The sequence below is a fragment of the Lactuca saligna genome, chromosome 9, assembly GCF_052625555.1.
Source record: "Lactuca saligna cultivar CGN05327 chromosome 9, ASM5262555v1, whole genome shotgun sequence".
Classification (NCBI taxonomy): domain Eukaryota; kingdom Viridiplantae; phylum Streptophyta; class Magnoliopsida; order Asterales; family Asteraceae; genus Lactuca; species Lactuca saligna.
In genome coordinates, this window is record NC_136425.1 from 24,442,273 (window position 1) to 24,586,451 (window position 144,179).

Genomic DNA, 144,179 nt, shown 5'->3' on the forward strand with positions numbered 1-144,179 from the left:
ACCGCACTTCTCGGGATCTCGGGACTTGCTTCGGGGCTCGAGAATAATAATACCGGGGCTTCGGGGTATTTCTGGCACGCAAATCGATGTAAAACGGGAGAGAGAAGAGAGAAAATGAACAAAAGAACCAGCTGCCCTCGCATCCTATTTATAGGAGTCTGGAGCCTCGGGGTACGCGGGGCGTACGCGTCCGAATTCGTCACTGCATGCATCATCCGAAGAACTCGAGTGCGAAGGTCGTCATGCTTCGTTGTACGCGGGGCGTACTTTGGATCGGACCGCTGACTCCTCTTCGGACAATGCCAGGGTTTAATAATTAATTTTAATTATTAATTATTTAATAAACTTCGGAAATTCATATCTCCTTCATACGAACTCCGTTATCGAAGTTCTTTATATCCACGCGAAGGTGAGACTATTCTCTACAACTTTCGTTTAGATTCCGTCGGCTAATTTTGACTTTATTTTTATTATTTATTTTTAATATGCCGGGACAGAAAATTTCGTTAGAAATTCATAACTTCTTCGTTTGACGTCCGTTCTCACCTAACTTTTTATCGCTTTGATACTAACAACGAGATCTTCGATTCTCGTTTAGATCGCTAAGGCTAAATATCACTCTAACGTAAATTCACTTTTTACGTCACGTTGTGTCGTTTCTGTCGCGAAACTTTAACAAGTCGTAACTTCTTCGTTATAACTCGGATTTTGGCGTTCTTTATATGCACGGAAACCTTGTAACATATACTACAACTTAGTTAGGATTATTCATCCTAAATAATCTTCTATCAAAAAGTCATTTTTGACGCTTATTGTCTCTAAATTGACTAGCCCTGATCTACGGGCATTACAATTATCTCCCCCTTAGGATGATTACGTCCCGGAATCATCAACGAAATAGGATTTGTATACTGACTCTATAAGTTATCTCTCCATTCTAAGTAATAACCTTGATGCTCAACCCTGCATCTGCTCTTCGTACTACGTTGGACTTTAGATCGACATCTTTAAGTTACAAAATAAATCCTTATTGTGGACTCCTTCTTCTTCTAAGGATAAATACATTCATTTATATATTGTAACTAACCGATGGGTCGTGCCCCGATGACCTCTCATCGCGGTCGGACTCAATTAATATGACCACTAGGGTCGGAATAACCATCATCCTAGTAGTCATTACCGAAACAAGGGAAATGACAAACTTGAATAAAACGAAATCAATTACTAGCTTCTTGATAACCTTGTGACTTCCCCTGATCCAAGCGTGAGTCCTGTGCTTCCGGTAGTATAGATCTCTACTACCATTCACACCTACTCATACTCGTCCCAAGTATTGTCTCGCAGTTAACCAAGTCTCCATACGTAAATCATATAATCATTCAACACATCAGATAACAAAACCAGGGTTTATATTAAATCTTGAAACTATTACACAAAAGTTCAAGTTCACCCTATACTATGCCTCTAACAGGCTATGCTTCCTGATACAGACTTTATATATTAATATGAAGTCTTCATCTTTTAATCCTCCCATTCTTTTCTGCTTCGTTGAGGAACATGTTGAATGGCCTTGGCTGTGGAGGCGTGTTTTTCTGTGGGCAGTCTTTAGAAATATGACCTTCTTCGTTACACCTATAGCACACCTTCTTGATAGGTGCGCACTTGTTGACGTAGTGCCCTGTCTTCCCACATTTGTAGCAAGTCATCTCCTCGCTACATTTCCCGAAGTGTTTCTTCTTACACTTCTCACACCACTTAGCTTCATCTCTTCCCCCAGATTTCAAGAATTTACTTTCTTTGTCAATTATTGAAGATCCTTCACACTTCCTTTTCTCTCCAACTTCAGCTTTTTCCAGACCCTTTTCTTTTATTTGGGTCTCAACATTCTTGGCTGCCCAGATGGCGGCTTTCAGAGTGGTTGCTTGTTTGACTATCGGACTAAAGTCCGCTGGTAATCCATTGACAAACTTGTTGACCTTGGAAAGCTCAGTTGGAATTAGGTGTGGAATAAGCTTCATCTTCTCCGTAAAGCTCGTGGCGTATTCAGTAACGCTCAATTTTCCTTTCTTCAGATTCTGGAACTCATTGTTGATTTCCATAAGATCTTGCTCAAAGCAGTATTGCAATTTTAGTTGCACCACGAATACCTCCCAAGACATTTTGCTAGCTTCCCCACTTGGGCATTGAACCAGCCAGTAACTTCCACCAGCTCAATACTCCAGATTTTAACAGAGGGATTGCAAGAGCGGTCTTCTGTCTGTTGCTACACTCGCAACTTTCAAACATTGTCTACCACATATCACGTGTCAATTAGCCATGAAGCTATCTCTACCGTTAGCCACAAAGGTTGTCTTTACCATCAGCCATAAAGACTGTCTCTACCATTAGCCCTAAGGCCATCTCTACCATTAGCCACAAAGGCTACATATCGCACCTCTACATAACAAGTAAACCAACTATTACAAGACGGGTCGGCCTTAGTGCCTTAGACCCATTGGTATGGTGAGAAAAGTCACCTCACAAGGCTGGATTGAAACCGAATTCAGGTGTGTCCTATGCTGCTCTTCCCAACTGCCTATAATAAATGAGTAATTAACTCAACATAATCCCATAAATACCCCCAGGGTCAACCCTGGTTAAAGTCAAAGTCTATAGTCAAGGTCAACAGTCCATATTGACCTTGACTCGTCGAGTACAACCGCTCACTCTTCGGGTTCCCTGCTTAACTCATCGACTCACCGAGTCATCCGAGGGACTCGTCAAGTTCCTTGGTGTTTACGGTCGTAAACCACCAACCGTGCACCCCTGATCGTACACCCCTGAATGTACACCCTTGGTCGTGAACCCTTTTGACTCACCGAGCCTTTTTCACGACTCGTCAAGTCCCTATTAGTCCATTATGTTTACGGCCTTTTCCAGTAGGACTCAATGTCCCAAACTCCAGATCTATACTCCACTAGTGTGGAATACACATAAAGTTGCAAACTTTACATGCATGCAAGGCCTCTCATGGCCATAATCACCAAAACTAACCTTCAACAAGGTTTCCATGCATGGGGAGGGAATGAGCTTACTAAAAGGTGCAACTTTATGATAATTGGGACCTATGAAGGTATAGATCTAGAACCATATCCTTGTGATAGGTCCAGATCTAGGCTTGCTTCCATTTCCTCAAAATTGGTCACAACTCTCAAATAGAACTTATGCTTAAGGTAACAGATTCATACCTCAAATCAATGCTCAAGACGAAGTAAATGCTAGATCTAGTGTTTTCCCCTTGATACTTCTTCTTCAAGCTTGGAATCCTCCCCAAAATCTCAAGGTTAAGCTCCCAATTGATCTTACTTCACTCACAAGAGGGTGTGCGACCGTAAGCGTTCTTCTAAGGTGCTAAGGGGGGCTACTCGGCCGGATAATGATGTTTATATAGGGGCAAACCCCAAAATTAGGATTTTCTTTAAACAACTCGGACTCACCGAGTGACCTCCGTCCCGCGTTCCAGATACCCGACTCTACTCGGCGAGTTGGTCCTCCAACTCGTCGAGTCCATGCATGAGCCTCTCCAAATTGTCAACTTTCCAGCCAATACCTGAATTGGGTGTTACATCAAAGTTGAATGTTCAATTAGAGAAAACACAGATCTATAATTAGGATTGCATGTATATATAGGATTTTATTTGTTTCGCATATAACCTATCAAGTTGGGGGTCATTTTGGGTGGTTTTGGTCTCATTCCATGAACGATCTTGGAGTTTGAGGAACTCCAGAGCTTGTTATGATCCTCTTGTGGTCTTTAAGTTTCTGGTAATACATAGGTGGTTTTTGAATGTGAAGTGCATTTATTTTTTATATATACTAAAAAACATGTAACTGACCATTCTACCATATTTTTTCTTTCAATGATTCCAGATAATACATAGGTGGCTTTTAAGTAAACTCACTTGTGAATATCAGTAAATTTATTTGTATATAATAAAAAAACTTAAAATTATAATATATATATATATATATATATATATATATATATATATATATATATATATATATATATATATATATATATATGAATTTACTTAGATTCACATGTGAATTTAATCAGATTCTCATGTATGAATATTTATTCTAATTTGTTGTTAATCCGATATGTTATATTCACGATCATTCACATAGATTTATCATCTAAATTTATCATTTACATTTGAATGACAATCATATAGATTAAGTTTTTGATAGATAGAAAAAAAAATATATTTGAGTTATCTTCTATAAAACATATATTCTATTAGATTATTAAAATATATAATTTTGGTATAATTTTGTTACATGATGGTTTTTCAAACCGACTAATAGCGAATAGCGAATGATAAATAATTGTCGAGAAAAATGAATACAATGAAAATTCATAGAGTTATCTTCTATAAAACATATGTTCTATTAGATTATTAAAATATATAAAGTTTTAAAATCTTTAACAATATTCTTATTTACATTAGTATTACAATATATAAAATTTTAAAAATTTAACAATATCCTAATAGAATATTTAAAAAACTATTTCTTATGAATAATATTTTTAAGATTTTTACTTATAACAGTGATTTATTTATCTTTAAAAAAAATTATATTAAAAGTGACTGAAAATTAATATGAAATAGTTTATACTTTTATTTATTTTTGTTACTTTTATATGTGGTGGTTATGAATAGAACGGCATAACATCAACATTTCTAATAACTTAATTTCAAAACTGTCAATTACCACACAGTACACAAATACATTGTCAATTATATTTCCTCAATCATAAAGTGACTAACAGACATGAGGATTTTTCTTCGCTTCACATTAAATTCCATGTAAAAAGTCGAAGTCATAACTGACAAATGTGTGGTGGTTATGAACCCTAAAATTGACAATAAAAGAGTGTTCTTGCCTCTTGTGGTGCCCAAGGGCTAAGGCCTGAAAACTCCCCCATCACTGATCACTCCTTTCTCTTTCTAATTATTGACCCAAAAGCTGGCCCAAACATATATTCCTCTTGATCTCTACTCCACAAAAATTATAAGTGGACCAATTTTTTCAATGGCTCCATTAATTACAAAATGCCGGTAACTCCCATTATGTTTCAGATTTGTTATAAATGTATTCGTATGGATCATATGGATCTATTTGGTTAAGAATTAGACTCTGTGGTTACCATAGGTTCAAATGCTTTTTGTGCAATGGGTTTCCTTTTTAGTTTCTGTTTTTTAGTGTATATTTAAAATTGATGAAATCTTACGTTTGAAAATCTACAAATTGGTGTTTGGAAATGGAATGAATGTTGAAAGTTATAACATAATCTGTATGCATACATACATACATTTACTTTAGCCCCATTTATAAAGAGGTGTTTGGGATTTAGTTTTGATGTATGGGATTTAGTTTTGAAATGATCCCTCATAGGTTTGTGAGTATCAATCTATGTTATAACATCAAAAAATTATCACCTCATATGTCACATCATCCTAACACCATACCATTTAGGTAAGAAATGATCACCACAACTACACACCATTTTAATTTTCATGTCGTATTTTTTTCAAGTGATTTTTCATTCATATTATTTTCAATAAATATAAAAAAAGTTATATAGTTTAAAAAACCATAGCATTTAAATTTAAAAAAATACATTACAAGACCCAAAAAAATACACATTTTTTTCTAAATACACTAATCATCATCATCGTTATCATCATAGATATGATCAATCTTATCGAGGTTGCTCGTGTTTTTGTGCATCTAATATCAACGACTCTATGCAAATATTTCACTGAACATGAATGAAATTGTATGTATCAGGGCTTTGCTGACATATATTGTGTAATATTTCGTCAACTATCTTCCACCACCATGTTATGCATTATGATACATGCATACATAATATATTGTAGAATTTCTATCTCAAATGGTTTTGTATGTTCTACTATGTGTCACCTCGCCTTTAGAATTCCAAAAACATGTTCAACGTCCTTACGTGTCGCTTCTTGTCTTCCCTTGAAGAGTTTTTCTCTTGGTTCCATTAGGTGTCCGAATGCCTTCATGGATGTGGAATACTCAGGAGTCAGGATGTATTTCATCCATAAGATAATACGCAAACTTATATTCATTTTATTCACTGTGAAAGGAGCATCCGGTGCCTTACCTGACAAAATATCGTTAAATATTGGTGACTAGTCAAGAACGTTGATATCGTTGTTGGAACTCGTAACCCCAAAATAAGCATGTTAAATTTACAAATCCTGGGAAGTAACAACCTCCAATACCAAGGAAGGTGTGCTATGATGTCCAATTGCAAACTGCTCTCTCCACACTTGGAGACAATTTCTTTAATCCTAATGTGTGCAATCAATACGTCCACATATACCAGGAAAAGCGTGTCTTTCTTCATGTAGTGCGTATAGTTGTTGCATATCATTCAATGAATGTTTCAGCAAATAAACATCATTAAATGTTTCAACAAAGCCTTTTAACAATCCATACAAACTTTCTTTTGCATTTCTTTCAGACATTCTCATATAATCGCCAATGGAATAGGTTGACTCTTTGTAAGCCATTAACCAAATTACAGCAACACATTTTTGCAACCCTGTGAATCTCCGCTAACCTCTAACATCATATCTCAATTGGAAAAATGATACCTAAACATATATATTTAATAGGTAAAAACATGTATTTATTTTATATAAATATATATTAAGTATGGTATTGAAACGAAAGAAACGATACCTTCTTTCCAAGACGTTGGCTATCCGTACAAGCACATTCCTATGCAAACGAAACATTTTTTTGAAATCTTTTGACTGATATATCTTCTCTTCTCGTTAGTATAATACCCGTACATCATGATGGTGAACATATTATCATCATAGTCGAACGGATCCATAAATTTTTTTTGAAAAGGTATTGAAATTGTATAAATTATAAGGAAAGAAAAGAATGATGTGAATAAAAGTGGTAATTGTATGTATTTACATGTAAAAAAAATAATTTTTTTTACATAAGACTGTTCAACGGTCAAATAGTCCATATTGATGGTTTTTTGCTGTTGAGAGATGTCATGGGCCTAACATGGCTTGCCTTAAAGCCTAAGGGGGTCGTGTTCATCTGGCCTTAACGGCATTAAGGAGTTGCCACATCGGTTCCTCCACGCCATTTCATGCTCACACGGTTCAGTTTAAGCCATTTTAGAATCATGTAGTGAAGAAGCATCCAAAGAGTAGATATGCCAAAAAAAAAATACAAATATGATTATATATTGCGTTTTTGTTAAATACTCTAAAACATTAGCCAATTATGTTTTGATCCGCATAAGCTAATCCAAAAGTTAAATAAATAAATAAATAAACAAATAAATAAACCCTCTATTTACTACCATATAAACTAATAAACACTTAAATCAAAAAATACTTTTTATTTTCGAAGTTCAATCCCAAACAACTCCTAATTTGTCCTAAACTAGATGTTTGCCTATCGCACATTGCGGCGGCGGCAATGTAGTTAACGAATGATGGGTTGCATTTGTAAAACATATACACGGTATTGAGCAAAAATGTACCAACTAAATTTCACCACATACATATTCCATCAAAAAAACAAAGACAAAAAATGTCAACAATCAAAATGCAATGACTAAACCTACACAAAAGCAAGGACCAAAAATGATGACAACCAAACAACAAGAATTAAAGTCGGACATATGCAAGGACCAAAATGACATTTAATAAAGTTCAAAGTCGAAGGGGTCAAAATGATATTTTAAAAAGTTGATGGTGCTAACTGTAGAAAAATGATATTATATATAATACGGAGTTAAACACGAAACTTTAGACAATAAAAGGATGGAAGTGATATTTTAGAAAGTTCAAAGTTAAGAGACTAAAAATAAAATTTTACAAAGTAGATACTAAAAAGTGTCATTTCAAAATAGTTGGAGGGGCCGGTGGAAATATTTTGGACTGGGCTTTCTTTTGATGACGTACTTAAGCTCTTTTTGATTTTGGGTTTTGGGCTCTTAACTGTGTCATATATTGTCCATACTCCATATACTGTTGTGTATTTATATATTAAAAAGAGTTTAAAAAAAATATTTAAGTATATTATAATAATAATAACTAGAAAGGTTACCCACATTACGCGGGGATCAGAAGCTTTCAATGTTGTTTCCTAATCAATAAATATGACAGACGTAGAAAGTGCAAGGATGACAAGCCCGGACTTTGCCCCGGACCGTTTTGTTCATGTTTTTATGAAAAAATGTAAAAGATTTAAAGTGGTAGGAATTAGCAAGTTTTTAAAAAAGGGATCAAAGTTGTCGAACCGTTAGTTTTGTGGTCAAACTTTATATATTAAAAGGTTCCTAAATTGAAAAGGGATCAAAGTTGTCAAACCGTTAAAGTTTTGTGGCCAAACTTTAAATATTAAAAGGTTCCTAAAAATGTAAAAATATCGATTATAAGGACCAAAAGTGTGAAAATGGCTAAAAAATGAGGACCAACGTAGTCAGACCGTTAAAGTTTTGTTGTCAAACTTTAAATATTAAAAGTTTCCTAAATAGAAAATGGATCAAAGTTGTCAAACCGTTAAAGTTTTGTGGCAAAACTTTAAATATTAAAAGGTTCCTAAAAAATGTAAAAATATCGATTACAATGACCAAAAGTGTCAAAATGGCTGAAAAATGAGAACCAAAGTTGTCAAACTATTAAAATTGTCAAACCGTTAAAGTTTTGTGGTTAAACTTTAAATATTAAAAGGTTTCTAAATAGAAAAGGGATCAAAGTTGTCAAACCGTTAAAGTTTTGTGGCCAAACTTTAAATATTAAAAGGTTCCTAAAAATATAAAAATATTGATTACAATAATCAAAAGTGTTAAAATGGCTAAAAATGAGGAACAAAGTTGCCAAAGTACAAGAACTAATTCTGCCAAAAAAAATAACATAAAGTTCAGGGATTAAAATAGACAAAAATTATGAAAGTACACTATTCATAAGAAAAAATTTCCATAATATATATATATATATATATATATATATATATATATATATATATATATATATATATATATATATATATATAAATGTCTCATCGATATATTCAAATTAAAAAAATTTCCATTAAAAACTCAATTTAACTTCGATAGAAGAAAACTCAATAAACTAGATCTGAATAATAGATATATACCATTTGATTCCTCCGATCTGGCCTTAGATTTTTTTGTAACTCTTTCAAGAATGTCTTCTTCAACCTATTCACAATTTTTAGGCAAAGATTGTAATTTTTCATAACTATTTACACACCCATTAATTTCTTCAACATTTAGAAGTCGATTGCAGCTTGTAAACCTATTTAGTTACACCAATCTCAACTTTTTTAACCAGCTTACATTATTTTTTCATATTTTGTTATTTATTATTTACATTTACAAACATGCAGCCTACTAGATAATCAAATAACAACATACATTACTATGGTAGTTCTTTGTAGCCTAATCTTTTGTAAGAACCTCAACTTTTAACTTTTATGCATATGTAACCGGTAATTGTGGGAAAAATATATTTAATTTGTGCATGTGGGATTTGAGTTAGAGCTAGAGGCACAATCATTACACTTAAATTAGTTTTTGTTGCTTAAAGTCACTATTTCCCGGCATATGTATCAATCAAGAATCTTAATAATTAATAACTTTTTGAAGTTTAAACTACTTGGAAATTCCTTCAAACCAAGCAATGAAGAATACATATCATTTCAAAGAATAATACAAGATTTTTATCATATAGTATAACTGATATAATGATCTCACAAATACTCATTAATGATATTAAACATTTTAAACTAAGAATAACACTTAGTTATATGAAAGTAGAGGACCATGATTACTCAAAGTTAGTTAATTTTATGACTGGTTAGAGGTGTATATGGGACAGTCTGAAAAACACAAGACCAGTCAACGTTGGTTCAAAAAAAGTACAACTATATTTAGGAGTGAAAGGCAGACAGGTCATGGGTATGATTTGTGGCTTATGTTTTGAGCCGAATGGTGGGGGTTAACTACAAAGAAATATTTTTCATCCATAGTGTCGAATGGTGAGAGTATTTTTGTTTCTGAATGGTTGATTGCATGGTTCGATGCAGTGGGTTTATGTACGGTTTAGAGGATTCGTCAATGAACAGATACAAAGGATTTGTACGGGGTTCGATAGACGTCCTTACACACAAGGTTCAATTTAAAGACAAGAATTAAATAATTACATGATCTAGTTTATTGTTCATTATTAGTTAATGGTTTAATCAGAAACTAAAAGAGATGCTTACATTACAATAAATACAGTGTTTGAATTATGGAATGTAATTATATTAAACAAATCTTGGAGAGGAATAAACCCTTAAGAAATGTGCTAGTATAAAAGACATGTCAGTCCCTTTGAAAGCCAACCCTAATCTCGAATGATTCTCATATTTCTCTTTGGTGGCCAAAAACTCCAAAAATCCTAAGGTTTCGAGATTTTCTTGTTCACCAAGAAAAGGAATCTATAAGACTTGCTTTCTAGGATTGCAACTTTGGGATGCGGTTTGGATAGAGAGGTTCTCTTGTAGATCCTCTTGGTTTGCTTCCTGATCATCGAATAATGTAAACTTCCTAAACCTTGTTGTAGATTAATGTTTATTACTTGAATTTAGGAATACTAATCCAAGACTAGATCATGATGTTTTGATTAAATGCTTTTGTTATTTATTTTGTTTATAAAATTCGAATAAGCATTATGATCCAACATACATGCTTACGATCAACTCTAAATGCTCAAATGAATAAATGTTGGTTATCCAAGGTTTTTGTTTTGAATTTGATAATGAGATTTATACATTTACATGCAAATACATTTTCAACTAAAATTTCAATTGTACTTAGTACAATTTTCAAGGTGACTGTTGCTTAAATATGGCAAACATACTATAGTGTATGATACTATGACTAAAAGTTAAAAATGGGAAAAGTCTAAATGAATTTTTTTTACCTCATTTTTCATTAGACGTGTAGAAAGTTCAAGTTTCCATTTGGAAAAATGTCATTTTAACCCTACAAAACTTTTTCCATTTGTTTTAAAATGTCATTCAATTGTTTTTATACTTTAAGAAAATATAGTCCATTTTTTAGTATTTAGAATGTCATTATTGAAAAAAAACTAACTGGTAAACCGGTCATTTTTAGGCTACTCATCAAAACTGAGTATCATGTAATCCCAACCTTAGACATTGAAATCTTCTCCCTAATCTTTGTACTTTTTGTCCTCAACCTCCTTAATTATGTATATTCAAGTGTCAACTTAGCTAACATTGACGCTTTCATGGTTCTCTTCTTTACCCCTCCAATTTCCCTCATTTCCTCTTGATTTCCCTCATGTTCTCTCTCCCATAGTAGAATCATATCCATATCCTCATCTTCGACCAACATTCTATCCAGACAAACCCTGTAACGTTCGATTTTCCTGCAAGGAAGTCATATTTTGTAATCTTTATATGAATGAATAAGAAAGGGTTCTTCATGTATTTATGTGCTTAAGTATATTATATATGTATTTAATAATATAATAAATAAGATTAAAACACGCATCAAAATAGAATAATAATTAGGACTAATAACCTTAATGAAATATGAAGTAGTCAAAATGTGGATTCCGAAGATATAAGGAACGTTCAAATCCGACTTAGAATGAAGAAGTATTGATCTACTGAAGTTTCGTGTTAAATCCGATTCGGCCTCGGATGTCGTAAAAAGGGAATTTTTGATAGGTTGTTTATTATCATAAGCAATCTATATGAAATTCATAGTAATCGTAAAACCAGGAGTGTGCATATAGAGAATGCCCAAATCTGACTTCATATGAGGAAGTTGTGATTTTTCGATGTTTCAGCGCAGTTGCATTAGCACAGAAATCGAATTTTGGATTGGTCGATTTTTAGCCAAAATAATATAAACGAGAATTGAAGATCTCGTTAATAGGAGTCCAAGGATATAAAGACACTCGAAAACGAACGCCGGATAAGAAAGTTATGCATTTTATACGGGTTTTAACAATCTAAGCCTACGTGAAATAAATAAAATCAAAAATAGCCGATGGAATCTAAATGAAAATTGTAGATCCCTTTGATAGCTACACGTGGATATAAAGAACGTCAAAAACGAAGTTTGTATGAAGAATGTACATAATTTTGAAAATCTGAAAACCGGTACGTGCATGGTGCGACACGTGCACAAAGTTCTAGAAGTAGCTATGCAGCCCCACCCATTATTGGAAAAATGTCAGCTAATCTATGGTGCCACATCACCAGGCACAGTGCGCTTTTCAAAAAATGCTATAAATAGTTGCTCTCTGTCTGTGTTGCTCATATCTCGCCCCTACAGCCTCTATCTCGAGCCTCTCCCTCCTTTAGCCCATTTCCCTTAAGTTCTTTTGCATTCTGGCGAAGCCCTAAGATCCCTGAGTGCTAGGCAAGTAGTAGCTATCCAGTAGGAGGCTCTGCCAGTGCAATTTCCAAACTGTTGTCTTAGAAATCTCTGTAAGTTAAATTACACTCAACCTTATTGTAGTGTAATATATATTTATATTCATAGTCGTTGTTATGAATCTATAAATAAGATTTATCAGTAATTTCATATCATTATACCTATTGATCCACTTACGGGAGAGATCCCTAGAATGTTCGTGTTGGCTTGGTTATTGGATTTCAGAAAGACTATACACTGAAATGGTCCTGCCTCCCAACTTTCCTGCATGGATGATCCTTATTTGATAGAAATCTCAGTATTCATTGGGATTATTGAAGAATCTAGACTATTATAGTCACCAAGATTATGAAACTAGACTAAGACTTAGCATTATATACATTTAGGTCTTTTGGAAAAGTGTTAAGGCGAAGCGTTGCCCTAACCTGAGTCACTTTCATCTGTCAGATGAGTACGTAGTTACTTTCAAGAGCATAATTTAATAAAAGTATTCACTAAATGATAACTGTAATAATTATACTTTGTACTACTTGTACAATTATAATAGTACTGTGTGTTAGGAATTATGCTAGAATCAGAATTACCTTTAGATATAGTATGGGTTAGTTATAGACTTATAAAAGGTACTTAGTTCTAAATAAGTTGGATATTGGTTAGGTCTCATTCTGAGGGTAGAGTGTGAAATAAGAGCTAAGTGTAGTAGTCCTCCTCTTCTTGGATGACCGAAAATGGTGGGTCCAGATCAGACAACTGATAAGTATTTCTATGTCATCGACCACGGTAGTTGACAACACTTGACTATTCTAGGCGGTTTAGTGAATTATGTTGCTAGTGTGGACTTATAACCCACAAACGTAAGTAGAATGGGATACCATATCAATTAGTTTTTTTGAACATTGGTTGCCTTATTATGAATTACACTCACCAAGGACTTCCCTAGTTGTGTAGTCAAGCAGTTGCTCAAACAATTCATCAGGTTGGGTGATTCCTCCATATAATCATTGCCTTAGGAATTATGAGAATCAATCGAGAATGCTAGGTGGTCTTATATCAGATTATACCTATATTGTTTGTTTTGCTGGAATGTTAATATGTAATATCATTAATATATTATGGGCTTGAAATCCCTATGCATCTCACCAGGTTTACCAAACCCGATCCACTTATTTTATGTACATCACAAGTAGTTGATGTAAGGCAGCCGAAGTCTAGTTAGGATGCTAGGTGAAATAAAGAGATGTTCCTATAATAAATAGTTTCAGAATCTAGTGTATTTACGTTGTAATGTATGTTTGATATTAACCATTACATATGAAATAGAGATTACACAACAAATTTGGTATTTGAGATTAGGGAGGAACTTTTATTTTGATAGGCCTCTTCAATTTTAAGAGTTTGTGGCAGTGATTTTCTTGAAATATTTTAAGTAGGGTGGAGTTTAATTGAATGGTGAACCTATCAAGATAAAGAAAACATCAAGTATTATAATTTATGTGATCATTATGGCCTTGGTGTTAGGCTGTGAAAAAAAACAATAATAATCTAACATTGTAAAGATCAAAACGTAATAATGAATTAAAGGAACACCAGATTTATAGTGAAAAACCCCGAAATCAGGAAAAAAACCACTTCAAAGAACACTGTATCAATCTCGATATTGAAAAGGGTTACAAAGGTTTTATGTTTTTTTTTTTTTGAAAGAGAACAAAAGCTTTATGTTGGTGTAAAACCGAAATGAAAATGATGATATGAAATTGTATCTAATATTTCTTATATATAAGAATTTAATAATAAGAGTCCTAACATAACTCTACTTGAAGAGCAACGAAAAACGGCAACCTTGGTGGACAAGGAAGCTATGACAGCTTGCCACACCTTTTAGCGGCAGTTTTCGGAAAGTGTCACCAAACAGAAATCCCATGCATGCTTGATTCTCGGATCAAATTCAACAAAAGCATTGAAGACTTGATGGCCTGGTCGCTATCTTTATTAAAAAAAAAAAAATAGACTTTACAATCATGGATAACAAAATATACTTTTTTATATTGATAGGCAGAATAAAAATTTTACTTTTTATGATGCAAAAAACTTCTCTAACACCCAAAGGACTTTAGATGTGATTAATGGATTCCCACATTGTAGACTTTTCTGATATGAAGACATTACTTTACATGGCATGTGAAATAAATTGTTTGAGTACCAAAAATGGAATATCAAAGATATAGAAATTGCAATTCACCAAAAAGTGAGAAACATCTCACTAATCAAGACCCCATGTGGTTGATGGCATGTTCTGGGTAGGACCATACTATTCTATCGTTTTTGTCTAGAAATTAAGCAACCTTACACGTAGTCATTCTAAAAAAGGTTTTAACGAATAATGAGAATCACATTATTGTTTATGACAACAAAAAAAAATTAGTGTACGACAACTACCTATGTATAATCTATAAATAGATAAGTTTAATAAAACTAGCTGAAAACTGAAAACCGTATAATTTCTTTGTTTGTAAGTTTTCAATAAAAATAATTAGAACCTTTTGAAATATGTAAAACTACATTAAAAAAAAATACTTAGAAACAAAAAAACTTTAAGCCCGTACTCTCTCACAAAGTTTTTCTTTTATTTGAATACTTTTTTTTATTAAAAGTAAAAGCTTTAAAAGCTTTCAAAATTTTACTGCCTAACAATCCCATAATGATATTGCAATTGAGAAAGAAATAAATGTTAGAAAAATAAAATTTATTATAAGCCAATAGTCAAATAAACATTAAAGAATTAGAGTATCTTTTTTTTTTGGAACCGGCAAATATATTAAAATAAGGACCCTAGCAAGGAGCTAGGGACCGAAAGTACAGACACATATAAAACATATAACAAAAAGAGAGACACCAATTATGAATAACTTAATGGTGACGTACACCACTTAACCCAATCATCACATTCCCCTCGTTTCTTCCTATATTTCCTCCAAGTGAATACAGTAGCCCTAATAGTGTCCACAATCTTCGCCGGTTTCGAAATCACACCTCTGAATAGTCGATCATTTTTATCCTTCCAAAGGCTCCACAATGTTCCATATAATATACAAGCCAACAACTCTTTCTTTTTAGGACAATGGCCCCAATTACGGGCGAAGGCAAGCACTTCATTTACTCCTGTAAACTCATTGACGGGAATGTCACACCAATTTAACACCATATTTATCGTACCTCTTGCCAAGGTACATGAGGTGAGGATGTGGTCTACCGACTCCTCTTTGTTCCTGCACAGCCCACACAATATGGAGGAGACGGGAATGTTTCTCTTTTGTAATGCCTCTGCCGAAGGTATCCGTCCCTGCTTCTCCCACCATATAAAGCTCACCACTTTTTTAGGGGCTGAATTTAGCTACCAGAAGTCCCCATCACTGATTGGATGTGATGCTCTATCCAATCGACTCTAGAGTTTCGCCACGCTAAAATTCCTATCAACCACAAATTCGGATCTCCATGTCGTTCCCCCATCATTAGAGTATAAAATATCCTTCACCCCCATGTTTAGTTTCCAAAGACCATTTTTTACCCTATCAATACTTGACCATACCCCGCTTGCCTTTCTCTTTGAAAAACAATACCATGGTCGGTTAGTATGATTATGAATACCCTTAATAATTCGGACCCAAAGAGCTTGAGGGCTTGTTTTGAACTTCCACCACCATTTTGCTAGTAGAGCCAAGTTTAAGTTCCTTAAAGAACCCAGACCCGCCCCTCCTACTTCTTTTGGAGCCTTCAACTTGTCCCATGAAACCCAATGTACTGCCGCCTTCTCCAATCCACCCCTCCAAAGAAATTGCCTTTGAATCATTTCTAATTCTTCTATTATTCCTAATGGGGCAGCGAACAATGATAGATAAAAGGTTGGGAGGTTCCCAAGGACTGATTTCGCCAAAGTCATTCTTCCACTAAAGCTCAATGTCTTGGCCTTCCACATTGAGAGTTTGGAGCAGAATTTATCTACAATCGGCTTCCAGGCTTTTTTCTTGTTCATGTTTTCACCAATAGGAACTCCCAGATAAGTGAAAGGGATAGATGATGGGGCACAACCCATGAAAAGGTATGATTTCTTTTGGAGGATGACAGGGAGTTTCCGGTTTCCCATAAGAAAGGGAGTTGCTCGTGGCACCAGAAGTTCATTAAGGAAAGAAAGGCATGGCGGGGTTGATTAAATTGAAAGAGATAGGGTTTACGAGTTGAGGTGGGTTGTGTCCTGCCTCATTAACTAATAAAATGTTAATATACTAAAAATGTAGGCAAAATATATAATAAATGGCAAAATGGTAACTTTCGACAACCCACGACTACATATATTTATTTTTGTCTTATAAAAATTTGTATGACTTAGCCGCTATTTGGCAAGATTTGGATTTTAAGATTTCTTAATTTGTAAGAGGGTCTAAATTTTTAAGATCTGAATTTTATAATTTTGTTTAGTTGGAACTTCTGAATTAATGTGCTGAACTATAAAAATAACTATTTTACACTTATATATTATTATTTTTTTGCCAAATTCAATGTTTTTGTTTATAAAATAACCAAACATCTTCTTGAACAATTATAAAAATATATATTTAAACACCATACAAAATCAAAATTAAACAAAAAACCAAATCAAACATAAATAATTGACAAATCTATCCAACTATAACAATCATTGTTTTGGACGATATTGCTTTAACTAAACAAAATTTTCAAAATACAATGCTCAATGTCACACCCCAAACCAGAATGGCGGAAACATTCAGAGGTGGATGACTTCACGTAGTACCATAACAATTGAATATCGTAAAGAAAGTAACACAATCATCATATATATAACAAAAACGTACATTGTTGCGTAATACATGCTTCCAGAAGAATATTACAAATATGATGATTTAAAATGTTTGATAATAGACGCCTTAGCGTTCCTTCTTCAAAAGCTGGTAGTTACCAGTATTACTGATTCCCTGAGAAATACAAGTAGTTTCGAAAAAGTGTCAACAATAAAGTTTGTGAATTCATAAGTGTTTTTTGTGCTGAAAAAGTATGTCTTTTTAGAAGAAAACAGATGAATGTGATTTCCAGAAAATCTAATATTTTCCATATATAGTTTGAAAAAGCTCCCGAAAGTTGGAGGGCGTTAGTATCTTTCGTACATAAATGATAAAAATGAATGTATATTCAAAATAATGTAAATACTGAATGCATTCATGAGTCTCGTAAATAAAGCTTATTTTTATACTTCTGTGTGAGTCTTATAATCATGCTATTGACACAGATTGTCTGTAACAACATTCTTCAGGTGTTGTAGTGTTATGATATTTGTCACCCCAGACCTGCCGGTCTAACTGTAGCTAACAGTTTAGGTGCGGGATTGTCAATCCTGTATAGATCTATACACAAGTATCACGCTCTCCCTCCAAGAGATTATGGTTTATAATACAGGACTTGAAATGCATACTTGAGAGTACATTGAAGTTGGGTATCTCACAACGCTTAGTATAAATAGATTTACAATAAGAAAGTCTTTATTTCACTTCAAATGAAATTATTTCGTTTTTCAAGATGTTTACGTAAGGATGTATGAATAACTCACAAACTATACCCATTATAGTTTTTCAGAAAGTGTGTTCCATTGGTGAAAATAACTCGGTGAAATACTAACTTTTTATGTAAAGTAAAATGTTGATATCAAATAATGATAAGATAGAAGTTGTATTTATATCTATATAAAACTATACGCTTTCTTGTATTGTACTTGTATCCCCCCCCCCCTCCTAAAACATGAAAAGACTTGAAAAGTAGGGGTATGAACTCACCTGTTTGGTTTGAAGAGAGTGAGACTAGGATCGAGTAGAACTTCAACTGCGGAAAGCTGCGTCTTCGAGCTTCTCGGGGATCTCAGTAGCGTAGAACCTTCATCGGGGGCTCGGGTGTGGGACCGAGGGTGTCGGGATGGCCTCTGGAGCTCACAAGTGTGTGAAAGTGAGAGAGAGTTTGAGAAAAGTGTGCCAAAACCCGGAGTTCATGCCCTCTATTTATAGGGTTGAAAGTGGGAATACGCTGGGCGTACGCGTTACGTTGGGCGTACTTCGGCTACGATGGGCGTAACTTTGCGTCATGGCTTACGACTCGATTCTAGCTAAGCGTAGAGCCTGCAGCCGATGGGACTCAACACTGCACCTGAGTACGCTAGGTGTACTCTTAAATTACGTTGGGCGTAATTCATGCTTCAATCTTCTAAATTCCGTAACTTTCGCGTACGGGCTCCGTTTTTCGCGTTCTTTATATCCACGCGTAGGTGAGACTATGGTCTACAACTTTCATTTAGACTCCGTTGGCTAGTTTTGACTTTATTTTTAATGTTATGTTTTTAGTAGGCCGGGACTGCTAAAGTCCGTTAAAAATCCATAACTTCTTTATTCAATGCCTAATTTCGTCTGTCTTTTCACCATCTTACTCCTGTTGTGGAGACCTTTAATTCTCGTTTAGGTTGTGTTAGCTAAAAATCGTTCGATCTTTAATTCGAGTTTTTAGCTCTCTACTGCTGTTATGAAACTTAGAAAAATCGTAACTTCTTCATACGAGGTCCAATTTGGGCAATCTTTTTATGCACGTTCACCGTTTAACGTAATCTACGACTTTTGTTTAGATACTTAAGGCTAAAATGCATTTTATTGGAATTTCACTTTTTTTACGTTTAATAATGTTTTACCGGGTGTGTCGTGAATAGTTGAGTGGTCATAATTTCTTCATTATAACCTGGTTTTGAACGTTCTTTATGTTTTTGGAAACCTTGGCACGATATCTAACATTTGATGCATCCCAAATTTAGAATTTTGAACACTTTATTTTTAGGTTAATTTCGTTTATTCCAAATAGTTTCGTTGTATTTGACTTTTGAGTGTTACATTATTTTAGAAAAATATAGGGTTGTCACACTCTAATAGGAAGAGGTGAAAGTATGATGCTATAATAAAGAAATCAACAAAAATCTATGTTTGTAGTCTTTAATACACTAGTTGTTTCACCTCACAAAAGTCCTACATTATATAAGCTTTCGTTAAGCTTTCCAAAGAATTCATCAAACAAGGATTCCATATCAGCTTTCGTTAAGCTTTCCAAAGAATTCATCAAACAAGGATTCCATATCAGATTTCAGATTTCATAGCATCGGATTTATCAAGCATCATAACATTAAATTTCACATTTTACATAATCAATTATGTCAAAGAAAACACCAAAAAGAAAATCAGAAACCTCCAATCCAAAATCAAAAACATGATGTTACTCACATAATCAGTAATGTGAGATATCAGAATTTGAATCAAAGCATCTGATTTATAGAGAATCGGATGTCAAACCTTGAAATCTATTACAGATGTCAAATCTCGAAATCGATTGCTCCAGACATCAAATCATGAAATTAATTGGTCCAGGGCGATGGTTATAGTGGAAGACGAAAGCGACAATAGCTATGGTGGAAGAGGCAGCAACTATGGGAAGGGGTTATATGTGTGGTGTCACCGACGAAGGGAGGAAAAACAGGGTTCTTAAATCAATTACATAAAATCGATTTGAGAAAAAATCTTACATGATGTTGTTGTCTCCGAGTTTTGACGAAGCGGGGGGGGGGGGGGGGGGGGGGGGGGCAAAAGGCATTGGCGGCAGTGACCGGACTGGAAGGCATATAGTGGAGGCGGAAGGTGTGAACGTCGAGAGAAGAAGGTCGAGGTGGAGGTCTATACGGTGGATAAAAAAGGAACAAGGTCTCTTATTTTTTTTTTTCAGACTTCACTCTATATCAGAAATATTAATAGGTCTTTAAAAAATTAAAAGACAAAAAATAAGAGGCTACCAAACAGTCTATATCTAAATTTTTAAGAGGTTGCCTCTTAATTTTCCAATTAAGATGTAAACAAAGAGGATCTTAATTTCATAAATAGCTAAAATCCTATTTTTATGTTTTCCTAAACATTATTGTCCTAAAATTAAACGAATTATTTACTTTTGTATCAAAATATCATTGAAATATTTGTATTTTGTTTAAAGTAATTATATTTCGTGAAACAAAATTGTAATTGTTTATTTCTAAGGTTTGTATGTAATGGGTCTAATGGCATGGCAAAGCGTAGATAACACCTAGGTGGTATGACATACAATAATGGGGAGGTGAGTGTCCAAATAGCATGTCATATAATATGGCAAAGATGTAATGTTCAAATGGCATTGGAATTTACTACTCTCATCTCTTCTCATCTCTTTCTTGTTATATAAATACCAGTTACATCCAAACCGTTGAATTTTTCTATTAAACTATATGTTATGGATGTTTTTAGTTTTAATATCTTAAATAAACATACACACTGCTCCAAGATAACAAGTAATATGTCAAAAATTAGGTGGAGTCTGATATTTATCATGACGCCGCTATCGTTAAAAATATGACAATAGTAATTTATTAAAAAGTTAAATTATAAGCATCTATAACATATAGTTTAATTTATAATATATAGTTTAATTTAACTGAACTTCAATGCGATTGTATGTCACTTGGTATTCAAAGTATTAAATTTGACCATAATTATATTGGAGTATAATGAATATAAAGATGATGTTAAATTCTTTAAATAAAACAATAAAACATTTTATTTCTTAAATAAATGTTATAAATTTTGTTTTATAATATTTTTTTAAATATGCTTTATCATGGCGTTTAATGTTTTTATGAAAATTAAATTATATGAAAAAAAAAAAAATGAGAGTTTTAGAAGATGATGATTGTAATACAAACGGTATTCTTTAAGCAACCATGGTCATCATGGACGGACCGACACAAAATTACGCATAATACAAACCGTCAAACTCATTATTCCACCTCACTCGGTGGCATTCCATTAATCCATTCTCTTCTTCATCTGTTTTCTGATAGAGCCATGACGTCACCTAACTTTCTTCTTCTCTTACTTGTCCAGACATTGATGATCGGATTACGTGCTGACCTCCCCGGCACGTGGGAACTACTAGTAGCCAACGCCGGCATAGCCACCATGCATACCGCCGTCACCCGTTTCAACACCGTCGTTCTCCTTGACCGAACCAACATCGGCCCTACAAGGAAAATGCTCCGTCCAGGCCACTGCCGTATAGACCCACAAGATCCACTTCTGAAACGCGACTGCTATGCTCATTCCGCCCTCTTTGACCCTGCTACTGGACTGATTCGACCCTTGATGATCCTCACCGACACTTGGTGTTCCTCCGGTCAGTTTCTCCCCGACGGCAGTCTCCTCCAAACCGGCGGCGATCGTGACGGGGTCAAGAAAATACGCAAGTTCATCCCGTGTGAGAAAACATCGTTTTGTGATTGGGAAGAACTCGAGGAGGTTGAATTAGCTCAAGGTAGATGGTATTCAACCAACCAAATACTTCCCGACGGGTCGGTGATCATCGTTGGTGGTCGCGCCACCGCTAGTGTTGAATTTTTTCCTTCACGACACGGTGGCGGTGCTGTGAATTTTCCGTTTCTTGCTGAAGCAGAGGATACACAAATGGACAATCTTTACCCTTATGTTCATCTTCTCCCCAATGGTCACTTATTCGTATTTGCCAACGACAGAGCTGTATTATACGACTATACTAACAACAAAGTATTGAAACAATACCCAAAATTGGACGGCGGCCCACGTAATTATCCGTCGGCGGGTTCATCGGCGATGCTCGCTTTGAGAGGGGATCACTCCTCTGCAACCATCGTCGTTTGTGGCGGAGCACAATTTGGAGCATTCATCGAGAGGAACACTGATACACCGGCTCATGGTAGCTGCGGTCGAATCGAGGCTACTGAATTAAACGCTGTTTGGGAAATGGAAGACATGCCATTTGGTCGGATTATGGGTGATATGGTGCTGCTTCCGACTGGTGATGTTTTGATTATAAATGGAGCAGAAGCTGGAACTCAAGGATTTGAAATGGCATCCCAACCATGTTTATATCCACTTTTGTACAGACCAGATGAACCAGTGGGTCTCCGATTCATGACTTTAAACCCAGGTTCAGTGCCTAGAATGTATCATTCCACAGCCAATTTGCTTCCCGACGGTAGAATTTTGATCGCCGGGAGCAATCCACATTATTTCTACAAGTTCGAGGCCGAATTTCCTACAGAATTGAGAATAGAAGCTTTTTCGCCGGAATATTTGTTGGCGGAGAAGGCGAACATCCGGCCTACAATCCTTGAGTTACCTGAGAAGATAAACTACGGAGGTGGTTTTGAGGTGGTGGTGACGACGGAGCTTCCGGTGGTGGGGATAATTGAGGTAAATATTGCAAGTGCGCCTTTTGCTACTCATTCGTTCTCACAGGGTCAGAGGCTCGTGAAATTGGCCGTTTCAAGTGCAGTGCCGGATGCAGTAGGATCTTATAGGATTTCATGTACGGCGCCACCGGACGGGAGGGTAGCGCCGCCGGGATATTATATGGTGTTTGCTGTAAATACGGGTGTACCGAGTGTTGCAAAATGGGTGAAGCTGCTTTAGCAATTATAATTAAGATCTGTTACCATTAATGTATAAATGTAGATAAATTATTAAATCTCAATTTATGTTCATTGAAGCATCCACAATCGAATAGACCTTGTACTTCAAAATTTTATGTGTCGTGTAGTTGGATTTGATGCGATCATTTCTGGTGTTAGATTATTGATCAAAATTGAATATAGAAAATGGTTCATAGAAATAGGATACTTCGAGATTGATTTCTAAACATAGGCCATTTTAACAAGACAGTTAACTAAAAAACACTTAATTAAAAGGGTGGACAGTATGAAGCACTTTAAGCCCGGGATTCTGATTAAGATATTGACAAAACTCAACCCGACACAAAAAACACTTAATTAAAAGGGTGGACAGTATGTGCTGTTCCCTTTAAACCGCTTAATCGATCTATCCACGACAACCATGGAATATAACTGCCGACACAAAAAAACACCGAGAATATACACAAACTTCTCCAACAACTCTCTAAACCCTAATCTGTGATACGTCTTCCCGAAGGCTACCTTACAAATTATGTTATTTACAACTGAAGCAAACAACGCACTCAAATCAACCGAAGAACCATAGCTTCCTCCAAGAACACCAATCATAAATCCGATCTCTTCTTCTCTCACTAATCGGAATGACTTGACTCGTGCATTACTTAGAAGATGGAGTACTACAATGCTCTTTAACTGCCTCCAGTGTTCCCCATAGGGAGAAAATGCTATGTCCCTAGAGCCATGGGGATTGCTAAGTATGGTCGACTAGAGAATGATAAATCATGGGTTTTTAATTAGGATCTCTTGGGCTACTTCAGCAGAAGAGACTACGATCGAGTGTGGGTATGCTGCCGAGGTGAATTAGCATGAGTGGACCATATTTCTTGGACAAGGCTTGGAGAGAGCTACGGGGACTTGATCCTAGTTGGTGAAAGTTTCCGATGACAGGAAACTTTGGTGGAGACGGTGGTAAGTTCTTCTTGGTCTTAAAATTAGAAGAAGTCCATTTCAACCAAATAAGAAACGTCAAACTGATGAATAAGAACAAAGAAAGAAGAAAGGCATGTAGGGATGAAAAAATTGCCATAATGTTGCTCGCTAACAAAATTTCCTGAGAAGTGAGAACTCTTTAATTTGCACTATGCCTCATGTCATGTGGAATGGCCGTATATAGTATATACATATACTCAAAAACCATTTGTGATCTGAAGGTTTTTATAATAGTATATTTTCGTTTTCCATAAATATTCGCTAGCAAATAATGCAAATTGTAAATGCATGCACGTACGACAGAAGCTCTTGCTTCTTTATGTTGAGGCGACTGCATATATTCATATTCTAAGACAATAATACATTATCTCATCGATGTTGTGAATTTCTAGAACCCCCATGCCTACTGATCATATTTTAATTAAAGGTTTATTTTAAATATGTTTTTAAAGGAATCTTTTACAAGTTCGACCACGTTAATATAATATATCAAAGTTCGTAAAGTAATCACTTAAAGGTTTAAAGTATTGGAATACATAATATTTTGCATGATATTCTCTCCTTGTTTACCTCTCAATCACGAGATACTGTGATTGTTATTTGCCATGTATGTTGTCTCCTTTTTAGGAGTTTCTTTTCTTGTATTTTGTATTGCCTATTTAGGTTTGTCTTCTTTGTATCGATCATAGTGAATATACATAGAAAAGCTTCTGAACAAAACATTTATTGTATCAGAGCAGTGATCTATCACGCTCAATCCAAACCCCAAGAACCAAAGGACCATCGTTGGTACATGCTGCCATGACTGGCGATAACTCAAACAAAGAAAACCCCAAAATCGATGCAATCGGTCCTGATCACTACTCCCCCTTCTACCTTCATCTTTCCGATTATCCAAGACAAATGCATGTCAACGACGCATTAACTGATAAAAATTATCTTATTGAGTCCAAGAAATGGAGAATTTCTTGTTTGCTAAAAACAAGAAAGGATTCATCGATGGGACCATCAAGAAGCCTGAAACAGATGATACCAACTACATGGCATGGATGTGATGTGAAGCCTGAAACAAATGATACCAACTACATGGCATGGATGCGATGTGAAGTGTGAAATATGCTAATTTTGCATCAGAAATCTTGAAAGACTTTCAAGAAAGGTTTGGAAAAGAAAGTGCACCTCGTGCATACGAATTAAAACAAGCCATCTCGAACACAAGGCAAGATGGGATGATTGTATCAGCCTATTACACAAAGCTGTGTGGGCTATGGGATGAGATTCAATCTTTTCTCCCTACTCCCAAATGCAAATGTAACGGCTGTACTTGTGGCCTTGGAAAATATCTCAAAGAACTTCGAGAAAAGGAACAACTCTATGAGTTTCTCATGGGGTTGGATCATGAGTTCTCCATTATCAAAACCCAAATCCTCGCAACAAAGCCCATTCCTTCCTTAGGAAATGCTTACCACCTAGTTGCCGAGGATGAGCAGCAAAGATCTATAGCCGGAGGAAAAAGATTGGCGGATGAAACGATGGCTTTTCAAGCCATTGTGAAGCGTAATGTACCACCCACCAGAACCGGGCAGAGAGATAAGAAGCCTCCGGGTCATTATGATCATTGTGGAAAAGATGGGCACACTCACGATGGCTGGTTCAACCGTGTGGGTTATCCGGAAGGTGGCCCGAAAAGAACAAACAGGAAAAAGGGAAGCCAAGGGTGGCATGTGCCGAGACTGAATCAAGTCTTATCTCCAGCCTAACAAAAGAACAATATGAGGAGTTCCAGGAACACTTTGCTAGAGAGAACAAAACCACACAAAGTGAGGCTTTTCACTATGCAAATATGGCATGTAAGTACAAACACAATGGCGAATAAATTGTCGATTCCGAATGTACAGAACACATTTCTTACAGGTCCGATATCCTTGAAGGATTAATCAACTCCACAAATGAGGGACCCGTGACCATTCCTAACGGGGAAATCGTATCAGTTAAAGCAAAGGGTAGTCACACCTTGCCGAATGGGATGAAAGTGCAAGAAGTCTTGCTTGTTCCAAAATTTACATTCAACCTTTTGTCTCTTAGCAAGATTTCAAGGGACCTAAACTGTGTCGTAACATTTTTTCCTGAATTCTTTGTTATGTAGGGCTTGCATTCGAGGGAATTAATTGGAGAGGGTAGGTGCAGAGATGGTCTATATCAAATGGGGATGCTTTCAAGTAAAAAAAGGTAATCGTGGTGACTAGTAATATGTGGCACAAGAGACTCGAACATGCTGGAGATGAAAAATTATCTCAAATTAATTTTTATGTAATTTTTCCTTTAAGAACATCGTATTCTGTTTTGAGCATAACATCATTCTTATGGTGTACAGGCAACCCTAATTGCTTTGGATCTAGGTTTTTCTAATTTGAACATACACCTGTGAATACCAAAGCAATAACCCTATGACTAGCATACATATATCGAAAATCACATATGATTAGGGTTAGAATCTTTACCTCTCTTGTTATGTAGCAATAACAAGTTTAATCCTTCTTGATCTTGACTTCTGAAAGCCTAGTGCCCCAAGTGTTGCACCTCTAATGGAGTCACAAACACCCAATGCAAGGAGGATGACTTGGGAGAGAAGGATTTCGGCTAAGGTTTCTTTCTTGAATGCTTAGGCCAAAAATCCCCTTGTATGGGGTCCTATATATAGTTGTGGCTGCTAGGGTTTACAGGTGGAAACTCTAATACCTAACTTAGGCAACAAGCAGCCCATGAACTCCTTCCTTAGAGCCCATGGACGAAATCTTATGGGTTTCCCCATAAATTTCGTCAACTCCACTCTACGGAGTCCATCAGCCCAATTATGCAACTATCAATGATTTGCATAACAATCCCCCAACTATTTAATCAGTCTCTTTTGATCATCAAAATTATTTCAAATTAATTTATGATCAATACTAATTAAATAATATGATTTCCAAATAATATAATCTTGTAATATATTAACAAAACCATTTTGAGTACTAATTTATTATTCATATACTAAATTCTACTCTCTCTCCTCCAATCATCATATCAATTTGAATGAGTGAAAGCAACCCAAAAGGACCATGCTCATAATCAAATCAATTATATACCAAAAATAGTTATGGGCTTAGATACCTAATCCAACACAGCGATGACAATTGTGATTCTTGCATAAAGTCTAAATTGACAAGAAAGCCTTTTCCTATTAGTACAACTAAAAGTGGTGCTTATTTGATTTGATACATTGCAACATATGGGGGAAATATCGAACCCCCTCGTTTTCTAAGGCAAACTATTTTTTGACAATAGTTTATGCTTATAATAGGGCCATTTGGGTTTACCTCCTTAAACACAAGTATGAAGCAAGCATGTGTCTAGTGTATTTTCACAAAATGAATAAGACACAATTTGAATAGAACATTAAAAGGATAAGGTATGATAATGGTGGAGAGTTTACTTCCAACCAAATGATGAACTTCTATGCGGAACAAGGAATCATCTTAGAAACATCGTGTCCACATACTCCACAACAAAATGGAGTCGTGGAGAGGAAACATAGGCACTTGCTCGAGATGGCACGTGCTCTCAAGATTGAAGCTAACCTCCCAAAAAGATTTGGGGGTTGCATCTTAACCGCCACATACATCATAAATAGGCTACCCTCAAAAGCTATTGGAAACAAAACTCCGTACGAGCTGCTATGTGGCGAAAAATGGAACTATGATCACATTAGGGTCCTAGGATGCTTGGCATATTATCGAAGCGTTGAAACAAATGGAGACAAATTTAAAGTAAGAGGAAGGCCGGGTGTTTTTATGGGATATCCAATTAGAACGAAAGGATACAAAATAATCGATCTAAGCAATGGCAAAATCATCACATCAATGGATGTAAAATTTGCAGAAAAGGTTTTTCCCTTTGCTACAAGTATCATAGAAAACCAACATGAAGAGAATGATATGTTCACACTCTTACCTGATGAAGAAAATGAGCACACCAAGTACACTGAGCCCAATGAAACGCAAGTTAAGGAAGTGGGCCTCAAAATTCCAAAAGAATACTTGGCAAATGTCGAATAAATGGAAAGGGAAGAGTTGGGCTATAATGACCCAATTGATAACCATAATGGGCATGATCATGATGGGCCTAAAATGCAATCCCATTCACAAGCCACAAATGATCCAGAAGGTGTCAAACCCACTCCACCAAATGTGAATGAGGCCTTAAATGGAAACAATGAAGATGTCACACAAGTCAGGGAGAAGCAAAGTAGAACCAGGCCAGTTCGTTTCAATGACTATGATGTCGAGCTTCCCCCATCTATAGACCATTCACATCCTGATTCCAATCAACGATCTTCAACGATATGTCCCATTACTAATTTTGTTTCGTATGAAAATTTTCAAAACCTCATAAAGCTTTCATTGCGGCTACCGCTTCTAATAATGAGCCAACGAGTTTTAAACAAGTCGTGCAGGATCAACATTGGAGGGACGCTATGCAAAAGGAAGTAAAACCCTCGAAAAGAATGGAACTTGGACCATAGAAGACCTACCCAATGGGAAACGTTTCATAGACTCGAGATGGGTATATAAAATAAAATCCATCGGTCGCTAAGTTGGTAACCGTAAGGAGTCTTATTGCCATTGTCGTCAAAAAGGACTGGAACATTCACCAACTAGATTTGAATAACGCCTTCTTGTATGGCGATTTGAATGAAGATGTATACATAAGAATCCTACAAGGCTACGACAAAAGGACGGGAGCAAAAGTGTGCCGGTTGAGAAAATCATTATATTGCTTGAAGCAGGCTTCGAGATCCTGGTACCAAAAGTTTACATCGGCTTTACTCCAACTTAATTACAAACAATCCGGTGTTGATCATTCCCTATTTACTTATAAAGTAGGGAAGATTTTTGTTACCATCCTCATATACATCGACGACGTAATCATAACGGGAAATGATGAGAATAAAATCCAAGAAAATAAGAGCTTTCTTGATGACAAGTTCGGCATCAAGGATCTTGGCCCATTAAAGTATTTTCTCGGAATAGAATCGGAAGGAACCAAAGACGACTTGGTGTTAAGCCAACGAAAATACACCCTCGGCATCTTGGAAGATAGTGGAATATTAGGGTGTAGACCATGCTCCTTTCCAATGGAGCAGAATGTGAAACTTGACAATGGAGAGGAGGATGATCGTGTGGATGCAAACGAATACCCAAGATTGATTGGGAGGTTACTCTATCTCCAAGTCACTAGGCCCGATCTTGCCTACTCCATAAATGTTCTAAGCCAATTTGTCTCGGACCCTCGACAAAGACATTTTGATGCCACCATGAGAGTGCTTCGTGACCTAAAAGCCACACCCGGACAATGTATATTTTTCCCAAAAGAATAAGGTACTTAATTGGTCACATATTGTGATGCAGATTGGTTGGGTTGCTCAATTACACGGAGATCGAGAACATGATACCTTCTACTGTTAGGGGTGGTCTCCCATTTCATGGAAATCAAAGAAACAGTCGGTTGTTTCTCGCTCCTTGGTCGAAGCCGAATATCGCACCTTGGCCACAACCACTAGTGAAATTTTATGGATGTGATGGTTATTAAAGGGCCTTGAAACAGAACAACACGACCCTACTCGTCTCCACTGTGACAACAAGGCAGCTCGCCATATCGCCAACAATCTCGTTTTCCATAAACGAACAAAACATGTGGAAATGGATTGTCATTTTATCAAAGAACGAGTTGAATCACGTGAAATCAAACCTCTCTATGTTGACACGAAAACACAAGTAGCCGACTTACTCACGAAAGCATTGGGTGCAAAACAACTCGAGTTTCTCCTTGTCAAGATGGGCATGCGAAATCTACATACTCCACCTTGAGAGGGGGGGGTGTATTGGAATACATAATATTTTGCATAATATTCTCTCCTTGTTTACCTCTCAATCACGAGTATTGTCTCCTTTTTAGGAGTTTCTTTTCTTGTATTTTGTATTATCTATTTAGGCATGTCTTCTTTGTATCGATCACAGTGAATATACACAGAAAAGCTTCTGAACAAAACCTTTATAAAGATATCGTAGTTCGTAATAGTACGTATATTTCGATCTTGATTTTTTAGCTTTAATTTGAGAGAATTTCATATATGCTAGAGGGGGCATCTTTTTGAAGCTTTCTATCTCATGTTGTGAAATTTCGCTTATGAATATTTTCAAATTCCAACGCTATATATCATTGACACTGCGAAAGCAAAGACAATATTAACAATAGGAAGGATATTAAAAAGGAATTGCGATCCAGAGGAGTTTCATATTTGGAAGCGAAGCAACAAGGATAGGAAATCAAAACCATAGTACTAACTTCTTCAAACTGCATTAGGTAAAATATTCAAATGGTTAACTTAAGCTTAAATAGTTAAATTTCTTGATGAGTAACTTTAACCTAAAATTTCTTGATGAGTAAACTTTAAACATCGAAAATGTATTATCCTTGACGAGGCCCTTGCATATCATAGTTAGGGTGGAACACGAATGTTAATTATAATTAGGGAGGTCTAAACCAAAATTTAAAAGAAACCATATAAATAAGTTTAGTTTGATCTGGAGTTGCAATAAATCAAAAATCTAAACAATAACGATTGATGCGAAATATTATTACCTTGCTCATCAAAGTGAGAAACTCTTCAATATTTTACATTTTTAAGACTTGTCTTTAAACTAATTTTTTCGACGACGAGTTCTTTTTCAATTCCAAAACCACCAATAATACGGTATTATGATGATAGAAAAAAAATTTATATTTTCTATTATTCATTGATTATCTTACTTTGGTCTAGAAATAAACTATCTTTGTGCATTTATAATTTAATAAGATACTAAAAATAAATATAAGCTATGTTTATACATCTTATTAGTGTTAATTTAAAGTTAAATAACTTTTAATGTAGTTTAAAGTTAATTGAAAGTTCTTAATGCTAATATATAACTTTTGGTTAATTTAAAGTGTAATAATAGAGTTCGCTCGAAGTTAAAATCAAAGCAAAATAGCTTTGGAGACATTTTCATAGTTATATTGATATATTCATAGAATAACAACACATTTCATTTCCATGTCTATTTAAACACATTTCAATATTCTCTTTAAGAACCATTGATATCGATCCATTAGATCCATATAATCAACGATTTTTTTGTAAAGTGTCACCTAATAAATTGGCAAACTTAGTCTTGTCGAAAGATTGGTAAGCCAATGTCTCGAAAGCAGTCTTGCGTTGAGTCGAGACTAGGTCACCTATTAGGGCATTCACCAATTGATCTTAATTATCACTAAAGTCAAAGAAAAGAATAGATTATCATGGGGGGCTTAGAGGGGGGTAAAGTGGGCAGCTGCACAGAGCCCAATTTTTTTCATTATATATTTTTATTTAGAAATACAAAATTATAATAAAGATAAGGGTCCTTTTTCTCTTGTTCGTCCTGGGTCTTTAAGAATATTTCATTTTTCAGGACCGGTCCTGAAGATTATATGATTATGTGTCAATCGTTGTATAACTTTAAAAGAGTTGCGTGCAAGAAACCAAAACATAGTTTTATTGATTTGTTTATCGTAGTAGATCCTACTTAATTTTTTTTATTACTACATTGTATTTTAAAAAATAAATCAATCTGTAGGTTTACACATATACAAAGTTATGTTGAGTACTACAACAAGATAAATTTCCAAAGTACTGTCTTATCCCAAACCTCAAAATGTTGAATCTCGGAAACCTCAAACAGCCCATACCAAACAGCCAAACAGCCATAATAAGCTCAATGTACGTATAAAAGTTAAATCAGGTACTGTTAGATGGTCTGCTAAGATCGGAAAACGATCAACACGGAGCTCCCCTAAAAGAGGGAAACTGCAATAAAGGAAAAACTATGTCATTGTCGTGACTCGGATCACTACAATCATTGTCATTTGTTTTATCTCAACATTAATCATGTTGTCCATAACTAATTGAGCCAAGTCTCTTTGAGGCCAATGTCATAATAAATAAATGAGTGCAATATAATTGATTACATCTTTCATAATATAATGTGTTAAAAAGAAACAACAAAATAATCCGGATAAAAATAGAATATTCTAATATACCAATAAAATATAATACTACGTACGTTTTATTTGTAAGCTTTTCCAAGTAGAGGAGTGTTCTCAATTTTAATATGTCGACGGCCATGATGACCAAATAAATTGGTAGCATGTGTCCATAAACTTGAACCTAATACCTACCACATTGTTGTCATCCCTTTAGAACATATATATACTTCCCTACCAAACCCCATTTTATAATATATACAAATACAAACAAATCCCAAAAAGCTATCACATAGAACTCATCAAGAACAAACATGGCCACATCTCCAGTCAACCATGTCTTCTTCACTACCATATTCATTCTCATCGCCATAGCCACCGTCTGCCGATCAGTAATCTAGCCCACCTAATCCCAACCGGCCAATTAACCCTCACCGATTCATACATCCACTAACAGTTTTTGTTAATCATATATTGCAGGATGATCCAGACTGCGTGTACACCGTCTACGTACGAACGGGTTCAATCTGGAAAGGTGGAACGGACTCCAAAATAACTCTGACACTATATGATGCAGCTGGCTATGGCATAAGGATCAACGACATCGAGGCTTGGGGTGGCTTGATGGGTTCCGACTATGATTACTTCGAGCGGAGCAACCTCGACATATTTAGTGGCCGAGGACCATGTTTGACCGGACCACCGTGTGAGATGAATTTGACGTCGGATGGGACCGGAGATCACCATGGATGGTACTGTAACTATGTAGAGGTTACCACCACCGGAGCTCATACACCGTGTGCGCAGCAGGAGTTTACCGTGGAGCAGTGGTTGGCCACCGATACTTCGCCGTATGAACTGACGGCCATCAGAAACTACTGTGAGTATTCTTCAACCCGTCGCAGAGTCGGTGGTGGCCACGTGATACTGGAGTCCAATTCTTCGTCTGTCCTTGGGATGCGAAAATAAATGGGGTTGGTAGAGGATTATGTTTTAATAATTATGATGTGCAGAAAGGCGACTTGTTACGTTGTATGCCACTTGTTTGCCAGTAGTTTGGGACCCAATACTTTAGAATAAGATCCAACATAGTTGGTTTGAAAAGAAATGGGTTAAGGTAATATCAATGTTTTTTTAACAAGGTCATTGTACTTTTTATATATTTACTAAGTTACTATATTTAATAACTATCTTGCTTAAGGTGTTAGGTAACTTCCTGACCAAATTAAATACATTGGCATGGTAGCTTAATAACAATGAAATGATATGTTTATATATATTCTGCTATATATGAACATTTTTAATTTACAAAAAAAATACCAATTTGGGTTGTTTTGCTTCCTACGTGGCTTAATTTTTTTAGGCTGAAAAAAAAAATGGAACTTTTATCAGATTAACTCCTACACAAAGATCGAGAACAGTAAAAGACATACATCAACTTCTTCATGTTATTTTTGTCCAAATTTCCGGTTAAGTGATCTTTTATCGGTTTCTTTTGAATGATGTGGAAATTGATGTTGCTTGGATGATGACATGGAATGTCCAAGTCATCATTTCACTTTAAATAAACCTTTTCGGACCAAAATAAGTTTATTGTCTTCATTATCTTCATATCTTTGGCGGCTAGGTCGATCCTCTTCTTCAAAATAAGCTCCAAGTTGATCAAATTACACGAATGGTCCCTATGGTTTGAGGTAATTTGCGTGTTTGATCCCTAAATTATTTTTTTAACTCGGAAGGTCCCTATGGTTTGTTTTTGTTACGCGTTTGGTTCCTACTGTTTATTTTTGTTACGCATTTGGTCCTTGTCTTACCTAAAAAGACTATTATTTAAAAGGGAAAAAATGATGGGGTAGGTGAGGTAAGGTGAGGGGGTGGAATTAGGGGTGTGTTTATTTAAATAAATTAAAAAAATAAGAGCATAAGAGTCTTTTTAGGTAAGATAGGGACCAAGCACGTAACAAAAACAAACAGTAGGGACCTTCCGAGTTAAAAAAATAAGTTAGGAACCAAACGCGCAAATTACTCTAAACCATAAGGACCATTCATGTAATTTACTCCAAAATTAATAGGAAAATATTGATGTCATGATTGTAATGTACAGTTTGTTTCCCATAAGAGTCCCAATGATAGATTTTGTGTATTTCTGCCATTGGATTTACACCCAATAAACCTATGTTACTAGCCATTTCGATACAATTAAGCAGTTCATTTCAATATATGTTTTTTTATCATTCATGATTTTAATAAAAAAGGTTTTTCTTATAACGACCACATAAGATCTTGTGTATTTATATGTTTTAATTAATAACAAACTAAACTATACAACTTAATAACATAAAAACACTAAATATGAAATATAAAATTTACTTACTTTCAAACAATCCATGAAAACATGCCAATACTAATATTTAACTATTTATTATAGAGTTTTAAAAAAAAAAAAACCAATTTTAATCTGTTTGGCAAGATTTCCTATCAAATAACCATTTCTTTTGCATAAAATAAAGGAGCCGAACTTTCAAAAAATACCGGATCACTGGTTCAAAATTGCAACTCAACACATAACAAGCACAGCACATATGATTACACAGCTCAGCATCCAAGTATTTCTCAATTATGACATAGCATGCCACACAAGCAAAGAAGGAAAATAAATGATCTAACATGAGAATCATAATTTCAAATGTAGATCTAACATCTTTTACCTTTTTACCAGAGAGCAATAACATGAAACAAGAGTTGTGATAACTACTCATTAGAATCATAGTTTGGAAAGGGTGACATAGTTTAAAAGAAGCATGATGATGATGAGGTGGAGGAGATAGAAGAAACATGTATAATAAGTAGAAGAAGATCAAAGACCTAAGCCAACAGTACGGCCATCTCTGCGACGAAGGCCAGCAGTGTACTGTTTCTCCAAGTCCATCTGAAGTTCTTTCTGCTTCTCTGCAAGAGTGGCATCTGGAGCATCCGGTTTGGGGTCCACTTTTACACCCTACAATTGGCCATATGTACCAATACAACCTCAGACTCTAAAACATGTGTCAGTATCATCAAACACCTATTGTGCTGTTCTGTGCTGTGCAGTGGATAAATAATAATAAAAAAGAACACAAGAAAAAAAAAAAAAACCAACAAGTAAAAGTACCATGAGTTTCTTGAACTTCTCTTGTCGTTCCCGATCAGAGAACATGGATGTGTCCCACTTATGGCCACTCTGCATTCATACATATCCCAATCAACAAAAATAAGATTCAATCATGTAGGAAAAAAGTATTATAATCAATCGTAGTATACCTCTTCGGTAGCTGTGCTCTTCTTACTCCCCCATAACAGCTTCTTCTTTTGGTCAGTTGACATGATGCCCGTTCCAATCAGGTTTCTATTCACTGATCAACACATATCATTCAATAATCAAACAGATCCTTAGAACCAATAAGATTATAAATACATACCTAACTCTGCAGCCTTCATTGCAGCTATTTTTGCAGCATCTATATCAGAATCCTTCACAAACTCTTGCTCTACTGTTGCTTTACCAACTAACTCTTGACCCTGTTTTGAACTTGAAGACTGGACTTCATTGGTGACACCCACATGCTTTGAACCTAAATTAAACATTCATAGTTAAAAAACAGAGCCAACTTCAGAATTGGGTCCAAAAATAAAAAGTCAAAGTCAAAGTTAGTAACCTGAATTACCATCCTTGCTGAACTCTGGATCTTTATCCATGCTAAACTTTGACTTCCTTGCAGCTAAAACAGTTTTATCATCAACTAGCTCTTTAGGTTCCTTGAAATGTCGGTCTTTAAGTTCCCTAGCTTCCTGATTGTAGGACTTTCCCTTTTCAAACCTTCCTCCATATTTGGTGTCATCAAGCTCCTTAGAATCCCTCCAAGAAGTGTCTTTATGATGATTATGATGTCCGGATCGATGTCCCCTAGACTCCTCAAAAGTAGGTAGTGATTCACTTTTCCCACCCTTAGAAGTTCTTGGGTAGTCATAGTCTCTTTTTTCATCCCTTTTGTCCCTATCCCTACCTCTATGTCCTGAACCATCTGATCTATCTCGGGAGTATTTATCACTATAGCTGCCCTTATGAAAGCTTTTCTGATCTTCATCTGCATACTTGTCCCTTCTTTTATGATCATCATGCCTACGATCATTATAAGATCTTCGATCAGAATGTCTGTTTGAATTTGAACTGCTGTGACGGCTTCTTTTGTAATCCCTATTGTCATCCTTCCTTTGCAAGGAATGGGTGGGGGTAGAGCTACGATCACGGGCGGGCTCCACTGGAAATCAAAACTGTGTCATTATCTTGTATCTTGTTGTTCAATGTAAAAGCACCCAAAAGAAGGAGTTCATAATCATGACAAAATTCATAGAAAGAAAACTAACCATCAGAAGAAGAAGAGCCACTCACTGGAGACCTACGGCGATACTTTCTGCTGGAAGAATCATTTGAAGGCTTATGAAATGCTGCTTTAGCTCCACCACTATCCACAGGAGAATGCAAGTCCGAATCCATATTGGCTGATGTAATATAGCAACAAATTGCATCAGAAAGTGTACATAGTTACATACACAGTAATCTTCTCGATAGTGTGATGTTAGATCAAACCATATAGCACCAAATTGCATTAGAAAGTTTATAGCTCTCAGCAGGGTATAAATACAATGTCAAAATGATTAATATACCTGTAAATCAATTTTGGTATAATGTTCTGATACTTGTCATAAACATAGTATCCTGTAATCACAAGAAATGCACAGCTTTTTTAATCATTCCATCTAAAGTACTTCATATTAAGACTGTGTTCATAGATAAATCTACAAAACGTGCGATGTAGCTTGAGAGCTATTTTCATTCATGGATGCTTAGACATAAAACCGTTTGTGAAGACGAGGTTCTTGCCTACCTAAATTCAAGATGGTTGAGATTTAATCAAGGCAATTTAGTTCTACAGGGACTTCTTAAGAACATTTTAGCAAAGCTCGACCGTAGGCTCTTGAATAGTTACCATGTTTTATAGTCGAGCCTGTAAGCCAGTTTACAACCAAAATTTCCATTGAACTTACAATAAACTGTTCAAACAAGACAGACTGAAATACTCAGAGAACCAACCAAAGCCGTACAGTTAACTCGATAGCGCAAAAAAAAAATTAATGGATCTACGCTCTGTGAATCTAACATACGCACATACCGACAAAAACCCAAATTAATAATCAAATAAAGGTACCTAGTTGGTGAACGATGTCAGACAGAGGCGAATGGCAACGGTGAAGGAAACAGAAGAGGAGACGGGCGGTGGTGGAGAATTCCACGGTGAGAGGAGGGACGGAGGGTGTGGATTGCTAGGGTTCTTTGTTTGGACTTCGGAGTATCGTTTCGATTAAATTCGACGACAGATTGCTTTCCCTTTTCCTCGGTTTTAATTTTAACTAACTAAAGAATAAGTTACAGTTTTGGTTCATGGGATTTGGTCAAAGTCTCACTTTTTGTCCCTGATCAAAAACAATTGATAGAATGCATTTTGGTAAAAGTTACATAGTGGTTTTGATTTATCTTTTTTATTTTTTATTTTTTCTTATACTTAGGGGGTGTTTGGCTTACCTTTTCAAACCTCAAAAATCCTTTTTGGAAAAGTTACAAAAAGTCAGGATTTCCTGACTTTTTCAAAAAGTTGTTTTTCCTTATGTAAAAACTTCAAAAGTAGCTTCTAAAACTAGTTTGTCAAACATCTTTTGCTTTTTTTTTCTTTTCCAAAAAGGACTTTTGGCTTTGAAAAGCTAAGCCAAACACCCCCTTATTTACAATTCTTATAGATATAAAAATAAAAAAGGTTATACCTTACCACACCCAACCCCAACTCACTCCCCATCTTCTTTACAATCATCATCACCCTTATTTCACCTTCAAAAAGCACCATCACCATCTTCAAATCTTCTTCCTCAATTTCATTTCTCTTTCTCTCTCTTCGTTACGTCTAATATCCGACTACCTTTATACACAACAACACCCCTATGGATTTTAATCACAAATTCAATGAATCGCAAATCATAAAGTCATAATCGTATCTCATTTTTTCCACATTTTGATCTCATAACTCGTGAGTGGTCATCTTTACAAAACTTTTGTTAAGGAATCAGACGATACTTGAAAAACTCATAACAAATTTGATGCCACCTATCAAGTTTTGATGACACTTGTTAGGAAGTAATGTGGATAACAAGCAAAACTAAAAGCACACAGAGACACAATATTTATGTAGTTCGGTCAAGGTGACCTACATCCACGTGGAGGAGGGGTATTCTTTATTTCAGAGTTCTCAAACAGAGGTTACAAGTACAACTCACCGGAGATTCTTTCTACTCACTGCAGACATTCCTAGTTATAGTTGAGGGATCAAACCTAAACCCAGATAGGCCAAGACTATTGGCCTATTGGCCCATAAAAGGTGACAACCAATCATATTCCTTCATGCAACATTTACTAGAACATTATTCCATTTCATGCAACCCATGAGCATCATCAACACACATAATCGACCCCCTTGACCATAGTGGAGCAACATGATACACACGTGGAGCATCATGATCACTAATGGCCCATCATCCATCATAATGGCACAACATGGTGTATTTCTTGAGCATTGTCATCTTCTAAGAATATGTGCATCAATATGGCACAATAAAGGAATCAAGATGGTGCATCATGTACCAAGATGGTCCATGATGGCGCAACATCTCCTCTATGGCACAACTTCCCTTCTTGATAGAGCAACATCATCTTCATGGCTCAACATCACCTTCGCACAACTTCAGACATGATGACACATCATGTTATCATTTGGCGTAACATCCCCAAGGATAGTGTAACTTCCTTCTACATGGTGCAACATGATATTCCATGTTGCTCCATGTTGCTCCAAGTTGCTCCATGTTACTCCAAGTGCTCTATGAGAATTCTCCAAATGCTCCATGAAAATGCTCCAAATGCTCAAGTCACATTTAACAATCTCTACCTTGACTTGAGCATCCTCTGAGCTCCACCTCAAATAAGAACTTCCTCTACATTCTTATCATCAAGCCCAAAAAGGGGCTTACCTCCTGCGAACACCAACCAATTCTAAGCAAAGCTTAAACTTCTCTCTGGGCAACCTCCTTGCCAACATGTCTTACGGATTAATGTGCTTGATATGATTATTGTGTTTAATGTGTGTTAGCAGTAGTAGGGGTGAAATAGTCCCCGGTTATTGGTTGAATGATACCGAAGGGGAGGTTAGCTCCCGATTACTAGTTGAAAGATACCCAAAGGGATGTTAGTTCCCAGTTACCGGTTGAAAGATACCGAGGGGGAGTCCAGCTCGTGGCTATGCCTGGCGGTTATTGGTTGAAGGATACCGAGGATTATGCATTATTTGGTATGGGTATGATAGGGGAACTCAATAAGCTTTGTGCTTATGGTTTTTAGTTTTGGTTTCAGGTACCTTTTCATCTAAGGGGAAGGAGTCGGCGGTGTAGCAGCGCATCATACATTTTGCACATTATTTCCGCATTTGAGAAGCCTGGGATTTGTACTCTGATATTATACTATTCGTTGAAATGTTTTTGAAACTTATGACCTATGATTTTTTGGTAAAAGAAATTGTAATATTGTTTTCGATGAATATTTTTATAAGTAATATATTTTCAAACAAAACTTTTTGGGTTCCGATTTTGGGGTGTTACAAGTTGGTATCAGATCCTTGGTTTGAGGGATTCGAACACACCTCAAGGGTGTCTGGATTCAAATCGAGGGCTTGAAAGATTTTTGCAAGAAAATAGTTTCCTAAAATTTAAGTTAAGGAATTTTGAGAAAGAACAAGGTGTGTGATGTGTGCGATCGGTCGAGCTCAAGTAAGTTTTCCCCAAGATACCCATACTTGTTATGTTATATTATATGATATGATTATGAAAAATGCATGCTAGATTAGGGATAATGATCTAGGAGGATGCCATTTATGCCTGTTATATGATTCGGAGAGCTGCATGCTAGAATAGAACTAAGGATCTTGGAAGGATGCCTTATATACCCGTTATATGAGTTTATTGAGCCGTATGTTAGGGCTGTCTAGTCAGTAGTAGGATAGCCTAGTTAGGTTATGTTTGATTTGGTTACTCAATGCACGAATGTTGCTTGCTTTGTGGTTATAGGGGTTTTAGCTAGCCTTAGCTAACCAGTAAGTGGATATGTAATAGTATTCACAAACTAGTTAGGGAAGGATGGTAGGGACTCCTTGTGCAACTGATAGCGGAGAGTAGGTCGGAGAGGGCCCTAGGTTAAGCCTATGAAGAGATTAGTTTGGAGAGCAGAATTGGAAGAAGGAATTTGGTGAAGTCAAGGCAGTACTTGAGGAAAGTACGGATATATGTGGAAGGTAGTGTTGTCCCGTACTATTGGAAGCAGAGGATTTGTACTCGAGTCAAGGGAGGCTGAGATGGAACCAAGGACTTGGAGAGCGTGCGAGACCTCTCGAGAGTATGTATGACCCTGATGTTTACATGTTTTATTTCAAAACGGTGGTTACGCTTCATGGAGCGGGAGGTTCAGGGTTTGGATCTGGTTCTATATCAGGCTCGGGTGCGAGATCCAAGCAGGTTGATGACGGGCTACGCGAGTTCATCGCGTCTGAGATCACGAGAGGTATCCTTAAGGCGACCCCAGTTATTTTTGGGTCAATCAAGGAGGGGATTGTTAAGCTTATGGAGGATCGCCTCCGAGCATTCAGGAGTGACTTGGCATCCAGCCAGTCGGGTACGCGCATACTGTCTTTCAAGGACTTCCGAGGGAGTGGTGCGACAAACTTTCACGGGGTGAAGGACCCTATTGTGGCCAGGAAAAAGATTGAAGACGTCGAGTCTGCACAGTTGACGGGATTCTGCCCGGAGGGGTCGAAGGTCCGCTTTGCTGTGGGATGTTTGAGGGATCGAGCCAGAGATTGGTGGGAGTTAGTGTAACGCCCACAAATCCGGCTAGTTAATTTAAAGACAATAAGCGTCAAAAATGACTTTTTAATAGAAGATTATTTAGAATAAATAATCTTAACCAAATTATAGTATATGTCACAAGGGTTCCGTACATATAAGGAGCGCCGAAATCCTAGTTATGACCCGTCGAAGTTTTACGGTTAAACCGACACTACACCGCGTAACGTAAAAAGTGAATTTTTAATAAAATACTTTTTGGCCTTAGCGATCTAAACAAAATTCGTAGTATACATTAAACCGAGAGCGTGCATAAAAAGAACGTCTAAATCTGACTTTGTTTGAGGAAGTTATGATTTTTTCTAAGATTTAGCATAACAATGCACAACCCGAAAATTTGAATTTTAGATCGGTCGATTTTTAGTCAAAATAATCTAAACGAGGAATGAATATATTGTTAATAGGAGTTAAACGATAAAAAGACAGTCGAAAACGAGTTCGTATGCGAAAGATATGGATGAAGCTTAGTCTCTACTCTTCAAGCGTGACGAATTCGATACAATTTTGTAAATTTGAGATAGAATGAGACTTTGCCGACGGGGTCTAAATGAAAGTTGTAGTACTCGTAAATACCAATACATTGATATAAATAACATCGAGAATAGAGCTTGTATGTTAAAGATATGGACAAAACTTAGTCTCTACTGTTCAAGCACGACAAATTCAATATAGTTTTGTAAATCTGAGATAGGATGAGAATTAGCCAACGGGGTTAAAATGAAAGATGTAGTACCCGTAAATACCAATGTGTGGATATAAAGAACGTAGAAAACGGAGTTTGTACGCGGAAGATACGAACGAAACTTAGAGACTACTCTACGATAAAATCCCTATAAATAAATGATGAATCCTTCATATTTTCATCACACCATAAACCTTTATTTCTCTCTCTAATTTCTCTCTAACTTCCCCAAAACCCCTAAAGTCTAGGAAACTTCCCCAACACTAGAAGAAAGCCCCGGAGCGCACGAAGGCTATGAGAAAAAGAGCTTTCGGCTCAGAAGCTTTGCTCTAGCGGAGCCCGGTTTTTAATAAAACCCGCTGTAAGTGAAATAAGTCTACCATACTTTAAATAAAACTTATATTTAAATATAATATCGTTATTATGAACTTATAAATGAAATAGAAGTTGAGGAGGATGAGAGATGGGATGAAGACCGATGAGACCCGGATTAAATTTCATAAATGTGGTTTCAGGTTTAGGATGAGGAGATACAAATATGTAATGTTTATTATTATTTTTTAAATATATAAAAAAATACATAAATAAGAAAACTAATTAAAAAATAAATTAATAAGGGCACACTAGTCTTTTTAGTTAAGACATGGACCAAACACATAACAAAATAAACAGTAGGGACCATCCGAGTTAAAAAATAAGCTAGGGACCAAAAACACAAATTCCCCCAAACCATAAGGCCTTTTCGTGTAATTTACTCTTACTTTTTCGTGTAATTTACTGTTACTTTCAATTTGTTGAAAGTGTTCACATCTAGGATGTAACCTGCTATAGACGGTCATAATGATCATATGTGAACACTTCCAACAAATTTGTTACCTTGATATGTAAAAAAAAGATAATTACCTAGATGTGAATTTCCTGAAAAGTTAATTACATTCCCAAGTGATTTTCCCCTAAAGTATATGATTTAACTGAACCCTAGGGGTAACTATGATATTGTTAGAAACCCTAGAGGCAACTATGACATTGTAAGAAACCTAAGGGGGCAACTATGACATTATGAGAAACGATAGGGAAAATTTATGAAAATTTTCCCAAAGCAAACAATGGAGTTCCATCTTTAGGGTTTAAGAGCAGAAAGGGTTTTTGTGCTCGTTGTTTCTGTTTTTTCTATTCGTATATCGTCTCCATTTCTGAATTTCCTTACTCGCATTCCATTATGTGGGCAATTCGAAGAGCCTCCGTCCGTATCAAGTAAGAATCCATTCTCTCAATTTACAATCACATACTCATTTCCTACAACTGATCTATGTTGTTTTTGGAACGATATCTGCTAATCGTAATAGCGATTTGCTTATAGAGTTCGTTTACTTTTAGAGAGAAACCTTGCTATGGATTATAGCTGGGGCAGCATTTCCGCTGCCGCAAAACTTAGAGTAGTTTCATCGATATGGGTTTGATTGATGTAGACGAACTTGTTGTTTTTTATGCTTTTGCATTTCGTTACGGATGTCGCTGGTTTCCCTAAATTGATAATCATTTTGCTGAACGCTTAACGTTAACATTTGTTTTTGTGATACTTATCGATTCTGAAATTGAGAGGCAGCTCGCTTAATATTCAAACTCAAATCGTAGCTTTTCTTTTGCGAGGATGTAGTGAATGTATGTCATATACACTGATTGATGAACTTATCTTGTTTGCCTTTTAACATTTATGCGTTTCATCTCTTATTCTAGAAATATAACTTGAATATGCTAGAAATCACAGTTTCCTTGTGCTATCTTTGTTTACTTTCAATCCTCATATCTGATTTCTTCCTTTTTCTGTGATGTCCATTGCTATACGTTTCATCTTATCCAGGTCCCAACCTTTTTCATCAGTAACTTTCCGTGCTTCCTCTGCTAAATTTGAAACAACAAGTCCCAGTTACACTAACAACACTAAGTTCAGTGAGCTACCACCACTTGTATCCAACAGATCCCTACCAATAAATAGATTTTATTCCCAGACACATGGCAATCAAAGCTTCTTGATCGGGAATCATAGCTTTTCCTCACAGGCTGGAACAGAGAGTAGTGGGGAAGAAGATGATGGTCAAAACAATAGTTTTTCTTTTAATGATATTAGTGACAGTGGACTGATTTCTGAAGCTGACAAGTCTGAATCTGAATCTGAATCTGAAGATGATGATATTGCTGTGAAAGAGCCTGAAAATGAGCGGAATTTATCAGATAACGAGGAAGAAGAAGAAGCTTTAGAAACAAAAGGTGAAGAAAGAAGAGGTCCTTCAGGATTGTTTAAGGTTATGGTAAATTCTTCATCAATGGCTGCTGCTAAAAAAGCTCTAGATAAGTGGGTTGAAGAAGGAAATGATCTATCTAGATCAGAAATATCAGGTGCAATGTTTGAACTCAGAAGGCGAAGGATGTTTGGAAAGGCCTTACAGGTATTTTAACACATTAATTTTCTATTATTGTAATAACTTATTGTCTATTAATTCATTCACACCAATTTTACAGCTATCAGAATGGTTAGAGGGACAAGAAAAAGTAGAATTCGGGGAGAGAGATTATGCATCCCGTGTTGATTTATTCGCGAAAACCCGTGGATTACAAAAAGCTGAAAGCTACATCGAGAAGATTCCGGAAGCTTTTCGAGGTGAAATAGTTTATCGAACTCTCTTAGCTAATTGTGTTCAAATCACCCACACAAAAAAAGCTGAACAAATCTTCAACAAAATCAAAGACCTCAAACTCCCAATCACCGCTTTCTCCTGCAACCAATTACTCCTTTTATACAAAAGAACAGACAAACGAAAAATAGCCGATGTTCTACTCTTAATGGAAAAAGAAAACATAAAGCCATCACTTTTCACATACAGATTATTAATCGACACTAAAGGCCAATCAAACGACATAGCGGGAATGGAACAAGTTCTTGAAACCATGAAAACCGAAGGGTTGGAACCCGATTTAAGATGTCAAATCATTTTAGCCAAACATTATATCATTGGGGGTATAAAAGATAAAGCAAAAACCATTTTAAAAGAGATCGAAGGCGACAATCTTAAAGAAAACCGAAGGGTAATTTCGTCTTTGTTACCTGTATACGCGTTACTCGGAAGCGAAGACGACGTGAAACGAGTTTGGGAAATTTGCGAATCCGACCCGAGACTCGACGAGTGTTTAAACGCGATTGACGCGTTCGGGAGGTTAAAAAAAGTGGAGGAAGCGGAGGCGGTGTTTGAAAAAATGTCGAAAAAATGGAAACAATTATCGGCGAAATATTACACTGCGATGTTGAAAGTATACGCGTATAATAAAATGTTGACAAAAGGGAAAGATATGGTGAAGTTGATGAGTGACAACGGGTGTAGGATCGGGCCTTTGACATGGGATGCTTTGGTGAAACTGTATTTGGAGTCGGGGGAGATTGAGAAGGCGGATTCGGTTTTGAAAAAGGCTTCGGAGCAAATTCAAGGGAAGCCGTTGTTTGCTACTTATATGATGATTTTGGATCAGTATGCTAAAAGAGGTGATGTACATAATGCTGAAAAGATTTTTTATAGAATGAGACAAGATGGGTATGTGTCGAGGTTTAGGCAGTATAATTCGCTTTTGCAAGCGTATATAAATGCGAAAGTTCCGGCGTATGGGTTTAGGGAGCGGTTGAAGGCGGATAATGTGTTCCCGAGTAAGTCGTTGGTGGGACAGCTGGCACAAGTTGATGCGTTTAAGAAAACCGCGGTGTCTGATTTGCTTGATTAGTTAGGTAATGGCCATGTATTTGATTTCCATTTCTATTGTATACCTCAAGTTACTAGAGACACTCTTAATATCTTGTCATTTATCTTACCAAAGACCATTTAACCTTTTTATGCATCTAAGTCTTTTATTTTCAACATTCGTGAACATGTGGCAAATGGAAAGATTTCAATGTTCACATGTTTACTTCCTCACCTTGATATTGGTTGAACTTGGACCTCATAGATTTGAGTTTATGCATAGCTTTTGATGTCAAAGGAAGCCCATCACAAACCAACCCTCCCTCTCTCTCGACTGAGGAGTGGGATTGACTCATTGTAACTCACATGTGCGACAAAAAGGTTGAGATAGAGTTGGAATTAAATTATTCAAAAAATTGTATCTTTTGAAACTTGAGTTGAGAGACCATATAAATAAGTTTGACTAAAACCGTATTATATATTTTTATAATACGTAAAGAGCAAAACGATCTCATTTTTTTATGACAAATGCTAAAAATCCATATGAAGCAAGATGGTTTATCTATCAAAATGAGAGCGACTTAACACAACCTTTTAAAGCCATGGGCGCTGTGAGCAACAATAATATTAATTCGACGCAACACTCACACAAGTAATTTACAATACGATTTAAAGAGTATTTGGTCATTGTATTCTCATCTAAAAAAGTTCCATCCATACCTAATTGGGACAGTATTGTAGTTTCCAAAACGAGCAATATACCAAATTAAGAGGATGTGCATTCCTGGGGTACAACAGTAAATTTAAAATGTCACAACTCCAAGTTCGGAGGAGATGAGAAGACAACATTTAGAATTCTAAAATGAGGATTCTACTAAGCATCCTTATTTAATGATGGTAGAGATTTTTGTTACAAGCATATGACTAATATCAAAAAAAAAAAAAAAAAAAAGGATGAGATGAGATTCACTCCATTTGTTTGTTGTTTGATGATTGATATTTAGGGCTTAGACTTCATGGAACCATTTACACGACAATACTCAAATCCCATAGATGTGAGGTAAGGGGTAAGTTAGATCTAGATAGTTGTACCTCGTGGTTGAGAGGTTTGCTCCATATATGATATTAACATAAGAAACATGAGCTAATAATAGTGAATAAACAAATAACATACTTTACGAGAGAAAAAAAAAACTATATTAATCCACTACTCTTATCTTCAATCTGAAGTCATGTCATCAAAAAGAACCAACTCATACATACCAACTTAGGGCCGTAAACGAACTGTTCGTGAACTGTTCGACGGGAAGTTCATTTCTGTTCGTTTCTTTAATAAGCAAACGAACATGAACACAAATTTTCATTCGTTTAACTAAACGAACGAACATGAACAATGATCTCGTTCGTTCAATTATGTTTGTGAATGTCCGTTTATGTTGTTTGTTTACGTTTGTTTATGTTCGTTCATATAACTTCCTTTTATCTTCATATATGTTTAATTACGTTTGATTACATTACTATATTATATGTTCATTTATGTTCATATATGTTTGTTTATCTTCGTTCGTTTATGTTCGTTTGTTTATGTTTATTTAGCATGTTCACGAACATAAACGAACGAACATGAACAATGTAATTTGTTAAACAAACGAACATAAACAAGAAAACTCGTTCGTTTAACTGTTTATGTTCATTCATTTGTTCGGTTAACTTAAACGAACAAACATGACCAAGCTCTGTTTGTGTTCGTTCGGTTCGTTTACAGCCCTACCTAAACTCAAGCAATCTCCCAACTTCCTTCTCAAGCATCCACTCATCATCACATCACACCATTAACTGCTAAGTCTTTGTTAGTTGATGCATTCAGTATCCTATTCAACAATGTTCTACCGCATGCATCACGTCCACACCCTTAATAGTGTCATTTCCAAAAATTTCATCTTCCTTTCATGCTCCTTATTTGACCAACAACGAACAACATTCTGATCTATATATACATCATAGTTCGCCAATCTGCCAATTGGGGTGAGCTTTTTTAACCGAAAAAACAAATTGAACCAGTTTACATCCTTATCTGTCGATTAGTGGTATTCAGTCTGGTTCTCGGTTCCCCCAATTCATCATTTTTGGGCCAGTTCCTGACCAGTTTTCATCCTTATCTATCACTCTATCAAAATTCCTCTTCGATTTCAACGGGACCTTGTCGCACCAGATTCGTGTGGCCATCCTCCACCTTAGCCATCTCGCTTTAATGTGGTGGTAACATCGTTCTCAACACCCATTCCTAATGGATCATGTGTTTTCAAGCAATTCCTATTGTTTTTTATTTAGTTTTTTCAAGTTGCATACCATATATAAAACCTTTTAAGTGCTAAAGTGTTGAGAAAGTTTCAGGTCATAAAAATTCACAAAGATGCTAAAATAGCTTTTGATCTTTTTAAGCCATATATGGCTTGCATCTTTCCATGGCTGGTTGCCTTAGAAGTTTAATTATCATCTACTGCACAATGTACATCAACCAAAGCAACAAATATGTTAACTTTACTGTCATGCTCGTTACTTTTCCAACAAATGTATTAAATTATCTAATAACATCTATAATTTGGCAAAAAATGTTTCACCATATCAATTTAAGCACAAAATCTATCCAGTGCATAATCAAACTATTAGGCCTGATTCCACACCCACTCTCATCCATTCGTTTCACTACATTTTTTCCAAACACATCAATAGCACTTAAGCACTAGTGGAGTTGGGGATCGGATTCGCATACCTCCCAAACTCTTTTAACATCATCCGAGCTTCCAAGTTGTGCATAAATGGGAAACAAAGACGAACATACCCTTTTGTTTTCATTCAGGTTGTCTCCTTCCATTTCATTTAAAATGGATTTAGCTTTTTCTTTGATACCTAAATTGGCATAGTCTCGAGCTAACACAGACTGAAACTTTAAATCAGATTCCAATCCTTCGCCCTTCATATTCTCAAGAATCTGTTCGATTCCAGCAAGGTCACTAGATTGGCCTTTAGTTTCTATTAATAATCTATACGTGAAAAGTGATGGTTTGATGTTTTCCTTTTCCATTAACAATAACACATCAATCATTTTTCTCCAGTCGGTTCTCTTGTACAGAATAAGCATTTAATCGCAAGAAAAAGGTGGAGATGGGGAGTTTCACGTTCGTTATTTGGTCAAAGACTTGCTCTGCTTTTGTTGTGTTGGTGTTGGGAACACAATTAGGGATCTATATGATTCAGATTCATCTTTTTCTCCACTACATTTTGTTCCATCCTGTGAGGAAAAGCTATGCTTCCCAAAGAAAAAGCTACAATTTACCAATGAATGTTTACCACTCAATTTCAAAATCTATGAGTATATAAACATGTTGAGAAGTAAAATCCCAACTATAGTTTACTCGGTAGCAAGTATCACAAGAAAAAAAATTCTAACGTTAAACTTTCAACAAGAATACAAGATGATTATCGATTTAAGCAAATCAGTAGCAAAAGCATAAAGGCACCAACATTTCGTTATATCTTTTTTCTTTATAACCTATTTCAGTGAAACTATGTAAATATGCAGTAGCAGAAATGATGCGCCGGATATAAGCCATAGTGAGGTTTCCTCTAAGACTTCACGAATTCTATTATCAAACCACTGTTAGAATTTTGCAGTTGTCATTCCAAAAACCACATTGTGAATGAGAAGAAATGAGGATGCGAGTGTAAAGGAGATAACAGATTCTTACTTGACACGAAAGGAGGCTTTTCGAATTACCCACATAATGTGTTGGTGATTTTAGTGTCACCATGTCATTTTAAGTAACTGGAACTAACATGTGAGCTAAGGGGCTTCATAATTTGTACTATAATATATGTACGGAGTTGTGCGGAGTGCACGCATGTATAAGATCAAATTAGAAGCCGGTTCGACAACTAGTCGGGGGTCCGGTGGCAGCGCCCCCGGGTCCGGGGTTTCCAAAGGGGTAGCGCCCCTAGTGGGGTCCAAGGGGAAAAGCAACTAATGACGGCCCAACCCTAATAAGACCCTAATCTCGTTTAATATATAAACAACTCTTCCTCTTCATAAGAGGGTTACGATCTTAAATACCACGAGTAATCTCTGATGAGATGAACTTCCACATCCGCACATCGATCGGCTCAGTACCTGCACCTGAGCCGGAACCATAACTCGAACCCTATTTTTGAGTGCTCAACACCATACCGCAACAACATGCAAAAGATCCAAGTATACCTAAGAATCCTCATCCTACAGGCTTCCTAGATTCTCCAAGACTCTTCCCGATTCGAGTATGGATCCTGTGCTTTCAGTAGTATGGGCCTAATACTACCTTCCAAACCTATCCATACTTTCCTTAAGAATCCTCCCGAATCCTCTAAGTCACCTTCTCAAATCCATACACCAAACATTTGCGAAACGGTGCATCAAATCCCACTGAAGCAATCCCTAGGCTTTCCTAGGTTCCCAACCTTATCATGCCATCAGCTGCTGAAGAACTCCTCATAATGCCAGTCACCCACCTCATGAATACAATCGCATGCAACAAAGCTTCGATAATCCTTTGAGTAACAGACTCATCCCTACAATGGTTGGACTCAAACAAGAGTTGCGCAATAGGGTCAAATCCATCACTTTGAGATTATTCAACCTTTGTCATATGTAACTTGACATATTCACTTAGTAGTTAACTCCCATCACTTAAGAGTTCCACAAAGCACATAGCAAGCAACATGCATGCAATACACTCCAATCCTACTTACTATAACTCATACAAGGAGCTCCCACTCCCGCTACTAACTGCCTTACGTATACCAACCTAACCCAACCCAACATCACATGCTTCCAAAGCTTAAAACACACAAATGGAGCACACACACACGTATTAGGGTTTGCTGAGCTCTCAAGGGACTGCAAGGAGGCTAATGATCCCTTAAATAGGGTGCAAAACCCCAGAGATTAGGGTTTCATCCTCCAACTCCTACTCATCGATTCCCTTCTTGGACTCGGTGAGTAGGTCACTTAAACACGTGGACCAACCCACAGCTACTCGACGAGTCAGGGCAATCAACTCGTCGAGTAGACCTTGAAATCATGAAAATTTAACCATAAATCAATACTTGAGAATCAGGGCGTTACAAGCTTAATACATGAAGCTGCCTTCATTAAATCTAAGAGATCCAAAGCTCAGATCTCGACCAAAATGATATCTAGAAGGGTAAAGTTTCCAGTTTTACCCCTAGGAACCACCAAATGGGTCCAAAACCCAAACACTAGGCTTAATAGAGTGAAGACTTAACCATTAAGCTCTTAATCTTCAACGACATAGCCCCAAAATGCAAATTTGACACCTAAGGGCTGGAAGACCACGTAAAGTTGCCAACTTTACGTTCATGCATGCCGAAGAGAAGCTCTAAAGCTCAAGTATGGTTTAATAAAGGACTTAATGCCTGCACGAGACCTAAATTCTTATAAAGCTTGCACCTTTTAACCAAAGGAGGCCACAAAATGCTCAGATTTAACAAGACCACCCATGAAACAACTTAACTCCTTAGACAACCCAACTATGAGCCGAAATCATAAAAAAACCCATAAGAGAAGATCTAATCAACAAGAAAGCAAGGTATGGACTTGATACCTCAAGGAGACTGCAACAAGTGGTGAGATTATGGATCTATGACCACCCTTCCAAGCTAGGCACCTTCAAACTCCAGAGCTCCTTCAAATGAGCACAAAAATCCACAGGAATCCAATCAAAATTTCAAGAACACCACCAAGAAAGCTCAAAAATCGATTTAGGGTTTTAGATAACAAATGGGGTTGGTAAGGAGGTCGGTTAAGGGGAATTAAGGCCTTTAAATAGGGTGTACCACCCTAAAAATTAGGGTTTCCTCCCCAACTGCCAACACGTTGTGTTAAGGCACCTCAACATGCCATGTGGGCTCATTAAACTCCGTGGCCAAAAACATCTCGAAACACTGTGTTGAGGCTCCAACACGCCGTGTCCCGAAGAGAAAACATAAACAACTTGGAAATAAATTCATACCGGGAAATAAAGCGTTACAACTTGCCATCCATATCACGAGACATACAAGTCTACAACATGCAAACCATCCCGAAGTCTAGACTGATACTAGCTCAACCCCAGGCGAAAACATAGATGCATATGGTCAGGAAATAAGAAAGATATTTGAATGCTTGTTCCTACTTGAAAGCAATATATCGAACAAGAACCATGCAATAAAGTAGGACAAAGAATTCTAAGGCTATTTATGATTCCACTTGAAGAGTGAGAAACCATGCAAATTGATAATCCTTACCACACCCAATGAAATCTCATCAAATATTATCTCTGGGTAAAGTATACCAAATCTAAGACACAATTTTCAGATGGTGGTGATGATGTGACAATCTTTGACATGTTAAGCATTCTATATTAGAGTTGTAAACGAACCGAACAAATAATTTATTCATGTTCATTCATTTAAGTTAGCCGAACAAACAAACGAGTGCTAAAGGAAACAAACGAGTTTTATTATTTATGTTCGTTCATTTAACATACTGCATTATACATATTCTTTCGTTTATATTCGTGAGGAGGTTAAAATGATTAAAAAATGTTAATGACTTGTGTATATCCCATTGATATACTCTCAGATGTCATATGTATGATCGGTCTTTATCAATGCCAAAAACTCGTGAACCGATAGAATCGCGTCCGTACACTTTGATTCTCTATTGAAATTACAGACGTACAATCAATAACCTTTCCACCTTCTGATAAGATTACGCCACGAACCCACAAATTTCGACAATTCTAGTAAACTCTATTTCTCGAACAACAACACTAGTGATACAAAATAAGATACCGACGTCTTTTTTCGCCAACAAATTTATCGAGTTAGCTTCATTTCTCTCTTTGGCTACTCGTGTTTTTTGTCGTATTTTGTCTGTTTTTTTGTCTATGAGCTTTCTAATCTTGATATAACCCTAAAATATTTGTGGGTTTTCAGTAAAAAGTTCTCCGAAAAATGGGAGACAAAGCAAACGATGAGTACTTCTTGGAGTATAATGAAGATGACGAAGTTCAATACGACGATGTCGAAAATAATGATAGTGACGATGGTAGCGATGACGATGCAAGTCGTAACTCTACGCGTTCTTCATCCCATTTCTCCTCTCGTCAATGGCCGCAGAGTTACAAGTTAGTTTCGCTTTCTCTCGCCCTTGTCTTAAGCTAGCTAGTCTTGTCCACCGAACATAGCAACGTACAGCCTTCACAGCATGCATTACAAGCTACTATAGCAGTGCTATGGCTTTGGCATATGTTGCTATGGAAACAGATCTGTTTCTCTGTGTTACTATTATTAATCTTGAAGAAGGCTAGAAATCTTGGTTTTCCACTTGATTTCTATTGAATCAGGGAAACAATCGTCCGATTTGTTTAGGCGTATAATGAAATCTGTCGTAATTAACTAATTATCATATATTATCAGTTAACATCTATTCTGGCAGAAGCTCCCATGGTCTCATGCTCATACGATGTGGGCCAATCTTGATATTGTTCTATAAATATGGCAAAAAGTTCGAAACTTTATATATAAGATGCTTTCTTGCTATGAACATATACACACACCTTGACTTTTGTGGTCAAAGGTATACCTTTTAAATTCAAAAGTTATATTGATTTTATCAAAATTGTAATCTTTGTTATGAAATTGCTTAATAATGCTCACGAATGATACCGATTTTAGAGCTGAATAGTTTATTCGACTTTAAAGTCAACCTAGAGTTTGTTCATATTTTTTTAATTGGGAGGAGCACATATTTAGCTACCCAAATGCATATTAATATGCAATTTCAATAACCATTAAAGTCCAATACGCAATTATAATGCTATTTTCTTGATTGCAGGCAGACAATTGATTCATATTCAATCACAGCAACACCAAATTTCGGACTCCTTAGATCTCCTTCTACCACTATATATTCATCCTTATATGATATTGGTATCGAAAGTAACTTTGATGCTGAAGCAAAAGCTCGGTTGCTATCCGAATGTGAAAAACTTTATAGCAAAGAGAATCTTGAAAAGATCACAAGGAAGATATCAACATGGTCAGGAAAGGGTTCTTTACACGAGCAACTTGGAGAACTTCCCATTAGCCATGGATGCAGTGTTACTCAGACTGTATTCAATGGTGAGAATCTCCAAAATGAATCTTTACAAATTCTTAATACTAAAGAAAGTGTAATTATGATTATAATGACTATATATTTTTTATAATATGGTGGAACAGCGGTGAATGTTATGGTTGGAGTTGGGCTTCTTTCTACACCATATACAATTGCACAAGCTGGTTGGGCGGGATTGGGAATGCTAGTTGTGTTTGGTGTTATATGTTGCTACACTGCTTCACTCATGAGGCATTGCTTTGAGAGTAAAGAAGGGATTCTTAGTTATCCGGATATTGGAGAAGCTGCATTTGGAAAATATGGGCGCCTCGTCATATCTGTAAGTTGACATGGCCCCACCTCCTACACAGGATAGGACAAAACAAGTTGTACTGTGTTTGACATGCATTGGACTGGTACCGAGACTCAGACCGATGCCAACGGTTCAAAAATTTTAATTTTTCGTCCACTCAGGTGAATTGTCTGTGCAAAAGACGAAAATGCCCTTACCATCATCATCATTGAAAATAACCCTAGAAAGCTTGTATAGTCCCGTGTAAGAAATGTGACCTATACGATTTATACAACTCCTGATACTTGTGGGTTTGGTGCAGATTGTCTTGTATACCGAGCTTTATGTAAGTGAAGCATTGATTCAATGGCTTTGTAATGATTTTCTTTCCCTCTTTCTGTTTCAACGGCTTTACATTTTGAACTTTTTCAGTCATATTGTGTGGAATTCATTATATTAGAAGGAGACAATCTCAATAGTTTGTTCCCTGGAGTGTCCTTAAATCTGGGTGGTTTTACTCTCGACTCCATGCACTTGTTTGCAATTGTCACTGCTGTCATTCTTATACCTACTGTCTTGTTGAAGAATGTCCGAGTAATTTCATATCTATCAGGTATCTTATACAGTATTTTATATATATATATATATATATATATATATATATATATATCTGCTAGTTGAAAATGAAGTTATATGAATAAATGCCAATTTTTTTTTTTTGCAGCTACTGGGGTATTGGCTACAGTTGTGGTTATCTTTTGTGTGTTTTACCTTGGGACAGTGAATGTTGGGTTTCATGAAAGTGGGCCCGCAGTTAAATGGAATGGTGTTCCGTTTGCTTTGGGCATTTATGTCTTTTGCTATTCTGGACATTCTGTGTTCCCAAATATATACCAGTCAATGTCTGACAAGACCAAGTTTAGCAAGGCCATGGTAATAGGGTATGGGACCAAACATTTACTTTTGTTTAATTATTAAATAAATATGAAAAAAGTAAAATGTTCCACGAGCTAATATCTTTTTGTTTTTTTTAAATGTATCTCAGTTTTTCATTGAGTGGGGCTATGTATGGGGCTGTTGCAATAATGGGGTTTCTCATGTTTGGTGAAAGTACCTTGTCTCAAATAACATTGAACATGCCAGATAATGTGATTGTTTCAAAACTTGCTTTGTGGATAGTGGTAAGTGTCAATTTAAAATAAACAGTAAATAAATTACATTTTCGTCCCTAAGTATTACTGTATTTTGCAATTTTGGTCCTTATTTGAGGTTATTGTAATATATTTTTGGTCTATGTCCCAAATAAAATGACTATTTTTGGTCCAGAAAATATAGTCATTTTACTATGAAAAGGGAACAAAAACATCAAATAAGGACAAAATTGCAAGTGGACTAAAAATGTAATAATTTGCTATGAGTATTAATATATGTTTAACAAATTGCAGGTCATCAACCCGTTCACCAAATATCCTTTTAATGATGATAACCAACTAGGAATAGAATTAAAATCCTCCTTTTTAGTTTTTAATTTCTATATCGTTTTATTTCACTTGTTTCCTTGACATTCTATAAATATGCTTTGCTTATGAATCCATTGGCTAGTGCCATAGAAGAGCTGTTACCTGCAAGAGTCTCGAGTAGCACTTGGTGTTATGTTCTTCTCAGAACAGCACTAGTCCTCTCTACAGTCTGTGTTGCAGTTCTCATTCCTTTCTTTGGTAAGATGGAATCATGGAATGGAATGGTTAATTCCATTGGAATTAGAAAATGCTGTTTGTTACTTTGTTTTGTGTGATGAACTGAATCTTGTATGTTTGACTGCAGGTGCTGTGATGGCATTGATGGGATCACTCCTATGTGTAATGGTGGTAAGTATGAAGTATCCACTTGACTTGATCCCTTTACATTCAAAACTAATATTCTTGCAAGGCTATTAATGTAATTCTTGAATTCTAGTGAAAGTGAAAACTTTTAATTTTGTATGTCCTTCAACACAGGCAATAGTATTGCCAGCTTTGCTGTTTCTGAAAATTCAAGGAAATAAGGCAACAACTACACAGGTAAGTTGCAGATCAAAACCATGACATGTGCTACACATGACAAGACATATAAGTGTGTACTGTGTTTGATTGGACTGGGACTGATGTCAGGTACAACAGTTTTGGGACAGAGACTCGCTCTTGATTTGTTGTTTGTGCAAAAAGACATAAATGCCCTTTCATCCTCATCCTTAAAAATGGCACAAGAATTCTATGTTTTTTTTTTCTTCTGATGGAATTTTATATGATGCTTGTGTACACAGATTGCTTTGAGTATTTCCATTATTGTGGTGGGTATCATGAGTGCTCTCGTGGGGACTTATTCGTCATTATCCAGTATTGTTACGGAATATTGAGGACATTTTTTGGGCCCACAAAGATGTGATTCGTCATTGTTTTAAGGCAAAATAGTTGTAGGAGGTTTTATTGGTAGCTACCGAGAGGTTATATTATATGATTGTCATTGAAAACAGCTCAATTTTATCACTTTTTTTTTGGTTCCATGTAACAAATTCAATTTACTTGGTATATGTTATGTTTCTATATAAAATTTGGTCATTATGAGTGGATAACACTTCGTACATTTAGGTGATAGCTAATATGAATTTCTTAAAGTTTGATAAAATATTCAAGTTGGCTGAAGTCTTGTGCCAAAGGCCCAAATATAGGAGAGAATATTATGCATACTTTTGTATGCGTGCAGCCATATGGATGTCACGGTCGCTTATACGCAAATTCTTATTAGAAATCCTCAAACTATTTGGCAAAAATAAATTTCTCATATCGTATTTGGTAATTAATAACAAGAAAAGCAAGATGATCACATGATTTGAACTCAAATCGATTAATAACTAGTTGTGAGACATATCTATTTAGCGACGAGTCTAGAACACAAACATACATACAAACTGATATATAAAAATAAAATAGTCAAAAAATATTGGTAGTGGGTTGGGTCGTATAAGAAAAAAACGATTTAAATCATTAACAACTGTATCAAAAAAGGTTTAATATCTTGAAATATTGTGACAATTGAATCATTACTAACAATATCTAAAACAAAATTTTTAATATATGACATAAATTATGACTTAAAAAGTATATTTGTTTATTTTTTTAAATGGATAATTAAGTATTTGGACTACGAGATATATAATATAGGCTTTAAAAGTTATGATTTATATCAACTCTTTGTGAAGCTTAATAAGATAGATCATTTATAAAATTTTAGGTAGTTCATAAATAAACTTTATACATTACTTATATAAAGAAAAAAAGATTTAGATAGGTCAAGTGACACACCTTCACAATATGTATATTTGTCCCTGCATGTATTATATTGGTTAATTTAAAAAAAATTTAAATATAAAGATCTAAATATTTAATAACTTTGAATTTATAAAAAATAAAAAAATAATGAATTATTATAATAGAATTGTTTGTTTGTTTTTTTTTTTTAAATTTAAATAAATAATTTAAATAAATAAACAAAATAACTAATGAACTTTAATTTTGAGAATTTTTAAAAAAAATGTAAGTTAATTAATAATATTTATATCTATTTATTACTATATTCTAAATGTTACAAGATTTTGGTGGAAACACATACATCAACTCCAACATAGCAACAAAGAAAACTCTTTGAAAAGCAAATTCGTATTTACCAAAAATAATAATGTAATATTGTTTGTTTTATTCTATTCATTACTCTTATTAGATCATATAGTTTATAACTTTATTGGTATTATATGTGTCCATTTATATACTTTTAGTTCTACTAGTTTGTATGTTTACTATATATCTTTTCTTTCTATTCTAATAAATGAATAAATTTATTTTTCTATTGACAAATGTCAAAATATTAGAAATTCTCATCTTCTACTATAATAAATGAAGGTTTTTTTGCCACATGTCTTCTTCTCATTCATTTAGACACATGAAATTTTATAGATTTTTTAAATTTTTTATTTTCCACTTGTCATTTTATCGTATTTTTCATTTTATTAATTTAAAATTTCACATTTAATGTGTAAGGTAATATATATGTAAATTATTTATTAGAAAGAATTTATATATGTAATGTAATCAATACATTAAAGTCTTATTAATTTTAATAATTCAATTTTTTTCTTATTTTTCTTATAAATTCAAACTTTTCAAATTGTTAAAATTTTATATTTGTTTTTTAATTAAACCCATGTAATACATAGTTAATACTATATGCCACTTATCATGCCATATGTCAACCTATTAATTCTTCATTTTAAATTTTAAATTTTAAATCCCCACTCTAATTATATTAAATTAATAATTAATTATTTATTTCAATTTTCAAATTTTAAATTTCACATTCTATATATATTAAATTAATAACATTAGAATAAAAAATAAAATAATATATATATATATATATATATATATATTATAAGGTGATATAATTTTATATATTTATTTAAATCAATGTATATTATTTTATATAACTAAAAAATATCTCTTAATTAATAATTTATTTAAAATAATTGATTAATAATTTCAAATTTTTATTATAAAAATTTAATTAATTTTATAACAGTGACTCTTACGGGTGATAAACTAACGAAAATATTTATGAAACAATAAAATCATATGATAAACCGATTTAAGATATTTTTTTTATGAAACAATAAAATCATATGATAAACTGATTTAAGATATGACTATAATAGAACCAGAATGTAAAATAAAAATATGACGTGGCATTACTAGTTTTGGCAAACATTGCAAAAAGAATTGACCCAGATAAACAAACTAATTTTAGAATTTTTGATTTGTTGCGGGAGCACGAACAAAATGGAATGGGTGGTGTAGCGATCTCCCGAATTTCAAGTACATTTTACCCTTCCATTTCCCCATTTACACACACTCGCCCAAGGTAAATCTGAGTGTTTCTTTCCAAAAGCCAGGTCCATTCTCTCTCGCTAACGATCACGATCACGATCACGATCAATCAACTTTTGCAATTCTTGATAGGTAAATCCTCTCGATTCTCGAATTATTATCATCTTTCTTCTTTCATTATACTCTCGAATGCGTTCGATTTCGGTTCCTGTTAACATAGTCTTCGTTTTTGATTCTGTGCATGGCACTTATTTGTGATATAATTCGATGCGATTAACGACTGATCTGTTTATTTTGTGTTTGGAGACGATATCTTTTCCTCATTTCAATCCCATCATTCCGCTGTCATTTTATTATCGAGATGCCTGTTTTGTTTGTTTCTTGTAGTGATTTGACGTTATGATCTGCAAGCATTTGTTTCTAATTCCATTAATCGGATATTGCATTATGGAATCGATTTGAGATCCGATTATTTTATCGTCGGTTGTTTTCATGTACCGCAGACCTATAACATCTTCCACATTTACGATCACAAATTCGCTTCTCAATGATATCATCAAATTGTTCCACATTTGAATGTTGTGTTTCCCTGCGAACCAATTTTCCCCAAATTATACGTACATGACATATATATTTGCTTACATATACATCTATCTTTGTATACACACACATACTTGTACATGCACATAAATACATACATATTCGTGTACGTATCTATGTATTAATTGATGTATTTTATGCATATTATCAACACATATACACATAAATTAGCCTTGCATTTTAGATTTTCTTAACTCGACGTGGTGTGTGACAATTGACAAACGTTTACTTTTCAGAAAACCATAAATCATTTTCTACACTTGATCTTGATATTTCATGGTTAAAAAAAAATTCTTTGCAAAACACTGTTTCGTTTTGTTATTAAATAGAAATCACAACATTTTATACATTCCAGATCATGTGAATAGAAAACAGAAATTGTAAATGTTACAATACGAGATCAAGTTGCTATGTTTTGCTGATTCTTGACAATGATGAATGGTTTTGTAAATTATCTTTGATGTATTCATGGTGGATGATCTATGTTCATCCCAGATATATTGTTGTTGACAACAAATTTTGACATTTGACATCATAAAAAACTACCTTCCATGTCTTTTGATGATTATTGCACTGAATCTACGTTTCATCTTTCCTATTTTCTTACAGGCTTTGAGTTAAAATGGCAGATGGAGAGGATATTCAGCCACTTGTCTGCGACAATGGAACTGGAATGGTTAAGGTATCAATTCGAATGTGGTGTTGTAGTTTTGTAGCTAAACTACTTTACTCTCATACTCTTTTGAGGTCAATTGTTTTGTTTCTTGTTGTGTTTATTTTTGGGGAGTGAATTCCTATTTCATAGCTCCCCTCAAAATAAATGCAGCATTTTATCCGATATATGGTTTAATAACAATGTTGGCCATTCATGGAAAATATCCAAAATATCACAAAAAATTGCAAAACATAGCACTTTGTGGGCCAAAATGCTACAATGCTTTGTTTTGGTTACTAATGCACATGTGGTCAAATCTAATTTTAAAAAATGGAACGCTAAATGCAAGAAACAACAATGCAGTTTCATTTTTCCTCTTATGTAATTCCAAAATTGTTCATATTAAGGCCTTGTAACGGGTAACTTGGTAATTTGAAATCTAATAATATGGCCCATGTTAACAAGTTTTTATTCCACGTCACCTTCCAAATAGGATGTCCATGTGGAATACCTACTGACAGTCCACATAGGATGTCCATGTGGAATACTTGCACACATATTTTTTTTGGTTATGTTTGAGGCTTAAATTTTCTATCCAAATTGTTTTCCATTTATAAAATTTTTTCTAAAACTTCTTAGGCAAATAAGTCAACAATGGGCCGAGCTGACATGGCAGAAATAGTCCACATAATTGTGATTTGGTGTCTATGTCTGCAAAGTAAAAAATGGGTTTACTGGCTACCCTTTAATCCGGTTATCTACATATGTAACTGTATATGCTATTTTTAAAGTCCAATGCCTTAATTAGAATAAAGTTGAAAGCACACTACTATATATAAATGAAAGTAAGTTGTTGTTTCTTGCATGTAGCCCAAATAGAAATGTTGCTTTCATTCAAAAGTCAAAACATCCAAAAGGAAATTGTTAAGTTGATATATATTTTTTGGAGTAGAAGTAGGCTGCTATTTGTGTGTTTACTATTATTTAGGCTGGATTCGCTGGAGATGATGCACCAAGAGCTGTTTTCCCTAGCATCGTTGGACGCCCACGTCACACTGGAGTGATGGTTGGCATGGGACAAAAGGACGCATACGTAGGTGACGAGGCTCAATCCAAAAGGGGTATTTTAACTCTAAAATACCCAATCGAACACGGTATTGTCAACAACTGGGATGACATGGAGAAAATCTGGCATCACACTTTCTACAACGAACTCCGTGTGGCCCCCGAGGAACATCCGGTTCTTCTCACAGAAGCACCTCTCAACCCAAAAGCCAATCGTGAAAAAATGACCCAAATCATGTTTGAAACCTTCAATGCCCCTGCTATGTATGTTGCAATTCAGGCTGTCCTTTCACTCTACGCCAGTGGTCGTACCACCGGTAAGTAACTTCCCTTAATTAGTTACATAATTGGTTGCATAATTGGTTACTGAGTGAGAGTGGTTGGTTTTGCAATTAATTTGCAGGTATTGTTCTGGATTCTGGAGATGGTGTGAGTCATACTGTGCCGATTTATGAAGGATATGCACTCCCGCATGCTATATTGCGTTTGGATCTTGCTGGGCGTGATCTGACGGATGCGCTGATGAAGATTCTGACTGAGAGGGGTTATTCGTTCACGACTAGTGCTGAGAGAGAAATTGTGAGGGACATGAAAGAGAAGTTGGCGTATATTGCGTTGGATTTTGAGCAGGAGCTGGAAACATCCAAGACTAGCTCTGCTGTGGAGAAGAGCTTTGAGCTGCCCGACGGGCAGGTGATTACCATTGGTGCTGAGCGTTTCAGGTGCCCGGAGGTTCTGTTCCAGCCATCCATGATCGGAATGGAAGCTGCTGGGATTCATGAGACCACTTATAATTCTATCATGAAGTGTGACGTGGATATTAGGAAGGATTTGTATGGTAACATTGTTCTCAGTGGTGGGACCACTATGTTCCCTGGTATTGCTGATAGAATGAGCAAGGAAATTACTGCTTTAGCCCCCAGCAGCATGAAAATCAAAGTCGTCGCCCCACCTGAAAGGAAGTACAGTGTCTGGATCGGTGGCTCCATCTTGGCTTCTCTTAGCACCTTCCAGCAGGTAAATTTTTTACTCACTTTGACTTTGGCTTTGACATAAATAAATAATTCTTAATAATTATCAATTGTGAATACAGATGTGGATTGCTAAGGCTGAATACGATGAGTCGGGCCCATCCATTGTGCACAGGAAATGTTTCTAAACATGAGGATTGATGACACAGGAAAATAATAATAAAAGGTGGTACTACTGAATTGAGTACTCTGTCTGTTTGGTGAGAGGAAAATGCTGCTGCCCATTTCTTCTTACATATTCTTCTACAATTTTTTTTTTTTTTTTTTTCAGTTTTTTGGTAGTTGAAATAGTAATACAATCTGCATTTACATTTACATTTGCACTTGATTGTTGTTTTTGTTTCGATACTACTGTGTCTGTTTCTATAAATGAATTACTTACGTCCCTTAATTGGAAACCATTTATTACTCCTTTTAAACTAAACCTTATCAGCATTTTACCAAGTACTAGGTAATTTGGGAAACAAGATGAATACCGATTCATCACATCCACAATATATGCATATTAGAAATTAGAAAAAGTCACAACTCACAACCATACATGCTATTGGATGTTTATTAGACATAGTTATCTAATCATCGATTACTAAATGAAACGAATACAAAGTTAGAAATTGACTTATGGATCCAAACGACATCACTACTGAAAAGTGAAAACGAAGTTTATTTATTAATATCTTAGGAAGTTACGCCAAGTATACATATGTATATAGCCGCTTTGAACACAACTATAAATGTTTGCAGTTTGAAAGTTTTGATAAACAAAATAGCCCATGGCTTATGCCTAACTCCAAAGGACTCCATATTTACAGAAAGACATAAAAATCATATTAATAAGATTTTTAAAAACTGATTAATATTCATAATAACATGTACATAATCCATACTAATAAAACAACATTATGGGGAAGGGTAAAGGGGGATCATCATAAGCACTATCAATCAATAGTATAATGACAATCAAATATTATCTTCGATGACAGTTTTTTTCTAAAGTTTTTTACTGTTACAAAAAATTTTTGAAAAGTTTTTTTCTATACAAGCAAACTTTTCTAAAAGGTCAATTCGAACACTTATTATTTAATCCTATGTTGCATCAGGTGTGGTCTAATAAATTGGTATCATGTTGTTGCTCTAATAGTAATTAATTTGTTCATCTTTGTTGTAGTCCCTGTCTTTAATTGTTTTCTCTTGCATTTTACTAGTGGTGTTTTAAATAATTGTCTCCGGTCCAATGGAAAATTTTTTATTATTCATTTGAATATATCATGTACAAGTGTTTTTTTTTTTTTTTTTTTAAACTTCAGACATGTCCACCATGCGTCACCCGCCACCATCAAGCTGCAGGCATCCGGCGACTCTTCTGTTGCATGTATATAAAACTTAAACCCACTAATACCTCAACAATGGCAGCTTCCGTCTTCTCCTTGTCTGAGAAATGCAATGTCTGCAATAACAGCACAGGAGGCCTGGCGTCAAAACGAGTCATCTCCACTCTCCTCTCCCGTGCCCACAACAAGGTGTTGTGCGCCATGGGTGAAAGCCACATGAATATACTCCTCAATGCTTCCTTCATCTTCTGCTTCCCACCATTGTTGCCCTTGCAATCCCTGAGCCTCCTGATCTTCACCTTAACCATCGCTCTCATATTTTTTGGCAACATTCGATACATCTCATCCCGCACATCATCTTTTATGGTCTTTCTCACCATGTTTTCCTCCGCCATCATGATGAGGTTGGCGTAAAGAATCTGAAGACGGGACCCGCCAACAGTATTGGGACCGGCGTCGTGGAATACCTGGTCGGTTTTGGCTCCCTCAGTCGGAATCGACGTATCGGGGTTTGGGTTTATCCGAGCCAAGTTTTTTTTGGATTTGGATTTCACGAGTTTTGACGGAGGAGATCTTGGTTCATGATGATGAACAATCCAGAGTCTTGGCCGAGGAGATTTGTTGTCAGGCGTTCTGGGCTCGATAAACCAGATTTCAGATGGGATTTGTGCAGTAACGTGTTTTTGTCTGCCGGTGTATGCCGTTGGTAAATCAGACACGTATGGTCCAAACACCATGCAAATCCGGGCATAAATTATGCATACAACTCTTGACGTCAGCCTAACCACTTTTTCGAAAGGCAGGGTCCATAAATTCAGTTTTGTGTGATGAACATGTTGTTTCCAGGGCTGTGCATGCGGGATTCTCCATTCAATGGCCGGGAACTTCATCATGTTCTTGAACGGCACCGGAGAATTCATTTTCTTCTCCGGCGCTTCCAATCCCGGAGAACAATGCATCGAACCATACAAACCCAACGTCGCCGACAAGAATCTCTTCAACTTACGAATTTTCTTCTTTGTTTTACTTGTCCCATACTCAAATTTCCGCAAATCCGTCGTTCCTGATTTAATATCAGTGTAAACCCTATCGAATGAATTCAACGTCAAATCCGAACATTTCCGGCCAAGCCTTGCAACTACGATTGCAGCTTTGTCAAGATCTTCGATCTTTTCCGCACACGCTAGATTTAGGAGATACCCTTCGTCATCAGAATTGAGATAAACAACGCCTTTAGATTTAAAGATTTCTTTCCTGAGGTTCAAGATTTCAGGATCGGAGAGAGATCTGTAGAGGGAAAGAAGGCGGGATACGGTCTTAGCAGCCTCGAATACGAGGATTCCAAGGGGGATATTTGCGGGTTGTTCGTTGGGTGATCTTTTGACGCCGCCATTGTTGCCGTTGAGACAAGCAATGGAAGCGAAAGCCACCATGATTGGAGGGTTTGTGAAGATGTTACATACGTTTTGTTTTTGTTTTGGTGATGATGAAGAAAATGCGGGAGAAGGGGTAGACCATGAGGGTGGGGTCGGGGTTGGGGACTTGGGGTTATGTTCATGATTATGGTTTCTGATAGTTGGAAACGTTGTTGCCTAAAACTGGATATGGATTGTGGACAGGGTGTGGGCGTCATAGGGGCTGTTAATCCAAGAAGACACAAAAGTCGTAAAAGCGCGCTGTTGGTGTATATTTATACGTATATTTATACTACCAAAAAAAAAAAAAAAAAAACCCTAGACTATATTCCAATACACATGTTTAGTCACTTTACTTCCAAAGTTCCAATATTGGTATATATTTATAGTTTTATACTACAAAAAAAAAAAAAAAAAAAAAAAATCCAAATTCAACGTGTCTTTAATAAACATACAATATTTTATATCTTGGATTTCCTTAAAGAAATACATTGGTTTTTATTAAGGCTTGTTCGGCAAAACTAGCTGGTAGCGGGTAGCGGTTAGCGGTTAGCGGGTGATTGATAGCGGACAACTTTTGATTTTAGAGTGTTTTGTTGAAAGCTACTCCATGTAGCTTTTGATTTTGGAGCGTTTTGTTTAGGCTAAAAGCTAAACGCTCCCGTCAACGAACGATACTTTTTCTTTTTTACTAGTATTTTCTTAAAAGTTAGAAGCCAGAAGCTCCCAAAAACTGCGTGACGAACACGCCCTACGAGTTAACATATGCACATCATATTAATTTCTTACTCAAAGACATTGAATTCTCTCTATAAAGTTTTAGACATCCATAATATATTTTGAAGTCTATAGATTATTAGAATGACATGTCACCAATCTATTTTTTATATGATTTTATAATTTATTTTCATATAACACAATAAACTCTATAAAGTTTCAATGAAACATATTTTTATAAAAAAGGATCATTTATTTGTTAATCATTTAACTTTCCTATTGAACAATTGAATGAGCATTGAGTTTCATATGTATTGAACGCAAACATGTCATTTTAATATAATTTAGTTTCATCCATTGAATATCGACTTGCCATTCCACCTCATTTAATTATTTCATTAGACTATTTATGCATTATGGATGCTTTGAGCTCAGTTGTTAGGAGCGCTTGAGGATGACTTTTACCGGTAACAATGTATGTTTTCTCTAAGGGGTGGAGAGATAAGAATGTTGAAGTGTTCACAACACCATTTTTGTTTTGTGATATAAAAATACATATGATGGGGGATGTTGTAGTTTTCCTTTACTATCTTTTATATGCAAGTCAACTTTTTAGAAACAGTAACGCATTCAAAGAACTGATAAGAAGCTAGCCAAGAAGAAATAGATATTAGAGCTAAAAAATACAACAAAAATAACAAAAAAACTAATTGGTATACATTATACTATATGCATCTTGAGTACACTCGACTAAAAGAGTCTGGGACAAAAGACAAAACAATAAGATCATTCTTACTCAAGTTATTGTATATGGACTGGTTGGTAAGGCGAGCAAGTGCGATGTGTACTGCCTTAAATCACATTTGAAGCAACTATTTACATGTTGAATTAGTTATTATATCACATACATATGAGGTCAAATATTACACTTTATAGATATAGAGTATCATGTTTGACTTAATATCATTTTTTTTTAATACAATCTTTGAGATTTTATTAGCTTAGCTTTTCTATGAGGTCTATGACAACTCCCCATATTTCAAGAACCTATATGAATTCTATGATTAAAGACATGTAGTTACTGAGAAGAATTTTTATAAATGAAAGTTTAAGTATGCATGATAAAGAAAGTATAGGAAAATATTTAAGTCAATTGGATTTGGAATGAAGTAGTTATGGTCATCTGAATAAGATCTACTTGTTTAAAGCCTAAAAGTGGTAAAAAAATGGGTAAACATCCATGTTTATGAGCTAATAAGTATAAATTAGGAGAACATTAAGACACACTTTGGTAAGAAGAAGTTGTAGAGTTTGAAATCAACCTTCCATGAATATAAGATTCATTAAAATTGGAATTCATATGAGTAAGTTATTCATGTATGAATTTAGAAGAAAATTGCAGCATAACACATAAAAGTGTACTAAGTGTTAGAATGAGTACGCTTAGGAACCTATGTTTTAGGCTATAATAATGTGGTAAGACATTAACCATTAAGTGAATTATTTAGCTTAATAAATATACAAGTAGTAAAAAGAATCAACCCTAATGGATTATATATGAAAAAGTTATGATTATTGAAAGTTGGTTGTAAACTCATTCAGTACTAACCGAATGGAAGAATAAAACGAGTTTAACGATCGTTATAAAATGAGTTATGTAATGCTTAATACCAGTGTTGTAAAAATCCTGATTAGGTCCTGATTAATCTTTGATTAGTACTTAGGTGCCACACGACCGAATAGAAGGTGCCTAACAATTAATCTATGTCTACACAATGAAGAAGTAGTAGCAAATGATAAAATTTTAACGCTTTGAAAAAGTTTTATCTTAATAGAAACTGTTTGAGGAATGATTATTATTGTATTAATCATATTAACATATTTTGTTATGATATTAATAGTATTAATAAACTTTGTTATGATATTAGTCATATTTAATTTTTAACAATTCAATGAATTAACAATTTAGGGTCCCCAATTAATCTTCCGATTAATCTCGCCTAGATGATTAAACTATTAACCCTAATTCACCGACTCGCTAACATTGAGCGTTTTTTTTATAAAACCATGCTTAATATTTGAAACCACTTTTTAATGATTAATAAGTGATTTAGGATAAATGGGAAGAGCCCATGAAACATAATAAAGAAATTTATGATTTTTTTATGAAAAGTTCAAAATGTACCAAAAAGCTACTCTAGGCTAAGAATATATGCCTTAATGATGTCTAAATTATATGTATAATATTTCATTGAAAATCTATTTAAAAATACTAAACAATAAAAGAAACCTCAGGCCAAACAGGATTCAAATGAGGAAGTTATGACAATGACAAAACTAAAGAAGGAACGGAAGAAAACATGAGATTTCAAGAAAATTTACTAAGACTAAAAAGTGGTTTGTAAGCTATTTGAATCATGCAGACAAGGCCACATGGTCACATGGCCCACATAAGGTATGTCTACCAAGCTTTGATTGGTGCATGGGACAAACCACCTTTCATTCTCTTTGTAACATTCGGTTTCAGGAAGTTCTCATTTCGAACTTTTGAATGTATTAATAAATTAATATAAGTACAATTTAAGTCAAAATTAATTAGTTAGAATTGTGGGTATCGTCAATACCTTCGTGTGCATATAAAGATAACTGAAATTGGAGTTGAAATGAAGAAATTATGATCGTTTGAAATTGAAGCTGGAAACCAGAAAATCGGGAGTTTTTCCAAAAAGCATAGAGCACCCTTTATACGCGTAGCACAATTTCGAACCAGTGGGCTGCACGTTTTTAGGATTTTGGGAGTATTTAAGTTCAATTAACCCTTAGGGGTTGTCATTTATCAACCTCCTTCACCCTTGAACGAATTCTAGAGAAACTATAACCCTCTCTTCCTTATTTTGAGGCTTGGAATCATTTTGGGAGCTTATCTTCTTCATAATGTGCTTGAGGATTGAAGATCAAGGTTCCTTTTGAAGAATTTAAGTAAGGATCAAGTGGAGATCCAACAAGTTGACACCTTTCTTGGACCACTATGAGTATAAAGCCTCAAGATTTCCTATTCATTTGCTAAATCTTGTTATTTGTCTATGCTATGCACTTTTGATCCCATTTTGGTGATGATCTTGGAGTTGAGGTGACTCCAGCTCCTCCTAAGTTGATAGAAGTATGTTTTGGACCATTTGAATATAGAAACTTGGCATCTTGGAGCTTGTTCTCTTGGGTATGCAAAGTATGTTGCCTTTTGGTGCATTAATGTAACATCCCAAAAGTTATAGGGTAAAAAGTTCATTTTTAATTCAACCATAAACACCATTTATCATTTTCAACCATTCAAAAGTATATCAAAGTAAAAATAGTTATCAGAGTATAATCCCAAAATCATAAAGTTGCAGAAACATGGGAGGATGTGCTGCGATCAAGCCGGACCCTCCCCTTTCAAAATAGAAGTACTTGAAACCATAACATAAATGTGTAAGCACAGAGCTTAGTGTGTTCCCCAAAATACTACATACCATACATATCCTTGGGCCCATCACATAATAATGGTCCTAGTGATGGGTTTTAGCCATAAGAACTTTCCTATGTGCGCATGCAAAACCCTAATGCTTGGATCTAGGCTTTCTAATTAAACATGCTTTGAATCCAAGACTTCAAATGACTAATTAGGTTAAATAACAACATTGAAATAGATCTAGAATCATACCTTTGGATTCCTTGTTGATCTTGTTGTCTTGGAGCTTCTAGAGTCACAAATGTCACTCCTCTAATGGCTTACAAACACCAATAGCAAGCAAGATGATTTAGGAGAGAGGAGAGGGGAGGAATTCGGCCAGAGTATCTCTACTTTAGATGGTGTGTCGTGATTCCCTCACCCCTAGGGTCTATTTATACTTGTAGACTCCTTAAGGATTACAACTTTAACCCTAATTGGATAACTTAGACTTTAAGTTGATCCATATCCTTTCCTTGATAACCCTATGGACGATTTTGGCTTATCCAAGCCCTAGAAATCGTCCATCCTATCTAGGATAAGGATTTATAGTCTAAAGTTTAACTATCAAACAATTGACAGTTTATACCCTCTTATTTAATTAATCTCTTTAAGTCACCAAATTAATTCCAATTAATCTATGACTTATATTAATCAAATAACCATATATTATTCCTTATAATATTTACTCTCTTTTAACAAATCATCCATCAAGTTGCTATGGTGAAGGCAACCCAAAAGGACCATGCACAACCGGATCAAATACTTGCCTAATATAGTTGCAGCCTTAGACACTATTCCAACAGTCTCCCACTTGGATAAGTCTAGTAACTATACAAGTACAATTCGGTTTGCAATCGTGGCTCTCAAAGACGCTGTCAACTCTGATCTAATCAATCTTGTCCTTTAGATAAGGGATCGTACAGTCCTCTGTTAGATATCATGCTGACAATCCTATGGAATGGTTAGTCAAGCATTTAGATTTCTCGATCTCTGATTTATTTGACATAGAACTTAATCAAACACATCAATTCAGTTCTGACCGGGCCCGGCACATAAGTCAAATCAAATCATCGAGTGGCCAAGATATCTCTTCTACCCTCTTAGGATAAAATTTATAGATAAACTTCGACTTATATGCATTTACTTATTCATTAACCAACTATACACAACAATGTGTTTTATAACACCAAGTTACTGATGCGTTTTCGCATTATCAATGCACAATCAATTAACAAATAATAAATCATATATCTAGGTTTTAAGACTATATGATATTATCGTCTTGCGATCACCTTTTATATCGTATTCCATAAAGTGATTCCAGCAAGCGTGGGTTTATTCCAATGCTCAAAACCAGTTCATAAGCACTCATGAACGTTGCAGCAACCCTTGCTATGTCTAACACCATTTAGACATTCTACACACCAATTCATGACAATCTTCATTCATATCTACTCCCAACATATGAACGATTGTGGACCATTTGAATAATTCGATTATTCCTAATAAACTCAATTATTCTGGAAGTCAAAACATGCAAAGTGAAACAATAGTTAAACAATTAACATGTGACAGTAACTTTACTCATAAATAAAACTCCTTTATTTAATCATCAAATGTTAATTACATTTATCTATTATACGTTTCTAATACTATCTAATCTATACTAATATCATCCTTCAGCCCAATACTCCTAGCATGCTGCAAGTGCTTAACCCTACTCAGTCCCTTCGTAAGCGGATCTGCTGGGTTATCTTCTGATGATATCCTCTTCACTACAAGTTGTCCTTCTTCTACACGATGTCTAATGAAGTGATATTTTCTGTCGATATGTCGAGATCTACCATGATCCCTCGGTTCCTTGGTCAAGGCAACCGCACCTTCGTTATCACAGAAAATCTCCATGGGCTCCTTTATGGCCGGCACAACTCCAAGATCACCAATGAAGTTCTTTAGCCATATTGCCTCCTTCAACGCTTCGCTCGCTGCGATGTACTCTGATTCGCACGTTGAATCAGCTACGGTTTCCTGCTTGGAACTTTTCCATGTCACTGCTCCTCCATTTAGAGTAAAGACCCAGCCCGACTGCGAATGATAGTTGTCCCTGTCGGTCTGAAAGCTGGCGTCACTATACCCTTGCACCTTCAAGTCATCACTCCCTCTGAGGACTAAGAACCATTCCTTCGTCCTCCGAAGGTACTTAAGGATGTTTTTCACCACAATCCAATGTGCTTTGCCAGGGTTCCCTTGATATCTGCTAACCATGCTCAAAGAGAAGGCTACATCAGGGCGAGTACAAGTCATAGCGTACATGATTGAGCCAACTGCGGAAGCGTATGGTACTCGGCTCATTTCTGCTATCTCAGCTTCGATACTCGGACTTTGAGTCTTACTCAACTTGGCATTTCCTTGTATCGGTAATTCTCCCTTCTTTGAGTTTTCCATACTAAAACGTTTTAGTACCTTCTCTAAGTAAGTATTCTGACTAAGTCCAATTAGTCTCTTACTTCTTTCTCTTACTATCCTTATTCCCAAAATGTAAGAAGCCTCTCCGAGGTCCTTCATAGCGAAACACTTCCCGAGCCAGGACTTGACTTCCTGCAAAGTCGGGATGTTGTTTCCTATGAGTAATATATCATCGACATATAGAACGAGAAAGCTTACTATACTCCCACTGGCTTTGACATATACACAAGATTCGTCTTCGCTTCGTACAAATCCAAACTCTTTGACTTTCTCATCGAAGCAAAGATTCCATCTGCGAGACGCTTGCTTAAGTCCATAAATGGACTTCTCAAGCTTACACACTTTATTCGGATGCTTCGGATCCACAAACCCCTCTGGCTGAGCCATGTAAACATCCTCAGCCAACTTTCCGTTAAGGAAAGCGGTCTTGACATCCATTTGCCAAATCTCATAATCATGAAATGCGGCAATTGCTAGCATCACTCTAATAGATTTAATCTTCGCAACTGGTGAGAAGGTCTCATCATAGTCAACTCCGAGAGTTTGAGTAAAGCCCTTCGCGACCAATCGCGCCTTATATGTGTGTACGTTCCCATCCATGTCGGTCTTCTTTTTGAAGATCCATTTGCACCCAACGGTCTTACGTTCGGGCACATAATCAACCAAATTCCAAACTTGGTTATCGTACATGGATTGGATCTTGCTATCCATTGCCTCTTTCCATTTCGCAGACTCCGGGCCTGCCATGGCTTCCTTATAGCTATTAGGTTCATCAAGATTTACTAGTGTACCATCACTAATATACGTGTCCCCTTCGGTAGTAATATGAAAACCATAAAACTGGGGATGAACTCTAACTCTATCGGAACGTCTAAGAGGTAAGGATTCGTCAATCGGTTCAACCGGAGTTTCCTCCTCGGGTTGAATGCCAGCGGTAGAGGTTCCTTCATCTATCGATTCTTGAATCTCTTCAAGTTCGATTTGCCTCCCACTGTCTCCTTGGCTTATGAGTTCTCGCTCTCGGAAAACTCCTCTCCTCGCAACAAAGACAACATTGTCTTTCGGTCTATAGAAGAGATATCCAAAGGATGTTTTCGGGTAGCCGATGAAAATACATCGCTCACTTCGAGGTTCAAGCTTGTCGTGAGTATCTCGTCTTACGAAAGCCTCGCAACCCCAAACCTTGATATGTGCTAACGAGGGAGCTTTCCCTGTCCACATCTCGTGAGGTGTTTTGGCAACCTTCTTAGTAGGGACTCGGTTAAGGATATGGGCGGCAGTCTCTAAGGCATACCCCCAAAAGAAGATAGGTAGTGAAGCACGACTCATCATAGAGCGAACCATATCCAATAAGGTTTGATTACGCCTTTCTGCCACACCATTCAACTGCGGTGTCCTAGGAGGCGTCAATTGCGAAACTATTCCACACTCCTTGAGATAATCGTGGAATTCAAGACTCAGGTACTCTCCTCCTCGATCGGATCGAAGCATCTTGATTTTCCTGCCCAATTGATTCTTCACTTCATTCTTGAACTCTTTGAACTTTTCAAAGGTGTCTGACTTTTGCTTGATTAAGTAGATATACCCATATCTACTATAGTCATCGGTAAAAGTCACATAGAAGCGGTTCCCATCCTTCGTGGTTGATCTAAAGGGTCCACATACATCGGTATGTATTAGGTCCAATAGCCCCTCACCCCTTTCACAAGTACTCGTGAAGGGTGACTTAGTCATCTTTCCAAGTAAACAAGACTCGCATGTGTCATCTTCCCTAAGGTCGAATGACTCCAACACTCCATCCTTTTGGAGTTGCACTATGCGTTTCTTGTTGACATGTCCAAGACGACAATGCCACAAGGATGCTTTATCCATACTAGTGGAAGAATCAATATTCAAAACATCATTTCCTAAGTTATCAACAATCATAACAGTTTCATATATTCCATTACATGGTATAGCTTCAAAGTAAAAGACACCATTTAGATAAGCCAAAATAGAACCATTCTCATTATTAAAAGAAAATCTAAATCCTTGTCTGTATAAACCATGAAATGAAATGATGTTTCTAGCCATTTCTGGCGAATAGCAACAATTGTTCAAATCTAAAACCAAACTATTCCTAAGCACTAAAGAATACACTCCAATCTTGGTCACAGGCGACGATCTTCTGTTCCCCATGATTAGATTGATCCTTCCTTGCTCTACATCCCTACTTCTTCTTAGTCCCTGCACATTAGAACAAATGTGATAACCACAACCGGTATCAAGAACCAAAGAAATAGCATGATTAGAATCGTTAGATTTGATTATGTATATACCTGCGAAAGATGGCTTGATCTTTCCTTCTTTGATCGCTTGCAGATAATCCGGGCAGCTTCTCTTCCAATGTCCTATTTTGTGGCAGTGGTGGCACTCTGCCTCCTTTGGGTTGGAGCAGGGATTAGCGGGATCAACTTTGGTCCCACTAGAAGAGGCACCATCTCGGGCTTTCACCTTGCGATAGTTATTCGATGAAGCTTTCCTCTTCTTTCCCTTCCCTTGACCAATAGCCAAGACAGGAGCAGCGGACGGATTGGGAGTAGGTGCAACAGACTTGTCCTTGAAGTTGCTCTCAGCGACCCTCAAGAGACCTTGGAGTTTGCTTAGGGTGACCTCTTCTTTGTTCGTGTGGTAGGTCATCCTAAATTGGTTGTACATCGGAGGCAAAGAGTGAAGCACCATATCGATCTCCAAGTCTTCACCGAAGTCAACATTTAACTTGCGAAGGCGGTCGACATACCTTTGCATCTTTTGCAGGTGCACGGTAAGAGATTCTCCATGACCCATCTTAGCGGAGATCATGTTAGTGAAAATCTCATAACGCTCTTGTCTCGCGTTTTGGTGGTATCTCTCTAACAAGTCTTGATGCATCTCGTATGGATACATGTCCTCGTAGGACTTTTGGAATTCGGAGTTCATGGTGGCGATCATGATGCAATGTACCTTCGTTGCATCTCGCTCATGAGTTTCAAAGGCGGTGATTTCGTCGGGAGTAGCAACTTCGGGGTTGATTTTCTCGAGCTTCTCATCGAGGACATACTCTTTATCCTCATAGCGAGCAATGGTGCGAATGTATCTTATCCATTCGCTAAAGTTCGTTCCATCGAAGGTGACCTTTTGGCAAAGGCTCATCAACGTGAAAGAACTCGCAGTAGCGTTGTTTGCGTTCGACATCTTCAATTAGAAAAAGGACAAAGATAGATTAGAATAATAATCCCTAATTATCACCTAATAAGAAAATTAGGGCTAGGATCCAACAATAACATTTACATACTAGAAAAGGGATGCCGTAATCTAACATGCAAATAAATTGAAGGTAAGTGAATGACGATTCACTAATTCTCCATTACAAAACTTAAACTATTAGTCCTAAGTGTTTTTGAGAATTCCTAGGTTCGGATGAGATTCATTGAAACTATTTAATGGCATGTTTAAATCTCGATATGCCCCTCTCGTTTGTGACTGGGATGCCGAGGATCACAAAGCGGGTGTGAATTACCATGCAAATTCACATGGTGCCTTCATTGTAACGATCACCTATTCGATGTGCCAGTAAACCACACACGCTCCATCGAACTATGATAAACAATGAATCACCCTTTGCCACCTTCGCTTAGAACCAATTAGTGTGCCGGTAAACCACACACGCTCCACTAACTTCTTAGCAAGGTGCAAAGTGTAATTTCATGGGATTGCATCAATTCAATTTTCCTAAAGTAACTAAGATTGGGAAAATTTTAAAACGTGTAGTTACTTTGTATTTCTTATTATACTTTTAATGAGAAGATGAGGTTGCCCTATCCTACCCGTTCGGATAACGACCCTCCACCAATCAAGCAAGTGGTGGGTGTGAGTGTACACCCATTAAGCGCCATTTTATAGGCCGCAACCTTATACCCACCTTATAGATCGGCTTCGTGAATGAGGCCTACTAACGGTAAGACTAGCAGTTAGTTATACATATATATATATATATTATTCTAGTAACATTATATTAGTATAGGGTTGTATTTTAAAACTTTTCAAAATCTAGGGTTTGAAATTTAAGTTGTCTAAATTAAAACTTTTAATCACAAATATAAATTTCAAAACTTTAGGGTAGGTTTTAAACATTTAAAACATGAAGGATCAAATAACAAATAATTCCAATTAACAATTAATATCCTAATTATCTTTATTTGATTTATCCAAGATTTCTTTTAAGATAATTATCAAAATAATTAATCATTTATCACATAAGGAAATTAAATATTTTATTAGATGATAAATATCTTTAATTAGATCAAGATTATAGTCATATATATCAAAAAACGGATTAGGGTTGATCTAATATGATTAAGGTAAGTTTCCATAAGATAAACATGAAAAAATCCCGGTTTTGCCTAATCCTGACGCCCGGACTCGCCGAGTACACAAAGGGACTCGCCGAGTCAGGCCTACTCGCCGAGTCCACTTTGGAACTCGCCGAGTCCGTGACTCATAAACCCAAAATCGAATTTTGCAGGTTTGTTTCAGTTAATCAAGCAACAATTTAAAGAAAACCAAGCTAGGCTCTGACACCACTGATGGGTTTTAGCCATAAGAACTTTCCTATGTGCGCATGCAAAACCCTAATGCTTGGATCTAGGCTTTCTAATTAAACATGCTTTGAATCCAAGACTTCTAATGGCTAATTAGGTTAAATAACAATATTGAAACAGATCTAGAATCATACCTTTGAGTTCCTTGTTGATCTTGTTGTCTTGGAGCTTCTAGAGTCACAAATGTCACTCCTCTAATGGCTTACAAACACCAATAGCAAGCAAGATGATTTAGGAGAGAGGAGAGGGGAGGAATTCGGCCAGAGTATCTCTACTTTAGATGGTGTGTCGTGATTCCCTCACCCCTAGGGTCTATTTATACTTGTAGACTCCTTAAGGATTACAGCTTTAACCCTAATTGGATAACTTAGACTTTAAGTTGATCCATATCCTTTCCTTGATAACCCTATGGATGATTTTGGCTTATCCAAGCCCTAGAAATCGTCCATCCTATCTAGGATAAGGATTTATAGTCTAAAGTTTAACTATCAAACAATTGACAGTTTATACCCTCTTATTTAATTAATCTCTTTAAGTCACCAAATTAATTCCAATTAATCTATGACTTATATTAATCAAATAACCATATATTATTCCTTATAATATTTACTCTCTTTTAACAAATCATCCATCAAGTTGCTATGGTGAAGGCAACCCAAAAGGACCATGCACAACCGGATCAAATACTTGCCTAATATAGTTGCAGCCTTAGACACTATTCCAACACCTAGCCCTTACTAATCAATGAACCCAACCCTATATACAAATGGGCCTAGCCAGTCATACCATGGGCCTAGCCCAACATAAAATGGGCTTAGCCTAAAACACAACGCAAGAGTCACAAAGACATCTAGCATATAACATATCCTAGTTGGCCAGCATTGGTGACTTCGACCCACGGGTACAGTGAGGAGACTCACCTTAACCTAGAGATAACTAAATCACACATGTTTCTACTACCGAGATCCTCACAATGAACACATCCAAATTATCCCTAATCAATGATTAAGGAAACTTCACATAATCCAAGGTACAAAATCATATTCTATCATACCAATGGGTAAAATACCATTTTACCCTTCTCATACTTGACCCCACAATACATGGCCTAAAGCCCAAATGACCCAAAGTCCAAAATTGGCCCATAAGAGTATCTCACATGTACGCCTCACGTACCAGACAACTACGCCTCGTGTATTGTGTGTCAATGCCAAAAGTACAACCTGTTATAGTGAAGAATAGGGAAAACAAAGCACGAAGATGAGTGTACACATACGTACGCCCAACGTACTCCCTTGATGGAAAAAACTCACTTTAAGCACTTAATGCTTAAGTTCAAACCATTTAAAACATAGATCTAACCTCTAAGGGGTGTCTTAAGTCATAAAGTTCATGAATTTATGACTTTTCATGGCTTAATGGGGTCCAAACCAAAACCCTAAATCCATAATTTCATCAAAAGGCCAAAAGGTCATGCATGGAGGGATAATACTCATCAAGATCTGGTTTTTATGACTTAATGACCTCAACAAAGACTAGAAATGAGGCTCAAAGATTCTGGAGTAACTTCCACTCGCAAGAAACACAACCAAAGGATTAAAACATGACAAATCATAACCCAAATTACATCTATAATATAAAACCATCAAGATTAAAATTTTTTACCTCCAAAATCTTGCAAAAGGGAAAAGAGTTCTGGATCTTCAAGCTTCAAGCTAATCAACACTCCTCCATTGAGTTCTTCTTCTTCTAAAAGCACCAAAAACACACCAAAGGCTTAATAATCTTTCAAATAACGCTGGGGTTTCAAATTTAGGGTTAGAGGGGATGGAGGCTGAAGATAAGGATGGTTGGAAGTGAGTTATGGACTTTAAATATGGTGTAAAACCCTAAATAAGGGTTTGAGTCTAGGTCGTGTATGCCCAACGTACTCCTGGTACTCCCAAAATATGGGAAGGAACCTACGTGATCACTCCAGCCAAGTACGCCCAACGTACATTCCTTGTATGCCCAACGTACTCGGCAAGCCCCATTTAACATTCTATCTTCCGAAGGCCATAAATTTTGCACCTCAACTCCGTTTTTGGTGTGCTTTATATGCTTGGAAAGGTAATGAAAAGCCCTACAATCCTATAAAATCACCTTCAACCTTAAACCTTTTGAACCCAAATCCTTAATTCATGAAAGGCCCAAACCATCGTTTTTTTACCATTATACTCTTGGGGTCCAAAGCATAACCAAACTCTTGGATCCCATAACCTACATTACCCATATGTAAATGGGTCCTAAACCTATCTTTTCCCCAGGGACGAAGCCTTATGATAATTGATCTTCGGGTCACAACCCCAAATTATGAAACGACTCAAAATAGGGTGTTACTGATGGGTATTATTCAATACATACAAAATCCTATGTATGTATGGAAACCTAATTATAGATCTATGTTTTCTTTAATTGAATATAAAACTTCGAACAACAAATAAGAAACCCTAGGATACCTAGAATAGTTCGAAATTATACTAATTAGGATTAGGAGAAACATACCTTGATTATGATAACAAAGAAACCTTCTTGTTGATCTCTTGGAAGCAAGCGCCACAAATGTCGCGCCTCTAATGGTTCACACCCAAACCCTAGCAACAAAGGAGCTTGAAGAGAGAATGGAGATAGGAGAAATTTTAGCCTTATGCCTCTAGGAAGAGCATAGACTAAATTATGATCCTAAAAGTCTTATATATAATGTAACAAGGAACCCTAAATAACCCTAAAAGAAATAAAATACTATTATATCCTTTTGGGAATTATCCAACTTCCTAATCATCTTCCAAGGATAATTCTAGATCCCTTAGAACCTTCTAAAATGTCCAAGTCTTATGGGAGGTTCTAGAATGCCTCTTGCTCAATTATTGAACAATTACACTTCAACCGCTATACGTTTAATTAATTCCAATTAATTTCTGATTGATTCTTAATTAAATAATACTTCCTCCGTCCCAAAATTATAGTCCATCTTTCCTTTTTGGTTTGTCCCAAAATAATAGTCCACTTCTAAAAATAAATAACATTTTTACCAAAATACCCCTCATTATTACTTAACCAACTAAACATTTAATGGTCCATTAAATGCAAACTAAAGACAAAACTGTAATTTTATTATATAAAGTTAGTGGTAATTAATGCTTTTCTTAATCTGTGTGTTTTTTTGTCTGTGGACAATAATATTGGGACGGAGGGAGTACTATTTATAATTAATATTTATTCTCATAATACATTAACAAAATATTTATTTTGATTTCTAGTTAATTTATTAACCATATAATAAATTAAGCAATCAGTTTCTCTCTCCAAGCTATCCTATTCAATTGCTAGGTTTGAGGGCAACCCAAAAGGAGTGTGCTACTATCAATTCAAGTATATTCTAATTATAGCTATGGGCTTAGACATCCAATCCAACAGTCTCCCACTTAGATAAGTCTGTAAGTATAATTGCTTGTATAACTTCCAAATTGATTAGCAAATTGTAGCTTCCAAAAGCTATTGTCAAACTATGACCCAGTTAGTACATGTCCTAAGATAAGGGATCCACTATTCCTTCGTTCTACAAGATATCATATAGACATAAGACATGAATTATAATCAATCTCATTGTCTAAGTTTTGTTTCCCGATTTCTGATTTGTGACGACTAAATTCAAAATGCTAATTGAACATATCAATTTAGTCAGGGTTGGCCAAACACTTGTAAGTCAACACCAAATCACCGAGGGCCCCAAAGATATAGCTTTTCCTGTTAGGGAAAAAGGAACAAATAAACTTTGACTTATATGCTTGCACTATTTACACATCAAATCATGCGCAATAATACATTTTATAACATCAAGTTACTGATGCGTTTACACATTATCAATGCACAAATGACTTGTAAATAAAAAATCATATATCTCCGTTTCAAGAATATAAGATATTATCGTCTCAGAATTACTCCTAATAAAATCCATGAAGTAATTCTTTGAGCGTGGGCTTATCCAGTACTCAAATCCCCATTTTCTAAGTACTCATGAACATTGCAACAAAACTATTGCTATGTCTAATCTCCATAGACAATCTACAATTCAATTCATGATAGTCTTAATTCGCTACTTACTTCCAAAAGTATGACTGAGTGTAGAATTTCGAATAATCTAATTATTCAGGAAGTAAAACATGCAAAGTGAAACACTATAATAACATAATTAAATATGGTCTCAAACTATTGAATATAAGTAAAACTCTTATTATTTAATCACAATATCAATTAGACTTTATTCATTGTATAATGTTTTGAGTAATCAACTAAACGCTTGAATCAAACATCAGTCATTCCATGTTATAAACATGCATATTATGTCTCTCTATGGTCCTTCCTTTGTGAATAGATTGATTGGACATTATTCTAATGATGCTCATTTCACGATTCCAAATTCTAGTTACTACTAGAATATGTTAGAGTTCAACCTTTATATGCAATGTACTTCTGCGATGTCGTAGCTTCAAAGTCACAGAGACTTAGCCAACGATATTATAGAATGTTCAATTGGAACTTTGTTACTAAAAACAATTCCAAAATAATGAAGGTTCAAATTCAAGGTACAATCCTTGAACATCTTTCTTGCATTAAAGTTTCTAACTCTCATGTAGATTTTAATAATCAACTCACACTATGGAAACATTTCCATATTCCCATATGACCATCAATTTTGACCAATAATCATCTTAATCTAAAACATGTCACTATGGTTCTTCCAAGCAATACCACACTTCCAACTGTCCATAAGTAACCAATTCTTTTGTTATAACCTTAGAATGTTCTTGACAGTTGTTTAAGAACTTTAGTCATATCAATTTCTTGTCTTTTTTCCCTCTCAATCCCCTAGGCATTTGGAAAAATAAAAATAAGTGAATATTATAGCGTATGTAATCGATCCTATATTCGAAGCATATGTGACTCGATTCATAATATCTTACATAAAGACATGATATTTGATCAGTCTCTTGCTATAATATTTCCATATATCAAATTTCCTATGTTGAACCATTTTAACATGATATTCATATATCTCCAAGACTAAGTTCTTTTAAACCCTTCAATCTAAACATTAGATTCAAAACGAAGTATGAATGCCATCTCCCTAGAAGTCTTACTATTTCTAATTAATATATTATTATCATAATATTTAACAAACTATTTATTTTGATTTCTAATTAATTTATTAACCATTTAATAAATTAAACAATCAATCTCTCTCTCCTTCTCTCTCTCTCTCTAAGCTATCCTATTCAGTTGCTAGGTTTGAAGGCAACCCAAAAGGACTGTGATACTATAAACTTAAGTATATACCAATTATAGTTACGAGCTTAGACACCCAAGCCAACCATTACAACTCTCTCCCACTTAAATTAGATATCGTCCTCAAAATCAATCCTTACTACCTTCCAGGAAACCAGACGGTTCGACCAATTCCTATCGAACCCCGCTTCTGCAAGAAGGTTGACTCATAATCACAATGACCTTCCAACGTTACCACCAAAAGCCAATCATAGCAGGAGCCACACTCCCTGATGGAGATCGAATTATTGATCCACTAACTTAAATCATACGGGAAACAAGCACTCTTATGCTATAAATCCGGAACCCAAAACTTTACATGACCTCTTCATAGGCATAACCATTCCGAAACACAATTAATAGGACCTCTCTCTGCAATATGAAGTGAAAGAAATCCTTCCAATCCTAAATTATCCAACTGATAACCTTGACTCGCAGAATCCTTGACCTTACCTTGCTGATGAAAGGATGTTTCATATAAAAGAGGCGAATACCAACGCGAGTCTTATCCTTTTGTGTCAACCCGGGACATAACTCACATCCTGAAATCCAAAGACTCACACTTGCATTTATCTGAAATTTTTTGATTCCATGGTGACCTTCCACTGAACCAAGATATAATATCCCCATTCGATCGCTAAGACTGACAGTCTCACACCTGGTCCAACCACAAGGCTCTGACTAAGAGGAAAACTGATAAGGGATACATGACTAACCTTGCCTCAGATCCAATAATCCGCATACCAAAAAAAGAGTAGTCCTCCAACAATAATGTCCTCCTCGACCCCAAAATTCGCTGATCCTCCTTCAGCCCAACGACCACTCCTACAATGGCCTACCTCATTCTGGTGAATGCTACAACTACATCATATACTTACAACACTTCACCGACATCCTATCATCCTTGTGCAACCTCATCCAGACTGCCACTTGAACCGACTTCCCTTTCAACTAGGATGTGTAGATCTTCTTGGTTCCACACTTGATTCTATCCGAGGAAATCCCAACGGTTCTCCCCCACTTGGATTTAGCTACACCCTACCAACCTTATTAAAAACAACGATTAATGACCCCCCTTGCCGAAACTGACGGATCAACGATCCAACATCCCACTTACCTAAGGATTTTTTCATTCTAACCGTTGTCAACTAATACCATTTTGAATTTCCTTTGATCATTATAGCGTCTGAACAAACCCACACACCCAACATCATCATCATCCACTTTCTATTGCTCTTTCCCTAAAAACAGTAGCGATTAGACCAAAGAGTCCATCAATAAACAACTTCCATCCATACCGAGCGATGTGAGCACTTCTGAACTTTGAATTTTTTGTCCGAAGAGGGGACAACCAACTTCCACAAGATATTTTCGTTAAGGCTTCTGGTGCGAGGACTACCCTTACATCCTGAGAACATCAATCCAATGGCTACTCTCTTGCACTCGAATCCTAGTCGATCCCTTACACCTCATAACTATCTTAAATTCCATTAGTCAAACGAACTTGCACTACAAATTACTCTGCCACATTGGTAAATAATCACGCTGATCCAACTACTGATCTTCCAAATGGTACCCCTATTTCTTTATCACCAAAGGCCCACAACAAAATTTCTGGCAATCTAAATCCAGCTCCACAAGATGAACCCCACTCATAATTTTCGACATGCAGAATGACATATAACAACCCTTGATGCTACTTAACAGGAAATTACAGAGAAACTAAACCAAAGATAATGTCTTACACATACAAACACATGATTCAAAAGCACATAAATGCGAATAATAAGGCACAAGGAAAATAAAAGATAACATACCCGCAATAGCATCTGATGAAACTCTGACCTCCCCTGCATGAAGCTGTAATGCTCGGCACCTCACTGTTGGGGCTTCCACCCTACCCTCACGATAGTCATAAATCCTTAAAGTAACTAGTGCATGTGCACTCACTGCTCCACCCATTATCCTCGGACAGTCGGCCTTCTTGTGGCCTACCTAGTTGCAGTGTAAACACATCGGAACCAGTCCACGATGTCATCCCTCAGCATATCATGATACCTTACCTTTTTAAACCCTGACAAGCTCACAATCTCCCCGATGTCATCCCTCAGCATATCATGATACCTTACCTTCTTCATCTCCATATCCGTTGCATACTGTGGAACCAACAAAGCCCTCTCTCGAAACATGGCAGTGATCTTTGCCACAGTCTTAGTAGTTTGGCGAAGGTCCTACAACTCCATCGCCAGCTGTTGTACCTCAATTGCTGGTGCAAACTTCTCTTAGAATCTCATGAAAATCTCCTCCCAAGACATGGCCACCACGGCCGTAGATCCTAGTGTAATACTGACATCCTCTCACCAATCACCGGGTCGGTCCCTCAAAAGACATGATGCACATCCCACCTTTTCCCCCTCATGACAGAAGCTCGTGATGGGTTTTGAGCATTCTAACACTTCCTAAGTGTACATGCAACCCTAATAACCTTGGATCTATGTTTGTCTAATTGTCATGCAAAGTTGAATTCCAAGGTTATATTCCTATCTAGCATACATGGGGAACAATTTTAACATAAAGTATAGATAGAATAACTTACCTTGTTGTTGTTTGTGTTCCTTGAAACCTTGTGAGCCTAGCACCCCAAGTGTGATGCCTCAAATGCTTCACACAACACCAAATGCTCTTGGAAGAACTTATGAGAGAACACACACTTCTTCAAAATCGGCCAAGCCCTCTTATTTCTTAGTGTAGCCGATTTTAGGTGGAGAATATGTTACTTATATAGTGTTGACACATCTAGGGTTAAACCCTAATGTGTCATGACTCTTCATTTCCATGACCCATGGGTTTGTAACTCCCATGGAGCATCCATGGAGCATCCTATGGGTGGAACCCAACTTGATAGTCCATGGAGCCTTTTAGCCCACTATACAAGATATGGATGATTTACATAATCAACCCATATATTTAATTAGTTACCTTTTGATCACTTAATTAATTCTAAATTAATTCTTGATCAAACTAATCAAATAATATTATTAATATATTAGAACTTATAATATATTAATAATCTCCAAGTGTTATTTCTCTCATTTAGTCTATCCAATTGCATGATGCCATGCAACCCAAATGGACCATGCCGGGTCGGGTCAAGTACATACCAGAAATAGTTATGGACTTAGACACCTTATCCAACAGTCTCCCACTTGGATAAGTCTAATAACTATTACTGCAAGTATGACTTCAGGAACCGATCGGCAATCGTAGCTCTTTACAAGGTTTCTCGAAACTGAGAAGATGATGGTACGCCATTTAAGATAAGTGATCATATAATCCTCTGTTCTAGATATCAGTCGGACAAATACATGGAACAATGTCTTACTTATTGTCCAACAGTTTGTTTCCCGATTTCCGATTTGTTTGACAAAGAACTTCATTGAACACATCAATTTTAGTTCTGACCGGGCCCGGTACATAGGTCAAAACAAAATCATCGAGGGGCCCAGATGTGACATCCCCAAAATCACGGCCAGAAAGGACCGGTTTTGTTTATACTTTATTTCAAAATCAGAGTTATCTTTTAATAAATGGTTTGCGGAATTTGTCCCAAAACAATAATATGATAAAGATTTATCAAAAGCATTTCCATAGAAATGTATTCATTAAAAGACTCGGGATGTCATGTTCGTACAGATCAAAAGTATAAACAGTACAATATAAGCCTTACTACATTATTTCATATCTACAGGCCTATATCCGTAATCCCTCGTCCAAAACATCACACCTATGCTCATGCGCCACTACCTGTAATACATAAAACTGAGTGGGTCAGGCTTGGGAGCCTGGTGAGCACATAGGGTTTTCAACCCACAATAAATAAGTTTATTAATTTCATCAATCAACAATAACCCGATTACCCGTTCCCGTTATCCTCACTTTACGTCCCTAAACACCTATCATAAGGGACCTAGCCTAAGGATTATCATCGGGACGGACACTACTGCTAAGGGGATTCCTCAGCAATAAATGTCCTAATTGGCGACCATGTGGGGGATGGAGTACACCGGTGAACACATCGTTCACAACACCTACAGGTTGCGAGCCTGCTAGTGTTCCACTGGACTGTCTAGAAGAGTCCGTGGTCGTCATCTATACTCCGCTAGATGACTGGATCAACAACAACAACATCGAGGCCTCTCATCATTTTATCACACATCACCTATTACATCTACCCATGTTTTACCCCAACATTTTCGTAGATATAAAATACATATACAGTTTAAATCATTGAAAACATGTATAACAACGTTCATCTAGCATAGATAGCAAGTATTCAGATAATATGCACACATAGCACGTAATTTATATAAAATACTTCATATCTATGTGTAAGTTGAAGGTAACTATGCACTCACCGGAAAAGGTGGTGATTCCGAACTCAGACAGCGCTTCGCTTCTTAAAAAGAATTTTTCTTCGACGAAACCTAGTATTATTACCACTAGAGTTTAGTTTATTATTCGTCGAGACTAATTAATAGTCTAGCTATTATTATTATTATATAAGCGTCAAAAAAAAAATACTTATATAACCCATAATAATAGCCCAAGTATTTATTATAAGTTCCTAATAATGTTACTATAATTAAATAAAAGTTATATTAAAAATAGCGTAGGCGTAGCTCACTTACAGCGGGTTTTATAGAAAACCGGGCTTTGCTTGGAGCAGCGTTCCCGAGCCGAAAAGCTCTTCTTCTCAGAGCCTTCGAGCACTCCGGGGCTTCCGCCTCGTGCTAGGGAGGTTCCCTAGGCTTTTCGGGGGATTTCGGGGCTAGAGAGAGGTTCTAGAGAGAGAGAGAGAGTAAAGAGAAGAAAGAATGGGAAAGGTGTGAAGAAAATGAGGGTGGGAGAGGTGGTATTTATAGGGTGAAATGTGGCTGAACTTGGTGCCACATGTCACCATCTGGTGGCAAGCCTTGGGGAGAAAGCAATGGCCAAGATTGTGCCACATCACCCATTTTCGCACAACACACTTCCGACTTCTAAAATCCGTAACTTTCACATACGACCTCCGTTTTTGACGTTCTTTATATCCACGCGTAGGTAATAATAAGATCTACAACTTTCATTTTGACACCGTCAGCTAATTCTCGACCGATCTTAAATTTAACAGTACAAGGAGATTATACTGTTAAACGTCTGCGTAAAATTAATAACTTCTACATACGGACTCTGTTTTTGTCTGTCTTTTTACCGTTGATTTCCTATTAATGAGATCTTCAACTCTCATTTATGTTGCGTAAGCCAAAAACCGCTCGAACTAAAATTCGAGTTTCAGGCCGTGCACTGCTAAGCCGAATCTTAGAAAAATCATAACTTCTTCATACGAAGTCAGATTTGGGCGTTCTTTTTATCGATGTTCTTAGTTTAACATATTCTACGACTTTTGTTTAGATTGCTAAGGCTAAAAAGTCTTCTATCGTAAATTCACTATTTACGTTTCCCGGTGTCGTGCCGGTTTTGTCGTAAAACTTCGGCGGGCCATAACTTCTTCTTTATAGCTCGGATTTCGGCATTCTTCATATGCACGGAAACCTTGAGACATATTCTACAACTTTATGTAGAGATATCGGGATTATCTCACACTTTAATTTTGACGCTCATTTTTATTCTTTATTAATTATACATTTATAATTAAATAATAAACACATAAACACACATAATTCACATAATACTCAAATATTTCATATTTATTACTTCAAAAAGAGTTACAATAGTTGACCTAGACTATTACATTGACAAAAATGCTTAGCCCTGAAAACCCGGGCGTTACACCAGATATCAACTTCTAATCCAAGAAGGAACAGATAAACTTCGACTCATATGTTTGTTCTACTACTCATTGAATTACACACAAGAGCGCGATTTATAACATCGAGTTACCAATGCATTTTTCGTACAATCAATGCATAACGAACTTGTAAGTAACAAATCATATCTCTAGGTTTAAAGACTTATATGATATTAACGTCTCACGATCACTCGAGATAGAATTCCATGAAGTGATTCCAGTGAGCGTGGGTTGAGTCCAATGCTCAGAACTTATGAGCACTCATGATTGATGTAGCCTTGTCCAAGACCTCTACAACCAAACATGACAGTCTTGATTCATACCTACTTCCGACATATGACCGACTGTGGAGGTTTGAATAATATGTTATACCAAACAAAATTATTCTGGAAGTCAAAACATGCAAAAGAAATATAGTAAACGATCGACAAGAGATAGCAACACTTTACTCATAAATAAAACACTTTTATTCATCATCAAATGTCAATTACACTTTACAAATTTCGAGGTTATCTAACTACTAAATCTAATATCATCCTTCAGCCCTATGCTCCGAGCATGCTGGAGATGCTTAACCCGAGTCAGTCCCTTCGTGAGGGGATCTGCCGGATTCTCATCTGATGATACCCTCTTTGCCACGAGGAGTCCTTCTTCGATCTGATGTCTAGTGAAATGGTATTTTCTGTCGATGTGTCTGGATCTCCCGTGATCCCTTGGTTCCTTGGCTAAGGCAACAACACTTTCACTATCACAGAAAATTTCCATTGGCTCTTTAATAGCTGGTACAACTCCAAGGTCTCCAATGAAGTTCCTCAGCCATAACGCCTCCTTTTCCGCTTCGCTAGCTGCAATATACTCTGATTCACAAGTAGAATCTGCCACTGTCTCTTGCTTGGAACTTTTCCAAGAAATTGCTCCTCCATTTAGGGTTAAGACCCAGCCCGACTGAGAGCGGAAGTTATCCCTATCAGTCTGGAAACTAGCATCACTATACCCTACAACTCTCAAGTCATCACTCCCACCGAGGGTAAGGACCCAGTCCTTAGTCCTTCGTAGGTACTTGAGAATATTCTTTACCGCAGTCCAGTGTGCCTTGCCAGGGTTCCCCTGAAACCTGCTAACCATGCTCAGGGCAAAAGCTACATCAGGTCGAGTACACGTCATAGCATACATGATCGAACCTACAGCCGAAGCATAAGGTACTCGACTCATTTCTGCTATCTCAGCCTCAGTGCTAGGGCTTTGTGTCTTACTCAACTTGGCGTTACTCTGGAAGGGTAACTCTCCTTTCTTGGAGTCTTGCATTCTGAATCTCTTCAGAACCTTCTCCAAGTAGGTACTTTGACTAAGTCCAATTAGTCTTTTACTCCGATCTCTCAAGATCCTTATCCCCAAAATATAGGCAGCTTCACCAAGGTCCTTCATAGCGAAACACTTTCCAAGCCAGGACTTTACTTCCTGCAGGGTTGGAATGTCGTTTCCTATGAGTAGTATGTCATCCACATACAGTACCAAAAAGCTAACTATACTCCCACTAGCCTTGACATACACACAAGATTCATCTTCACTCCTAGAAAAGCCAAATTCCTTGACCTTTTCATCAAAGCAAAGATTCCATCTGCGAGGTGCTTGCTTTAATCCATAAATGGATTTCTCAAGCTTACACACTCTATTGGGGTACTCGTTGCTGACAAAACCCTCTGGCTGACTCATGTAAACATCTTCAGCCAACTTTCCATTAAGGAAAGCGGTTTTGACATCCATTTGCCAAATTTCATAGTCATGAAATGCGGCTATGGCTAACAGAACCCGAATAGACTTAATCTTGGCTACCGGAGAAAAGGTCTCATCATAATCCACTCCAGGGATTTGAGAGAAGCCCTTTGCAACCAGTCTAGCCTTATAAGTGTGTACTTTACCATCCATGTCGGTCTTCTTCTTGAAGACCCATTTACACCCTACAGTCTTTCGACCTGGTACATTCTCAACCAAGTTCCAAACTTGATTGTCATACATGGATTGTATCTCGCTATCCATAGCCTCTTTCCATTTAGCAGACTCAGGGCCTGCTATGGCTTCCTCGTAGCTGTTAGGGTCATCTTGACTTACTAGTGTCTCATCACTAATAAGTGTCTCACCTTCTGCAGTAATATGGAATCCATAGTAATGCTCAGGTGCACTCCTAACTCTCGTGGAACGCCTCAGAGGTACAGATTCATCAATTGGCTCAACAGGAGTTTCCTCCTCAAGTTGAGGGCTAGAGTTTGAAGTTCCTTCACCACTTGACTCTTGAATTTCTTCAAGATCAACTTGCCTCCCACTGTCTCCTTGGCTTATAAACTCTCTTTCTCGAAAGACTCCTCTTCTTGCTACAAAGACCACATTGTCACTAGGTCTGTAGAAGAGGTAACCAAAGGATTGCTGTGGGTAGCCGATGAAAATACACCTCTCGCTTCGGGGTTCGAGCTTATCATGAGTCTCGCGTCTCACGAAAGCCTCGCAACCCCAAATCTTGATGTGGTCTAGTTTAGGTACTTTACCAGTCCACATCTCGTGAGGAGTTTTGGCAACTTTCTTTGTAGGGACTAGATTAAGGATATGGGCGGCAGTCTCTAAGGCATACCCCCAGAATGAGATTGGTAGCGAAGCTCGACTCATCATGGAACGAACCATGTCCAACAAGGTTCGATTACGCCTCTCAGCCACACCATTCAACTGCGGTGTCCTGGGAGGTGTCAATTGTGAGACAATCCCACATTCCCTTAGATAGTCGAGGAACTCTGAACTAAGATACTCACCACCCCGATCGGATCGAAGCATCTTAATGTTCCTGCCCAATTGATTCTCGACTTCCTGTTTAAATTCCTTAAAATTCTCGAAAGTCTCTGACTTATGCTTGATTAAGTAGACATATCCATATCTACTGTAATCATCAGTAAAAGTTAAATAATAACGATTAGCATCCCTTGTGGCATGTTTGAATGGTCCACACACATCTGAGTGTATAAGGTCCAACAAACCTTCACCCCTTTCACACGAGCCCGTGAAGGGTGACTTTGTCATTTTTCCAAGTAAGCATGATTCGCAACTATCATTTGACTTTAGGTCAAACGACTCCAAGACTCCATCCTTTTGGAGTTGGCCTATGCGTTTCTTGCTTATATGTCCAAGACAACAATGCCATAATGCTGCTTTATCCAAGTTATTATTATTAGTAGAATCAATACACAAAACATTATTTCCTAAGTTATCTACAACATATACAGCTGTTGGAATAGTGTCTAAGGCTATAACTATATTCGGTGGTGCATGGTCCTTTTGGGTTGCCTTCACCATAGCAACTTGAAGGATGATTTATTAAGAGAGAGTGAATATTATAAGGAATAATATTTAGCTATTTGATTAATATAAGTCATGAATTAATTGGTATTGATTTGGTGACTTAAAGAGATTAATTAAATAAGAGGGTATAAACTGTCAATTGTTTGATAGTTAGACTTTAGACTATAAATCCATTAGGATACACCTTGGACGGATTCTAAGAGCTTTAGGATAGCTCAAAATCGTCCATAGGCTTATCTATGGAATGGATTTGGATAGCCTTAAGAGAAGATTATCCAATTAGGGTTTAGGGTGAAGCCCTTAAGGAGTCTAATAGTATAAATAGCCCCTATGGATGGGGGAATTCGACACACAACCTAAAGCAAGGAACCTCTGGTCGAATTCCTCCCCTCTCCCCTCTCCTAAATCATCTTGCTTGCTATTGGTGTTTGTAAGCCATTAGAGGAGTGACAATTGTGACTCTAGAAGCTCCAAGACAAACAATATCAACAAGGGATTCAAAGGTATGATTCTAGATCTGTTTTAATATTTTTGTTTAACCTAATTAGCCATTAGAAGTCTTGGATTCAAAAGCATGTTTATTAGAAAGCCTAGATCCAAGCAATAGGGTTTTGCATGCGCACATAGGAAAGTTCTTATGGCTAAAACCCAACAGTGGTATCAGAGCCTAGATTGGTTTTCTTTAAATTGTTGCTTGATTAACTGAAACAAACCTGCAAAATTCGATTTTTTGGGTTTTGAGTCACTGACTCGTCGAGTTCCAAGGTGGGCTCGTCGAGTAGGCCTGACTCGGCGAGTCCCTTTGTGCACTCGGCGAGTCCAGGCGTTAGGAATGGCCAGATTCGGGATTTTTTCATAATTATCTTATGGAAACTTACCTTAATCATATTAGATCAATCTAAATCCGATTTTTTGATAAATATGACTATTATCTTGATCTAATTAAAGATATTTATCATCTAATAAGATATTTAATTTCCTTATATGATAATAATTAACTATTTTGGTAATTATCTTCAAAGAAATCAAGATAAATCAAATAAAGATAATTAGAATATTAATTGTTAATTGGAATTATTTGTTATTTGATCCTTCATATTTTAAATGTTTAAAACCTACCCTAAAGTTTTGAAATCTATATTTGTGATTAAAAGTTTTAATTTAGACAACTTAAATTTCAAACCCTAGATTTTGAAAAAGTTTAAAATGCAACCCTATACTTATATGATATTACTAGAATAATATATATATGTATAACTAAATGCTAGTCTTACCGCTAGTAGGCCTCATTCACGAAGCCGATCTATAAGGTGGGTATAAGGTTGCGGCCTATAAAATGGTGCTTAATGGGTGTACACTCACACCCACCGCTTGCTTGATTGGTGGAGGGTCGTTAGCCGAACGGGTAGGATAGGGCAACCTCATCCTCTCATTAAAAGTATAATAAGAAATACAAAGTAACTAAATTTTTTTAAATTTCCCAATCTTAGTTACTTTAGGAAAAGTGAATTGATGCAATCCCATGAAATTACACTTTACACCTTGCTAAGATGTTAGTGGAGCGTGTGTGGTTTACCGGCACACTAATTGGTTCTAAGCGAAGGTGGCAAAGGGTGATTCATTGTTCATCATAGTTCGATGGAGCGTGTGTGGTTTACCGGCACATCGAATAGGTGATCGTTACAATGAAGGCACCATGTGAATTTGCATGGTAATTCACACCCGCTTTGTGATCCTCGGCATCCCAGTCACAAACAAGAGGGGCATATCGAGATTTAAACATGCCATTGAATAGTTCAATGAATCTCATCCGAATCTAGGAATTCTCAAAAACATTTAGGACTAAAAGTTTAAGTTTTGTGATGGAGAATTAGTGAATCGTCATTCACTTACCTTCAATTTATTTGCATGATAGATTACGGCATCCCTTTTCTAGTATGTAAATGTTATTGTTGGATCCTAGCCCTAATTTTTCTTATTGGGTGATAATTAGGGATTCTTATTCTAATCAATCTTTGTCCTTTCTATAGATGTCAAACGCAAACAACGCTGCTGCTAGTTCTTTCACGTTGATGAGCCTTTGCCAAAAGGTCACCTTCGATGGAACGAACTTTGGCGAATGGATAAGATACATTCGCACCATTGCTCGCTATGAGGATAAAGAGTATGTCCTCGATGAGAAGCTCGAGAAAATCAACCCCAAAGTTGCTACTCCCACCGAAATCACCGCCTTTGAAACTCATGCGCGAGATGCAACGAAGGTACATTGCATCATGATCGCCACCATGAACTCCGAATTCCAAAAGTCCTACGAGGACATGTATCCATACGAAATGCATCAAGACTTGTTGGAGAGGTACCACCAAAACGCGAGACAAGAGCGTTACGAGATCTTCACTAACATGATTTCCGCCAAGATGGGTCATGGAGAATCTCTTACCGTGCACTTGCAAAAGATGCAAAGGTATGTCGACCGCCTTCGCAAGTTAAATGTTGACTTCGGCGAAGACTTGGCGATCGACATGGTGCTTCACTCTTTGCCTCCGATGTACAATCAATTTAGGATGACCTACCACATGTACAAAGAGGAGGTCACTCTAAGTAAACTCCAAGGTCTCTTGAGGGTTGCTGAAAGCAATTTCAAGGACAAGTCTGTTGCACCAACTCCCAATCCATCCGCTGCTCCTGTCTTGGCTATTGGTCAAGGGAAGGGAAAGAAGAGGAAAGCTTCTTCAAATAACTATCGAAAGGTGAAAGCACGAGATGGTTCCTCTTCTAGTGGGACCAAAGTTGATCCCTCTAAGCCCTGCTCTAACCCGAAGGAGGCAGAGTGCCACCACTGCCACAAGATAGGACATTGGAAGAGAAGCTGCCCGGATTACCTGCAAGCCATCAAGGAAGGAAAGATCAAGCCATCTTTCGCAGGGACTAAGAAGAAGTAGGGATGTGGAGCAAGGAAGGATCAATCTAATTGAAGCTATACCATGTAATGGAATATATGAAACTGTTATGATTGTTGATAACTTAGGAAATGATGTTTTGAATATTGATTCTTCCACTAGTATGGATAAAGCATCCTTGTGGCATTGTCGTCTTGGACATGTCAACAAGAAACGCATAGCCCAACTCCAAAAGGATGGAGTGTTGGAGTCATTCGACCTTAGGGAAGATGACACATGCGAGTCTTGTTTACTTGGAAAGATGACTAAGTCACCCTTCACGAGTTCTTGTGAAAGGGGTGAGGGACTATTAGACCTAATACATACCGATGTATGTGGACCTTTTAGATCAACCACGAAGGATGGGAACCGCTTCTATGTGACTTTTACCGATGATTATAGTAGATATGGGTATATCTATTTAATCAAGCAAAAGTCAGAAACCTTTGAAAAGTTCAAAGAGTTCAAGAATGAAGTGGAGAATCAATTGGGCAGGAAAATCAAGATGCTTCGATCTGATCGAGGAGGAGAGTACCTAAGTCTTGAATTCCACGATTATCTCAAGGAGTGTGGAATAGTTTCGCAATTGACGCCTCCTAGGACACCGCAGTTAAATGGTGTGGCAGAAAGGCGTAATCGAACCTTATTGGATATGGTTCGCTCTATGATGAGTCGTGCTTCACTACCTATCTTCTTTTGGGGGTATGCCTTAGAGACTGCCGCCCATATCCTTAACCGAGTCCCTACTAAGAAGGTTGCCAAAACACCTCACGAGATGTGGACGGGGAAAGCTCCCTCGTTGGCACATATCAAGGTTTGGAGTTGCGAGTCTTTCGTAAGACGAGATACTCACGACAAGCTTGAACCTCGAAGTGAGCGATGTATTTTCATCGGCTACCCGCAAACTTCCTTTGGATATCTCTTCTATAGACCGAAAGATAATGTTATCTTTGTTGCGAGGAGAGGAGTTTTCCGAGAGCGAGAACTCATAAGCCAAGGAGACAGTGGGAGGCAAATCGAACTTGAAGAGATTCAAGAATCGATAGATGAAGGAACCTCTACCGCTGGCATTCAACCCGAGGAGGAAACTCCGGTTGAACCGATTGACGAATCCTTACCTCTTAGACGTTCCGATAGAGTTAGAGTTCATCCCCAGTTTTATGGTTTTCATATTACTACCGAAGGGGACACGTATATTAGTGATGGTACACTAGTAAATCTTGATGAACCTAATAGCTATAAGGAAGCCATGGCAGGCCCGGAGTCTGCGAAATGGAAAGAGGCGATGGATAGCGAGATCCAATCCATGTACGATAACCAAGTTTGGAATTTGGTTGATTACGTGCCCGATCGTAAGACCGTAGGGTGCAAATGGATCTTCAAGAAGAAGACCGACGTGGATGGGAACGTACACACATATAAGGCGCGATTGGTTGCGAAGGGCTTCACTCAAACTCCCGGAGTTGACTATGATGAGACCTTCTCACCAGTTGCGAAGATTAAATCTATTAGAGTGATGCTAGCAATTGCCGCATTTCATGATTATGAGATTTGGCAAATGGATGTCAAGACCGCTTTCCTTAACGGAAAGTTGGCTGAGGATGTTTACATGGCTCAGCCAGAGGGGTTTGTGGATCCGAAGCATCCGAATAAAGTGTGTAAGCTTGAGAAGTCCATTTATGGACTTAAGCAAGCGTCTCGCAGATGGAATCTTTGCTTCGATGAGAAAGTCAAAGAGTTTGGATTTGTACGAAGCGAAGACGAATCTTGTATATATGTCAAAGCCAGTGGGAGTATAGTAAGCTTCCTCGTTCTATATGTCGATGACATATTACTCATAGGAAACGACATCCCGACTCTGCAGGAGGTTAAGTCCTGGCTCGGGAAGTGCTTCGCTATGAAGGACCTCGGAGAGGCTTCTTACATTTTGGGAATAAGGATAGTAAGAGAAAGAAGTAAGAGACTAATTGGACTTAGTCAGAATACTTACTTGGAGAAGGTACTAAAACGTTTTAGTATGGAAAACTCAAAGAAGGGAGAACTACCGATACAAGGAAATGCCAAGTTGAGTAAGACTCAAAGTCCGAGTACCGAAGCTGAGATAGCAGAAATGAGCCGAGTACCATACGCTTCCGCAGTTGGCTCAATCATGTACGCTATGACTTGTACTCGCCCTGATGTAGCCTTCGCTTTGAGCATGGTTAGCAGATATCAAGGGAACCCTGGCAAAGCACATTGGATTGCGGTGAAGAACATCCTTAAGTACCTTCGGAGGACGAAAGAATGGTTCTTAGTCCTTGGAGGGAGTGATGACTTGAAGGTGCGAGGGTATAGTGACGCCAGCTTTCAGACCGACAGGGACAACTATCGTTCGCAGTCGGGCTGGGTTTTTACCCTAAATGGAGGAGCAGTGACATGGAAAAGTTCCAAGCAGGAAACCGTAGCTGATTCAACGTGCGAATCAGAGTACATCGCAGCGAGCGAAGCGTCGAAGGAGGCAATATGGCTGAAGAACTTCATCGGTGATCTTGGAGTTGTGCCGGCCATAAAGGAGCCCATGGAGATTTTCTGTGATAACGAAGGTGCGGTTGCCTTGACCAAGGAACCGAGGGATCATGGTAGATCTCGACATATCGACAGAAAATATCACTTCATTAGACATCGTGTAGAAGAAGGACAACTCGTAGTGAAGAGGATATCATCAGAAGATAACCCAGCAGATCCGCTTACGAAGGGACTGAGTAGGGTTAAGCACTTGCAACATGCTAGGAGTATTGGGCTGAAGGATGATATTAGTATAGATTAGATAGTATTAGAAACGCATAATAGATAAATGTAATTAACATTTGATGATTAAATAAAGGAGTGTTATTTATGAGTAAAGTTACTGTCACATGTTAGTTGTTTAACTATTGTTTCACTTTGCATGTTTTGACTTCCAGAATAATTGAGTTTATTAGGAATAATCGAATTATCCAAATGGTCCACAATCGTTCATATGTTGGGAGTAGATATGAATGAAGATTGTCATGAATTGGTGTGTAGAGTGTCTAAATGGTGTTAGACATAGCAAGGGTTGCTGCAACGTTCATGAGTGCTTATGAACTGGTTTTGAGCATTGGAATAAACCCGCGCTTGCTGGAATCACCTTATGGAATACGATATAAAAGGTGATCGCAAGACGATAATATCATATGGTCTTAAAACCTAGATATATGGTTTATTATTTGTTAATTGATTGTGCATTGATAATGCGAAAACGCATCAGTAACTTGATGTTATAAAACGCATTGTTGTGTATAGTTGGTTAATGAATAAGTAAATGCATATAAGTCGAAGTTTATCTGTAAATTTTATCCTAAGAGGATAGAAGAGTTATCTTGGCCACTCGATGATTTGATTTGACTGATGTGCCGGCCCGGTCAGAACTTAATTGATGTGTTCGATTAAGTTCTATGTCAAATAAATCGGAGATCGAGAAATCTAAATGCTAAACTAACCATTCCATAGGATTGTCAGCATGATATCTAACAGAGGACTGTACGATCCCTTATCTAAAGGACAAGATTGATTAGATCAGAGTTGACAGCGTCTTTGAGAGCTACGATTGCAAACCATATTGTATAGTTACTAGACTTATCCAAGTGGGAGACTGTTGGAATAGTGTCTAAGGCTATAACTATATTCGGCTGTGCATGGTCCTTTTGGGTTGCCTTCACCATAGCAACTTGAAGGATGATTTATTAAGAGAGAGTAAATATTATAAGGAATAATATTTGGCTGTTTGATTAATATAAGTCATAAATTAATTGGTATTAATTTGGTGACTTAAAGAGATTAATTAAATAAGAGGGTATAAACTGTCAATTGTTTGATAGTTAGACTTTGGACTGTAAATCCATTAGGATATACTTTGGACGGATTCTAAGAGCTTTAGGATAGCTCAAATCGTCCATAGGGTTATCTATGGAATGGATTTGGATAGCCTTAAGAGAAGATTATCCAATTAGGGTTTAGGGTGAAACCCTTAAGGAGTCTACAAGTATAAATAGACCCTATGGGTGAGGGAATTCAACACACAACCTTAATCAAGGAACCTCTGGCCGAATTCCTCCCCTCTCCTCTCTCCTAAATCATCTTGCTTGCTATTGGTGTTTGTAAGCCATTAGAGGAGTGACAATTGTGACTCTAGAAGCTCCAAGACAAACAAGATCAACAAGGAATTCAAAGGTATGATTCTAGATTTGGTTCAATATTGTTGGTTAACCTAATTAGCCATTAGAAGTCTTGGATTCAAAAGCATGTTTATTAGAAAGCCTAGATCCAAGCATTAGGGTTTTGCATGCGCACATAGGAAAGTTCTTATGGCTAAAACCCATCAATATTACTCATAGGAAACAACATCCCGACTTTGCAGGAAGTCAAGTCCTGGCTCGGGAAGTGTTTCGCTATGAAGGACCTCGGAGATGCTTCTTACATTTTGGGAATAAGGATAGTAAGAGAAAGAAGTAAGAGACTAATTGGACTTAGTCAGAATACTTACTTAGAGAAGGTACTAAAACGTTTTAGTATGGAAAACTCAAAGAAGGGAGAATTACCGATACAAGGAAATGCCAAGTTGAGTAAGACTCAAAGTCCGAGTACCGAAGCTGAGATAGCAGAAATGAGCCGAGTACCATACGCTTCCGCAGTTGGCTCAATCATGTACGCTATGACTTGTACTCGCCCTGATGTAGCCTTCGCTTTGAGCATGGTTAGCAGATATCAAGGGAACCCTGGCAAAGCACATTGGATTGCGGTGAAAAACATCCTTAAGTACCTTCGGAGGACGAAGGAATGGTTCTTAGTCCTCGGAGGGAGTGATGACTTGAAGGTGCAAGGGTATAGTGACGCCAGCTTTCAGACCGACAGGGACAACTATCATTCGCAGTCGGGTTGGGTCTTTACTCTAAATGGAGGAGCAGTGACATGGAAAAGTTCCAAGCAGGAAACCGTAGCTGATTCAACGTGCGAATCAGAGTACATCGCAGCGGGCGAAGCGTCGAAGGAGGCAATGTGGCTAAAGAACTTCCTTGGTGATCTTGGAGTTGTGCCGGCCATAAAGGAGCCCATGGAGATTTTCTGTGATAATGAAGGTGCGGTTGCCTTGACCAAGGAACCGAGGGATCATGGTAGATCTCGACATATCGACAGAAAATATCACTTCATTAGACATCGTGTAGAAGAAGGACAACTTGTAGTGAAGAGGATATCATCAGAAGATAACCCAGCAGATCCGCTTACGAAGGGACTGAGTAGGGTTAAGCACTTGCAGCATGCTAGGAGTATTGGTGTAACATCCCGAAATATCAAGAGTAGAGTTGAAGGGTTAAAAGAGTAAATTAGGAAAGAGCGACTCGGCGAGTCCATGTGTGGACTCGGCGAGTAGAGTCGCGACTTGGTCGCGTGTTAAGTGGCCGACTCGGCGAGTCAGTGTATTGGACTCGGCGAGTAGGCGCTGAGTGGAGAAAACCCTAATTCTCGGGGTTGAGCCTTATATATTGATCATTATGTCTTCCTCCCAGCCTCTTTATCACCCCTTGAGCCCCAGAAAACCCTAAATCGCAGAGAAGCACCATTTTTGAGTGGATTGGAGCTTGGAGAAGTAATGGTTGAAGGAATTTTGGGAAGATTGAAGGCTTGGAGCAAGGGGCTTTGCTTGGATTCGAATTGCATTGCAGTTGGGGCATCACTTAGAGGTAGTATCTCGTTTTTGACCTGTTGATTATGTTGTTTCTTCATTTTGGGGTTTGTGAGAAATTGTCTATGGATGAAATGGGGAAGTCTAGAGGTTAGATCTGAGGTTGCCACCTTAGATCTGGAAAGGAGAAGAATCAGAGAGCATGAAAGTCCCTGTGTTGGAGTGTTTAGTGAAGCTTGCATGTCCCAAACCCTAGCCCCAATGTGCAAACGGCTTAGATCTCTTTGAATTCACGTAAAGTTTGCCACTTTACGTGATGGATGAGTGGTAGGAGGCTAGATCTATGTCTTGGAGCAGTTGCATGGCCTGGAATGCTTCGGAATGTATTCAGACCGGCGGTACTCGGCGAGTCACATGGGTGGACTCGACGAGTTGGATGAAGATGGCCTGGAACTCGACGAGTTGTATGAACAACTCGGCGAGTAGGTTGAAGATAGCCGTAGACTCGGCGAGTCTGTTCTTGGACTCAACGAGTCTTGACGAAGAGTCCCAAATATTTCCTGGTTGAGTCGAGAATCGGTGATTCAAGGGATGACTTTGTGAGTTGGGTGTGAGTGGACTCAGAGTTGTGGGACTCGGCGAGTCTCGTGGTGACTCGACGAGTTGAGTCGCGAATTGGGGAAGTTCTGATTATGGGAACTCGACGAGTCACAGGGTTGACTCGGCGAGTAGAGTCAGTCAAGGGTTGACCTAGACCGAGGACTTTGATTTCGACCAAGGGTTGGCCGTTGAGTTTTAGGGTTGGACAGCGATGTGGCCTTTGGGCCAAGAGAGAGGTAAAATAGTCTTTTACCCATAAGAGGGTGTTATGAGAGGATTTATTCTAGCCTCGAGAGTTATATTCATGAGAGTATTTACCTTACGTGTTAGGCGGTGGCGAGTTCGAGATTCAAGTGTGGGGATATCTGCTTTCTGCTTGCCAGGTGAGTCTTCTCACTATACTTTACCTTGAGTAGGTAACCAGAGTTATGTGATCAGAGTATTTGTATGCTATTTGTATGTGATGTGTTGTACTGCATTATTTCTATGTGATTTATGCTGTGCATGTTTATAGAGTTGGAACCGGAAGGTTCCCAGAGTTAGAACCTGAGGGTTCACAGAGTTTGGGTGCACGGACCCATAGAGTTATAGCCTCGAGTGGCTAATATGTGTTATGTGTGGTATTTTGGGGAACTCACTAAGCTTCGTGCTTACAGTGTTTTGTTTGATGTTTTACAGGTTTCTTTCAGTATCACGGGACGACACCGGCTTGATTGTACACACCAGAGAAAGAGTCATATTTTGGAGGGTCCTGGTTTTCTATGCAAGTGAAAATGGAGTTATGTTTGTAAATTGACTATGAATAAGATTTTAAACAAGTGTTTTTAAGAGTAAAATGATTATTTTAAATGAAAAATTTATCTTGAAATTTACGGTGTTACAAGTTGGTATCAGAGCCTTGGTTTGAGGGATTCGGATGCGCCTTCGGGTAAATCTGGACTCAAACTGAGGAAGTAAGAAAAGTTTTTAAAGAAATAATTTTCTAAAAGTGAATAAGAGTTCAAAGAGAAAGCAAGAAGGAACAGTGTGTACAATCAGCCAGAGCCCGAACGGTGATTTCCCAAAATACCCTTATTTTTGTGTTGTGAGATATGTATGATGCACTTTATGAGATATTATTGCATGCTAGAGACAGGCTAGGTATTTCATATTTTAGGACTAGAGTGGCCTGATTTGTGATGCCTTAGCCTAGGACTCATTGTTATATGTGTTATGTTTTGAGTATGTGATGAGTGAGAGTATCCAGTTAGAACCCATGAGGGGTAGAGTTACAGAGTTCGGTGGTACTTTCGAGGATGCGCTGAGAAGGTGGAGTTATCACAAAGAGGGAGTCCTATGTATCCTTCGATGCTTGAATGCTGCTTGCTTTGTGCTTTGTGGAACTCTCGATGATGGGAGTCAGCTACCAAGTGAATATGACGATATTCAGGAGGTAGATGGCTGGCATCATTAGGAGCTCTTCAGCAGCTGATAGCAAAGAAGTGGGAGGACGACGGAAGAGCCTAGGGAATAACCCTATCTAGATGAGTGCGCTTGTAGAATAGAGAATTTCACTGGGGAGCGAGCACGCGCGATGGGATTGGTGAAAGAGCAGGTCGAGCAGCTATTTAGAAGCTCTGGGATGGTCCGTGTGGAAAGTATGGGTAGATGTGGTAGGTAGTATGGGCCCGTACTACTGAAAGCAGAGGACCCATACTTGATACAGGGAGTATTCTGAAGGTTCTAAAGAGCAGATTGAGGAGTGATTTTATGGTTTGAGTACCATACATCGGAGCGGATCGAGGAGTGATGTTATGGTTCGGGTACGATACATCAGGGCAGGTCAAGGAGTGATGTTATGGTTCGGGTACCATACATCAGGGCAGATTGAGGAGTGATGTCCTGGTTAGGGTACCATACACCGGGGCATATTGAGAAGAGATGTCGTGGAAGGAGTACCATGGTTCGTCGTGAATGATGTTTGTGGTTCTCCGGTTATTCGGTCACGAGTAAGTTCGAAGAGGCGTCCCTTGAGAGGGAGATCGAGAGTCCCTCAGAGTATTCTAGTAAGGAGTCAGTGGAAGGGAGAATTTCGATCTGAGTTGAGCGATCAGTCGATAAAGGAGATGACACCTCCTATGATCGGGGAGGTACTGATTATGTAAGTGTGAGAATATGAGAAGCATGATGTTTTGGTTTTGGGTTTAGGGGTAAACCCTGCAGGTCGTCATTGATGATGATTTCCCCAGAGTATCAGGTAACATGTGTGCCGCGAGGCAGTGATCTATCATGAGCAGATAGTCAGTTGGGACTAAGATAGTCGAGGGCCACACTATACCTAATTGAGTATAGTCGGGTGTATGGTAGTGGTATTAGTGGGGAGTTCAGTCGAGTTTAGCGGTGCAGAGAGTTTTCTATCCATGGGGTGTTGAATATGGGAGTGGGTCCTTGTTCGTGGGGTGATCCCGGTGTTGGAGCGTTGGTTGATGAGTTGAGGTGAGGGGTACGGTGATTTTATGGTTCAGTCTATGAGCCAGGGATGTTATTGAGCAGTTGAGTTGTTGGTACTAGATTGGTACGAGATTTGGAACGACTAGAGGCAGACGTGATGAGAAGTTCTTGAGGAGTTCATCAGAGGTTCAGAGTATATGAAGTCGATTCATTTCCGTAAGGGGGGATTTTCGGGCGTTGTGTAGCACTTTCCGGGGACAGGTGCGATTTTGCTGGAGAATATAGTTATGGAATAGTTGTGTGCTATTTGGTGACGGTTTGAACCCTAAGTGGGGGAGAACTGGGTGCCGTATGTAAGAAAGCAGAGATTTGTCAAGAGCAGTTATAAGTGGAGTATAGATATATGCGGTAAGAAACCATGAGACCAGAGGTGTCGGTGATCGAGGAAAGGGGTCAGAGAGAGTTAATGCGGGAAGTACTTGTTTGAGAAGGATGAATGTCTCCACGACAGGTGTTTATTAGTCAGGAATATGGTATTGGTCAGCGTTGGGGCAAGTAGATAAAGAATGATTGGGCAGCCAACTCCCGGGTCGGTATGCGTATCCTTGTTTGGGTTTTGAGTGGCGGGAAAAAGGGTTTCGGAGAATTATCAGCGTATTTCGTAGCATTAGCGTTTCTTCGTATTGCAGTTGGGAAATTGAATACACCGAAGTTGCAACTTGGGAAAAATGAAGATCTAGTTATGGGGTTCAGAGGGAATGTATTATTGCATCTATATGGTGCTTGGGGCAGGAAACCTGTGGTTGTGGCAGGATCTTGTGATGATCGGTGGGGGTGTTCCGAGGTATCCGGGTGTTGACATCTTTATTTCGAAGTTATTCGTGAATCTTGAGTTGAGACGACTTGTGGTATATCAGGTATCTATGGAACTAGTGATAGCCCTTCGAGTATGGGCATCCAGGGAGATTACTTGGGAGAGTGGATCTACGCAAGGGTGGGCATCTGTTATGACGATTGCCTCCAGAGTCTGTGATGAATATGTGAGACGAGTATGGGTAGCCGCCTATGATAGTCTGTGGAGCACGAGCTAGTGGAGTCAGAGAGTGTTGTGATACTGCGGGGAGCCGTAGTACACACTAGTCAGAGAGTGTTGTGATACTGCGGAGAGCCGTAGTACTCACTAGTCAGAGGGTGTTGTGATACTGCGGGGAGCCGTAGTACGCACTAGTCAGAGGGTGTTGTGATACTGCGGGGAGCCGTAGTACGCACTAGTCAGAGGGTGTTGTGATACTGCGGAGAGCCGTAGTACTCACTAGTCAGAGGGTGTTGTGATACTGCGGAGAGCCGTAGTACTCACTAGTCAGAGGGTGTTGTGATACTGCGGAGAGCCGTAGTACTCACTAGTCAGAGGGTGTTGTGATACTGCGGGGGGCTGTAGTACTCACTAGTCAGAGGGTGTTGTGATACCGCGGGGAGCCGTAGTGCTCACTAGATGGCAAGAGAGTGTGATGATGGAATGTTCTCCGATCAGTGTATGATATGGAAGAGTTTTGGGCTTGAGTAGCCCTAGTATTGAGTTTTTGGAGCCTGGATGTTGGACCGGGGGCGAGACTGGGGTCCCCGTCTCTGTCGGGGAATGTGGTGAGATGGCAAGGGATATGCGCAGCAGAAACCAGAGATCAGAGTGGAGACGATCCTCGGTTGGATTGTACTTTCTTGAATAAGGAAAAGAGAATTTCATGACTTGCGTGTCACGGGGCCGGGATAGTGGTCACGGGGAGGAAGTTAGTGGGATATTTGGATCATGAATTGGGTGACCTTTGGAGGCTCAGCTGTGGAGTCAAAAGCTGACCTGGTGCCCAGTCTCGAAGAAGGATATGTGATGAGCTAGAGCTTATCCTGATGATGTCGGAGGACACCTCAGAGGGAGTGAACGATTCAGACGCTCAAAGACATGCTTCGGGCATGTGTATTAGATTTCGGAGGGTGTTGCGGCACGTATGTAACCTTGGTTGAGTTATCCTATTTCAACAGCCATCAGTAGTGCATTGGTATGCCACCCTTTGTGCTGTTGTATGGGAGGAAGTGTTGGATCCTCATTTGCTGGGGAAAGTGTTGATTCGCGGAAGTGAAAGTTGTAGTGAGAATGGATGATTTGGAGTATGGTGGTCGAACACTGTGTCTGTGACAGTGGTATGGAATGACATCATGATGGGATGTCTGCTGAGGACGCGGAAGGACTCCGCGGGTGTGGAGCCAAGAGTCTCAGGATGGATGTAGGGATGGAGTCTGGGACTCCCAACTTGATTCTGATCGAGGGCTGTGTGCGTAGTGGTGGTTTCTCCTGGGGATGTTAGAGACGTCATCAGTGTGACGGGTTTTCCTAACCCGAGAGTGCGCAGGTTGGTGCGGCATGGGTGTGTGATTGCAAGAAGAGGACTCATGGGAGTTGCTCTGGGATTTAAGAGTGGGTCTTTCCGTCGTCACGGATTGGATAGAGAGGGATTCGAATCGGGATCCGATGGTTCATGTCTTCTAACCCTTATGGGTCGAGTGATTGCTGAGATTTGGGGCAGTGATACTTCATGGGTAATTCTCGGATCGATGTGTGTGGTCATCAGAGGGTGCATCCGGTGCCCGGTTCGAGACAATGGTCAGGACACCGTAAGGAAAGGGAAAGTGTGTTCGAGTTTCGATGGGTATGCCTTGTGAGATCTGGTCCGATTAAGGCCAGGTGGCACGTTGTGGGAGTAATTCTGGAATTGAGTTGTTGTAGGCTTCGAGGGCGAAGCCTAATTTAAGTGGGGGAGAATTGTAACATCCCGAAATATCAAGAGTAGAGTTGAAGGGTTAAAAGAGTAAATTAGGAAAGAGCGACTCGGCGAGTCCATGTGTGGACTCGGCGAGTAGAGTCGCGACTTGGTCGCGTGTTAAGTGGCCGACTCGGCGAGTCAGTGTATTGGACTCGGCGAGTAGGCGCTGAGTGGAGAAAACCCTAATTCTCGGGGTTGAGCCTTATATATTGATCATTATGTCTTCCTCCCAGCCTCTTTATCACCCCTTGAGCCCCAGAAAACCCTAAATCGCAGAGAAGCACCATTTTTGAGTGGATTGGAGCTTGGAGAAGTAATGGTTGAAGGAATTTTGGGAAGATTGAAGGCTTGGAGCAAGGGGCTTTGCTTGGATTCGAATTGCATTGCAGTTGGGGCATCACTTAGAGGTAGTATCTCGTTTTTGACCTGTTGATTATGTTGTTTCTTCATTTTGGGGTTTGTGAGAAATTGTCTATGGATGAAATGGGGAAGTCTAGAGGTTAGATCTGAGGTTGCCACCTTAGATCTGGAAAGGAGAAGAATCAGAGAGCATGAAAGTCCCTGTGTTGGAGTGTTTAGTGAAGCTTGCATGTCCCAAACCCTAGCCCCAATGTGCAAACGGCTTAGATCTCTTTGAATTCACGTAAAGTTTGCCACTTTACGTGATGGATGAGTGGTAGGAGGCTAGATCTATGTCTTGGAGCAGTTGCATGGCCTGGAATGCTTCGGAATGTATTCAGACCGGCGGTACTCGGCGAGTCACATGGGTGGACTCGACGAGTTGGATGAAGATGGCCTGGAACTCGACGAGTTGTATGAACAACTCGGCGAGTAGGTTGAAGATAGCCGTAGACTCGGCGAGTCTGTTCTTGGACTCGACGAGTCTTGACGAAGAGTCCCAAATATTTCCTGGTTGAGTCGAGAATCGGTGATTCAAGGGATGACTTTGTGAGTTGGGTGTGAGTGGACTCAGAGTTGTGGGACTCGGTGAGTCTCGTGGTGACTCGACGAGTTGAGTCGCGAATTGGGGAAGTTCTGATTATGGGAACTCGACGAGTCACAGGGTTGACTCGGCGAGTAGAGTCGGTCAAGGGTTGACCTAGACCGAGGACTTTGATTTCGACCAAGGGTTGGCCGTTGAGTTTTAGGGTTGGACAGCGATGTGGCCTTTGGGCCAAGAGAGAGGTAAAATAGTCTTTTACCCATAAGAGGGTGTTATGAGAGGATTTATTCTAGCCTCGAGAGTTATATTCATGAGAGTATTTACCTTACGTGTTAGGCGGTGGCGAGTTCGAGATTCAAGTGTGGGGATATCTGCTTTCTGCTTGCCAGGTGAGTCTTCTCACTATACTTTACCTTGAGTAGGTAACCAGAGTTATGTGATCAGAGTATTTGTATGCTATTTGTATGTGATGTGTTGTACTGCATTATTTCTATGTGATTTATGTTGTGCATGTTTATAGAGTTGGAACCGGAAGGTTCCCAGAGTTAGAACCTGAGGGTTCACAGAGTTTGGGTGCACGGACCCATAGAGTTATAGCCTCGAGTGGCTAATATGTGTTATGTGTGGTATTTTGGGGAACTCACTAAGCTTCGTGCTTACAGTGTTTTGTTTGATGTTTTACAGGTTTCTTTCAGTATCACGGGACGGCACCGGCTTGATTGTACACACCAGAGAAAGAGTCATATTTTGGAGGGTCCTAGTTTTCTATGCAAGTGAAAATGGAGTTATGTTTGTAAATTGACTATGAATAAGATTTTAAACAAGTGTTTTTAAGAGTAAAATGATTATTTTAAATGAAAAATTTGTCTTGAAATTTACGGTGTTACAATTGGGCTGAAGGATGATATTAGTATAGATTAGATAGTATTAGAAACGTATAATAGATAAATGTAATTAACATTTGATGATTAAATAAAGGAGTTTTATTTATGAGTAAAGTTACTGTCACATGTTAATTGTTTAACTATTGTTTCACTTTGCATGTTTTGACTTCCAGAATAATTGATTTTATTAGGAATAATCGAATTATTCAAATGGTCCACAATCGTTCATATGTTGGGAGTAGATATGAATGAAGATTGTCATGAATTGGTTTGTAGAATGTCTAAATGGTGTTAGACATAGCAAGGGTTGCTGCAACGTTCATGAGTGCTTATGAATTGGTTTTGAGCATTGGAATAAACCCACGCTTGCTGGAATCACTTTATGGAATACGATATAAAAGGTGATCGCAAGACGATAATATCATATAGTCTTAAAACCTAGATATATGATTTATTATTTGTTAATTGATTGTGCATTGATAATGCGAAAACGCATCAGTAACTTGGTGTTATAAAACGCATTGGTGTGTATAGTTGGTTAATGAATAAGTAAATGCATATAAGTCGAAGTTTATCTGTAAATTTTATCCTAAGAGGGTAGAAGAGATATCTTGGCCACTCGATGATTTGATTTGACTTATGTGCCGGGCCCGGTCAGAACTGAATTGATGTGTTTGATTAAGTTCTATGTCAAATAAATCAGAGATCGAGAAATCTAAATGCTTGACTAACCATTCCATAGGATTGTCAGCATGATATCTAACAGAGGACTGTACGATCCCTTATCTAAAGGACAAGATTGATTAGATCAGAGTTGACAGCGTCTTTGAGAGCTACGATTGCAAACCGAATTGTACTTGTATAGTTACTAGACTTATCCAAGTGGGAGACTGTTGGAATAGTGTCTAAGGCTGCAACTATATTAGGCAAGTATTTGATCCGGTTGTGCATGGTCCTTTTGGGTTGCCTTCACCATAGCAACTTGATGGATGATTTGTTAAAAGAGAGTAAATATTATAAGGAATAATATATGGTTATTTGATTAATATAAGTCATAGATTAATTGGAATTAATTTGGTGACTTAAAGAGATTAATTAAATAAGAGGGTATAAACTGTCAATTGTTTGATAGTTAAACTTTAGAGTATAAATCCTTATCCTAGATAGGATGGACGATTTCTAGGGCTTGGATAAGCCAAAATCGTCTATAGGGTTATCAAGGAAAGGATATGGATCAACTTAAAGTCAAAGTTATCCAATTAGGGTTAAAGCTGTAATCCTTAAGGAGTCTACAAGTATAAATAGACCCTAGGGGTGAGGGAATCACGACACACCATCTAAAGTAGAGATACTCTGGCCGAATTCCTCCCCTCTCATCTCTCCTAAATCATCTTGCTTGCTATTGGTGTTTGTAAGCCATTAGAAGAGTGACATTTGTGACTCTAGAAGCTCCAAGACAACAAGATCAACAAGGAATCCAAAGGTATGATTCTAGATCTATTTCAATGTTGTTATTTAACCTAATTAGTCATTTGAAGTCTTGGATTCAAAGCATGTTTAATTAGAAAGCCTAGATCCAAGCATTAGGGTTTTGCATGTGCACATAGGAAAGTTCTTATGGCTAAAACCCATTAGGACTGCCCCAAGGGGTTTTGTTGGGTCAAAATATGGTTTATACTTTACTTTTCTGGGCAATTGTATTTTTATGTAATATTTATGAATTTATGGTCTAGTTTACGGCTGAGTTTACGGCCGTAAACTCATTTACGGCCCATTTGTTTCCGGCCCATGTTCCCTTAGTATAAATATAGGTATTAGGGTGTGAGGAATAGATTGATAAACCCTAGAGAGTTGACGGCCAGACAGAGAGAAATGAACGTTTGTGTGGGTGAATCTTGTGTAAGGAACTTAATTCATATTATCAATACATTCAAGATTCATATTCTTCTTCTTCTTCTTCTCTTATATTTTATCTTACATCATCCGTTTGATCGGGATTCCACACCATCAAACGGATTTGATTGATACATAGGAAAATTAGGGACTTACAATTGGTATCAGAGCCAAGTTGTATCAGTCAATTTTGTCAGATTTGGGGCATTATTTGATCTTATTTTCGACATATTCTTGCTTTTTTGGATAGATCTCTGAAAATTAAGGGGGGTTTGTTCTTCGTGTTTTTCATAAAAAAAGGTTTTTGATCGAGTTTTGGAGCAAAAAAGGGCAAAAATCACTGTTTTTGGTCGTAACCTGCGAGGGGGTGGCGGCCAGCAGCTAGGGTTTCCGAGAAGTTCACGACCCGAGGTTTGCGGCTCGGAGCTTGTGGCCTCGGCTCGGAGTATACGGCTCAGCACCATTGCTCGCTATGAGGATAAAGAGTATGTCCTCGATGAGAAGCTCGAGAAAATCAACCCCGAAGTTGCTACTCCCGACGAAATCACCGCCTTTGAAACTCATGAGCGAGATGCAACGAAGGTACATTGCATCATGATCGCCACCATGAACTCCGAATTCCAAAAGTCCTACGAGGACATGTATCCATACGAGATGCATCAAGACTTGTTAGAGAGATACCACCAAAACGCGAGACAAGAGCGTTATGAGATTTTCACTAACATGATCTCCGCTAAGATGGGTCATGGAGAATCTCTTACCGTGCACCTGCAAAAGATGCAAAGGTATGTCGACCGCCTTCGCAAGTTAAATGTTGACTTCGGTGAAGACTTGGCGATCGATATGGTGCTTCACTCTTTGCCTCCGATGTACAACCAATTTAGGATGACCTACCACACGAACAAAGAAGAGGTCACCCTAAGCAAACTCCAAGGTCTCTTGAGGGTCGCTGAGAGCAACTTCAAGGACAAGTCTGTTGCACCTACTCCCAATCCGTCCGCTGCTCCTGTCTTGGCTATTGGTCAAGGGAAGGGAAAGAAGAGGAAAGCTTCATCGAATAACTATCGCAAGGTGAAAGCCCGAGATGGTGCCTCTTCTAGTGGGACCAAAGTTGATCCCGCTAATCCCTGCTCCAACCCAAAGGAGGCAGAGTGCCACCACTGCCACAAAATAGGACATTGGAAGAGAAGCTGCCCGGATTATCTGCAAGCGATCAAAGAAGGAAAGATCAAGCCATCTTTCGCAGGTATATACATAATCAAATCTAACGATTCTAATCATGCTATTTCTTTGGTTCTTGATACCGGTTGTGGTTATCACATTTGTTCTAATGTGCAGGGACTAAGAAGAAGTAGGGATGTAGAGCAAGGAAGGATCAATCTAATCATGGGGAACAGAAGATCGTCGCCTGTGACCAAGATTGGAGTGTATTCTTTAGTGCTTAGGAATAGTTTGGTTTTAGATTTGAACAATTGTTGCTATTCGCCAGAAATGGCTAGAAACATCATTTCATTTCATGGTTTATACAGACAAGGATTTAGATTTTCTTTTAATAATGAGAATGGTTCTATTTTGGCTTATCTAAATGGTGTCTTTTACTTTGAAGCTATACCATGTAATGGAATATATGAAACTGTTATGATTGTTGATAACTTAGGAAATGATGTTTTGAATATTGATTCTTCCACTAGTATGGATAAAGCATCCTTGTGGCATTGTCGTCTTGGACATGTCAACAAGAAACGCATAGCGCAACTCCAAAAGGATGGAGTGTTGGAGTCATTCGACCTTAGGGAAGATGACACATGCGAGTCTTGTTTACTTGGAAAGATGACTAAGTCACCCTTCACGAGTACTTGTGAAAGGGGTGAGGGGCTATTGGACCTAATACATACCGATGTATGTGGACCCTTTAGATCAACCACGAAGGATGGGAACCGCTTCTATGTGACTTTTACCGATGACTATAGTAGATATGGGTATATCTACTTAATCAAGCAAAAGTCAGACACCTTTGAAAAGTTCAAAGAGTTCAAGAATGAAGTGAAGAATCAATTGGGCAGGAAAATCAAGATGCTTCGATCCGATCGAGGAGGAGAGTACCTGAGTCTTGAATTCCACGATTATCTCAAGGAGTGTGGAATAGTTTCGCAATTGACGCCTCCTAGGACACCGCAGTTGAATGGTGTGGCAGAAAGGCGTAATCAAACCTTATTGGATATGGTTCGCTCTATGATGAGTCGTGCTTCACTACCTATCTTCTTTTGGGGGTATGCCTTAGAGACTGCCGCCCATATCCTTAACCGAGTCCCTACTAAGAAGGTTGCCAAAACACCTCACGAGATGTGGACAGGGAAAGCTCCCTCGTTAGCACATATCAAGGTTTGGGGTTGCGAGGCTTTCGTAAGACGAGATACTCACGACAAGCTTGAACCTCGAAGTGAGCGATGTATTTTCATCGGCTACCCGAAAACATCCTTTGGATATCTCTTCTATAGACCGAAAGACAATGTTGTCTTTGTTGCGAGGAGAGGAGTTTTCCGAGAGCGAGAACTCATAAGCCAAGGAGACAGTGGGAGGCAAATCGAACTTGAAGAGATTCAAGAATCGATAGATGAAGGAACCTCTACCGCTGGCATTCAACCCGAGGAGGAAACTCCGGTTGAACCGATTGACGAATCCTTACCTCTTAGACGTTCCGATAGAGTTAGAGTTCATCCCCAGTTTTATGGTTTTCATATTACTACCGAAGGGGACACGTATATTAGTGATGGTACACTAGTAAATCTTGATGAACCTAATAGCTATAAGGAAGCCATGGCAGGCCCGGAGTCTGCGAAATGGAAAGAGGCAATGGATAGCAAGATCCAATCCATGTACGATAACCAAGTTTGGAATTTGGTTGATTATGTGCCCGAACGTAAGACCGTTGGGTGCAAATGGATCTTCAAAAAGAAGACCGACATGGATGGGAACGTACACACATATAAGGCGCGATTGGTCGCGAAGGGCTTTACTCAAACTCTCGGAGTTGACTATGATGAGACCTTCTCACCAGTTGCGAAGATTAAATCTATTAGAGTGATGCTAGCAATTGCCGCATTTCATGATTATGAGATTTGGCAAATGGATGTCAAGACCGCTTTCCTTAACGGAAAGTTGGCTGAGGATGTTTACATGGCTCAGCCAGAGGGGTTTGTGGATCCGAAGCATCCGAATAAAGTGTGTAAGCTTGAGAAGTCCATTTATGGACTTAAGCAAGCGTCTCGCAGATGGAATCTTTGCTTCGATGAGAAAGTCAAAGAGTTTGGATTTGTACGAAGCGAAGACGAATCTTGTGTATATGTCAAAGCCAGTGGGAGTATAGTAAGCTTTCTCGTTCTATATGTCGATGATATATTACTCATAGGAAACAACATCCCGACTTTGCAGGAAGTCAAGTCCTGGCTCGGGAAGTGTTTCGCTATGAAGGACCTCGGAGAGGCTTCTTACATTTTGGGAATAAGGATAGTAAGAGAAAGAAGTAAGAGACTAATTGGACTTAGTCAGAATACTTACTTAGAGAAGGTACTAAAACGTTTTAGTATGGAAAACTCAAAGAAGGGAGAATTACCGATACAAGGAAATGCCAAGTTGAGTAAGACTCAAAGTCCGAGTATCGAAGCTGAGATAGCAGAAATGAGCCGAGTACCATACGCTTCCGCAGTTGGCTCAATCATGTACGCTATGACTTGTACTCGCCCTGATGTAGCCTTCTCTTTGAGCATGGTTAGCAGATATCAAGGGAACCCTGGCAAAGCACATTGGATTGTGGTGAAAAACATCCTTAAGTACCTTCGGAGGACGAAGGAATGGTTCTTAGTCCTCAGAGGGAGTGATGACTTGAAGGTGCAAGGGTATAGTGACGCCAGCTTTCAGACCGACAGGGACAACTATCATTCGCAGTCGGGCTGGGTCTTTACTCTAAATGGAGGAGCAGTGACATGGAAAAGTTCCAAGCAGGAAACCGTAGCTGATTCAACGTGCGAATCAGAGTACATCGCAGCGAGCGAAGCGTTGAAGGAGGCAATATGGCTAAAGAACTTCATTGGTGATCTTGGAGTTGTGCCGGCCATAAAGGAGCCCATGGAGATTTTCTGTGATAACGAAGGTGCGGTTGCCTTGACCAAGGAATCGAGGGATCATGGTAGATCTCGACATATCGACAGAAAATATCACTTCATTAGACATCGTGTAGAAGAAGGACAACTTGTAGTGAAGAGGATATCATCAAAAGATAACCCAGCAGATCCGCTTACGAAGGGACTGAGTAGGGTTAAGCACTTGCAGCATGCTAGGAGTATTGGGCTGAAGGATGATATTAGTATAGATTAGATAGTATTAGAAACGTATAATAGATAAATGTAATTAACATTTGATGATTAAATAAAGGAGTTTTATTTATGAGTAAAGTTACTGTCACATGTTAATTGTTTAACTATTGTTTCACTTTGCATGTTTTGACTTCCAGAATAATTGAGTTTATTAGGAATAATCGAATTATTCAAATGGTCCACAATCGTTCATATGTTGGGAGTAGATATGAATGAAGATTGTCATGAATTGGTGTGTAGAATGTCTAAATGGTGTTAGACATAGCAAGGGTTGCTGCAACGTTCATGAGTGCTTATGAATTGGTTTTGAGCATTGGAATAAACCCACGCTTGCTGGAATCACTTTATGGAATACGATATAAAAGGTGATCGCAAGACGATAATATCATATAGTCTTAAAACCTAGATATATGATTTATTATTTGTTAATTGATTGTGCATTGATAATGCGAAAACGCATCAGTAACTTGGTGTTATAAAACGCATTGGTGTGTATAGTTGGTTAATGAATAAGTAAATGCATATAAGTCGAAGTTTATCTGTAAATTTTATCCTAAGAGGGTAGAAGAGATATCTTGGCCACTCGATGATTTGATTTGACTTATGTGCCGGGCCCGGTCAGAACTGAATTGATGTGTTTGATTAAGTTCTATGTCAAATAAATCAGAGATCGAGAAATCTAAATGCTTGACTAACCATTCCATAGGATTGTCAGCATGATATCTAACAGAGGACTGTACGATCCCTTATCTAAAGGACAAGATTGATTAGATCAGAGTTGACAGCGTCTTTGAGAGCTACGATTGCAAACCGAATTGTACTTGTATAGTTACTAGACTTATCCAAGTGGGAGACTGTTGGAATAGTGTCTAAGGCTGCAACTATATTAGGCAAGTATTTGATCCGGTTGTGCATGGTCCTTTTGGGTTGCCTTCACCATAGCAACTTGATGGATGATTTGTTAAAAGAGAGTAAATATTATAAGGAATAATATATGGTTATTTGATTAATATAAGTCATAGATTAATTGGAATTAATTTGGTGACTTAAAGAGATTAATTAAATAAGAGGGTATAAACTGTCAATTGTTTGATAGTTAAACTTTAGAGTATAAATCCTTATCCTAGATAGGATGGACGATTTCTAGGGCTTGGATAAGCCAAAATCGTCTATAGGGTTATCAAGGAAAGGATATGGATCAACTTAAAGTCAAAGTTATCCAATTAGGGTTAAAGCTGTAATCCTTAAGGAGTCTACAAGTATAAATAGACCCTAGGGGTGAGGGAATCACGACACACCATCTAAAGTAGAGATACTCTGGCCGAATTCCTCCCCTCTCATCTCTCCTAAATCATCTTGCTTGCTATTGGTGTTTGTAAGCCATTAGAAGAGTGACATTTGTGACTCTAGAAGCTCCAAGACAACAAGATCAACAAGGAATCCAAAGGTATGATTCTAGATCTATTTCAATGTTGTTATTTAACCTAATTAGTCATTTGAAGTCTTGGATTCAAAGCATGTTTAATTAGAAAGCCTAGATCCAAGCATTAGGGTTTTGCATGTGCACATAGGAAAGTTCTTATGGCTAAAACCCATTAGGACTGCCCCAAGGGGTTTTGTTGGGTCAAAATATGGTTTATACTTTACTTTTCTGGGCAATTGTATTTTTATGTAATATTTATGAATTTATGGTCTAGTTTACGGCTGAGTTTACGGCCGTAAACTCATTTACGGCCCATTTGTTTCCGGCCCATGTTCCCTTAGTATAAATATAGGTATTAGGGTGTGAGGAATAGATTGATAAACCCTAGAGAGTTGACGGCCAGACAGAGAGAAATGAACGTTTGTGTGGGTGAATCTTGTGTAAGGAACTTAATTCATATTATCAATACATTCAAGATTCATATTCTTCTTCTTCTTCTTCTCTTATATTTTATCTTACATCATCCGTTTGATCGGGATTCCACACCATCAAACGGATTTGATTGATACATAGGAAAATTAGGGACTTACAATTGGTATCAGAGCCAAGTTGTATCAGTCAATTTTGTCAGATTTGGGGCATTATTTGATCTTATTTTCGACATATTCTTGCTTTTTTGGATAGATCTCTGAAAATTAAGGGGGGTTTGTTCTTCGTGTTTTTCATAAAAAAAGGTTTTTGATCGAGTTTTGGAGCAAAAAAGGGCAAAAATCACTGTTTTTGGTCGTAACCTGCGAGGGGGTGGCGGCCAGCAGCTAGGGTTTCCGAGAAGTTCACGACCCGAGGTTTGCGGCTCGGAGCTTGTGGCCTCGGCTCGGAGTATACGGCTCAGCAGCTTGCGGCTCGGACTCGCACGTTTCCGGCTTCTGAGTTCTCGGCCTCGCAAGCGCAGCCTCGCATGATCCACCTTCGCTTCGCATTTTAAAAAATTCGTAAAGGAGTTTGGAGGTGCTGGGGATCAAACCCGCGACCTCAAGCTCCATAAGACAGCACCTTACCATCTCAACTAGCAAGCTTCATGTGTCATTCCTCCGAAATTCAGAACATAACCTGTCTTTTTCGCTTAAAGTTTCGCATTTTTTACACTTTCAGCCCAAAATTCAATTCCTTTTCATTCTAAATTCTATTTTCATCCAAAATAAAATAATAATAATAATAATAATAATAATAATAATAAAATTGTTTTTATTTTTGACTTTTTATTTCAAATTTTGACTTTGACTTTCAAGTTAGACTTTTGATTTTTTCGTTTAACTTTAAAATTTTCAAATTTAGTTTTTCGGTTTGACTTTTGAGTTTGACTTTTTAAATTTGACTTTTAAGGTTGACTTTTGAGGTATATAATCAAAGGGTTTGACTTTTAAGTTTGATTTTAGGTCTTAGTTGTGCTTTTTAATTGATTTTAAAGTCTACGAGGGAGTTGAAACATGAAAGAGAGTCGTCAGGATATGTTAAGACAAAATTTCAACATTTTCGATTATATCCCTGGAGAAACCCTCGAAACTCAGTTGCAGCGATTTACTACACTTACTACTGAGATGAATATAGCTGGGATCTTCTTGTCTAGGTTTGAGATAAACAAAAAGCTACTGAATTCACTTCCGAAATCGTGGGATATGAATGTGGCTATTATCAAGAAGACAAAAGATCTCAATCATCTTAGTCTTGCTGATGTAATTCAAGAACTTGATGCTTTGAAGTGTATACAAACAATAAGTTCTGAAAACATTCTGGTCACTGAAGTTACATGTACTCCAGCTTGTGAAGCTACGATTAAATTTCTTCGGGAACAAACTAATTTATTAAAAAGAGAAGTTGAGGACCTGAGATATGAAGGATATCAACTTAGGAAAGGACAGAAACCCCTGAAGGCTGAATTAGAAGCAAAAACCAAGGACTTTAGGAAACTTCAGGAAGAGTATAGCAACAAGTGTGAAAATTATGATTATGTTAAGAGACAACTTGTTGCTGTAACTGAAGAACTTGATGCTTTAAAAATTAAGTGTGGAAAAACTGATGTCAATTTCAAAAATTCTACTGCGTCAAGTCAGACAGTCGAGTCCTTATATGAAACCCAATTAAAATTCAAAGAAAATCAAAACAAGGGTCTAGGGTATGATAGTGTACCTCCTCCTTATAATCATAACTACACATCCATCCCTATGACACAGGACGAAACTGACAGGGAGCCAGATCTTCAATATAGCAAACGAGCTGGATTTGTGTCAGGAGGAGTTATTAATATTGAAGATACTAATGTTGCTACTTCATGTGCATGTAAAGTAGCAGAAGATGAGAACAAGGAGAGTTCTTCTAAACAAACAAACGACCCCTTGAACTCTAAATCTATTGCTTCTAATCAACCTGTCGTTGAGAAATACAGGCCACCAATTACAACACAACAAAGTTCTTGTGGCAAGTGTGCATGTGGGAACAACAAGAGACAAGGCAAGGATACGCCACCAGGGGCAGGAAGAAACAATTTCCCAGTGAAGAAAAAGACTTGTTTTCATTGTGGAACACCTGGTCACATTGCTCGAAATTGTCCAAATCGTGCATATGTTCCCTACTATGCACAAGGATGGCAGAATGCGCCAAGAGGGAGATACTCCAAAAGAAACCCCTCAAGGTCACGTTCAGACAATGGTGACTGGAATGCGCAAAAGACCAAGAATCAGTCTTCCAAGGCCAAGAATCAATCTTCCAAGGCCAAGAATCAAAATCCCAAGGGCAAGAAGGGAATGCCGTCCAAGAAGTCCAATCCAAGAGATGCCCAACAAAACCAAGACCGGCTAGGTCAAAGTTATCTCGGCAGTCGGCTTCAAGTTCCAAAGCAAGTGCCGAGGCATCCATCGGATCGAACAAGAAATGGATTAAACCTGAATATAGATGGGTACCAAAGGTGAAAACTCCCAAATCTTCTAATGACTCTAATATTTCATCATCTTCTGTTTGTGATAAACAGGATATGTCATGGGAGAGAGTACCTTTCATTGATGACAAAGGTCAACCCAGTTTTAAAATGGACTGGGTTCCAAAGACCAACTGATCCCGCTTTGTGTCGAAGCAGCTATGGAGGCATATCATTAGACTTCGGTTTGTTGGTAGTGGCTGCTCCTGGCATATGTTCGGGACATCTCTCAACTATACAACACTCAAAACATTATTTGAGAGTATGTGTCCTTTGCGGGAAGGGAAGAAAGGAAGGGATCACTCACGGGGTTAGTGCTTAATGACGTAAAGAATTTTCGGATCTGTTCTGAGATTATGCTTGCTGTTCTCAGACCTTCTGAATGCAGATTCAATCGGTGAATTACGGTTTGCGTTTTCTTCTCTATACTCATAAGTTTTTCTTAACCTGATTCGCTTTGAAGACTAATTTTTGTTTTAGGATAGTTTAAATTTGCGCATTTACTTTTATCTCTCTCTTATGCACAAATTTAGGGGGAGAAATAAAAACAAAACAAAAATTAGAAAATTTTCAAAAATCCAAAAACATTAGAAAATCAGAAAATTAAAAAAAAAAATATATGTTGGTTATGAAATGTGCTTGAGGGAGATGTTTTGGGAAGTGATATTATCAAGTGATAACATGCAACCTGAGTCTGCGTAATGTAACCTGAGTTTGCGTAATGTACCCAAAGTTGAAGGGTCTATGCTCTGACTTGATGCGTCGGTAGGCACGAAAGATTCTAAATGGACTTGACTAGGGAGAGTTGAACTTAGGAAATTTATAGACTTGACAAATCTTGACCTAGTTAGATCCGTTCAGCCTGACAATACGATGCTCGGATAGGTTGAGCAGGGAGATATATATGAGAATCTACCCGTCACATTAATTGAACCCGTACTTGGAACCGTGGTTTAACTTTTCCTCAATGTGCGGATTATGTCCTTAATTCCGGTTGGATGGGGCGACTGGTAAATTCCGATAAATTAGGTCTGTAGAATATCATTTTCTTTCTTTCCGTCTGTCAGTCATATGTTGTCTCCTTTCCGTGACTTCAAATCCGACCTGGTACACAACATATGCAGCTCTATTTCTCTGCAGGTTATATATGTGAAATACTTCTTATCTGTTAGCCATATGCTGTCTCCTCTGCGTGACATCTAATCCGACCTGGTACACAACATATGCGACCTTCTTCTTCTCAACCCCTCTGAAGTAATAAGTTATTAAATTCTAAATCTATCTTCTCTCTGAATGGTTGTCTGCTCACCCAGTGTAAGGAGTACTCTGGAAGTTCTTGATGGCTGGGGCATATCAGGAAGCGGGAAACACATTCCAGTACACTTAAAATTGAACTCATACAGATTGTATATAGATCTCGCTGCTTAATTTAGGTGGACAACAATATCCCTGGTCGTCGTCAGCTGAATGGTCCTTAAGATATATTATCTAAGGAATTAGGATCAGATAAAATTTCTAGGAACTTAAGTTCACCTTGTCTTGTAACAAATATTATGTTCTAAATTAGTCACAATTTTTCGTGTTTAAGTGGACAACAATACCGACGATCGACCAGATAAAGATGTGAAGATAGAAGGTACCGACAAGTGGATAAAGGTTGTCTAAAAACTTTGATCCCAAATCTCTCTTAAAGTTAGATATCGTTTTTATTTTTGTTAAATTTGTCATAGTTTCTTCTAATTTAAATATTAGGGGAGAATTAAAAAAAATCAAAAATTAAAAATCTAAAAATAGTGTTATTTATGTTTTATTTCTTGTTCAGAAAAATCAAAAATCCAAAAATATTTTTGTTTCTGTTTTAATTTTTGTGCTAAGTTTTCTTTTGGTTTTGTTGTCTTGAAAAGTGATTTCAGGTATAGATAAGACTCATGGAGTTTGTGTTGAAGATTTCTAAGCCAAAGCCTCGTCCGTGAGCATCGAAGAATTCACATTCGAAGGAGCAAGAAATGAAGATTATTCTTTCAACATTCAATCCTTCAACCCCAGAAGAAAGGTCAGGCTGACTTGAAGAATATGTGACGGATTGCATTGAAGCCTCCTCAATCAGTCTGCTGCTATCTTAAATTTGCTAAAGAGATCTAGAAGATTTGTTCTTTCTGATGTTCTCTCTGAAGATTCTCAAGCTGAAAGCGCCATCTTTCAAGAATCAGTACGTCAAGCCTCCTCACCCAATGTGCGTTCAATGCCAAATTCTGAAGAAAACCTCAAGTGCTCAAGATGAAGTCATTCATTGAAGATTCATATGTTCATCCTGATGCTGTGAAGAAACCGAAGGTTAAAGCTGAAGCCAAGCTCCCATTGAAGATTGAAAAGAAGAGCTAGCTACTTTTTAGGGGAAGCTTGTTGGATCATTAAGAAAAGAAAGCTATAAACCAAGGGGGAGATTGTTGGGCCAAAATATGGTTTATACTTTACTTTTCTGGGCAATTGTATTTTTATGTAATATTTATGAATTTATGGTCTAGTTTACGGCTGAGTTTACGACCGTAAACACCTTACGGCCGTAAACTCATTTACAGCCCATTTGTTTCCGGCCCATGTTCCGTTAGTATAAATATAGGTATTAGGGTGTGAGGAATAGATTGATAAACCCTAGAGAGTTGACGGCCAGACAGAGAGAAATGAACGTTTGTGTGGGTGAATCTTGTGTAAGGAACTTAATTCATATTATCAATACATTCAAGATTCATATTCTTATTCTTCTTCTTCTCTTCTATTTTATCTGACACCATCCGTTTGATCGGGATTCCGCACCATCAAACGGATTTGATTGATACACAGGCAAATTAGGGACATACAGGTTTGCAGTGTATATCCACTGCAACTAGACCGGACACCGGAAGGCGGAGTGTCCGCAGTTGCGAGGATCAGCTCAGGGAGCACTTCAGGGATCTACCCCTGCTGCCATCAGAGCTACCGAGAGTCGGCCAGTGAAGGCCGAGGCGCCTAGGGCACGTGGGAGAGCGTTTCAGTTGACCGCGAAAGAGGTCCGCGCAATGCCCGATGTCGTGGCTGGTATGTATTCTTTCGTGTATTTATTGTAATGTTGAAATATTATGCTTATATTATGTTATGCGTAGGTACTTTTCTTGTGAATTCTGTACCTGCCTTGGTATTATTTGACTCGGGTGCGAGTCGGTCTTTTGTATCTTTAGCTTTTAGTCAGCACATCAGTGTTAGTCGCGAGGCACTGAGTCGGCCTCTGAGGGTTTCCATAGCTGACGAGAAGGTGATATATGCCACGGAGGTGATCCGTGGGTGCGTACTCGATATTTTCGGTATTGAGTTTCCGATTGATTTGGTTCCTATTGCCATGGGGGATGTCTGTGTCATTGTGGGCATGGATTGGTTGAGCAGATTCGGTGCGGTTATCGACTGCGAGCGACAGCTAGTGACCATACGAGACCCTAGTGGGGGAGTTCTTACAGTGTACGGCGAGGGTACCCGTTCTGGATCAGCATTTTGTTCGGCCGCTAGGGTGAGGCAGTGTCTACAGCAGGGCTATAAGGGTTTTGTGGCGTACGTGTCAGATACGCGGGTTGATTCCAAGAGGCCGAGGTTGGTGGAGGAAGTTCCTATAGTGCGTGAGTTCCCGGATATCTTTCCAGAGGAGTTGCCGGCCGTGCCTCCCGTGAGGCAAGTAGAGTTCAGTATCGATTTGGTCCCGGGGGCCGCACCTATCACTAAGGTGCCTTATCGTCTTGCACCTCCAGAGATGCAAGAGCTATCCTCGCAGCTTCAGGAGCTGCTGGGGAAAGGGTTTATTCGACCGAGCAACTCGCCGTGGGGAGCGCCTATTCTGTTTTTCAAGAAGAAGGATGGTTCGCACCGGATGTGCATTGATTAATGGGAGTTGAACAAGCTGACGGTCAAGAACCGTTACCCATTACCGAGGATCGACAATTTGTTCGACCAGTTGTAGGGAGCATCTTGGTTCTCCAAGATTGATTTGAGGTCTGGATACCATCAGGTGAGAGTGCGAGATGAGGACGTCCAGAAGACAGCATTTAGGACGCGTTATGGGCACTATGAGTTGGTGGTGATGCCTTTCGGACTCACTAATGCCTCGGCAGTGTTCATGGATCTCATGAACCGGGTGTGCAGGCCGATGTTGGATCGGTCGGTGATTGTATTCATTGATGACATTTTGGTATACTCGAGATCTAGAGAGCATCATGATGAGCATTTGAGGGAGATCCTCGGAGTTCTGAGGTCGGAGAGGCTTTATGCCAAATTCTCCAAGTGTGATTTCTGGTTGCGAGAGGTCCAGTTCCTAGGACATCTTGTTAACCAGGAAGGGATATTGGTCGACCCGGCCAAGGTTGAGGCGGTGATGAGTTGGGAGGTGCCGAGGTCACCCTCCGAGATCAGGAGTTTTCCAGGTTTGGCCGGTTATTATCGGAGATTTATCAGGGATTTCTCTAAGATCGCAGTGCCACTCACTAGGTTGACCCGGAAGGGAGTCGCTTTTTCATGGGGCCCCGAGCAGCAGGCCTCCTTCGAGACGCTTCGCCAAAGGTTATGCGAGGCCCAGGTGTTAGCCCTCCCAGAGGGAATGGAGGACTTTATAGTATATTGTGATGCATCGATCTTGGGGTTGGGAGCGTGTGACATCCCCCAAAATCTCGGCCCGAAAAGAACGATTTCATTTATGCTTTTTAAAATAATTTCAGAGTAAATCCTTTTAATTTTAAAAGAGATGCGGAATTTGTTCCCAAAAACAAAACATGATAAAATAGATATTTATCAAAACATTTCATAAAGAAATATGATTTCATTTCATAATCAAAAGTCGGGATGTCATGTTCCGATACAGATCATAAAGCATAAACGATAGCATTACAAGTCATTCAATAAATATATACATATACAGACTTGTAAACAAAACAACTTGATGTTCGCCCATCTTAAGCTCTTGCGCCACTTCCTGTAATAAAAATAAAACTGAGTGGGTCAGGCTTGGGAGCCTGGTGAGCATATAGGGTTTTTAACCCACAATAAATAATTAAATTAATTATTATCAACCAACAATAACCCAGTTACCCATTCCCGTTATTCTCACTTTATGTCCCTAAAATAACTAACACAAGGGACCTAGTCTAAGAATATTTCATCGGGGCGACTACATATGCTTTGGGGGTTCCTCAGCAATATAAGTCAAATAAGGCAACCATCGGGGGGATGGAATACAGCGAATGAACACCCAAGTTCATTAACACCTACAGGTTATGAGCCTGCTAGCGTTCCACTGGACTGTCTAGAAAAGTCTGTGGTCGTCATCTAAATTCCGCTAGATGACTGGATCAAAACAACATCGAGGCCTCTCATCTGTTTATTACACACCAACTATCTACCCATATTCTACCCAACATACTAGTAGATAAAATATACATTTTTATACGTAGTTTCAAAACATGTATAGCATGCTTAATCAAAACATTTTTCACATAACAGATGAGGCACACACACATAACACGTATTTCATAGAGAAATAATCAGATCTATAAGATAGAAGAGAGTGAGTATACATTCACATATATAACAACAAAATATATACACATTGCACGTATTTTATATAAAATACTTCATAATATTGTGTTGGAATGAAAGTAACTACACACTCACTTGATCAGAAGATGATCGGGCAGCACTACGGCTTGCAGAAGAGGTGTTTCTCCGTAGATCAGGAAGATCTTCACAAAACCGGGCTCCTCGCGGGCAGCGTTTCGGCTCGGGAATAACGCTCTTCGGGATTCTCGGGGCTTCGGATCTTGCTTCGGGGCTCGGGAATATTACCGGGGCTTCGGGGTATAAACGGCACGCAAAACGAGGCAAAACTTAGAGAGAGAGAGAAGAGTTTGAACAAGAGAAAATGGCTGAATTCGAGTTCTATTTATAGGCTGCTGGGTCTGGGATTACGCGGGGCGTAATCTCAAATTACGCGGGGTGTACTCATTACGCGGGGCGTACTTTGACGTCACTGCGTGCGTCGACTGGTGGCACTCGAGTATTGGTCAGACAAGTTGCATCCGACTGAGTAGGCGAGGCGTACTCAAATTACGCGGGGCGTAATTGACTTGTCAATTTTCTAAATTGCGTAACTTTTGCATACGAGCTCCGTTTTCGACGTTCTTTATATCCACGCGAAGGTAAGACCATACTCTACAACTTTCATTTAGACTCCGTCGGCTAATTTTGACTTCTATTTTTATTATTTATTTTTAGAAGGCCGGGACAGAAAAACTTTGTTATAAATTCATAACTTCTTCGTCTGACGTCCGTTCTCGCCTAAATTTTCATCATTTCGCTACTAACAACGAGATCTTCGATTCTCATTTAGATTGTTTCGGCTAAAAACCGCTCGATCTCAAATCGAGTATTCGGGCTACATACTGTCACGTCGAAACTTCAGAAAATCATAACTTCCTCATACGAAGTCAGATTTGGGCGTTCCTTTTATGCACGCTCTCGGTTTAACGAAATCTACGACTTTCATTTAGATTGTGAAGGCCAAATATCGCTCTATCTTAAATTCATATTTTACGTCGCTCGGCGTCGTACCGGTTCTGTCTCGAAACTTTGACAGGTCATAACTTCTTCGTTATAACTCGGATTTTGGCATTCCTTATATCTCCGGAATCCTTGTTTCAACCACTACAACTTTATGCAAAGATGTCGGGCTTATCTCACTCTTTAATTTTGATGCTTATTTTATTCTTAATTCATTAAATTATAAAAATCAAGAAAATAAACACATAAATCACATAATAAACATAATTCACAAATAATACATTTTTATTATTTCAAATTTAGTTACAAAGGTTAACCTAGACTATTACATTGCTAAAAATGGCAAGCCCAGAAACACAGGCGTTACAATTCTCTCCACCTTAGAATGATTTCGTCCCCGGAATCACACACCAGCAAACAAATGCGGATAGCGACTCATCATGTCACTCTCCGTCTCCCATGTGAGATTTGGTTCATTCGTGTGTTTCCATCGGACAAGCACTAACTCCAGCATCTTACATCGCAATTTCTTAGTCTTTCGGTCAACAATTGCCTCCGGTTCCTCAATCAACCTTTTGTTCTCATCGATCCTCAACTCTGAAAGTGGAATTATGTCGGGAACTTCTCCCGTGAACTTCCTCAAATAACACACATGGAAAGTGTTATGAATTTCATTCAGTTCTTCTGGTAGTTCGAGCTTGTAAGCTTGGTTCCCAATCCTCTGAAGAACTTTAACGGTCCAATAAACCTTGGACTCAACTTTCCCCTTTTACCAAATCTTATAAGTCCCTTCCACGGCGAGACTTTAAGCAAAACCGAATCCCCAACTTCAAAAGTCATCGGTCTTCGCTTTTTGTCAGCATAACTCTTTTGACGATCTTGAGCTGCTAACATTCTTTCCCTAATTATTTTCAACTTTTCAGTAGTCTGATGAACCATCTCCGGTCCCATAAACTGCTTTTCCCCAGCCTCAAGCCAACAAGACGGCGTACGACACTTTTGTCCATACAAAGCTTGGTAAGGTGCCATCTTAATGCTCGAGTGAAAACTATTGTTATAGGAAAATTCTACCAACGGTAAATGTTCATCCCAATTACCTAGGAATTCCAAGGTACATGCTCTCAGCATATCTTCAAGTGTTTGTATCGTTCGTTCGCTCTGACCATCAGTCTGCGGATGGTAAGCTGTACTTAAACACAACTTGGTACCCAATTCCTCTTGTAGACTTTTCCAAAATCGCGAGGTGAAACGACTATCACGATCCGACACAATTGTTAACGGAACACCGTGAAGCCTCACAATTTCCTTTACGTAAGAATTCGCAAGCTTTTCCATAGACCATTTCTCATTGGCTGCTATTAAATGCGCACTCTTAGTGAATCGATCAACGACCACCCAAATCATGTCGTGACCATTCTTTGTTCTGGGCAGTTTAGTGACAAAATCCATGGCAATGTCTTCCCACTTACCCATAGGCACAGGTAAAGGTTCTAAACTCTCGTATGGTTTCTGATGTTGTGTCTTGACTCTCGCACAAGTCACACACTCGGCCACATACTTTGCAACATCAAGCTTCATCGTCGGCCACCAGTAGTAGGGTTTCAGGTCCCTATACATTTTAGTGCTACCGGGATGAATCGAATAAATGGTCTTGTGAGCTTCTTCCATCAGAAGATCTCTAATTCCTCCTGACTTAGGTACCCAAATACGATCTTGGAATACCTTCAGTCCATGACCGTTTGTACCAAACACCAACGTTTTACCCAAACGTTCCTCCTTTCGGTCATTTTTCTCAGAAGCTTCTTCTTGAGCTTTCTTTATACTTTCCACAATGGTCGAGAAAACTTCAATTCTCAACGCTCTTGGCCTTTTCCTTTCAAGATTGACTTTCCGATTGAGAAGCATCAGCAACAATATTAGCCTTACCGGGGTGGTAAAGTATCTCGCAGTCGTAGTCCTTGAGTAATTCCATCCAGCGTCATTGCCTCATATTCAATTCCTTCTGATTAAAGAGATATTGGATACTCTTATGATCAGTGAAAAGTTTGCACTTAGTGCCATAGAGGTAATGCCTCCATATCTTCAGAGCGAAAACTACCGCTGCCAACTCCAAATCATGAGTCGGGTAGTTCTTTTCATGATCTTTCAGTTGTCGAGATGCATATGCTATCACCTTTTCTCTTTGGGTTAAAACACAACCCAATCCAACCCCAGACGCATCACTATAAACAGCGAGATCTTCAACTCCATCGGGTAGAGAAAGTATCGGTGCCTCGCATAGTTTCTTCTTTAGCTTCTCGAATGCTTCTCACTCCAAGCATAAGCAGCTCCTTTGTGGGTCAAAGCTGTCAATGGAGTAGCAATCGAAGAAAAGCCTTGGATAAAACTTCGGTAATATCCGGCTAATCCTAAAAAGCTTCGGATCTCCGTGGGACTTTTCGGTTGTTCCCACTTCATTACAGCTTCAATCTTTGCTGGATCAACCATTATCCCTTCCTGGTTGACCACGTGACCTAAGAATTAGACTTCACGAATCCAAAAATCACATTTGGAGAACTTAGCATACAACTTCTCCTTCTTCAAAACTTCTAACACTTCTCGCAAGTGTCTGCCATGCTCCTCCTGGCTTTTTGAGTAAATCAGAATGTCGTCTATGAACACTATCACGGATTTATCAAGGAACGGATTACAAACCCTATTCATTAAATCCATGAATGCCGCCGGAGCATTGGTTAGTCCAAACGACATAACCAAGAACTCGTAGTGTCCATATCTAGTTCTGAACGCAGTCTTCTCTATATCCTGCTCTCTTACTTTCAGCTGATGATATCCTGACCTAAGATCGATCTTCGAGAAATAGCTCAAACCTTGCAATTGATCAAATAGGTCATCAATCCTTGGCAACGGATATCTATTCTTTATTGTTGCCTTGTTCAGCTCTCTGTAATCAATGCACATTCTCATACTTCCATCTTTCTTCTTCACGAATAACACCGGAGCTCCCCAGGGCAATGAACTAGGTCTAATGAAACCTTTGTCCAACAACTCTTGAAGTTGCATCATCAGCTCCTTCATCTCCGTTGGTGCTAATCGATAAGGTGCTTTTGCTATTGGCATGGTTCCTGGTAGCAAGTCTATTATGAACTCTACTTGTCTATCAGGTGGTAATCCAGGAAGATCTTCGGGAAATACTTCCGGATAATCACACACCACAGGAATACTCTGCATCACCTTCTTCTCCTTCTTAGCATCAATTACGAATGCTAAATATGATGTACATCCCTTGGTCAAACACTTTCTGGCTTTCATTAGGGAAATGATTCCAGAATTCACTCGGCGTTTGTCCCCATACACCATAAACGATTCCTTCCCAGGCGGGTTTACTTTAACAATCTTCTTCTTGCATAAAATTTCGGCATCATTGGCGCTGAGCCAATCCATTCCCAACATGATGTCGAAACCGTTAAGTTCGAAAGGCAATAATTCCTCGCAGAACTTATTCCCATTCAAGTCAATTAAGATGTTTTTCATACGATGGCTAACAGGTACAAACTTGCCACTAGCAACTTCGACTAATAAAGCATTATCTAGTCTATTAATAGGCAAAGCTAGTTTTCTACCAAATTCATGCAATATAAAGGAGTAGTTGGCTCCAGAATCAAATAAAATTTGGGCAGGCAAATTGTTAACGAGAAAGGTACCTGAAGCGACATCAGCTTCATCCTTAGCAGCTTCTAGTGTCATCTGGAATGCTCTCGCCTTCGGCTTTGGTGGAATGTTGGGCTTAGCTGCCTCCTTCTTCTTCGGACAGTCTTTCAAAATATGCCCCTCTTCATTACAACCAAAACACATCCTTTTGTTGTTCGGACATTCATTGGCAAAATGTCCAACCTTTCCACACTTGTAGCAAGTTACATCCTCGCTACATTTCCCGAAGTGCTTTTTCCTACACTTTTCACACCACTTCGCTTCCCCTCCTTTACCCCCACCAAACCTTTTCAAATCAGATTTCGAAAATTTGCTTTTCTTACCGGAACCAGATGTTCCCTCAAACTTCCTCTTCTCACCAACCTCAACCTTGTTGGTGGTTCTCCCCTTTATCATGTTCTCAACAGACTTGACAGCCCAGATAGTTGCCTCTAAAGTATGTGCCTGACGTACTGGCACCTCATACTCCCATGGGAGTCCCTTCGCATACCGGTCCACCTTCGTCAGCTCGTCTGGAACGATACACAAGGCAAACTCCATCTTATCGGTGAAGTTATTGGTGTATTCATCAACTGACATATTGCCCTTAGTCAATGTCAGGAACTTGTGCTCCAACTCCAACAGATTTTGAGCTGAGCAGAACTTGCGCTTAAACTGCACCAAGAACTCTGCCCATGACAATTGCAGTGGCTCATTAGGGCTCAAAGTTTTCCCTAGAGTGTTCCACCAACGAACGGCTCCACCTCGGAATTGACGCACGACATAAATAGTTTGCAACTTACCTCTGCAGCCACACGTCATGAAGGCTAGCTCCATTTCGGAGATCCAATCCATAACCCCAATCGGATCCTCCTTTCCATTGAAGGTCGATGGTTTGCAAGTCAAAAAGTCCTTGTACTTGCATCCCATTCCATCATTCCTTCCATCGCGGTTATCTTGCCTAACTATCGGTGGGTTGGCTTGACCAACTGATCCATTGAAGTTTCCACCTTCCGAGTGCCCTTCATTTAATTCAGGCTCTTCCACACGAATCGACAGTTCTTCACGATTTTGTTGAAGCAACCGTCTAGTTTCCTCCATCTGACGATCCAACATCGTCTGAATCATCAATTGCACACCAGCCATGGTTATTGGCTTAGGTGCTGCTGCTACAACAGGTCTTTGTTCAATCACTGGTGGTTAATTCCTGTTTTCATCAGCATTTCCAACTCCACTTCTTGTTCTCACCATTTTTGATCTACACACCGAATAAGGTGAAATTAGATCCTTATTCACGATAGATATTTAAATCATCCTTATCACTCCGAAACGTTTACATGCTAGTTCTAATATCGTAGACGTACGCTTAGAATCCTATACACATAAAGTTTCTAGATCCGGTCGGCAACAGACCATAGATCCAAACAAATAATATCATATATGGCAACATACAACATTTAGCACATAAAGCATTTTAGGCAACATTCCTAAAATAAACTAGTGCTCGTGTCTAAAACATAACAGACACACATCTCAAAATTCCACTTAGCATTCTAAGTTTAAGTCTAGAAATCCTAAAAATTCCTAGTTCGCTTAAACTAATGCTCTGATACCAACTGTGACATCCCCAAAATCTCGGCCCGAAAAGACCGATTTCATTTATGCTTTTTAAAATAATTTTCATAGTAAATCCTTTTAATTTTAAAAGAGATGCGGAATTTGTTCCCAAAAACAAAACATGATAAAATAGATATTTATCAAAACATTTCATAAAGAAATATGATTTCATTTCATAATCAAAAGTCGGGATGTCATGTTCCGATACAGATCATAAAGCATAAACGATAACATTACAAGTCATTCAATAAATATATACATATACAGACTTGTAAACAAAACAACTTGATGTTCGCCCATCTTAAGCTCTTACGCCACTTCCTGTAATAAAAATAAAACTGAGTGGGTCAGGCTTGGGAGCCTGGTGAGCATATAGGGTTTTTAACCCACAATAAATAATTAAATTAATTATTATCAACCAACAATAACCCAGTTACCCATTCCCGTTATTCTCACTTTATGTCCCTAAAATAACTAACACAAGGGACCTAGTCTAAGAATATTTCATCGGGGTGACTACACATGCTTTGGGGGTTCCTCAGCAATATAAGTCAAATAAGGCAACCATGGGGGGGATGGAATACAGCGAATGAACACCCAAGTTCATTAACACCTACAGGTTATGAGCCTGCTAGCGTTCCACTGGACTGTCTAGAAAAGTCCGTGGTCGTCATCTAAATTCCGCTAGATGACTGGATCAAAACAACATCGAGGCCTCTCATCTGTTTATTACACACCAACTATCTACCCATATTCTACCCAACATATTAGTAGATAAAATATACATTTTTATACGTAGTTTCAAAACCTGTATAGCATGCTTAATCAAAACATTTTTCACATAACAGATGAGGCACACACACATAACACGTATTTCATAGAGAAATAATCAGATCTATAAGATAGAAGAGAGTGAGTATACATTCACATATATAACAACAAAATATATACACATAGCACGTATTTTATATAAAATACTTCATAATATTGTGTTGGAATGAAAGTAACTACACACTCACTTGATCAGAAGATGATCGGGCAGCATTACGGCTTGCAGAAGAGGTGTTTCTCCGTAGATCTGGAAGATCTTCACAAAACCGGGCTCCTCGCGGGCAGCGTTTCGGCTCGGGAATAACGCTCTTCGGGATTCTCGGGGCTTCGGATCTTGCTTCGGGGCTCGGGAATATTACCGGGGCTTCGGGGTATAAACGGCACGCAAAACGAGGCAAAACTTAGAGAGAGAGAAGAGTTTGAACAAGAGAAAATGGTTGAATTCGAGTTCTATTTATAGGCTACTGGGTCTGGGATTACGCGGGGCGTAATCTCAAATTACGCGGGGCGTACTCGGGTTACGCGGGGCGTACTTTGACGTCACTGCATGCGTCGACTGGTGGCACTCGAGTATTGGTCAGACAAGTTGCTTCCGACTGAGTACGTGGGGCGTACTCAAATTACGCGGGGCGTAATTGACTTGTCAATTTTCTAAATTGCGTAACTTTCGCATACGAGCTCCATTTTCGACGTTCTTTATATCCACGCGAAGGTCAGACCATACTCTACAACTTTCATTTAGACTCCGTCGGCTAATTTTGACTTCTATTTTTATTATTTATTTTTAGAAGGTCGGGACAGAAAAACTTTGTTATAAATTCATAACTTCTTCGTCTGACGTCCGTTCTCGCCTAAATTTTCATCGTTTCGCTACTAACAACGAGATATTCAATTCTCATTTAGATTGTTTCGGCTAAAAACCGCTCGATCTCAAATCGAGTATTCGGGCTGCATACTACCACGTCGAAACTTCAGAAAATCATAACTTCCTCATACGAAGTCAGATTTGGGCGTTCCTTTTATGCACGCTCTCGGTTTAACGAAATCTACGACTTTCGTTTAGATTGTTAAGGCTAAATATCGCTCTATCTTAAATTCATATTTTACGTCGCTCGGCGTCGTACCGGTTCTGCCTCGAAACTTCGACAGGTCATAACTTCTTCGTTATAACTCGGATTTTGGCATTCCTTATATCTCCGGAATCCTTGTTTCAACCACTACAACTTTATGCAAAGATGTCGGGCTTATCTCACACTTTAATTTTGATGCTTATTTTATTCTTAATTCATTAAATTATAAAAATCAAGAAAATAAACACATAAATCACATAATTCACATAATTCACAAATAATACATTTTTATTATTTCAAATTTAGTTACAAAGGTTAACCTAGACTATTACATTGCTAAAAATGGCAAGCCCAGAAACACAGGCGTTACAGAGCGGTGCTGATGCAGAGAGGGCATATGATAGCATATGCATCGAGGCAGTTGAAGCCTCATAAGACGAGGTATCCCACCCATGACTTAGAGTTGGGGGAAGTGGTGTTCGCCCTCAAGATTTGGCACTACTATTTGTATGGGGTTCGGTGTACGATATACACGGACCATAAGAGTCTGAAGTATTTAATGGATCAGCCCAACCTGAATTTGCGGCAGAGGAGGTGGTTGGATGTGGTTAAGGATTATGATTGTGAGATCCTGTACCATCCGGGCAAGGCTAACGTGGTAGCCGACGCCCTGAGTCGCAGGGTGGAGAGCGCTCCATTGTGAGATGTATGTTTGCGGTTGACCGTGATGACTCCGATGTTGGACACCATTCGAGGAGCACAGGCTGAGGCAGTGAGGTCAGATAACCAGAAGAGGGAGCGAGTTGTTGGGTTGGTATCGGAGTTCGTTACCGATGGACGGGGGCTTATGACTTTTCAGAGGCATATTTGGGTACCGTTTGTGGGAGGAACGCGTACCATTTTGATGGAAGAGGCTCATCGGTCGAAATTCTCGATCCATCCTGGGGCCACTAAGATGTATTTGGATTTGAGGAGGGAGTATTGGTGGCCCTGTATGAAGAGGGATGTTGCGTGGTTTGTTGAGAGGTGCTTAACCTGCCGTAGGGTTAAGGCCGAACACCAGAGACCGCATGGTAAGTTGCAGCCGTTGGAGGTTCCTGAATGGAAGTGGGAACAGATCACCATGGATTTCATCACCAAATTGCCAAGGACTGTTCGGGGAGTTGATGCAATTTGGGTGATTGTGGACAGGTTGACGAAGAGCGCTCATTTCCGTGCTATCAGCGAGAGTTCTTCCGCAGAAAAGTTAGCAGAGATATATGTGAGGGAAGTAGTTTCGCGGCATGGGGTACCGATCTCAATTGTCTCAGACCGAGATGTACGTTTCACTTCCAGATTCTGGAAGAAGTTTCATGAGGAGCTGGGTACTAGGCTGCATTTTAGTACCGCATATCACCCCTAGACAGACGGACAGAGTGAGCGGACGATTCAGACGCTCGAGGACATGCTCCGAGAATGTGTATTGGATTTCTGGGGAAGTTGGGATTCGTATTTGCCTTTGGCTGAGTTTTCTTATAACAACAACCATCACTCAATCATTGGTATGCCAACCTTTGAGCTGTTGTACGGGAGGAGGTGTCGGACCCCCATTTGCTAGGGAGAAGTCGGACAACACCTTATGGGAAATACTGAGATCGTACTTCAGACGACAGAGCAGATCCAGCAGGTCAGACAGAGGTTACTGACTGCTCAGAGTCGACAGAAGAGTTATGCGGACAGACGCCGGTCCAAGCTTGAGTTCCAGGTCGGTGATTTTGTGCTCCTGAAGGTCTCTCCTTGGAAAGGAGTTATCCGATTTAGGAAGAGGGGCAAGTTGGGGCCCCGATATATCGGACCATTTCGGGTAGTCGCGAGGGTAAGCAGGGTAGCCTATCGTTTGGATTTTCCAGCAGAGTTGGGGCAGATTCACGACACTTTCCATGTGTCGCAATTATGGAAGTGTATAGCCGATGAGTCGGCAGTGGTTCCATTAGAGGACATTCAGGTGGACACGAGCCTGAATTATGCTGAGAGACCAGTGGCAACCAGAGATCCGAAAATCAAAGTTCTGAGGAACAAGGAGGTACCTTTGGTTTTGGTTCAGTGGCAGCATTGGAAGGGGTCCGAGATGACTTGGGAACCGGAGCGTGAGATGCGCGAGCAGCATCCGGAGTTATTTGCAGAGCGAGACTTCGAGGACGAAGTCTAGTTCTAGTGGGGGAGAATTGTAACAGCTCAGGATTTCCAGGTATTTATTTTTGGTGCATTTTTGAGAATTGGGAGTGAACTCGGCGAGTTGGAGCTCGAACTCGTCGAGTAGGATCGCGATTTTGGAAGCGGGTTCGCATCTGGACTCGGCGAGTCCACGCTGTGTAATGAAACCCTAATTTCCAGGGTTTGAGACCTATTTAAAGGGCCTTTATGGCCGTCATTTGTGCTCACCAGTCCATAGAGAGAAACCCTAGAGTGCTTGAACGTTTTGAGAGAGAAAGGAAGCATTTCTTGACCTTTGTGTGTTGTTTAGCAAAGAAGAGGGAGGTTCTAGCCAAGAGGAAGCAAATGAGGTTTCTATACTGTGGATTTGAAGCTTAGATCATCGATCTAGAGGTATGATTTCGGCTCATCTTCTGTTTTGTGAAGTATAATTGGATTTAAGGTTTCTTGTGGCCTTTGTTGGATTGATTTAATGGCCAAATAGTCCCTTGCTAGTGATGAGGCTTTGGATCTAGATCCATAGAGGTCCAGAGAGCCTCATTCATCAAGCTTTATGAAGAACAATGGAGGTTATGACCTTGAGTTGTGGTATTTGTGGCTAATTCATCATATATGGTCATATAGAGGTTGTATGTACATCAAGATAGCGACTTTACATGATAAATAAGCTTGGAAGGACTGGATCTATGAGTTAGTGGAACAGATCTGACCTTAGGAGTGAGTTTGAGTCATTACATGGCATGGACTCGCCGAGTCCAAAGAACAGACTCGACGAGTAGCATGAAGATTGCCCAGCACCACTCAGCGAGTGCTCTTGTCAAGTTGAGGGATTGACTCAGTGAGTCAGGGAGAGTCAGAGTGGGTTCACAGGTGGACTAAGTCAAGCTGGGACTCGCCGAGTTGTTCTTGAGACTAGGCGAGTTGAGTCGTGGAGGCCCCACAACTCATACCAGGTGAAACTCGTCGAGTTAGGAGAATACTCGACGTGTTAGGTGAGGATTTCAGGGAAATCAGTGTATGCGCTTAGACTCACCGAGTCGTTATAGTGCACTCGCCGAGTCTGGTCAAAGTTGACCATTGGCCATTGAACAGTGTTGACCTATGTTGACTTGTTAAGGGATAGTCAACCTTAGTTGGGAAAGTGTTAATTAGAGATGTATTGTGTTATAGGAGGACTATAGCTCAGGAGATCGAGCACTAGTGATTTCAGGGATTTACGAATTACCGAGACACGCGAGGTGAGTCTTCTCACTATACTTTACCTTGAGTAGGTAAATAGAGTTATGTGATACAGTGCTTGTATGCTATATTTATATGTTATGTGTTGCGCTGCATTATTCTTTGTGATTTATGATGTGCATGTTTACAGAGTTAGAACCTGAGGGTTCACAGAGTTTGGGTGCACGGACCCACAGAGTTATAGCCTCGAGTGGCTAATATGTGTTATATGTGGTATTTTGGGGAACTCACTAAGCTTTGTGCTTACAGTGTTTGGTGTTATTTGTTTCAGGTACTAGTGACGATCGTGGGAAGGTGCCGGCTTGATCCGTACACACATAGGGGATTTATGATTTTGAGATCTTGGGATTTTTGTATTGATTGGATTGAATGTTCAAATATGGTTGTTTTATGAATATTAAGTGAATTATGTTTTATAATAATTGAAAATTTTGTTTTGAAATTTACGGTATTACAACAAATATTAGGATTATATAGTATTTGTAGAAAATCTTAATATAAAATTTATCGTTAAGCGATAAATTAAAAATTAAAAATTAAAAATTACTTTGGATAAGTAATCTTAATGAAAGTTGTGGTAGTCGTGATGATAATTCCATGGATATAAAGAACACCAAAATCTGTCATCGTATGAGGAAGTTATGATTTAACTAAGTTTCAGGTTCAAACCGATTCAACAAGATGCGTCGTAAAAAGTGAAATGGAGATAAGTAGCATCTTAGCCCAAGTGATCTAAACAAAATTTGTGGTGCTCATCAATAGGAACTAGTCAATATAAAGAATGTCAAAATTTGACTTCATCTGAGGAAGTTATAATTTTTCAAAATTTCAAGTACAACAAAGTATATTAGTGTGTGACATAGAAACCAAAATCAAAATCAGTTGATTGTTAGCCGAAACAATCTAAATAAAATTTGTATTACTCTTCAATATGAAGTCGAAAATATAGAGAACGTTGAAAACAGAGCTCGTATGAAGAAATTATGTTTTTCGCGGCATTATTTATAGTCCAAGCCTTCTTGGACTGTAAAATGAAAAAAATAAATTAAAATTAACCGATGGAGTCTAAATAAAAGTTATAGTAGTCATAAATATCTAGACGTTGATATAAAGACCGTCAAAAATGGAGCTCGTATGTGAAAGTTATGAATTTACAAAATAATTAAATTCTGACGAATGAGGAAGCGACACGTGGCACCACCAGAGGGTGACACATGTCACTATCTTAGCCCCCTTTCTTCCCCATGGAAATGCATGCGATTTTGCCATGTAGACATGATGTGGCACGCCCTTCTATTTTGGCTATATATTTGAGTGTTTTATTGTTCATTTGTTGCTCAAACTTCTTCCAATCACTCTCAAACTTTGCCGAGGCCCCAGGGCCCAAACCTAGTGGTTCTTAAATGTTAGTAGCAAAGATATGTAACATCAAAGAGCTTCAAGAAATGTAGCTTTTGGTTTCGAAGTTCTTCCTGCATAATGTCGAATTTTTTTGTCAATCAACCTGTTGGTTGAGTTATGAATCATGTGCTTTAAGTATAGCTTATATTTATGTTTATAATCGTTATTACAAACTTATAAACAAGATCTATCAGTAATAAAAGTCATTATACTAACTGATCTACTTATGGGAATGATGATAAGGTAAGATTAGTGAGGTGCTTAAAGTGGAATTTTCAAATAGTATATCTTTATATGTCAAACGGATCCTACCTCCGATACGATCTTATCTGGTTGTTTCTTATCAGCTATGTGTCAGAGTTTCGTTTGGGATTATTGATAAATATGATAAAAACTTATAACAATTAAACTTTATAAATATGAATAGTAAGGCTTATTAATATTCGTATTTAGGCCGTTTTAAAGGGAAATCTAAAGCGCCAGTCAAGGATCTGACTTTCCCATGAAGTAGACCGCTAGGTGGGGCCCGCTGGCTATTATAGGCCACTATAGGGGTTATTGTAAGACCATGGAAGGAACCACATCCTTCACTTAGTTTGAGGCATACCCATATTTCTTTTTTTAGGCGCTCCTTTGTTCAGGCATAAGGGCTCTTAGATCCATATTTATGTTTAGACTTGTTTAACTTCCCTTGTTGGGTGAGGTCTGTGTTATCTTGGGTGAGACCCATGTGCGGGGCTTTAGGCTCGTGTGTATGTTATCTTGGGTGAGACCCGTGGGTAAGGACCATTTATGTATTATCTTTTGTGAGACTTGTTGGCAAGGTGCGTTTATATGTTTGTTAGGCTTTTGTTTGGTGTTTACTTTTGCGTCTGAGTGTGAGATTGTCAGCTATGACAGTTGATCGTAAATTCCTTTCTCTAGTTATCAATAACTTGAAATGAGGCTAGGGGAGGATTTGGTTAGATAAGATCTATGATTTTTTGGTCAGCATGGTTGACGTATAGGGTGGCTTTGTCTGCCTGGAAGTCAGACATGATCTTGGAGTCTATAAATTATGGATGAGGAGGTTAACTCTTCTTGATGTGGTTACTTGTGATATGTTGGTGTTCGTCCTTTAGTGGGTCGTGTATTTCTCACTAAGGATTGAATTGAACTTTGATTCGGAAGACAGTGTTTGCTTATAGCATCTTTCAAGTGGTACAACAGATGAGGATTCGACCATCAGAGGGTTCCAGTCGGGTTTGGCGTATGCATCTGATTTTGGAAATCATTGTGATTGTATTTATAGATTCCGACATTCAAGATGGCACTGGTTTGTACAGAAGGGAGTAGACTTAGAAAAACCCACAAGAGGTTTAGAGGATGTTTTAAGAGTAGCTTGTAAGGACAAATTTCGAGGTCGAAATCTAATTTAAGTGGGGGAGAGTTGTAACATTTTGTCTCAGAAAATTCTCATTTCAGACTTTTGAATGTCTCAATAAATTAAGATAAGTATGATTTAAGTGAAAAGTAATTGGATAAAATTGTGAAGCTCGTCAATACCTTCATGATATAAAGATCACCAAAATCGCAGTTGAAATGAAAAAGTTATGATTATTTGACATTGAAGTTGAAAACTGGAAAATCATAAGTTTTTTGCAAAAAGAACAGAGCACCATGTATACACATGACAAACTTTTGGCCTAGTAGGCTGCACGTTTTTAGTGTTTTGGGAGTATTTAAGTGCCATTAACCCTTAGGGTGTGTCATGTCTTAGCCTCCTTCACCATTGAACGAATTCTAGAGAAACCATAACTCTTTCTCTTCCTCATTTTGAGCCTTAGAATCATTTTGGGAGATCAAGTTTCTTTTTGAAGCATTGAAATAAGGAGAAAGTGTAGATCCAACAAGTTGATATCTTTCTTGGACCATTGTGAGTATAAAGCTTCAAGGTTTCCTCTTCATTTTCTAGATCTTCTTACTTGTCTACGTTATGCACTTTTGGCCCCATTTTGGTGATGAGCTTCGAGTTAAGGTGACTCTAGATCCTTCTAAGTTTATAGAAGTATGTTTTGGACCATTTTAGTCTATAAAGTTGGCATCTTGGAGCTTGTTCTCTTGGCTATGCAAAGTATGTTGCCTTTTGGTGTATTAAAGTCTAGATCTTATAAGTTGTGGCATTATTATGGATAAAGTTGGAAACTTTATCCATCTTAGCATCATGTTGTTTCACATCTGAAAGTTGGAGGCTTAGACTTAATAGATTAAGTTGTTAAAAGTGCATTTTTGGACTTAAACTTTAGAACTTGTTTGTTTTGGAAAGTCTTAATGGATAAAGTTGGAAATATGATCATTTAGACCTTGTGGGAGTTTAGATATGTGATTTGGGGGATTGACTTAATGAATTAAGACATTTTTGTTGGATTAGGGTGTCTAAGTCAGTAACTAAATTGGTATGTTCTTGAAATAAAATCAAAGTCCTTTTTGGGTTGTCCTTAGAACTAGCAACTGAGAAGAATTGCGTCCGGAGAGAGAAGATAATTTATTAATGTATTATATGATTAATATATTAATTAGAAATAATTATAATTAATTTGGAATTAATTTTGGGATTAATAAAATTAATTAAAAGTATGGGGACTAAATGTGACATTGTTTAAAAGTTGAACAATGGAGAGCTTCCAGAACCTCCCACAAGGGGATGGTTTTGTGGAGGTCTTCTAAGGATTTTAGGTAGCCTTGGAGGATAAGTAAATGGATTGGATGCCTGCCTAATTTGAAATATTATTATTATATTCAAATTAGGGTTATCCAAGGATACCTCATTCACCTATAAATATCTCCTAAAGGTTTCATCTTTTCGACTACTTCTTCTAACCCTATCATAACCGGAAATCCACTACTCTCTCCTTTCTCCTTTTGTGTACTTGTTGCTAGGGTTTGGGTACAAACCATTAGAGGCATCATCTCTTTGGTGGTAGTCTTTCCAAGCTTTTTAACTACAAGGATTGGTGTGATTTGTTTGCAATAACAAATCAAAAGGTATGTAACCTTAAACCTTGAAAATTTTGAATTATACTATGGTTATGCTAGTTTAGTTGTTCATTGTATGTTGCTATCAAGGGGTATGCCATAGATCTTTTATAGGATTCATGTACCCTATTAATCGTTAATTGTTTTTTGCATTCTACATATTTGTTTTCTATAAAAACACAAAAGTTGTACCTATTGGATAAAGCCAAACAGCGACACGCTTTTCTTGGAGCGCAGGGTGCTTTCTAAACCTTCTCAGTTGCGCTTGTTTTATGCAACAACCTGATTTTCATACAATTTTTAAACTTTTATTTTCATAACCTCAGCCATAGTAAATATAAAAATCCCAATACATATCCATGTTATTTGAAAATTCATATTACAAAGAGCTAAATGTGAAAATGGCAGAGAATGCATGCCTCGTCATCAAGTCAGGCCCTTTCCCTTATCAATAGAAGTACCTGGAACATATAAATAAATTGTAAGCACAAGCTTAGTGAGTTTCTCAATCACATAAATCAGATAATCACATAATGTCATGCTCATACATATACATACAATTTGCCATGGACTCCCTCCATGGTCTTCAATGGAATGTCGTGGGCTACTCCCATCGTTTTATATCCTCATGCCATGGGCTCCCTCCATGGTCTTGAGAAGTGCCATGGGCTCCCCCATGGTCTTCGCATAAGCCCACAAGTAAATCAGATAACATACCATTTCCCATACAATACAAACATATCATATCAAATAATGGGCCGACCTTGGTGCCTTCGACCCATGAGTGTGGTGAGAAGACTCACCTTAATAATTGCATGAAAGATGAGTAGGTTGAGGCAAATATCCGCTCTACACAACCCTAAAACATAAACAATTTCCTTAATTGCAATACAACATGCCCCAAAACCCATAAAGGTCAAACTTGGTCAAAAACCAAGGTCAAAGGTCAAAGTTAACATCATGAGTTGACCTAACTCGCCGAGTTGTCTCTTCAACTCCTCGAGTTTCCCTAATGTCTGATCAGATTGCAAAATATCCCATCAACTTGTCGAGTTCACCAATGAACTCGCCGATTTGGCCAGAAATTCTGCCTCTTAATGCATTAAGCTGTTTCCAACAGATCCAAGGGCCCTAAACCTCAGATCTCTTCCAAAATGATTTCTAAAAGGGTAAATTTCCAACCGAACCCTTAAGAACCATCCAGAAGGGCGTCAAAATTAGACCCTAGGTTCTTTAAAGAGAGTCTTGAACCATTAAGCCCTATAACTCCCATATCAACCTCCCAAAACACATATCTGATGTCCCAAGGTAAGCAAAACACACAAAGTTTCCAACTTTATGTCTATGCATGCTAGAAATACCCTCTAAGGCTCATTTATGACTTCATAATGGACATATTGCATGTATGGGACATGGGGACCGATAAAGTTTTCAACTATAAGCTTCAAGAGGTCATGAAGGGGTCAGATCTAGCTTCACAACCCCTGGAATCGACATCTTTTTGACAACTCAACCAAAACCCCCCCAAAATCATGCTTAGACTTCAAATCATGAGATCTAGATGAATACATGACAAGGTGATGACTTTATACCTCAAAAATGTTGCCTTTGAAGAAGAGTTTCTAGATCTAAAGCTCCTCCTTCAAGCTAGATGTTCTCACCTTCAGGGTCCTTTCAAGAATCCCCAAAAACCACTCTTTTAAGCACACCACACTCAAGATGCAAGATGGAATATGAATCTAGGGTTTCTCTGGAAAGGGAGGCTAATAAAGAGGACATCCAAGAGGGTTTAAGTCCTTTATATAGTGTGCAAAACCCAAAAATTAGGGTTTCATATTTCGCCGTCAACTCTTCGAGTTGGGGTACCCTAACTCGTCGAGTTGGATCCTTAAACTCTGCGGCCAATAAGATTCCTACACAACGAGTTGGAGCTCCCCAACTCATTGAGTTCCAGCCAAAAACCTTAAAAAAATGATAAGAAATGAATAATACCTGGACCAAGCATTACAAATCTGCCCCACTTGAACTAGCCTTCGTCCTCGATGTTTGCTGATGCAAAAAGGTTCGGATAATGCTTCCTCATCTCGTCCTCCGGCTCCCAGGTCCATTCGGAGCCTCTTCGGTGCTACCATTGCACTTTTACTAGCTTCATTTCCCTGTTCCGGAGGGCTTTCGTTTCTCTTTCCAGAATCGCAATGGCCTTTTCCACATATTTCAGCAACTATGAAACGTGAAATGTACTATGGATTTGCCCGAGATCCTAAGGCAATTCCAACTGATACACAAGCTTTCCCACCCGGGAGATAATCCAAAAAGGGCCAATAAACCTAGGGCCCTACTTGCCCTGCCTCCTGAACCGAATAACACCCTTCCAGGGTGACACATTCATGAGTACCATATCCCCGACCTGAAATTCAAGGTCCAATCTGTGCCTATCCGCATATCTCTTTTGCCTGCTCTGTGTTGTTTGAAGCCTATCACGAACTCGTTGAATCATCTCGATCGTATTAAGTACTACTTTGGTACTCCCCATCACTCGATGTTCGACCTTCCCCTAGCAAACTGGAGTCCTGCATCTCCGACCATAAAGCGCCTCAAACAGGGGTCGGTCAATATTAGCATGATAACTATTGTTGTATGAGAACTTTGCTAGTGGAAGGTAAGTATCCCAACTCCCTCCGAAATCCAATACACATGCCCGAAGCTTATCCTCAAGCGTCTGGATCGTCCGCTCAATCTGACCATCAGTCTGGGGGTGATTAGCAGTGCTAAAATGCAACTGAGTTCCCAAATCCTCATGAAACTTCCTCCAAAACCTGGTGGTGAAACGAACATCGCGGTCCAAAACTACAGACACTAGCACCCTGTGCCTAACCACCACTTCCCGCACATAAATATCTACTAACTTCTCAACGAAAATACTCTCGAAGATCAGAATAAAATGAGCACTCTTGGTCAATCTGTCTACAATAACCCAGATGGAGTCCACACCCCGAGCCGTCCTAGGTAACTTCGTGATAAAATCTAGAGAAATTTCTTCCTATTTCCACATGGGAATAGGTAGCGACTGCATCTTGACGTGGGGCCTCTGATGCTCGGCTTTGACCTTCCTACAGGTCAAACACCGCTCAACAAACCATGCAATATCCCACTTCATGCATGGCCACCAATAACTCAATCTCAAGTCTTGATACATCTTCATGGTCCCCGGATGTATAGAAAACTTGGATTTATGTGCCTCCTCCAAGATCTTTTGCCTTACACCCCTAGAAGCCGGTACTCAAACTCTACCAAACTAGGTCAATAGACCCTGGTTGTCTTGAACAAAAAGTCGAATTTGTCCCTAAATCCTCTCCACCTTCCAGTTCTCCTTCTTTAGTCCCTCCACCTGAGCCTCCTTGATCATATCTAAAAGAGGTGAAATTACCTTCATCCTCTGGCAAACATCTCGGATTGGAGCACTCTCCACCTTACAGCTCAATGCATCGGCCATCATAGTGGCCTTCATGGGATGGCACAAAATCTCACAATCATAATCTTTTACTACATTGAGCCATCTTCTCTGTAGCATGTTCAAATTCTGTTGATCCATCAAATCCTTCAGACTCTTATGATCAGTGAAAATGGTGTACTGGACCTCATACAAGTAATGTCTCCAAATCTTGAGGGCAAACACCACTGCCCCTAATTCTAGGTCATGAGTGGGGTAATTTTCCTCATGAGACTTCAATTGCCTCGAAGCATAAGTAATAACATGCCCCCTCTGCATTAGAACTGCTCCTAATCCCAAAATAGAAGCATCACAATACACTACAAAGTCATCCAATCCATCGGGTAGTGCTAAAATTGGGGCCTCACATAATCTACGCCTCAAGGTCTCGAATGCCGACTGCTGATATAGACCCCACCGAAAGATCACATTTTTCTTGGTCAATGGGGTTAAGGGTATGATGATCTTGGAGAAATCCTGATAAATCTCCGATAGTACCCTGCTAGACCCAAGAAACTCCGGATCTCGGATGCGTTGTTTGGAACCTCCCAACGCATTATTGCCTCGATTTTGGCTTGATCGACCAAAATACCCTCTTGACACTACTAGAAAAACAGCCTTTTACGACGCTCATTGCGCGTTGTAAAAGGCTCAGACGACGCGCAAATGTGCGTCAAGGAAGGCCCTGTCATAAAGAGAGACGACACGCTTTTGCGCGTCGTCTATAGACGACGCGCATTTACGACGCTCATTTATGATGCGCAATTACGACGCGCGTTTACGACACGCAGTGCGTATCAAGGAAGGCCCTGTCATAAAGGAAAACGACACGCATTCGCGTGTTGTAACCTTAAGACGCGCATTTACGACTCGCATTGCGTATCATTAAAGCCCCTGTGAAGAAAGGCCATGTCATAAATGTAGATGACACACATTTTTGCGTATCATAATTTTAAATGTTTAAAAAAAATATTATTTATAGATTTACTAATTTTCAAATTAAATTTGCATTTAATGTCTCATAATAGAAATAAAATACCATATTCAAAAATACAATCCATTGCATAAAATTTAATGTCATACAATTCTATTTCTTACAATATATTAATTTTCATTCATCTAATCTACTGTGTTTCATACAAA

General features: G+C 38.3%; 11 protein-coding genes across 15 annotated transcripts in view; 6 read left to right on the forward strand and 5 right to left on the reverse strand.

Annotated features, from left to right (window-relative positions):
* Positions 1 to 5,969: 5,969 nt before the first annotated feature.
* On the reverse strand, positions 5,970 to 6,593 carry LOC145016101 (uncharacterized). The gene is made up of 2 exons (XM_078974518.1): positions 6,404 to 6,593; positions 5,970 to 6,181 (listed from the first exon to the last, which is right to left on the reverse strand). The coding sequence occupies exons 1-2, from the start codon at positions 6,591 to 6,593 to the stop codon at positions 5,970 to 5,972; spliced, it is 402 nt and encodes a 133-aa protein (XP_078830644.1).
* Positions 6,594 to 21,345: 14,752 nt separating this feature from the next.
* On the forward strand, positions 21,346 to 23,212 carry LOC145015899 (aldehyde oxidase GLOX-like). The gene has a single exon (XM_078974369.1). The coding sequence runs from the start codon at positions 21,496 to 21,498 to the stop codon at positions 23,095 to 23,097; it is 1,602 nt and encodes a 533-aa protein (XP_078830495.1). The 5' UTR covers positions 21,346 to 21,495; the 3' UTR covers positions 23,098 to 23,212.
* Positions 23,213 to 24,887: 1,675 nt separating this feature from the next.
* On the forward strand, positions 24,888 to 28,183 carry LOC145016103 (uncharacterized). Its single transcript, XM_078974519.1, has 5 exons — positions 24,888 to 25,188; positions 25,233 to 25,806; positions 26,001 to 26,118; positions 26,233 to 26,315; positions 27,532 to 28,183. Exons 1-5 carry the CDS (start codon positions 24,888 to 24,890, stop codon positions 28,181 to 28,183), a joined length of 1,728 nt encoding a protein of 575 aa, XP_078830645.1.
* A 4,198-nt stretch (positions 28,184 to 32,381) lies between these two features.
* LOC145014546 (PLAT domain-containing protein 3-like) lies at positions 32,382 to 33,401 on the forward strand. The gene is made up of 2 exons (XM_078972934.1): positions 32,382 to 32,581; positions 32,670 to 33,401. The coding sequence occupies exons 1-2, from the start codon at positions 32,504 to 32,506 to the stop codon at positions 33,156 to 33,158; spliced, it is 567 nt and encodes a 188-aa protein (XP_078829060.1). The 5' UTR covers positions 32,382 to 32,503; the 3' UTR covers positions 33,159 to 33,401.
* Positions 33,402 to 34,920: 1,519 nt separating this feature from the next.
* On the reverse strand, positions 34,921 to 37,621 carry LOC145014544 (pre-mRNA-splicing factor). The gene is made up of 8 exons (XM_078972933.1): positions 37,436 to 37,621; positions 36,894 to 36,945; positions 36,594 to 36,728; positions 35,885 to 36,487; positions 35,648 to 35,800; positions 35,490 to 35,581; positions 35,341 to 35,409; positions 34,921 to 35,187 (listed from the first exon to the last, which is right to left on the reverse strand). Exons 3-8 carry the CDS (start codon positions 36,721 to 36,723, stop codon positions 35,047 to 35,049), a joined length of 1,188 nt encoding a protein of 395 aa, XP_078829059.1. The 5' UTR covers positions 36,724 to 36,728; positions 36,894 to 36,945; positions 37,436 to 37,621; the 3' UTR covers positions 34,921 to 35,046.
* A 5,409-nt stretch (positions 37,622 to 43,030) lies between these two features.
* Positions 43,031 to 45,806, forward strand: LOC145015938 (pentatricopeptide repeat-containing protein At1g80270, mitochondrial-like). The gene is made up of 3 exons (XM_078974405.1): positions 43,031 to 43,158; positions 43,766 to 44,351; positions 44,425 to 45,806. Exons 1-3 carry the CDS (start codon positions 43,124 to 43,126, stop codon positions 45,670 to 45,672), a joined length of 1,869 nt encoding a protein of 622 aa, XP_078830531.1. The 5' UTR covers positions 43,031 to 43,123; the 3' UTR covers positions 45,673 to 45,806.
* Positions 45,807 to 48,185: 2,379 nt separating this feature from the next.
* On the reverse strand, positions 48,186 to 48,771 carry LOC145016104 (pentatricopeptide repeat-containing protein At1g15480, mitochondrial-like). Its single transcript, XM_078974520.1, has 2 exons — positions 48,403 to 48,771; positions 48,186 to 48,224 (listed from the first exon to the last, which is right to left on the reverse strand). The coding sequence occupies exons 1-2, from the start codon at positions 48,769 to 48,771 to the stop codon at positions 48,186 to 48,188; spliced, it is 408 nt and encodes a 135-aa protein (XP_078830646.1).
* A 3,653-nt stretch (positions 48,772 to 52,424) lies between these two features.
* On the forward strand, positions 52,425 to 56,726 carry LOC145015844 (amino acid transporter AVT1A-like). Its single transcript, XM_078974319.1, has 13 exons — positions 52,425 to 52,548; positions 52,662 to 52,852; positions 53,563 to 53,849; positions 53,949 to 54,163; positions 54,438 to 54,461; positions 54,548 to 54,728; positions 54,840 to 55,056; positions 55,161 to 55,296; positions 55,561 to 55,578; positions 55,686 to 55,833; positions 55,940 to 55,983; positions 56,113 to 56,175; positions 56,418 to 56,726. The coding sequence occupies exons 2-13, from the start codon at positions 52,680 to 52,682 to the stop codon at positions 56,508 to 56,510; spliced, it is 1,599 nt and encodes a 532-aa protein (XP_078830445.1). The 5' UTR covers positions 52,425 to 52,548; positions 52,662 to 52,679; the 3' UTR covers positions 56,511 to 56,726.
* A 2,249-nt stretch (positions 56,727 to 58,975) lies between these two features.
* Positions 58,976 to 62,767, forward strand: LOC145015522 (actin-like). The gene is made up of 5 exons (XM_078974005.1): positions 58,976 to 59,163; positions 60,241 to 60,313; positions 61,275 to 61,668; positions 61,755 to 62,368; positions 62,445 to 62,767. The coding sequence occupies exons 2-5, from the start codon at positions 60,254 to 60,256 to the stop codon at positions 62,508 to 62,510; spliced, it is 1,134 nt and encodes a 377-aa protein (XP_078830131.1). The 5' UTR covers positions 58,976 to 59,163; positions 60,241 to 60,253; the 3' UTR covers positions 62,511 to 62,767.
* A 932-nt stretch (positions 62,768 to 63,699) lies between these two features.
* LOC145017948 (protein PSK SIMULATOR 1-like) lies at positions 63,700 to 65,223 on the reverse strand. The gene has a single exon (XM_078975895.1). It carries the CDS (start codon positions 65,144 to 65,146, stop codon positions 63,719 to 63,721), a length of 1,428 nt encoding a protein of 475 aa, XP_078832021.1. The 5' UTR covers positions 65,147 to 65,223; the 3' UTR covers positions 63,700 to 63,718.
* Positions 65,224 to 144,131: 78,908 nt separating this feature from the next.
* LOC145017832 (uncharacterized) overlaps positions 144,132 to 144,179 on the reverse strand; it is a 5,242-nt gene continuing 5,194 nt past the window's right edge. For all 5 annotated transcript variants that reach the window (XM_078975788.1, XM_078975789.1, XM_078975790.1 and 2 more), the window contains one exon: positions 144,132 to 144,179. This exon is cut by the window's right edge and continues 180 nt beyond it. The gene's annotated coding sequence lies outside the window, so the exon portion shown is untranslated.

Coding starts and splice junctions, on each gene's coding strand:
- LOC145016101 (XM_078974518.1), bottom strand. CDS start 6,593: ATGGCTTACAAAGAGTCAACCTATTCCATTGGCGATTATATGAGAATG. Junction 6,182..6,403: donor AGAAAGACACGCTTTTCCTG/GTATATGTGGAC, acceptor ATATTTTGTCAG/GTAAGGCACCGGATGCTCCT.
- LOC145015899 (XM_078974369.1), top strand. CDS start 21,496: ATGACGTCACCTAACTTTCTTCTTCTCTTACTTGTCCAGACATTGATG.
- LOC145016103 (XM_078974519.1), top strand. CDS start 24,888: ATGACTGGCGATAACTCAAACAAAGAAAACCCCAAAATCGATGCAATC. Junction 25,807..26,000: donor AAAAAGGGAAGCCAAGGGTG/GCATGTGCCGAG, acceptor CATTTCTTACAG/GTCCGATATCCTTGAAGGAT. Junction 26,316..27,531: donor ATGCTTTCAAGTAAAAAAAG/GTAATCGTGGTG, acceptor GAACATTAAAAG/GATAAGGTATGATAATGGTG.
- LOC145014546 (XM_078972934.1), top strand. CDS start 32,504: ATGGCCACATCTCCAGTCAACCATGTCTTCTTCACTACCATATTCATT. Junction 32,582..32,669: donor TAGCCACCGTCTGCCGATCA/GTAATCTAGCCC, acceptor CATATATTGCAG/GATGATCCAGACTGCGTGTA.
- LOC145014544 (XM_078972933.1), bottom strand. CDS start 36,723: ATGGATTCGGACTTGCATTCTCCTGTGGATAGTGGTGGAGCTAAAGCA. Junction 36,488..36,593: donor TGGCTCTTCTTCTTCTGATG/GTTAGTTTTCTT, acceptor TTTGATTTCCAG/TGGAGCCCGCCCGTGATCGT. Junction 35,188..35,340: donor AGAAGTTCAAGAAACTCATG/GTACTTTTACTT, acceptor GGCCAATTGTAG/GGTGTAAAAGTGGACCCCAA.
- LOC145015938 (XM_078974405.1), top strand. CDS start 43,124: ATGTGGGCAATTCGAAGAGCCTCCGTCCGTATCAA. Junction 43,159..43,765: donor AGAGCCTCCGTCCGTATCAA/GTAAGAATCCAT, acceptor CATCTTATCCAG/GTCCCAACCTTTTTCATCAG. Junction 44,352..44,424: donor TGTTTGGAAAGGCCTTACAG/GTATTTTAACAC, acceptor CCAATTTTACAG/CTATCAGAATGGTTAGAGGG.
- LOC145016104 (XM_078974520.1), bottom strand. CDS start 48,771: ATGCTTATTCTGTACAAGAGAACCGACTGGAGAAAAATGATTGATGTG. Junction 48,225..48,402: donor ATGTTAAAAGAGTTTGGGAG/GTATGCGAATCC, acceptor GCCAAATTATAG/ATGTTATTAGATAATTTAAT.
- LOC145015844 (XM_078974319.1), top strand. CDS start 52,680: ATGGGAGACAAAGCAAACGATGAGTACTTCTTGGAGTATAATGAAGAT. Junction 55,057..55,160: donor AGCAAGGCCATGGTAATAGG/GTATGGGACCAA, acceptor AATGTATCTCAG/TTTTTCATTGAGTGGGGCTA. Junction 55,834..55,939: donor AGTTCTCATTCCTTTCTTTG/GTAAGATGGAAT, acceptor GTTTGACTGCAG/GTGCTGTGATGGCATTGATG.
- LOC145015522 (XM_078974005.1), top strand. CDS start 60,254: ATGGCAGATGGAGAGGATATTCAGCCACTTGTCTGCGACAATGGAACT. Junction 61,669..61,754: donor CGCCAGTGGTCGTACCACCG/GTAAGTAACTTC, acceptor ATTAATTTGCAG/GTATTGTTCTGGATTCTGGA. Junction 62,369..62,444: donor CTCTTAGCACCTTCCAGCAG/GTAAATTTTTTA, acceptor TTGTGAATACAG/ATGTGGATTGCTAAGGCTGA.
- LOC145017948 (XM_078975895.1), bottom strand. CDS start 65,146: ATGGTGGCTTTCGCTTCCATTGCTTGTCTCAACGGCAACAATGGCGGC.